Source organism: Myxocyprinus asiaticus, chromosome 36 (genome assembly GCF_019703515.2).
Source record: "Myxocyprinus asiaticus isolate MX2 ecotype Aquarium Trade chromosome 36, UBuf_Myxa_2, whole genome shotgun sequence".
Taxonomy (NCBI): Eukaryota; Metazoa; Chordata; class Actinopteri; order Cypriniformes; family Catostomidae; genus Myxocyprinus; species Myxocyprinus asiaticus.
In genome coordinates, this window is record NC_059379.1 from 10,177,833 (window position 1) to 10,288,172 (window position 110,340).

General features: G+C 37.8%; 3 protein-coding genes across 7 annotated transcripts; all 3 read left to right on the top strand.

The window, feature by feature from the left end:
* The first annotated feature begins 14,538 nt into the window (after positions 1-14,538).
* On the top strand, positions 14,539-56,516 carry LOC127426925 (E3 ubiquitin-protein ligase rnf213-beta-like). 4 transcript variants are annotated; one of them, XM_051674086.1, is made up of 63 exons: positions 14,539-14,712; positions 18,039-18,794; positions 18,890-19,045; positions 20,585-20,751; positions 20,839-21,113; positions 21,207-21,436; positions 21,641-21,844; positions 21,969-22,182; positions 22,265-22,320; positions 22,435-22,597; positions 22,680-22,829; positions 23,299-23,397; positions 23,483-23,611; positions 23,798-23,951; positions 24,054-24,221; positions 24,354-24,503; positions 24,659-25,281; positions 25,368-25,527; positions 25,616-25,833; positions 26,037-26,180; positions 26,379-26,531; positions 27,552-28,752; positions 28,858-29,042; positions 29,169-29,324; positions 29,428-33,333; positions 33,464-33,600; positions 33,746-33,844; positions 33,976-34,109; positions 34,208-34,324; positions 34,419-34,468; positions 34,574-34,730; positions 34,870-35,005; positions 35,187-35,375; positions 35,627-35,760; positions 36,227-36,402; positions 36,499-36,702; positions 37,028-37,215; positions 37,342-37,462; positions 37,696-37,796; positions 38,927-39,109; positions 39,251-39,396; positions 40,533-40,632; positions 40,838-40,949; positions 41,142-41,358; positions 44,364-44,554; positions 44,711-44,833; positions 45,147-45,257; positions 45,582-45,824; positions 46,703-46,784; positions 46,908-46,942; positions 47,032-47,280; positions 48,047-48,212; positions 48,552-48,637; positions 48,825-49,049; positions 49,623-49,755; positions 49,884-49,964; positions 51,126-51,306; positions 51,424-51,625; positions 51,714-51,875; positions 52,474-52,671; positions 52,869-52,958; positions 54,462-54,637; positions 55,970-56,516. In XM_051674086.1, exons 2-63 carry the CDS (start codon positions 18,067-18,069, stop codon positions 56,103-56,105), a joined length of 15,360 nt encoding a protein of 5,119 aa, XP_051530046.1. In that variant the 5' UTR covers positions 14,539-14,712; positions 18,039-18,066; the 3' UTR covers positions 56,106-56,516. The 4 variants fall into 4 exon arrangements, with proteins under 4 accessions (XP_051530046.1, XP_051530047.1, XP_051530048.1 ...); XM_051674087.1 differs by having other exon boundaries at positions 51,714-51,791; XM_051674088.1 differs by lacking the exons at positions 49,623-49,755; positions 51,424-51,625; positions 51,714-51,875; ... (2 more) ...; positions 54,462-54,637; positions 55,970-56,516 and having other exon boundaries at positions 51,126-51,274.
* Positions 56,517-57,153: 637 nt separating this feature from the next.
* Positions 57,154-91,362, top strand: cep131 (centrosomal protein 131). 2 transcript variants are annotated; one of them, XM_051674112.1, is made up of 27 exons: positions 57,154-57,284; positions 58,167-58,366; positions 59,216-59,310; positions 62,683-62,794; positions 64,186-64,313; positions 64,834-64,938; positions 65,100-65,273; positions 65,433-65,550; positions 65,697-65,813; positions 65,912-66,065; positions 66,149-66,228; positions 66,318-66,497; positions 67,798-67,989; positions 68,068-68,205; positions 68,630-68,755; positions 69,040-69,156; positions 69,649-69,678; positions 72,528-72,630; positions 73,105-73,306; positions 77,872-77,979; positions 78,569-78,686; positions 79,416-79,490; positions 82,869-83,011; positions 83,639-83,816; positions 86,051-86,247; positions 87,748-87,808; positions 87,935-91,362. In XM_051674112.1, the coding sequence occupies exons 2-27, from the start codon at positions 58,178-58,180 to the stop codon at positions 88,004-88,006; spliced, it is 3,312 nt and encodes a 1,103-aa protein (XP_051530072.1). In that variant the 5' UTR covers positions 57,154-57,284; positions 58,167-58,177; the 3' UTR covers positions 88,007-91,362. The 2 variants fall into 2 exon arrangements, with proteins under 2 accessions (XP_051530072.1, XP_051530073.1); XM_051674113.1 differs by lacking the exon at positions 69,649-69,678.
* A 1,902-nt stretch (positions 91,363-93,264) lies between these two features.
* On the top strand, positions 93,265-109,568 carry LOC127426943 (alpha-N-acetylgalactosaminide alpha-2,6-sialyltransferase 2-like). The gene is made up of 10 exons (XM_051674159.1): positions 93,265-93,406; positions 96,594-96,954; positions 99,673-99,949; positions 100,889-101,054; positions 102,523-102,697; positions 103,003-103,141; positions 103,299-103,402; positions 103,616-103,699; positions 106,090-106,189; positions 108,439-109,568. Exons 2-10 carry the CDS (start codon positions 96,803-96,805, stop codon positions 108,607-108,609), a joined length of 1,368 nt encoding a protein of 455 aa, XP_051530119.1. The 5' UTR covers positions 93,265-93,406; positions 96,594-96,802; the 3' UTR covers positions 108,610-109,568.
* The last annotated feature ends 772 nt before the right edge of the window (positions 109,569-110,340 follow it).

The window sequence follows — 110,340 nt, forward strand, 5'->3', positions numbered from 1 at the left end:
TCTAGGTGAGATTTCTGTCCAGAATAACATGTTGGTAACAAAACCTGGTGCTTGCTTTGTTTTACAAATGCAAAATAAAGCATTTTATTGCACTGCTCTCTGAAATTCTTGATTCTAATTGGTCAGTAGTGGCATTCTGCGTCCAAATATTTTTGCATAATGACCACTAAACCACATAATGGACCGTTGTCCCTGGCAATTGATTTTGTTCTTTGTACCTTGTGTCACTTTGTGGTCTCTTTCTTCTCTAATAATGAAATGATTTTAATTCAAATTATTACATGTGCATATTTGCATTTTTATTTGCTAACCATGTAATATGGGGGATAAAATCAACCTAGTCTCATTGAATGAACGTTACTTTAATGACATTTTTGCAAACTTAACTAACTTTTACGTGCCGTGTTCTCAGGGCCATTTCTGACAATTTCGGCGCCCTAGGCTAGATTCACAATTGGTGCACCGGTGGGGGGGGGGTGTCTGGTGTTGGCATAGCACCGGCCTCCTCACTGCCCCCCCAGCTAGTGGCACCTTAGGCGACTGCCTAGTTCACCTATGCCTAGAAATGGCCCTGTGCGTTCTACATTTCAGCACAGTTTGCTGAGATTTAGCTGCTGGCAGAGATCCAAAAAGGGGCGGGAGCAACAAACCACCAGCAAAGAGGCCCTTAACCTAACCCTAACCATGTGTGGAATTGACACCCCCTTTTGGAGTTGGTTTAACCACCTTTTGGAGTAACCCTGCCGCCTCCTGCTGCCAAGTGAGACGAAAGTGTCATAGAAGCGACACAAAATGACATGGTTGCTTCAGAAATTGTACTTTTAATGTTGCATTTGCTTTTAGGACAGTATTGGTTAGGTTTAAGTTAAAGTTTTAGGTTAAGGAGGTACGTTTTACTCATTTAAACCTCCAACTAACACTCACCTTAAAAACCTTGTCTGTTCGTGACATTTCACTCACTTCTGGCTTCCCCCACTGGACGTTTTACTAGGAAACTGCAGTAAAACGTGTATTGAAGCACGCAATTTTGTTTTGTGAAAATGTTTCCATGGTCACGTAATGTTCATAAGCCAGTACCTTTCACATATGAAACCCCTTCAGGGAGATGAAACAACAAATAAACACTATGTCAGGGTTTATTTTTCAATAATGACTAGCTAACTTTACGGTATTCTTATGTATTCTTTCAATTCATGTCTTTTGTAGTTGTGGTTTGAGTGTTTCTGTTCAACATTAGAAACAAGGGTTAAAGAAAAGACCTGATGTTTCACCACCAGCCCCCATATGTGTGGCAGATGAGTCACTGGAATGATAGAGTGAACTGTCAACATCAAACACATCTTACCTGGACCTCTTAGATCTTCTATCTGCAGGGTTTCCACAGTCATGGAAATATGAGGACATTTTTAAATTGTGATTTCCAGGCCTGGAAAAGTCACGGAAAATAATAAAATCTTCAAAGTCATGGAAAAATATTTTATTTTATATATAGTTAATATATTTTTTTTTATTAATTATGCTCTGTCCTAAAATATTTAATCAGGGCGTTACGTTGCAATGGATTAAAAACACGGTGAAGAGTTTAAAATATAGCATGTTATTTAGAATGCATGCCCAACTAGAGACAACGTGTCGCTAATCCCCCCATTTTAGGATTTACGCAATATGTTCGTATGGATTAAATTTAAAATTAAATGTTTTTGAACTTTTATCAAACAATGTTGTGGTTTTGTTTTGTTTTTTTACAAATTTGCTATTATGTGATTTCAGTGCCTTTTTCAGAATGAAAGGCTAAATATTTGGGCATGGAAGTTAGCTTTCAAGTCATGGAAATGTCATGGAAAATTCATGGAAATTCATTGGTTGAAAATAGTGGGAACCCTGTATCTGGAACCTAAGACATCTGTGTCCCATCTTTTTCTTTTCAATTTAACTCTTTCTCTGTGCTTCTCAGCAATTTTCCCCATCATAAAAGTATATGTTTTTTTTTTCCTGAATTGTTTTTTTTATTTTTATTTTTTTTATTAAGAGGTGATTGGCATGTTGCCGTCGCTGTCAGTGTGGCTTAAAATTATGTGAACGTGTGTGGACACATCCACATCACTGAAAATGTGTTTTTTAACAAATGCTCATCCACTTACTCTAGCAGGTCTAGTCTAGCGATTAATCTTTTTTTATCATGCCTACAACAATTTGGTGTTGTGGCCTCCCAATGGTGCCCTGGTTAAGAAGCATCATTTTGGGTCTTCCTGGGATGTTTGGAATGAGCGGGAAGTCACGCAGACCCTGCCATTACCCTGTTTTGATTTCAAGAGGTTACCTACCAGTTTGTGTGAGTAGCTGTAATTGCAGTGTTGGTTAGGTATATTGAATATACATTACCATGGAAAAGCAGATGGAACCCAGGTTTCTGTACTTGTGTTCAAAAAGAAGGTGGGTAAAGCATTGAAATATTACAGCTCTTTGAGACACAACCCTAACCACAGGGCGGGATTAGATGGTATATAAAACCAGTTAGGCACGTTTTGCTAATATTCAGGGTATTTCTGGATTTCATTGCATCTTATGACATATCTCCCCTGTCTCAGGTAAGTATTTATTTGCACCAATGAAATATTATGGTAATACAACTTGAAACAGTCATATGTGCACAATATGTTTCATTATTCAAGGCATTCGTGATCTTTGTTAGTTTTTTATGTGGGGTTTATAAGAATGAAACCACATTGTAAATCTGTGCTTTTAAAAAAATATTTAAACAAGGAAATAGGATTAGCAAGTTTTGATGTAAAATAAAGAAATCTAATGGATTTCTTAGTCACTCAAATGTAAAAAAACAGTGATCAGATTTCATTGGACATACCAAATACTAAAATTCATGTTACAATTGAATTTTTTCAACTTTTCACTCAATTGTTACGCTGATTATAATTTTTAATTATTATTTATTATTATTATTAAATTACTGCAATCTTTTGGACCCACTGCATTTTTACAATCCCGTTATGTGAAGAATGTCAAGAGATTTTTTGGATTTGTCCTTTGTCTGAAATGTTATAAAGTTTGTTATTATTTGTATTTAAAAAGGAATGAATTGTCTCCTGCCGTTACTCTTTGTTCTTTCACTGGGAGGTGCTCAGAGGAACAGCAGACAGAATGCAGAGTGGGATTACAAAGCTGAAGGTAAAACACTACATGAGATATGTGCAAAAAAATATGTACTTTCTCTACATTAGTGACTTAAATTGTTCTTTAGTTATTTCAGTTGAAAGTGGTCTCATAAATTCGTATTATGAAAAGCAATAAATTATAGATATATTTATATTAAAGAAATAGTTCACCCAAAAATGAAAATTCTCTCATCATTTACTTACCCTCATGCCATCACAGATGTCTTTTTTTTTTTTTTTTTTGCAGAACAGAAACAAAGTTTTTTAGAAGAATATTTAAGCTCTGTAGGCCCATACAATGCAAGTGAATGGTGGCCAAAACTTTGAAGCTTTAAAAAGCACATAAAATAAAAGTAATCTCTATGATTCCAGTGGTTAAATCCATGTCTTCAGAGGTGATATGAAAGGTGTGAGTTTGAAACACATCAATAATTAGGTCCTTTTTTACTATAAATCTTTTTTACTACAGCCCGATAAGTAGGTGGAGATATGGTGAAGAATGTGGAAGTAAAATGGGAGATTTATAGTAAAAAAAAGAGCATAATTATTGATTTGTTTCTCACCCACACCTATCATATCGCATCTCAAGATATGGATTTAACTGAGTCATATTGATCACTTTTATGATGCATTTACTGTATATGCTTTTTGGAGCTAAAGAAAGAAAGTCATACACATCTGGGACTGCATGAGGGTGGGTAAATGATTAGAGAATTTTAATTTTTGGGTGAACTATTCCTTCAGTGTAGTCAGTGTTAATTCTTGTTGATTCTTTAGCTGAGAAGGTGAACTTGAGAGGATGTGCCAACCTCACCTTAGTCTTGGATAACTGGAAATATGCCATCATGACCCAAGTCAAAGACCTCCTTTTGAATGATCACAGCACAGTGCTACCAGACTACGGAAGGTATGTTTGTGTCTGTGTGTTTTTATTAAATGTGTGCAACTGGATTTTTGGCTAAAGAGCAAAAAATCCAAAGGAAAGTTGTCAATTACCCTTTTGTGTTTTTTTTTATATATTTTTTTTTTATTTATTTTTTTTATCCACTTTTCTCCCAATTTAGAATGCCCAATTCCCACTACTCCCTCAATCCAGGTGGTGGAGGACAAGTCTCAGTTGCCTCCGCTTCTGAGACCGTCAATCCACACATATTATCACGTGGTTTGTTGTGCATGACACCGCGGAGACTCCGCATGTGGAGGCTCATGCTACTCTCCGCAATCCTCGCACAACTTACCATGTGCCTCATTGCGAGCGAGAACCACTAAACATGACCATGAGGAGGTTACCCCATGTGACTCAACCCTCCCTAGCAACCGGGCCAATTTTTTTGCTTAGGAGACCTGGCTGGAGTCACTCAGCACACCCTGGATTCGAACCCGCGACTCCAGGGGTGGTAGTCAGCGTCAGTACTCGCTGAGCATCCCAGGCCCCCTCAATTACCCTTTTGTGATGTGTGCTTTTTCCATTTGAACATTTTGTGTGTTCTGATATAGACTTTTTTTTGTTGTTGCAAAGGCTCCTATATAACTTTGCTTTTTGCTTCATTTTGTTGGTTGTAATCTTTCCAGGATCGAACCATTATCTGAAGCTCTGAATGACCTCTACAAGGAATTTAACTCCTTGAAGGAAAGACTAGCAGAGCTGACTACAAAGTTTGAAGGCATAGAGTCGTTTGTGGAGGACACGCGAGCAGGCAGGAGTCCCTCACCTCCCAGAGCAGAGCGTCCACCTCCAGAGGGAGAGGGAAACCTGGCTGCTGCCTCTGAGCCAGGCACAAGACAGGGACGCAGGAACAGGGTAGTTGTGCGAAGAGTTAAGAAACCTGATAATCCACAAGTTTAGGATTGAATAAGGTTTCTGCCTACTGGACATCCCTTATGTTGTATCTAGATATAAAAATTTGTATTTGTGCGTGTTTTACATCTCTTATGTTCGTCAGGTGAGAAAATATGAGATTTTTGGAGTATTTAGGCCTACAATATTTCTATATGCTTCCTGAATATAATGCATTTAATGAACTGTATTACTTAGCTGATAAATTGTTTTCTCTCTCTCTCTCTCTCTCTCTCTCTCTGATTATAATAATTAGTAAATGTGACTATTTATTGTACGTGGCAGTCTTTTATTAGTTATATAACTATTGCTGTTGTTTAAAATTAGAAAAAAAAGCCACTCAAGGCTGTGAGCTAAATATGATTGGTAAAATAATTCCACATGTGGCAATTGCAGTGTCGATACTTGAACTCACAGGGGCCAGCTCAAAATGTTAGATCTTTCTCTGGCCCCTTAGTAGGTATGATGGACCTTAGTGGACCCACAATGGGTACCACGTCTTTTATTAGGAGTGCTTCTTTTTTTCTTTTTTATGGCGCTCACTATTTAGTGCTCTGTAGTGGCTCTGTTGTTGAACTGCAGTCAAATGGAGTGAAAAACATGAACTAACTACTGAGCAAACAACTTTAATTTCATTGATCGTCTCTACTACACGATTTTACTTATTTTGGTTATGAAAAAGAAAGCCTTTAAAATACATACTATTTAGTACCATCTCACGATGCAAAAGCAAAACTGTAATTTATTACTATGAAATGTACTTGTTTACACGTGAATCAAATAAAAGGCCTTACGAACGACTTTCAGTTGGTTTATAGCTTACAGGTTTTTTTTAGTCTAAACACTCCAATCAGTCAAATTCATGATAGCTGTCTGTTTCAAAGACCTGAAGACATTGGTTTACAGCTGTTTGCTTGGACAATTTATTGCTGCTATTGTAAATATTGCAGGTTCAGTCTTGGACGTCTACCAGTCAAAAGTTTGTACAGTCCATAATTTTCTTTACATTTATTATTTTCCACATTTTAATTTAATTAGTTAAACTATGAAATAACTGAAATAGCTGAAATAAGCTGTAAATGGAAATGTGGGAGTTTTGTATTCACCAAAAATATTAATCAAACTGAAACTATCTTTATATATCTACATCTATATTAGCTTCTTCTAAGTGGCCAGCCTTTGCCTATGGATTACCTTGGATGCTTGTTAATATTGAAGGAATTCTCATAAATGCAGGGTAAAAAAAAAAAAAAAAACTAATTTCAGCATAACTTTTTAGGTCACAGGGTTTTTAAGCCCATGAGGAACCTAAATCTGTGTGTAATAAGTGTGTCCAAACTTCTGACTGGTTATGATCCTCAATTTTTTCTTATGCCTTCCTCTCCCACTATTTTCACCTTTAGCATTCAAATTAGATTATGTATGTACACAAAAACATGCTGTGAGTTTGGCCAACCGTGTAACTTTACAGAAAGTACTGTGGTTCACGTGGACATCCCCCTGACCCCTCCCTGGATGCCAACTTCATAGATGAGGATCTGTGTATTGTTGGCACACGGTGCAGACAGGAAATGTCTGAGTATGAGGTGAGACAAACAACAAATTATGTGAACAGTTTTGGCTTACCCCATGGGTAACACTTTGTAATTACTGTCATTAGCAATATATATATATATATGGATGTGACCATGCGGTACAAGAAGAAGGTGGAAAAGGATGAGCATTATCAGAACACGATCCAGCATCTTACAAGCGTGAGTGCTTAACACCATAAACACAAGCATTATATCAGTGTGCCAATCACTGTGAAATTAAATAGGCTTATAATTAATTGTGTGGGTGCCTCATGCCGCCCCCCGGTAAGGTGCTGCCCTGGGCAACTGCCCATGTCGCCCATGCCTAAATCCGCCACTGTACTGTACAATGAACAAATGCTTACTGTAGAACCTGTATACAGCATGTTGCTGTAGATCTGCAAAGCATCATGGTCAAATTTCTTTGCCGGGTGAATTCAACAGTAAATATATTTTTCCTGTAAATACAGTAATTTTGAGTGGGATTTTTTTTTTTTTTCTTTCAGCAGTAGAAACAATAATCTGTCTTTGCTGATGGTACACTTTGCATTATTTCCAACACAGACGTTTTCTAGTATACATGTTTATATCCTCCATAACGATAACAGCTACACAAATTATGGGAGTATTATGATATGCTGATAGACACCTGCTTTTCCCACACTATTTTGTTACAAGATTCCACACTTTCTTCAGACTTTGACTTCAGTGAGCTAACTTTGCGCATTATTTTGCAATGCTACATTAATTTAGCACAGTTTCCTCATGTAAAGTTACCTGTGTGTTTAAGTTTAGGCGTGCACTGGGAGAGAGAAGTAGAGAGAGGCACCCTCCTTAGCTAATAAGCTGGTGTGCATAATATTACCAAAAGTAACTATTTGCACATTACATTTTAATAGATTTTGTTATCTGGTGACATTTAGTTGATAACATCATCAGTTATGTTAACATTATTGGATAAAAGTTAAAGCATGGGTTACCAAGTACTGATGCGGGCCGAGGCGAAACAAAACGCAACAATGGGGAAGACTTTTAAACAGCACAACATTTTTGATAGGATCATGTTTTTTCTGAGCTTCATCGCAGGGCTGACTGCATCAGCTAAATTGGATAGATTGTTGCTAGCGTAGCTTGAGCATACAGGGGTCTCATTCCCGAACTCTCACAGGTTCTTTTTTGTACCATTTGGCTCTTTTCTTTCAGGCTGAGTAGCTGCAGCAAAGACAATTACAACAGTCATTTCAGCTACATACAGGAACTAACTAGTATGCATACAATGTGTTTTTCAAGTGCAAACAATGTTGTTTACAAAATGAAAATTTTGTACAAAATGAAAAATACAAAGTAAAATCTATTTAGTGCCTAAGTTATACAATAAATGTCATTTTTGTGACAATCACAGTGTCTTCATTTTACAGTATGTAATTATTTTACAGTTATTAATTTACAGTATTAAAATTAATGCAGTAATGCCAGTTACAGTAGTATAATATTTGCTGTGATAAATACAGCATCCCATTACTCTGATGACAATTACAGTACTGTGATTATTACTGTAATAACAGTATTTTTTAGGTACTGTGATTAAATTTACAGTAAGCATACTGTGTAATGTACTACAGAAACTTACTAGCTAATTGCTGCCAGCCAGTTACTGTACATTTCACAGTGTTCTTTTTACAGTGCTTCATTCGTGCTCCACCAAGAAGAAAAAGTAATTGGTTTGACATGAGGGTGAGTAAATATCATCAGAAATGTAAGCGCAGCGTAGTTCTAGCAGGAAGACTAGCAGCTGTACATCATCGCACCATTATCTAGGTAACTCCTAGCCAATCACGTGTAAGCCAATGCTTTATAAGTCTGCTCACAATCGATCACATTGCGCTTCAGTGTGCTAACACGGCAACCTCCACCACCCCACCACCACGAGTTGAGTCCCGTCCTGCACAGGGGTAGGCTCCTCGCCCCTGCCTCCTATCTCCAGCAGGATATGACTGTTCCGTGTACAACTTCTTCGGAGTGCCAGACCGGGCTTACGCCAAAGAAAGACATTACATTTCTGTTTTATATACATCAAATAAATGTCATCTTAAATTTCACTCGAGTCTGCGAGTCTTCCTGATAGAATTGTATTTTATGGGTGAATTATTCCTTTAATCCCTTTCAGTCTTAATCGCCATCTCTCTTAAAACAACTGCTCACTGAACCGCAGCAGAATTCATAAACAGCTGATTCTGAGTCTCTGTCTTGTCTTCCTGCCCACTGCAGCTAATGGATCACTGTATCAAGCAGAACAATGCCAATGACATCTACCAGGAGTATTTTGAAGATGAAGAGGTTGTGGAGGAAACAGAACAGCATCAATGTCTTCAGGTGAGCAAACTCGTTAGAGCACTTTAAGACGACACTGCCTTTGCATTCAAAGTTTTGAGAATAAACTCATTACTCTAATCATTAGTGTCAATTGATTTATATGAGTGTGAATATGACTTGGATATTTCTAAACACATTAATCAGCAATTTTGTAATTTTTAGTTACAAAGTTACAATGAGATAGTGAATTGTTGACTGCAATTTTGCCAGGTAGGATGTGTTCCTGTTCTCTTGTTGGTCCTTGAGCCATTTTCCTGTCTGGTGCAAATTAATCCAGCAGAAGAAAATAATTCCAATCAACCAGATGGTTTGTAGAAGGAATAACAATTTTAATTTGTTATTCCAGTATCAAATAAGCCTCTAATAGTTTACAGCACGCTTTGAACTAGATTAAAGCTTTGCATTAAACCTTTATAAAGTAGTCATGTTAAATATTGTAATCTTAAAGAAGTACTCGTGCATTTGACACCAGGTATTGTGGTGGGACATTCGTAACATGAGTGAGCCCATCGAGAGACTCGTGCTGGATCCTAGTAAGAAGGGGAACCTTGAAAATGCCCTTGGTGCAATCTCAATGGATTTGAGACAGCAATGGTATGATTGATTTAAAGTTCTTTTAAGCCATATCAGTTCACTAGGTAGCCATCTTATATAAATTTGATTTAGTTGCTTGGCCTGACTGCTTGCAAAGGTGCCAGGATGTCTAATCTCTTATTACAGGTATCACATGGCCTCTCTCTTAGATGGCTGTTGGAGCCCAGTCAGACCCTCAGTCTTCTTCATGGTAAAGATGGATGGCACCTTGGATGTGTGGGATCTCCTGCTTAACCAGAAATACCCCACTCTCAGCCTCAAAGTTTGTCCAAAATGTCATTCTGAAACATCTCATCCTCAAGCATCTCATTGTTATCTGTTTTAAGAAATATTCACATCTTCTATTTTTGTTTGTGTGTTTGTTCTTCTAACAGGTTTGTCATGACGCTCTGTACAGCATTCGGTTGCAAGATAAAGGCCGTTTCCTGGGCTGTGGCTCTCAGCTGGGAACCATCACAATGCTGGAGATGTTACCGGGTCTATGCACAATGTAGAGGAATGAGAAGGACCTTGTCACAGAGTTGACACACAAACACACCTTCACATGAGCAAAAACTTTTACTCTAGTGTTCTCACATACAAGTGAACTGTTAAAAAGTCTAAACCAACTAACCAACTGGCTGGAAAATTAAATAGTTCAACCAAAGTGTGTGTGTGTGTGTGTATATATATATATAATATTATTATTATTTATTTATTTATATATTTTCACCTTGATTGCAGATGTTTGAACGTAAGAACAGGCGAGGGAAGATTCTGGAAACTAAGCACAGGGAGATGTGTCTGAAGGAACGCAGCCTCTCTGAACAGAGCAAAGAGGATGGGTGGAAAGTGGGAGAAGGGGAGGAGAATGTAGAGGAACTGCTGGCCTGTACAGAGAGGGAGTTCTTTGTGGAAGCCTGTACAGAAGAGGATAGGGGATGTTAACTGTACACAAAACTCAACAAATGCTTTGCTCGGGGGGCCTGGGTAGCTCAGCGAGTATTGACACTGACTACCACCCCTGGAGTTGCGAGTTCGTATCCAGGGCGTACTGAGTAACTCCAGCCAGGTCTCCTAATCAACCAAATTGTCCCGGTTGCTAGGGAGAGTAGAGTCACGTGGGGTAACCTCCTCGTGGTCGTGATTAATGCTTCTCGCTCTCAATGGGGTGCGTGGTAAGTTGTGCATGGATCGCGGAGAGTAGCATGAGCCTCCACGTACTGTGAGTCTCCGCGGTGTCATGCACAGCAAGCCATATGATAAGATGCGCAGATTGATGGTCTCAGAAGCGGAGGCAACTGAGACTTGTCCTCCACCATCCGGATTGAGGTGATTACCTGTGCCACCACGAGGACCTACTAAGTAGTGGGAATTGGGCATTCCAAATTGGGGAGAAAAGGGGATAAAATGAAAGAAAACTATTTTTTTTTCTTTTTTTTTTTGCTGTCAGTGTAAAAGGGATAGTACACCCAAAAATGAAAATGCTGTCATCATTTGCTCACCCTAATGTTGTTCCCAACCTGAACAGCCTCAGTCACCATTTACTTTCAATGCATGTTTCAAAGAAAGTAAATGGTGACAGAGGCTGTTAGTCCGTAACATTCCTTTTGTGTTCTATGTATGAAAGAAAATCATATGGGTTTGGAACAACATGAGGGTGAGTAAATGATGCTGAATTTTCATTTTGCCCTTTATATGTTCAAATTTTACTCAATACTGTTTAAGATCTTTAAATCATGCCATGAGTTTGATCCGGATCAATATCAGAAGTTGTAAGTAGTATGGCTGGTCTCATAGTTATGTTTCTGTGTTTTCTAAAGTTGTTGGTTTCTTGTCCCCCTGTAGGACAATGACGTGTGTGAAGGCCACATCCAAGTTGAATGCTAATGGTGTCACTGAAGAAAACATGCCAGAAAATGCAGGCTTTTGTCTGTGCATTTAAATATCTAAAATTCTCTCTGAACTAAACTGAAGTAACTCTAACTCTAAACTACTGTATACAAACATCATACTCTGTTGGTAACAGTGTTGGTAACAATTTTTTAGGGTACATTATTAGCCATTATATTTTTGTAACCATGTAATAATGTAAAATGTATACATCGTTTATGTTCTGTTAATAAATAAAACCTTGTTCTAAAGTGTTACCGTCAACTTTATATTTCAGTGCTAATTAATATTTTCCTGAAATTGCATTTTTTTTTTTATAAAAAAAACTAAAACGAGGAAGTCTAAGAAAATTACGTCAGCATGATCTAATTAAAGAAATGATCCGGATTCGGTACAAGTTAAGCTCAATCGACAGCATTTGTGGCATTTGTGTCTTAGATCCTGTGCTAACCAGCTGGCCCCCATCTTCACACAGATCTTCAATAGATCACTGGAGCAGTGTGAAGTCCCATGCTGCCTCAAACGCTCAATCATTATTCCTGTCCCAAAGAAACCAAAAATCACAGGACATAATGACTACAGACCTGTCACCCTAACATCTGTGGTCATGAAATCATTTGAGAGACTGGTGTTGGCCCACCTGAAGAACATCACTGGACCCTTTCTAGATCCCCTTCAATTTGCTTATCGAGCAAACAGGTCTGTGGATGATGCAGTCAACATAGGATTGCATCATATCCTGCAACATCTGGACAGACCAGGGACATATGCAAGGATCCTTTTTCTGAACTTCAGTTCGGCTTTCAACACCATCATCCCAGCTATACTCCAGAATAAATTACACCAACTCTCTGTTCCCTTGTCTATCTGTCAGTGGATTACCAGCTTTCTGATGGACAGGCAGCAGCTTGTGAGACAGGGGAAACTCACTTCTAGCACCTGTACAATCAGCACTGGTGCCCCCCAGGGATGTGTGCTCTCCCCACTACTCTTCTCCCTCTACACCAATGACTGCATCGCCAAGGACCCCTCTGTCAAGCTCCTGAAGTTTGCAGATGACACCACTGTCATCGGCCTCATCAGAGATGACGATGAGTCTACATACAGAAGGGAGGTTGAACAGCTGGCTGTCTGGTGCAGTCAAAACAATCTTGAGCTGAACATGCTCAAAATGGTGGAGATGATTGTGGAACACCCCAACACTGTCACCCCTCACCATTCTAAACAGCACTGTGGCAGCAGTGGAGTCATTCAGGGCACTACCATCTCACAGCACCTGAAGTGGGAGACACACATTGACTCCATTGTGAAAAAGGCCCAGCAGAGGTTGTACTTCCTTTGCCAGCTGAGGAAGTTCAACCTGCCACAGGCGCTGCTGTTACAGTTCAACTCAGCAGTCATTGAGTCTGTCCTCTGCACTTCAATAACTGTCTGGTTTGGTTCAGCTATGAAATCAGACATCAGAAGACTACAAAGGACAATTCGGACTGCTGAGAGGATTATTGGTTGCCCCCAGATAATTCCAGAGTGAGGAAAAAGGCTGGAAAAATCACTCTGGACCCCACTCACCCTGCCCACTACCTTTTTGAACTGTTGCCTTCTGGCCGACACTTCAGAGCTCTGAGCACCAGAACCGTCAGGCACAGGAACAGTTTTTTTCCCTCAGGCTATCCATCTCATGAACAGTTAAATTGCCCCATTGAGCAATAACTATGTGCAATACACAGTTTAGTCATTTTTATATTTATCCAACACATCCAACCTCTTCTGCCATTTCATTCCTCTGAAAAAAAAAAAAAACAAAACAAAAAAAAAAAAACATTTGCACTGTACATAACAGATTTGTATTTTGCACTGTACATAACAGATAACAGATTTGTATTAGATTGCATTATTTATGTATGTGTGTGTCTGTGTGTGTTTGTATGTATGTGTATAATTATTATTTTTTTAATTATTATTATCTATGTCTTGCTGCTGTTTTTGTATTGTTTTTGTATTGTTGTACACTGGAAGCTCCTGTCACCAAGACAAATTCCTTGTATGTGTAAACATACTTGGCAATAAAGCTCAATCTGATTCTGATTCTGATAATGTGGATTACCACAAAAAATCATTTCAACTCGTTCCTTCTTTTCTTAAAAAAAAAAGCAAAAATCGAGGTTACAGTGAGGCACTTACTACATTTATCAACAATACGCCACAAATAATAATCATTTCTGTTTCCTGTACAGCGCCTATGCGGTTTTCACGGTTGCGCAATGCACATGCGCGGCCAACACAAAATGAATGAATCACTCTCTGAGAATACTTGTTCTTCTGAGTCACATAAAAGATTCGTTCAAAATGAACGAATCGTTCATGAACGACCCATCACTAACACATTGTACATATATGGCTGTATATAGTTTTCATTGATTCGTCGGTTGCTTAAGTTCATTTACAAGAAAGCAGGTTGTAAACAAGCTAAATTGGTACTAGAGAGGAAAAATAATAGCTAGATCACCTAATGTTTGCTATATTTATTGCATCGTGTCTTAATTAAGAGTTTTGCTAAACACGCAACTGTCCTAGCTCTTGACTTTAAAGTTAGCAAATTCCTCAAATACATCTGTATATACTACACCTTGTTTTCAGGGCTATACCTCTAAATATTTGGTACTTACTGCATTTAGATGGACCAGCTCAACACAGTTTCCAAGACACACAGCCGCAATCGCGTGCAGCGAGCTCTCGTCTGGCATGCACACACAAAGGCTACATGAGAACTGGAGAGCAGCTGCCCACAAGACAGGTCATGGGTACTGAATTCAGTTTGTATTTGGTGTTGTCAATACCATAGAAAGACAGGAATCATTCATTTATATACAGTAGCCTATATTACCCTAACTTTAAAATGTAATGTTAGAATAATCTAATTTGAAATATGTTTTCATATCAACTTGATACCCAAGCGCTGGTACTTATGACGTCACTACAAAAAGATGATCAAAACATTTGAGGCTTTACGGAAAACATTCGTGGTTTAAGCTCCGGTAGCCCAGCCCTGGAGCCGCCCATGTTTCAAAGTCTTCACAGTAGATGCATTTGTAAATTCCCGCTATAAACACGTGAGGGAACAGGGCAGCACCAGTCTGTGGAAACCAGCTGGTGAAACGAAACTTAAAGTAAACTTGCAAATCCTATAAAAAGCCGTAAGAGAAGATGAACATCAGACGTTCCGTTTACTGAGAGGTGAAGTTGACTGTCCAATCGCTCAGAGAGTGAATCTCTCAAACATCCTTTTATGCAGGTATGGCACGATAGATTTTGTTTGCAACATCTTAATATATACCTGGCTTGTTGGACACGATTATGACTTAAGTTCATGATTCATAGAATGTCCTTAAACATATCACGATGCTGTAGCTTTTAATTTAGTTTAAGGATAATTTGTCAAACAACTATATTTGAGACCCTTTTTCTCCTGAGGGAGTATAATTTCTGGAAAAGATTAAACTTGGGAGGATCTACGCGGAAGTGAAGTTGTTTACTGGTGTAGAAGAGATGGTTAAGTAAGATTTGTTGAGGAGGTAATACATTTTAAGACTGTCATTCATTGTTACATCACATAATGTTCTCTGATTTACCATAGTTATTGCATAGTAGCCATATTTTAACTGGTATTTGCAGTAAATCCATCGTACCACTGGTAAAATCATTGATTGCTCCTCTTTACCATAGTTTTAACAATATGACCAGGGATGGGCAGATCGATCCTAAAGTATCGATACTTCCGATACTGATGTTGTATCAAAAATATCGATCCTCACACAAAATATCGATTCTAAATATTTTATTATTATGATTATTTTATTTAACTTGGGATATTATGATTTGGTTACCATGAACAATAATCATAAGCTTCAAAGTGAAATAAAAAGGATTAGGCATAAGCAATTACTTGTGCAGGATGGGAACTATTTCTTCTTCCGCTCATTTTAACATGCAGCTGAAAGACACAAGCAAGCGCTTGCGCCGTCGCAAGGCTCGTTCAAACAAGAGGGATCCGTGTCTTTTAGAGGTAATGATAGAAAATCAGAGCAACAGCTTCTGGACAGTAGTGTAGTCTATGGCATACCCCGTATGCCCACCTATCTTTCTTAGGATTTTGCAGTGCCCACCTGAAATAAGTGATGATACGTATGGCCGCCAGAACAACGATTAGGCTAAGCGATGCCGCAGCACCATTGAGTGAATTATATTGTGTACAGAGATTCTCTCTAAATGCGCACGGAGCTGCAGGAACACAACTGATGGCACTGGCAAGACAGACAGTCCGACTAAGCTGATCCACCAATCAGAACGTTCATTTCAGACGCCATTGGATATTTGCTAACCAATCATATTTTCCGTTTCAGTAAGGGGCGGGACATTTCCAGCGTCTGAGGCTCAAGCTTCCCTGGAGTAACCATAATTTGCACTGTAAATGTATTTCCCTGCTAAACACACACACACACACACACACACACATGTTGGTGCAGCTATCATTATGAGGACTCTCCATAGACATAATGATTTTTATACTGTACGAACTATAGATTCTATCCCCTAACCCTACCCCTAAACCTAACCCTCACAGAAACCTTTCTGCATTTTTACATTTTCAATAAAACTTTTTAAATTTAAATGAAAAAAACAAAAAACAAACAAACAAAAAAACAATTAAAATTATGTGGACACTAGAAATGTCCTCATAAACCACATTTATAGCATAATACCCTCGTAATTACCAGTTTATAACCTAAAAAAAAATCCTCATGAACCACTTAAACCTGCCCACACACACACACACACACACACACATGTATAAATATATATATATAACTTGTAATTTTGCATAATTGTTGTTAGTAAGGAGGGGGGCTGAAAACATGGTTTTACTACTTATTAATTTTAAAAAGGGTAAACAAAACAGAAGTCTACCAATTTTCTGTTTAGGCTCACAAATGTAAAAAAAAAAAAAAAAAAAGAATGACTTGAATTATGACTAAAATTATATTTTAAATTACCCATTTTATTCCAAGAAATCGCAAAAAAATCAATTTAAGTATTGGAATCGATGATATTGGACTTTAAATTATTGGTATCAGATCGAAAAGAAATTAAGTGGTATCACCCATCCCTAAATTGACTATGCCTTGTATAAAACACACTGTAGTAGCTATTTCATAAAACGTATTCACGCTAGCGCCATCTTTGATTTTTAATGGGAATGACAACGAGGCTGAGAGGGATAGACTTACTGTCTCTTCAATGGCACAAATGGTATAAAGCTGTATAAAGCTCCTAGATCACATCTGATTTCCCACAACTCATGTTGTCTGGAGTTCTTTGTATACTGAATGTTCTTGAACAGATATTTTCGTGTCATCTTGGATTTACAGGGACACCAAGTAGTGTGGATGCAGCATCATTCAAAATCAACAGTTTTCATTTACAGATGCCATTGTAGAAATTCACTATTCACAATCAGCCATGATTAATTTAATCCAAGAGTGAAAGTGTTCAATAACAAGATGGTTACTGAGATTAAGCGAGTTGTATTCCGCTGGAATACAATGTGAGTCTGAAATGGCCGCCTCCATGAGGGCACCCCTGCCCCATGTAGAACAGCTTTTATAAGGTTATGGATATGACTAGAATCCTCATCTCATGTGAGTGGTGATGATTTTATACATATGTTTCAAAAGCATAAGTAATTTCTTTAGGAGTAAAGCTTTTTTTAATGTGGAAAAAAGTACTGAGTGCACCTTTAACATACTGTGTTTACAAACTATACTGCCCCTCGCATTTGATTAGAGGTACTACCAGAGTAAATTTTCGTAAGGAATCGCTTACAGTTTTTCTGAATTGCTAAAACACTAAACCCCATTCTCTGAACCAAATGTTCAGTGGCCTAAACCCATTTCTCGAATCAATCACTCTTTTGGCAAAATCTTAAACAAGTTTAGGTAGTTAGACACCATTTGCAAATCTCATCCACTCTTTTTTGCAAAGCTCTAAACACATTCTCACTCACTAAAACACATTTCGCTCTGTGACGCTCTTGTGTTGCAAAATGGTAAATACGGGCGGCAGAAGTTATACACAACTACAACGCAGTTGTCATCGTTTACACACAATGACTCAAAATTGTTCACACTTGTTTCTAATGATGTGATCAAACCAATATCATGACATTCAGAGAAGGGAACAGGTAATTGTTTAGTTTTTTTTTGTTTTTTTTTACTGTATTTTACTGTACGCTGTGTTCTCCATTTTCTGATGTAGTGTCTAATGAATGCTCTGTAGTGTTTCTATGTTGACTGTGTGTATGATCTGAAAGCGTTGTTTGATTTTGAGCACAGATTAAATGGTTTTGAGGCGATTGTTTGATTTTGCCAGAAGAGTCACGGGTTTTGTGAATGTAGTTGGAAGATTTGGTTTTGTGTTTAAAGTTGTGAGAAAATGGGTGCAGGTTTCAAGAAATGTGTCTTAGCAATTATGAAAAACTGCAAATGTATTAGCATTTATTTTAAATAGGAACTGGCTGTTTTATCATTAATTTTATTGTTGCTTTTATTTGCGACTACCAAGAGGACCACAAGCTGTGAAAACATAGAAAATGACAAGAAAAAGAAAGAGTGCAAAGAAAGGAAAGGCACAGAAGGGGCCCCAAAAAAGAGATGGTGGAAGCACATCTTCAGCCAAAACGCCTTCACAGAACCAACCGAAAGCCAAACATGTTGGTGAAGAAGGCCCGGCCAGAGCCAGATGCCATGGACAGCACAGCACTGACACAACAGAGTCTGAAACTCTGAGCAAAGAGGTTCAGACTCAAACAAGCTCATGTGAAGTGGAAAACAAAGAGACTCAAACAGAACCTGCAAGTACAGCAACACAGGAGACACAAACAGTGTTCAATGGCAATACAGAGACAACACAAATGTCACAGCGGACAGAACACTGTCCTGAAGAGGATAACAGAAAGTTGGAAAATGTGTTGCCAACAAATAGAGAAAATGAAAGTGATGGAGAAAAGGAGGCAAGTATAGAGAGGAAGAAAAGGAAAGTGAGTGAATCCAGGGAATTTATGAAGGAGACAAAAGAAAGGAGGACCAAACTGTCAGATGGTGGTAGAGAACAAGATGGAGACAAGCAGAAAGACACAGAGACAAAGGAGAAACATAGAGGAGAGTCACAGACAGTCACTGACCTCAAGTCAGGAGCTGAAGGACCAAAATCGTATGCAGCAGCTGCAGCAGCCGGGAGTGAGACTAAAGACTCGAAGGAACAGAGGAATCAGACAGCAGTAAATCAAGAAAACCCAATGGAAGGCAAAGGAACTCAGAGGTTGGCAAAATTTTGCTTAGTTTAAGTGTTTGACTTAAATAGTATTTATAATTTCTTATAGATACTTTCTCATTCATATACAAATTTTCTTGCAGAAAACCTTCCCCAGTAAGAGGTCCAGCCAATCAGCCGGTGTTTACTTTCTACGTAATTGCAGTTCTGGATAAAAGATTCAAATTTAACAGAAAACATGACTCCATTTTGCTCCTTCATGGGAATTTAAACATTAAACTACAAATTACACATTTTGCGTAAGTTACTCGTTCATTTCTTTTTTGTTGAAGATATACTCTTTTTTTTTTTTTTTTGTAGGGTACAATGGGGCTAAAAGCTCCGAGGGGTAAAAGGCTCCTTTGATTTTATTTTCTCCCAAAACACTAAATAGCATCAAAAACTACATTTGATGTAATATTTCAGCCTGATCTCACATAAATTCGGCATGTGTGTGCTGATTTTTCTTTAGCCAAAATCGGTATACGTTGACCGAATATGAAATCACTGCCTCCAGAGGCTAAAGCAGTAAGTGTTTCAGAGCATATAAACAAGTGTGACATCCATTGATATCCAGGAGAGGTCGCCAGAAGCCAGTTGTAAAAAGAATTGTTTTCAGCTGAACAGGATGTAAAACAGTAAAGAGAAATGTTTATTTTATTTAATCTACCCCCCAATCAAATCCCAGAGACAAAATGCAATGTTAGGGATAAAATGCATCCTCTTTATCACGCTTGTGATTGTTTATAAAAATGTGATTACTTCCTTGTTCGAATGGGGATTGAATTGTGGTCTCTCATGCACCTGATGCAACGCTCTAACAGTAGTGCAACGAGGGGAAGTAATTGTTATTGAGCCGTTTCAGATATGTCCGATGGGAGATAGGGCATGTCAGTGAGTCGGCATACTGTTGCTGATCCTAGGGTACCGGAACTTTCGGAAACAGCATGCCGACTTCCCGTGTGATCATGTTGAATATTTAATAATTTTCAAAATGTTGCAGATTTATGTAGCTAATAAATGTCCTGGAAATTATCACATTTATTTTGAGCTAAAATACATATTTGACATTTTCAATTTTGTTCAAGGTGATTATTTAAAAAACATATCATTAACTTCCCAATACATAAAAGGAGAGCATTTGGGGTAAAAAGCCCCCCTGTTGCAGGGACTAAAGGCCCCTCTGAAGCACATTGTTTTACTTAAGTTGGGGGAATAGATTTATTATGAAAAATGTTCAAAGTGTGCTCACATTGACTGATCAAATCACAGTGGAGATTCATTTGTTTATAGAATACTTGAGATGTAATGAAATGTCAAATGTGACTGAAATGAACAAGAAATTATGCACCCTTTTCTAAAGTGGTTATTTTAAATAAGCATTATCTTCATTTGTTAATTGACAAACTGTGCCCTATAACTATTGCCCCGGTATCTACACTACCCTGGGGGCCTTTTACCCCAAGTGTGGGGTAAAAGGCCCCCTTGTCACTTTTTTATTTTGTTAATTAATTTTATTCAAAACAACCTTCTTTTGTTATCTCTTTTCAGAAAAATGATGTTGCTCCATCAATATTCAATAAAAAGAAATGTATTTCTTGAATCCTGATACATTTTGTGACTAGAAAAAAAGCACATTTTACTTAAGGTGTGCCTTTAGCCCCGTTGTACCCTACTGTTTGCTATAATGTAGATAATTGTCTACAGGAAGCAAAATCAATGTTCATTGCATGAGAGCATGTAACTCATGTGAAATTCCTGAAAATCTTGACTTGTTATTTTTTTTTTTTTTGGCAAAGGGGTCTACGTCAAGATGGCTATTTGATTGAAGCAGCAATTCCTGTTGAGGAAAGCATTAATAGAGGTGTTCCTATACAATATATGTATGCAGTGCAGAACCAGCGTGGGATCATTAAGGAAATAGCGACGAGATATGTTTCTGTCCCTCATGACAATACAATAAAAGGTACAGAATTGAAAAGTGTTACAGAAGATAGTTTTAAGTTATTGTATGTGATATTAACATCTGATCTTTGATGTATTTCCTGTCAAGAACTGCAGCTATATGAAGGTTATATAAGTTCAAGCTCAAGATCAGTTTCAGAAAGAGTGACGAACTGGTGGTTTCACACTGGACAAAAAGAACTCTGCAAAGGCTGGGAGACCTCTGCTCTTGTGCTGCTGGACAGAGTGTTTAAAAAATGGAAGTCATTTAACCATGAGGACAACAAGACATTTATTCAACACCTAAAGCATTACAAATCAGACTTTGAGTCAGTCATGAGACGTTTGAAATTCCCAGAGAATCACATCCCTTTTCAAACAAAAGTAGGTGTTACCTTTCTGTAGATTTATTCCTTTTTCAAAAAATGATTCTACAACAGAGTAGAATGAATGTAGGTGGACTCCTCTTTTTTCTAGGTCTCAGACCTAATTTCCACAAAACTGGTCAGGATTTTGAAAGGAGAATCAGAAGGGAAAACTTCACAGAGCTCAGCAGAGATAAAATCTCTGGAAGTGGCGCTCTCAGTGTTTCAGGTGTGCTGTGGCTGTGATGTGGATCTCAGCACAAAGGACTGGGGCAAACTCTGCCAAATTGTCTTTGAAAGTACTCCTGGAGACATACAAACTGCCCTGCCTTTAATCAGCTTGTGAGTGTCATGATATTTTGGATGAAAATGGTTCAACAAAATGTTTTGTTTCTTTAATTTAATCAAAACAATTATGATTCTTTAATTCTCAAGAGCAAAACCATTCCAACTGGAAAAATTGCACATAATGTAGTTGCAGTACGTTTACATGTAGAATGCATATCTCTCTGACAATAATCATGTATGATTTTGGTTTGTTTGCAGCACTGTGAAAGGGCTGATGAACAGATGTGCACAGAAGCTGATCTCAGAACTAGTGTTACTTGTTCCTGTCTGTCATTTATTAAGAAAGCCAGGGGCAAAGTCAGATCAAGGTTTAGCTATGGAAGAGCAAGAATGGGCAGGGCTTGAAAAACAATGTTACCAAATTTTTAGAGAGAGAATTAGAGGAAACCCTGACAAGAGGAGGTTTGTCTAAATACTTTTATTGCATCACTTTTAATTCTCAAAATGACGTTTTGAGAAAAAAACTACAGTGATCTAAAGAAAACAGAGGATATATTATATGTGTTCTTCTTCTAAAAATCTGTAGGATGGTCCTGGAGCTGATCCACGATCACTTATCATTGGCCAAAGATAATCCTTACTTGTTGACTAGCTGGCTTTCCATGGTGGCTTTTGAAGACATCCCTAAGTATGCCCAGTTGACAGGAATTTTTCCTGAATATGTGATCCAGAGCCTGATGTACAGAATGAAGGAGATTGAACAAAACAGTGATCACAATCGCACAGAGAAAAACCTGGAGGTATAAGGGCACATACCTTGTCATAGAGATTTTGTATTTGGATTATGTTTCATACAAACCAGGGCTTCATTTTAAATTGCAGGCAGCTGAAGAGGTCCTGAACGTTTTGTTGAAGAGGGTTGATGAGGAAAGAGGAAGGTATAAAACTTTTCTCATTGAAGTTCTTTACAAATGGGGTTCATTCCACTCAGCAGTCTTCTTGTTGTTGTATAGGACAGCCGTTTATTACTGTACTGTTTCTTTAATCATCAGAATCATGGAGTCCAAGTCACTGGACTTAATTGTTGAGTGTTGCAGAAATGTTCACAAGAGTGCTTGCAGGATTGTCCGACTTGTCTCACAATACAAAGTCACAGTGCTGTCATTCCAGCTTCTGCTTAAAATGGCTGAAATCCAGCAAGATCTGCTTTCAAAGGTACTGTGTCTTCAAGATATTCTTTTCATTAATTTAAAGGGTTGTTATTGTGTCCCATTAAACAAATCATTCCATCTTGCAGGGTGGAGAGGAAATGGAACAACAGACAGATCAGCTTTTGTCCAACCTCCATGACATGCTAAATGATTTTAGTAAATGGAGAAATGGTCTACTTCACCAACCTTTGATGCAGCTGTCATCAGCTAAGCTGTTTTACCCCAGAGAAATACAGGTTTATTATATCAGCGCATTTAACCCTTGAATGCAGTAACAGGTCAATTTGACCTGATTAAACTTTTAATACTGATTTACGTCAACTTAACTTTAACTTTTCGGCCTGAAACTTCATGAGATCCTCCACGGAGCAATGCAAATTGTTTTTATGAGGTGGGTCTTGACCTGCTAAGTGCTGCAGTGTTACTTGATTGCCAACTGCACGGAAGGGTTAAACTAACCAACCACAAGACAGTCTTAGATAGAAACTTCTATGGTGACTCCATTTATACAGTGAACAAGCTTATTTGTCTTACCCCATTTGCAAATATAAACCAGATTATACTGAAAACAAGACTTAATATCTTATGTAGTTCTGCTTTTCAAAGCATTTTTACAAAGCAAGAAATTACATGTACCTAAGGACACATACACAAGCTATCTATTAAATAAAATGAATTATTGGTTTTGTGCATTGTTCATTGTAGTTGTGGGACAGTTTGTATTGGATTGAGTGCTCAATACCAGGCTTTTCTGAGTCATGGATGGCCTTATTAGACCGAGACCTGAGACAGAGGGTGGACCAGGTAGGTTGTAAACAATTTTTAAAGCATGTACATTGGTGTATGAATTGTACTTAAAGCATGTGACCTGCCTTGTTTTGCTCCACAGATCTCTGATTCTGAAAAGATTCTGGTGTGCTGTATGGAGATGATAGCAAAAGCTATTGAAAGTAGTCATGCAAACATTAAGTCTTGTTTCCAAGAGATGTATCAGCTTGCTATTAAGAACAAATGTCAGGTAAGGAAGACTTTAATGCTGAAATAACTGTACTGTTATCATTGTTGCTGTTTACTTGTATTTATTTCTCCCTTAACAGAAAAAATTTAATAACAGAAAAATTTGTGGATTAGTCATTTATTTATTTTTCTTGTTTCAATTATTGTTCTGGGACATTTTTGTCATTTTTTTGCCTTTTGCTTTCAGGCAAAGAAGGAAGGAGATCTTTTACGCAGTCTCAAGCTCATTTCACCACCTGTATTGTCCTTTTTTATTGTGGAGTCAGCAGCTCGCTTTGGAGAGGATCATGAAGGTCGACTGCTGGACCCCCAATCAGCAATCAACTTCCTCTTGTCTCAAGGTGCAGTGACTGGCTCTCATAAGTTTCATGGTCCTAACTTTTGTCATACTTCACCCACAAGTACAGTTCATTAACACTGTAAGTTACATTTCATTTCCACAGACAAATGGAATCAGTGGAAGTTGGATAAAGATGCCAGTCATTTAATCGCAGATAGCCAGTCATCCTTGGGTTCTCTGATTCAGAACCTTTGCCAGGGAAGTTTACCCCTGGGCCACCTTAAGACCATATTTAAATATAAGAGCCAATTTGAGAAGCTGTCCAGTCAGTGTAAGTGTTATGGACTGTATTTTGTCTTTATTTACATTTTATTTATCATGTACTTCATTAGGCTATTTGTCATTACCTACAGTGGTGTGATTATGGACCAGCTATTAACTTTTTTGTTTCTGTTTGTATTAGATAAGAAGAACAACAAAGATGAAAATATGTCCATCAGTGTTTTAGAGTTACTCAGCCAAAGAGAAAATGACTTGAAAGCCTTTGAAGAACAGAAGGAGTACATGACCATTCTCATTAACATGCTGGGAAAGATTGCTGATGTTATATATGGTAAGGAATGTACCTTATGAAAAAATTGTCACATACTGTATGTCTTTTTATAGCTTTCTAAAGATTTTGATGAGAAAAGTTAAAGCAAGATCGTTTTCAGTAAGATGAAAACAAGGTATTTCCTACTTTGATTGTGGACACAAATGTCCCAACAGTACCTGAGGTTTCTTTACTTGAAGAAATGGTCAAAACCGACCTGCAGGCAGTAGCACTGGACAAATTGGTTGAAGTGCAGACATATTTCTCCAAAGAGGATCTTAACAAAACAAACACAAGGCGGGTGCTATACTACGGTGCTAATCAGCTGGTGCATGACATGGCACGGGAGATGCATGAAGTGAAGACAAGTAACATTCTTCTATATTCATGGCAAGAAAAAGCAAAAGATCTTGCAAATCTAATGTCTGGTCCTCAGCCATTTTCACTAGACTTTACAGAGGTCTATGACAGAATCTGGAGGCCTTGTCTCTCTGAATTCCTCAAGCTTGGTCAGCGGATTGCCAATGGAGCAGCTTGTTTTGAAGAGGTGGACCAGGCTTTGGATTGGTGTGGGGATCAGGGTGAAGGAGATCGGCTAAAGAAAGAGCTTATTTTAATGGCCACTATGCTGAAAAGAAATCAGGATCTGGAAGAGAACTGGCTAGAGCATCGTCTCACTCAGATTCAAGAGTATAGATGCCTTCATCATGCTGCTAAATCTGCTGAGGTCATTCTGAAAATAAAAGATAGGTTGGGATTAGAAGGAGACTTCAGCCATATACATAGCCTGACTCAAGTGGTAAGAGGTCGATCTTTATCATGAACATAATAAGCATGTAGGTGTTTTTGTGTAGTTTTGTGAAAGTTTCAATGTTCTATATATAGAGAGACGACACATTCAGACAAAACACTCTGGGATCGCTAAGTGAAGATCTCATCAAAGCCAGGCAAAAGTTGGCAGATGTCAAACCCCTGTACACAGCCTGTCTGGAAGCATTCATAGACAGTGATACCCTGATAAAATGGGCAAAAACCCAAATTCAAAGTAAGATCTGTCTGTGTTATAATGTTGATTTAGGACAAATCTGTAATCATTATATTTGATGGGTTCTTTAATCTTTGATTTCATCCAGGTTTGAGAGACCTGAAAGTCTTTATGGAACTGGCCACAATTTCTGTAGGGGAGAATGATGCAGACATTGATAGGCTGGCCAGTTTTGAGACCGCTGTGGTGGGCTACGGCCCTTTGATTTACTCACTTCCCAACAGTGCAGGGTTTGAAGAATTTATGTCCTATGCTAAGCAAGTATGGGACACCCTTGACAAAGATGACAAACTCCTGGCTAAACTGGTTAGTTTGTGATGCTAAACTTCGTTTGGTCGAATGCATTTTTTTTTAACAATCAGTAATTATTTTGTAGTAGTCTAATCTTCCAATGAGAAGTTGCTCAATATGCTCTTCTACGCAGAATTATGCTGAACACGTGTTGTTAATGCAAATCGAACCTCGTAAATCACGATCATGGAACATTTCAATTTATGCCTTGTACACAGAGAGACTCGTGTCGATGGCTGGACTGGCTAAAAGGTTTAAGGGAAACTCATGGCTCTGTTGAGCAATCCTCTCTTTCCCTGGCCTTAGCCATCAACACTGGAGGCGTGTATCATGTAGGATGGCCTGTGGATTTCACTGGAAAAGTGAGTAGAGACTAGTTTAAAAATGTATGTGTTTCAAAGACAAATGCTCAGTGGCTTAAAATGAATTTCTGACACCTTCAACATTATGTTTATTTAAATCAATAAAAATAGTATATTAAACAGACATTCTGTAGAATATGTGAGTTTGTAAGTATCCAATTAAAAATAGAACAATGTCTTGTTGTGATATGTTTGTAGACAGGTTTGGACAATGCCTTTTATGTGAAGGTGATGAAGGATGCGCAAACAAAGACATACAGTCTTAATGAACTTTTAGAGCTGCAGAATAAGCTCATGCTGATGTCATCTAAAGGAGAGCATGGAAGGGAGCAAGTCAACAGGTTCACTCAAGTGGGTACATTATCCACCATCCTTTGCAATAAATTTAAAACTATTTGATATCTGAAAATATGAATAATATATAATGAATATAAATTATGCCATATTGTAGATGTTCTCAATAACATTCCAGATTCCACCATTTCACATGCACATGATGCACCTCTAGATTTATGTAACTTAAAAAGAATATTCTGTAGTTAAAAAATAGCTCACCCCATCCTTCGGACGAGACGTTAAACGGAGTTTCTGACTCTCTGTGGTCATTAAAAATCCTAGAGCACTTCTCGTAAAGAGTAGGGGTGTAACCCCGGTGTCCTGGCTAAATTCCCCCCATTGGCCCTTCTCAATCATGGCCTCCTAATAATCCCCATCCACTAATTGGCTCTATAACTCTACTCTCTCCTCTCCACCAATAGCTGGTGTGTGGTGAGCATACTGGCGCATTATGGCTTCCGATGCATCATCCAGGTGGATGCTGCATACTGGTGGTGGTTGAGGAGAGTCCCCTGTTCACAGACCAAAAAATTTATTTTGAGGTATGGGGTCTATTTTCATGATGGTGCGCAGGGCAAAGCACAACAACCGTGCGCAACGTCACTAATTCTAAGCGCAATTTTCATGTCAGCACAAAGCTCAAGTGGGTGGGAGTGTTTCCACTATCTGTGGGTGTGTGCGTGCAAACTGGGTGTATTGTCTGTTAATGATGTGGCGCAGAGTGCAATTTTCTATTTTCCTGAAAAATAGACAGTTGCGCTAAAACATTTTTGATTCACATCTGTTTCCAGCACAAGGTCTAAATTATGTTCCTACATTAGCAGTTTGAAGATTCCAGCAGTAGATGGTAGTAAAGGACATCATATCTCCATCAAAATATCTTTGTTGGTGTTCTGTGAAAGAAAGAAAGGCCAAACCATTTGTGATGGCATAAGGGGGAGTAAATGATAAGGGAATTATCATTTTTGGGTGAACTATTCATTTATTTAAATGAAGTTAATTTTTGTAAAGAGTTACCTATTTTTCATCCTGTAGATTTTTGAAGGTGTCCAGAGGATGGGTCGCATCCTCCTGCGGTTGCGCACATCAGGTAATATGATCTTCAGAGACTGGGGAGCACAGATAAGATGCAACCACGAAGAGCAAACCTGCATTCAAGTTAGTTTTTCGCAGTTACGAAAGTATGTTGTATATCAGGGTGAAGTAGTTGAGGAGCTTCAAAAGCTGTGTCGCTCCCTTGAGGACTTGCATGAAGACTGGTGCACACATCTATCTAAGATACGCTCTCAGTACTATGTATTAAATCATTACACTTCTGAGCAAATTGTCTATCTTTGTGAATGGGTCAACAGTATCAGTATCAAAAGGAAACCTGTGCCACAACAAATGTGGCATCTTTTGGCCCCTGTTAAACCAGACTGCACCTTAAATGACATCAGAGAGGCATTTGAAACAGCATCAGAGACTATGGAATTTATGGATGAAGGTGATGTGGTAGAGGAATCAGAACAGAACAGTGATATTGACATGGACATGAGCTTAAGTTTACCAGATGTTGTGAAAGGCATGGAATGTTTGGAGGACCTATGGAAGCAATTTAAAGAGAACATGTCCAGATTCCTCAACCACCATGTGGATGTTGAAACACTTGCACGGTTCCTCTCCAGTCTGTCTGCCATGGATCAAACGCACGTCAAACGCAAGATTCCTCCTATTCTACAAGAGGGAAGGCCAAACCTTGTCCAGTGTCCTGAAGCAGAATTGATTATTACCACACTGTCATTTTACACAGAGAGCCCAGAGCATCCTCTTCCTACAACTGATGAGGTATTTGTGTGCCAGGAGGAGACAACTGAAGAGGAGATGGAGATCTTCCTTCGTCGATGTCTAGCATTCCAGGGTACTGCAAGCAATCATCAGAAGATTTACACTCTGGTCAATCCAGGAGCATTGACCTATGATGTGAGTGTGGCCATGGTGGAATGCTTTGAGACACTAGAAAAGAGTGCTGGGCCTCATTACCGTCTAGTGATGGTCTGTCCTATAAACCAAGATAGATATGTTCCTTCTTTCTTCAGCAACTTTAAGGTGCAGACAGGTCTGTGTATATCTGCAGAAAGATGCAAAGACTACCTTCGGCATCATTTTCATATCCCATCTAAGCTTGTCAGTTACTCACATGTCTATCCAGGCAAACTCTCAGTCTGGATGATTGCATCTGAACGTCCAGCTGTGGGTATGTATTAGGATTTGATGTCTTAAATAATAGGTTTAGTAACAGACAAGATATCTAATGCTGATACTCTTCTTTCTTTGCAATTTCTTCCTAATCTTGATGCAGGAAAGTCACTGTATGTCAAGCGTCTGTTTGAGCGGTTCAAAAGAGACTTTCCAACAGCAACCTGTCTAACAATCAGACTCATAGAGCCCTGTGTTGACATGGATGGATTTGTCCAAACTCTGTCCCAGAGACTGACTCCACTGAGAGAACAGGACCCTGTGCTGTTGCACATTGATACTGCGGCAGTATGTTTGATCATTTTCAATAATAATAATTTTGCTATATTATAGCATGCATTAATATAAACTATAACGTTTACAACATTTCTTTTGACATTTAGGATATTTTGAATCAATTAATTGTTTCTACAGGTGCGTTGTGGTTTGGAGGAGTTTCTCTTCAAATTGCTTGTTCTAGGATGTCTTTGTGACAGTAAGGGAAATATATGGCGGAGAAATGCAGCTCACTTGGTGGCAATTGAAGCACTTCAACGTGGTCCCAGTCTCAACAGTCAGACCCAAATTGAGGTGCAAATCTTGTTTGGGCTTTTTCATTTCTTTAACTTCTCCCATCATATTTAAAGCTGTTTAATGTTCACACTAACCTTTATGTGTATTTTTCCGTATACAGACACACTATGGATTTATGCATTCACTACCTACTATCTTCTGCAGACCCCCTAAAGCTTTGGAGAACTGGAAAAAGAGAGAGGGTTATACATCCTTAGATCCCCTGATGGATAGGGGAGAGTTTCAGAGTGAAGGCATTCAGAGACCTTACCAGTACTTGAAGAGATTTAATCGGAATTCGAACTTGGATCGTTTCATATATCAAACTCAGTCTGTGGAAGGTGATCCAGTTGACTGTCTCCATCATCTTTTGGCAAACTGTGGCTTGAAGGACCCATCATGGGCAGAACTAAAGCACTTTACTTGGTTTCTTAACCTTCAGCTTAAAGACTGTGAGGATTCCACATTTTGTGATCCAGACTTTCTTGCTGACAACTTAAGTGGCTTCAAGGACTTCATAGTAAAATTCATGATTCACATGGCTCGAGACTTTGCATCCCCGTCCATTGACATCTCTGACCAGAGCCCCTCCTTTTTCTCTGAGAATGAAGATAAGGCAGATATCTTCGCTAAACTAGCTATTCGGAAGCGATGGGAAAATGAATCTCACCCATACATCTTTTTCAATGCTGACCATTTGACAATGTCTTTCTTAGGATTTCATGTGAGGAAAAGTGGAACAATTCTCAATGCAGTCGATCCACAAAGTGGCAAAGTGTTAATGGAAAATGTGATGTCACAAGAGCTCCATTCAGGCCTTGAGCGACAAAGAATTAACCTTTCTGAGGACTTTGACAACCTGCGCAGAGAAGACAAAATACAAAGAATTTCCTTTGTTGTTGGAGCACAAAAAGGCTGGAAAAAAGGGCAGTTTGATCCAGACCCTACGTATGAACTTACTGCTGACAATGTCATGAAGATTTTGGCTATTCATATGCGATTCAGATGTGAGATCCCAGTGATCATCATGGGAGAAACTGGTTGTGGGAAGACACGGCTTGTGCGCTTTCTCTGTGATCTACAACGTGAAGGCAAAGATGTTCAAAACATGAAACTAGTCAAAGTTCATGGAGGTACTACATCTGAGACTATCTATTCAATGGTGAGGGAGGCAGAAGAACTTGCTCAAAACAATCGCAAAAAATACAATCTTGACACAGTTTTGTTTTTTGATGAAGCCAACACAACCGAAGCAATCTTTGCCATCAAGGAGGTTCTATGTGACAAAACTGTTCAGGGATACCCTTTGAAGAAAAATTCTGGTCTGAAAATTATTGCTGCCTGCAATCCCTACAGAAGACACAGCACTGCAATGGTTGATCGCTTGGAGCGAGCTGGCCTTGGATACAGAGTGAAAGCTGAGGAAACTGAGGATCGCCTTGGTAAAGTTCCCATGAGACAGCTTGTCTACCGTGTACACCCTTTACCCCCAAGCATGGTGCCTCTGGTATGGGATTTTGGGCAGTTAAGTGATTCAACTGAACTGTCTTATATTCGTCAGATTGTGCAAAAACAAATGAGAGATCATGGATTGCCTCTTACATGCCAGAAAGTGATCACAGAAGTTCTGGCTGCCTCTCAAAGATATATGCGCAAACAAGCAGATGAATGCAGCTTTGTAAGTCTTAGGGATGTGGAGAGATCTATGTGTGTCCTGGTTTGGTTCTATACGCACAGAGATGATATTTTTCCAAATAACTACTGTATCAAAATGGAAGAGATGACCTTAAAATGCTTGGTGCTTGCCGTGGGTGTTTGCTACTACCCGTCACTTGAAAACAAAGGTCCTTACCTCTCGGCTGTCAGTAAAAGATTTCCTTTTCCATTCAACTCTGAAGAATCACTGGAGCAGGTGATATCTTCATGCCAAGACTTTTTCCTTGAAAACATTAAAACAAGAGAAACAATTGCTAAAAATCTAGCTTTGAAAGAGAATGTTTTCCTCATGGTGGTCTGTATTGAGTTGAAAATTCCTCTCTTTCTGGTTGGCAAGCCAGGGAGTTCAAAATCTCTTGCCAAGACTGTTGTAGCAGATGCCATGCAGCGTCAGGCCTCTCACTGTGACTTATTCAAGAAACTCAAAGAGGTTCACATGGTGTCTTTCCAATGCAGCCCTCACTCAAGCCCTGAAGGGATCATTGGAACCTTTCGGAACTGTGCCCGTTTCCAAAAAGATAAGAACTTAGATGAGTATGTATCGGTAGTTGTGCTGGATGAAATAGGACTTGCAGAGGACTCTCCTCAGATGCCACTGAAGACATTGCATCCTCTTCTAGAGGATGGATGCATAGACAGTGAGAGACCACAGCCATACATGAAAGTTGGATTTGTTGGAATCTCAAACTGGGCTCTTGACCCAGCAAAAATGAACAGAGGCATTTTTGTGTCCCGTTGGGACCCAAGTGAGAAAGACTTAGCAGAGACAGCCGAAGGAATCTGCTCATCCTCCAAAACTGTTCTTCTCAAAATCAAGCACCTCCTGCCAAAGTTGGCAAAGGGCTTCCTAAAAATCTGTAAAAGTGACGACGAACTGTTTTTTGGACTCCGAGATTATTATAGCTTGGTAAAAATGATTTTTGCTACAGTCAAAATTTCAGATCAAGAACCATCTGACAGTGTGTTGGCAAAAGCCGTTTTGAGAAACTTCAGCGGACAAAGGGATTGTTTTGATCCACTTGATTACTTCCGGGACCTCTTCCAGAGTTTTCAAGTAATCCAAAGGCCAAGTACATTGAAAATGATTGAACAAAATCTTGACCACCACAATGACGAAGAGTGCCGGTACCTTCTTTTGCTCACAACTAACAATGCTGCCTTGTACATTATCCAACACCATATTTTCTCGAAGCAGAACTTCACGTGCCCTGAAATTGTGTTTGGTTCAGGATTTCCAAAGGACCAGGAGTATGCCCAGATATGTCGCAATGTTAGTCGAATAAAGGCATGCATGGAGACCGGCCGAACTGTCATCCTATTGAATCTCCTCAATCTGTACGAGAGCCTCTATGATGCTTTGAATCAATACTATGTCTACTTCAGTGGACAGCAGTATGTCGACTTGGGGCTTGGTTCACATAGAGTAAAGTGCCGAGTTCACAGGGACTTTAGACTGGTTGTGGTGGAGGACCAGGAAAAAGTCTACAAAAGGTTTCCTGTCCCTCTGAAAAACAGGCTTGAGAAACACAAAGTTAATAGGAGTACAGATTTGACTCCTTGGCAGCACAGAGTTTTGGAAAAACTCAAAAAATGGGCACAGAAGTTCACAAGACTTCAGCAATCTGAATCTACTGGAGCAAACTTCAGCCAGTCAGATGCCTTTGTTGGTTTTCATGATGATGCTTGTGCCAGTGCACTCCTCCAGGCTTTAGAGAAAGTACAAAAACAGGGCCATGATAAAGCTATTAAAATCAATGAACCTATGTCCAAGAATTACATCAATAGTGAACCAGGTAAAGAGGGCTCTAACATTTTAATGGATAAGGATATAGGCAGGAAGAGAGAGGAATGTGAGGCTTATCACACAATAATTGGTGAAGATAAAGATGTGACTGGCAAAGAGTCACATATAGAAATGAGGACATTTCCTGAAGAGGTGGAAGGAGACTGTGTCTTAATTGAGGTTGACAGCAAGGCAGACGATGCAGAAATTAAAAACACTGGCACTCTTGGAGATGCTTCTGAGCTTGTGAAAATGGATGAAGATCTTCATGACCTTGGGACAAAAGAGCACATGGTGTCCATCGAAACCATGGATGAGGAAGAGGAAGCCTTTGAAACTGCCAAAAGCTTTCTTTTGAACTGTGCCACACCAGACTCTTTACTGAGGCTGAAGTATTCAGAATTTGGAAATCAGGAAAAAGACAAACTTCAGAGAATATATTTCCATCAGCAAAGCCATAAATCTCTCAGAGACTTGATGGATAGCCATTTGAACAAGACCGATCAAGACAAGAACAGATTCTTAGAGGTAATGTTCACTTTTGTAGACGTTTGCTGATAATAAATGTATGTATCATTGTTTAGAAGTTTGTTATGATTTCCACTTGTAATAAACTTGATTTCATGTCTTATTTCATGTTTCATGTTATTTCTTTTAGGTAACAACATTCTCCAGTCTTCTTACTGGAGCTGATGTGAGAAGGCTTGCCCCAGCCTTGGGTTTGTCCACTGAACAGCTTCTTCTGCTCTCTTTACACCAATTTGACACAGAAGCCTCTTTTTGCAGCAAAATACGGTATAAATCAGTCATCATTTATAAACACCCTGCAAAGTTTATATGATTTATGCTATCTCTAGAATTTATTTAGTAATTTGTATCTTTCACTTTAGCCACAAATGGTTCACAAATCAAAAATATTTTACCTCTTTTTTCCCCACAGGTCCTTCCTGAAAGATGCTGGGCTCTCTCTACATATTCTGCTGGTTCAGATGGACATGGAGGAGTCCTTGTGGAAAAATGAACTTATTGCTTCAGCAAAGTAAGTCCTTTGATGCTGGTAGTTTGAAAAAACTCCAATAACTACTTTTAGAATGTGTGGATTTTAATTGTTGTCTTGCCATATTAAAATCTGCGTGTATGACCATTCATGTGTCACTCCTCTGTCCTCAGATACTGTACCATGAATGAAATTTTGTCCCTAAAGTCAAATGACTACAACTTCTATACAGTGTTCATCACAAAGCTTTCCAGAATTGGGCAGCAATGTACAATGAGTGGCAACAAGTACATAGGCTTTCAAGGAGGTAAGTGGAACTATATTGGCTGGAAAAACATTTGCAGGATATTAGATATTGTCAAATAAATATTTTTAATTTGTTTTTTTAAATCTTTTTTGCTGAAGGAGTTTGGCTATCTGCACATATTGATGACCTCAGAGATTCCGATGACATGAGTTTAGATCTAAAGGCTTTTTGTGGAATACCTATTAGTAAACTCATCTTGCAGACAATGGAATCAGGTATTATAATGCAATAATTAGAACAACAATTCCTTCAAAAAAATGGAAAAATCGTTTTATAATGAGATGCAAGAAAAACACTATTCTTTTACAGATGTCAAAGATTCAGAAGAAATGGATATGATTGGACCACGAGGTCAGAAGGTAAATGCCTTTGAAGCTTACAGATGCATGGAAAAGTTTTAAACATATGCATCAGAGATAATTTCAAACCTTTTGACTGAAACACTATGTGTATTTGGTTGGCAGGGAAATTCAGCATGTCTACACAGTTTGTCCCTCATGAGATCCTGCACCCAGAAAGCTGTGTCAGTACTAAGAGATACAGGCAAAAGAACATCAAGGAGTATGGAGCGCATGAACATATTGTTTTGTCTTCTGAGGGAGGACCCTGGTAGGAGAGGAGGTTAGTTGGTTTAATGGCCCTTCGCTGTTACAAATTTAGCCTATTAAATATGTATTATTGTAAAGTATTACTGAAACTAGAAAGTGTGAGAATATATCACATTTATGGCTACAAATGTGGTTTATATGTGTGTTTTCAGTACGGTTCCAGAAAGTGTTGTTATGGCGGCTGGTGACTGCGCTGATGCGGAAGGAGGAGCTGATTCCTAATCCAAATGACTGGGCCTATAAAGCGGCAAAGAACCGTGAAGCTTTACAGGAAGGCGGAACTCTTCGGTAATGTAGTACTCCATTGCCACACCAGACCCCATAATAAAAATAAAAAACAACCCTATGAAAAGAAAGAAAAGAAATAAGTGACAAACAATAAAATAAAATCTACCTGTTTGTCTGGCTATTTTTAATCTATCTAGCTTCATCAACAATGTTTTTTTTTTTTGTGTGTGTTTGTGTTCAGCCACACTTTGTGGCGTAGTGCACAGTGTGTTTTGACCCCAGTGCTAGCACGAGTGTTAGAAGTGTTGGACAGAGACCACAACTTGAACCTACTGTATGGGGAAAATCTCAGCGAGGGGCTGGTCAAGTTCTGGCTTGATATATTTGAAGATCAACAACTCCTTGACCTAACCCTTTCACAAAGTGCAAGGTATTTAAAATGCTTAAAAACCTTAGTAAACACTGCAGATTTTTTTGTGTGGAATGCCTAAAGAAAAAGATGTTCTAACACTTGTTACATTTAGATATAATGGAAAAGAGACACTTCGAGATTATGATGTGTGGATAGCTGTTACTGCCATTAAAATGATTTTTTGCACTGCTTATTGATTTTTGTTAGAGGCGTTAAAAAGCTTTCAAATGTCTAACTGGAACTGATGATGTGGGCTTTTTCTCCATTAGTGCTCCAGAGCAGGAGATTAACGTGCAGTGTCACCTGTTTATTGGAGAGGAGGAACGCTCTTGTGCTGCTCCTTTTAGCTGGCTGATAAAAAAATTCTGCCAAAGTTTGTGGGAGGAATTAGAGTTTATACGAGGTAAATTTTCTTTTCTGTCATTTGCGGTTGGCTTCAATTGGCCAGTTAGCTAACCAGATACCACATACATGCATTGAATGTAAAACACATGCAACTTTAGGATATTCTCAATACAACATTCTCCATGCTTTTCCTTTTAACTGCGTCTAAAATGTTTAAAGAGATACTTCACCAAAAAGTTACAATTCTATTATAATTCCCCCCCCCTCATTTTGTTCCAAGCCTATATGACTTTCTTTCTTCTGTTGAAGAATAAGGAAAAGCTAGGCAGAATAACAGCCTCTTTCACCATTCACTTTTTTTGCATCTTTTTTTTTACCAGACAATGAATTTTGCCTAACATCTCCTTTTGTGTTCCATGGAATAAAGCAATATAGAATTCAAACAACATAAGTAGGGGGAAATGGTAATAGAATTGTATCTTTTTGATGAAATGTCCCTTTAATTCTGGAACATTTTCTTTCAGGCACTGAGCAAGGCAACAAAGCAAAGATTCAGCAGTTTGTTAGTGCTGTTTCAAGCAGTAGACTGGGCAGCTATATTGATAAACTTTCAGAGGGAGAGAGACTTGAGTTGGGTCAGCGCTACTTGACTGACTATGTGCTTCTGTCATATAAAATCCAGTCTAAGGAAGAGCTAGGGGTGAGATTTACACATATGTTTTATTTTTTTATTTTTGTTCAATACATTTGTTTGTTCTGTTGTTCTAATATTGGTATGTGTGCCTTTTGCTTAAAGGTCTTCTACACTGCAGTGCTTGGTTGTGTGTATGATCTGCAGAAGGAGATGTCAGTAACCCCTGAGCTTTCTCCATCTTGGATCCTTGCAGCAGCCCAAATCTATGCACCACGTCTGGATACATTATCACATGCACTTCAGCTTAACCCTCAGCTGGTCCAAATCATCCAGCAGCAAAGACAAAAGAGAGAAGCTCCTGATATGGTGAGAACTCAGAGGTGGTAGTGTAAAAGCCTTGCTGGACCAGTATGGCCATGGTTTACCGGTTTAAATGTAACTGACCACGAAAGTCACGCTGATTTAGCTTGCTAAGAAGCTTGTTGGGGGAACCTAAGAATCCCAGCATACAAAACACAAAATATGCTGATGACTTAGATCCCAGTACCTATTTCAGCTACGGTACTTTTATATTCTAATATAACTACTAACAGACCAAATATAACTCTTGAGTGTAATAAAACCACTAAATCTAAATGAAGTCACGTTTCATGGGATTGAGAGAGATTTCTTTTGTGTTGTTTTATTACAGTGTGAGGACATTCTGGCTGTTGGTATCTGTGTCGATGAAACAAAGCTCCTACCTGTAACATCAATATCTGCATGCCGGACCTTCTTGCGTAGAGTTGAGCAGCTGCAGCCGTGTTTAGAGAGAGTGCTTAATCCAAGCTACTGTGCCCTTTGCAGCCCAGGCTGTCTGAACCAGCTTGACACTATAAAGTGAGAAGATTATGTTGCAGAATTTCAAAAACAGAAGAAGTCATGATCACCCATTCTATGCTAAATATAACATAATGGTGCATAAATATGTCATGATACATTTTTATATGCCCTTTACTCTCTTAGGTCTGTGTGGCATGGGTTACTGCTAGTGGCTGCCTTCATTGAGCAGGTGATAGTCAAGATGAAATTAGGAGATGAGAGGATAGAAGCACTGACTCTGAAACACTGCAGCCAGTTACATGGGGTGATTCTTAGACTTCCTGTCTACTCCGTTCATTCGATTTTGTCAGAGAATTCAATGTTCATTAATGATTTTACAAAATATGATTAACATGAATAAGCAAATCCTGTTCCAAAATAGATTCTTAATGCTGATTATCCTTTAAAGAAATGTCAAAGGAAGTTTTAGGCGTAACCATTTTCCAGAAACCCTAAAAGTCCTAAGTAGATATGCTTCTTCTTTTTCTTCTATCACAGTTGATGTATGGTTCTCCTGATTTGAGGAGCAAAGACAATCTTCAGCAAATCATCCGCATTCTCAATGGTTATCACGATGAGTCCATCAGTAGAGAACTGCGGTAAACTTGAATTTTACTGAGCTGTATTAGAAAATAAAAATATGCTTTATTTTATTGAAAACTATTGCTATTCCAATTATTTAATTTATTATAGAATTGTGAAATATTTGACTTTACAAACTGCTTTTTGCCTGTACCATTTTTAATACACCATGTTTTTCTGTCAGCTTATTTCTTTTACATGGTTATCTGAAATACTTGATTTGGATTGGTTAATCATGGCATTGAGCAGCCAAATAGTTTTGTATAATGATAGCTAAACTATATTTCACTGTTGTCCATAGCAACATATTGGTGCTCTCACGTATCACTCCTTGGTCTTGCAGTTCAAAAACTGTACTAAAATGGCCACTGATGATTTCAGTACCAATTTTATGTTGGCAGGGTTCCCACACGTCCTGGAAATCCTGGAATTTTGCAATGCAGTTTTTCAGTAATGGAAAAGTAACGGAAAATGAGAAAAATACCAAAATGTCCTGGAAAAGATTTATTTATCCTGCAAAATATTTTAGTATAATAAAATATTTTGATTGTGTGGCTGACAAGGTTTCTGTAACATGTACAAGTATTGATATAGTGCAATTTTTTTTAGTTCCAACACTGCTGTAGTGTTAACTTCAAAAACATTTCAGTTGTAAACTTAAGACAACAACAAAAAAAAAATTTGGAAAATGAATTCACACTGGAGGTAGTAGCATGGTGATGATGCGGACTTAACACCTTGGTATTTAAATAGTTTTTTTATAATTCAACGATCATAGTCCGCTTATACCACCATTACCACAGGTAGGACCCTATGAAATAACCCTCCAATAAACACAGTTGTAATGACCTCTCATGTGTTTTTGCTTAAATATTACAACCATGTGGCACGTTAAATGTCCTGGAAAATTGTGCTTGAAAAGAGTGGGAACCCTGGTTGAGCATAACCCTTTTTATAGATGGCCAGATGCTCAGGAATGCTCAATTAAAGGAAGAAAATGAAAACATTGCTCAGAAGAACAAATGCTGATAATAATAATGTCCTGCTGACTGTACATTATGCATTACATATCATCCCAGTCCACTCAGTTCCCTTTTAGCAGTAATAATTCCTTTTATTATTGATTCTGTGTGCTCCTCCTTTACAGGTTTGGTGTGAAGTGTCCAGTGTGTCGATTAGATCTGTCAGAGCCCACTGCACTTCCTTGTAAGCATGTGTTCTGTCTGTCCTGTCTGAAGAGATCCACAGAGAGAGAAGGATCTGTGTATTGTCCCTTGTGTAGAGAACATCTGCCCAACAACTACCAGCCCGCTGTCTCCAGAAAAGTAGAGTGAGTTTAACTCTAATCTCTGGAACCCATTAAATGAAACAAGACAATTGTTCTTTACAGTTTTTATTCATTATAAGGGACAGTTCACTTCATTACTGTAGTTTAATTTTAGTTGAATGTTTGATTCTGTGTCTTTTACAGTTTAGCCCTGAGGCAGCATAAAGAGATAAGGAAATGTTGCAACAGCTTTTTCCTGGAGCTGGTCTCTCGTTTTTTTCTGACTGATAAACAAGACCCCCCAGAGGACCTGGTGGAACTGCTTTTCTCTCTCCTCATCTCAGCACAAGGTGGGTGTATAACATTGTGGTCTATTAAGGGGATAGTGCACCCCAAAATTAGAATTCTGTCATCATTTACTCATGTGTTTCCCAACTGATATGACTTTCTTTCTTCCGTGGAACATAAAGGGGGATGTTTTGAAGAGTGTAATTGGACGCTCTATTCCATGCAATTACAGTGTATATATACTGCAGTTTTTCAGCTTCTGAAAGGATGCAAAAGCACCATAAAAGTGTCATAAAAGTTGTCCGTACAGCTTGTACACTGCTATCTAAGTCTACAGAATAGTTTTAGATGAGACAAAGACCAAAATGTATCATTATTCACTGATAATCTTTCCCTTCAGTGAGCTGTTTAAAGGATTGTTTCCGGGTTCAATGCAAGTTAAGCTCAATCAACAGCATTTGTGACATAATATTGATTACCACAAAAATGTATTAATTCCCTCCTTTTCTTAAAAAAAAAGCAAAAATCTTGGTTACATCGAGGCACTTAGAATGCAAGTGAATGGGGGGCAATTTTTAACGATAAAATACTCACTGTTTCAAAAGTATAGCCACAAGACATAAAGGATATTCTCATAAACATGATTTTAGTTTGACAAATTCGCTTACTAACCTTTTCTGTGTAAAGTTATAGCCAATTTAACAACTTGGTTACCATGACGATGTAATGTCAACAAACCCATAAACCCTAAAATGACTGTAAAAAAAAATTATGATTTAAACAACTTTACAACTCAAATAATGCATGAGTTTTAACAGAAGAATTAATACAAGTGCTTCTATAACATTATATGGTTCAGATTTCCAAAAATTGGCCCCATTCACTTCCGTTGTAAATGCCTCACTGTAACCTCAATTTTTGCTTTTTAAAAAAAAGGAGGGACGAGTCGAAATTCATTTTTGTGGTAATCAACATTACGCCACAAATACTGTCGATTGAGCTTAATTTGTACTGAACCCGGAATATTCCTTTAACCACTGAAACTGGATCATGGAGTCTTATGTATTTGACTTAAGAACTGGATCAGTCCAGTTTATGAACGAATCAAATACACCAGTGTTGTAAACTAGACCAACTGATTCATTGAAAAGGTCCAACACAAAAAATGATTTACTCTCTATATGTTCATATGTTACAGGAGATGTTTATAAGACCAGAGAGCTCACCCCTTTTTTGGAGTGTGTTGACCAGAGCCCTGTGGTGCGCTCTGTGCTGCCCAAACTCCTTCTGCAGTACAGGTGCCTACTTCTATACTGCAATAACAGTCATACCTACTGTACATACACACTCATGCATATGTTACTTGCTGTTTTTGTTACTTTAAAGATGCAGAAATGACTTTATGTACTGAGATATCATCTTCGCAATTGTTTTGAGAGTTTTGCTTAACACTCTTGAGTTTCCTCATCAAGATCACAGTTTAATATAAAGTAATCTCTCCAGCTTCAAACAGGCGAAAAAGCATATTCAAAGGTACTTAGAAGACCTGGAGAACAAGCTTCTTGACCAAGAGGACAGAACTGAACTCTATCGGCTCTTTGTTAACTGTTTCCAGGTGTGTGATAATCCCACCCTTTTGTAGCTCTACCAGTCCCAGAGGTCTTTGCAACACATGTTCACTCATTATTGAAGGCAATCATCACTATTACTTCCAGCTACAGTTACAGTTTTATCCTTCTTTGAGCCAGTTTAATTATTGTTTAAGCTCTGCATGTTCGTGTCTAAAAGCAGATGTGTGTTCATTCAGGATTCCCTGCTCTGTTCTGGATTAAATGGAGCTGAAGATGCGCAAGAGAACCCTAGATGTCTTCAGGATAATGTGAAGTTCCTCAGCCGAGTGGCTCGTAAACTGACGCCTTCTAGACAGCATGACCCAGCTGAGTTTCTGCTGTCTATGGCTCACCTTAGAATGTGTCTGGACTCTGCTGCCCAAATCCTGTCCAAAGCTATTAACCAAAGAATTGGTAAGGGGTCCTTAATTGTGACCATTTTGTGGCAGTTGCTGATAGCAAAATAAATGGTCTCATCCAAGCCACAGCTTTTTGGGCAGTGTGGGTTTTTGATTCCGGACCGCGGTTCAATTCCAGTCCAGGTCGTGTTCCCGTCCCATTCTCCTCTCTCTCATTGTAGTTTCCTGTTCTCTCTCAACTATGTTTGTCAATGGGGGGCTGGGTAGCTCAGCAAGTAAAGACGCTGACTACCACACCTATAGTTGCAAGTTCGAATCCAGGGCGTGCTGAGTGACTCCAGTCAGGCTTCTTAAGCAACCAATTGGCCCGGTTGCTAGGGTGGGTAGAGTCACGTTGGGTTAACCTCCTCGTGGTCGCTATAATGTGGTTCTCGCTCTTGGTGGGGCGCATGGTGAGTTGTGTGTGGATGCCGCAGAGAATAGCGTGAGCCTCCACATGTGCTAGGTCTCCGCGGTAACGCGCTCAACAAGCCACATGATAAGATGCGCAGATTGACTGTCTCAGACGCGGAGGCAACTGAGATTCGTCCTCCACCACCCGGATTGAGGCAAGTCACTATGCCACCACGATAACCTATAGCGCATTGGGTATTGGGCATGCTAAATTGGGGAGAAAAAATAAATAAAATAAAACATTTTGTTAAAATAAAATGTTTGTCATTAAAAAGTGGAAAACATTACACAATTACAAAACAAATTAAAGGACTAGTTCATCCAAAAATAAAAATTCTCTCATCATTTACTCACCTTTATGCTGTCTTAAACTCATATGACTTTCTTTCTTCTGCTGAACACAAACAGATATTTAATGCATGTGCAGAGCTCTTGGAAGTGCAATTGAACTTGAAATCATAATCACCATGGAGACTGCAGATGTCAAGATTTAGAGTGAAAAATGAGTTATATTTAGTCTGTTCTCACCCAGAACCAATCAGGGCCTCATATCCCAATACCAATTGAGTTTAGAGTTTAAGAGCGTTAAGAGCGATTTTATGAATGTTCGTTATTTTTTACAAGCATTTCCCAAAGCTGCACTTAACAAAAACATGCGAGGATGCTCTTAAAATGACTGTTCCGGGTTCAATACAAGTTAAGCTCAATCAGCACCATTTGTTGCATAATATTGATTACCACAAAAATTTATTTTGACTCGTCCCTCCTTTTCTTTAAAAAAAAAGCACAAATCTGGGTTACAGTGAGTGCCTCTTACAGCTATTGCAATGGGGGCCAATTTTTTTTTTTAAATACTCACTGTTTCAAACATTTAGCTACAAGACAGAAATAATATTTGTGTTAACATGATTTTAGAGTGAAAAAATCACTTACTAACCTTTTCTGTGTAAAGTTATAGCTAATTTTACAACTGTGTTGCCATGATGATGTAATGTAAACAAACCCTAAAGTGACTGTAAAAATGACAATTTAAACAACTTTACAGCTCAAATAATACATGAGTTTTAAGACAAGATTTTATGTAAGTGCTTTTATAAAATTATAAGCTTCACATTTCTGCTTTAAAACCCTCCAAAAATTGGCCCCCATTCGGCCCCCACTGAATCGCTGTCCGTATATGTGAAGTGCTGAAATGTGACAGTGTAGTGTCGCTCGTCATTGTATCTCCACTGTTTTTAAAAAAAAAATCTGTCACCAACTACGTGGTCGTCCACACAATTTATTTATTAGTCCATTTTTCTATTCGTTCATTTATCTATTTTGTCCATTTATTTATGATAATTTTTAATTGTTGATTAATATAAAAGTAGACAAAACCTAAAGGTAGCTGATATTGAATTCTCATTGTATTCTGCATTAAGTGTAATCTTCATCATTTTTATTGTATTAAATTGTATTAAGTGTAATTTCGTGTCCTGCAGGTGACTCTTTATGGTGCTCTTAGCGCTCCACGATTACTCTAGAGCAGGGGTGCTTATTACATCGATCACGTACGACTGGTCTTGCAGTGTAAATGCAGCCTGATAGACCTGCCACTGTATATGTCATTTAATATTAACAAAAATAACTAGAAAACAAGAAAACCATTCATTGCTCTTGGCTGGATAGCTTTAGTAGCTTTAAAATAAAATATGAATGCATTATGGTGGTTAAGTTAAAACAGTTAAGACCTATAATCCATGAGAATATAAGAATATTTACTTGAATAATTGATACTGTTATTAGAAATTTTAAGCAGTTTTCTTCATTTGTTTTGTGTTCTTATTTTATTACTGACTGTTTCCTTGTCTTGAATAATTACTTGAGATCTTGAAACAATGTTTACCCAATAAACAAATTAGAAAATATTAGTTTTTGCATCGAGAATAAAAAAAAGTCACAGGTATTGGTTCCGACTACTGAAATGTTGGTATCTTGACAACTATGCCTACAATGTATATTTATATTTTGCATGGTAGATCTAAAAAGTAGATCTCATGCTATAAAAGTGTGAGCACCCCTGCTCTCGTAAATCTACGACCATTTTCAAGAACTATCAAGTACTATTTACGATGGCTTTGGAAAGCATGCTGAATAACTAAGATGAATCGTAAGATGGATTCCATGATCTGCTTAGACGATATTTTTGGGAAACAAAGCCCAGATTGCTTCAGAAGATATGGATTAAACCACTGGAGCCTTTATGCTGCCTTTATGTCCTTTTTGGATCTTAAAAAATGTGGTCCACATTCACTTGTTTTGCATGTACATCATATCTTCATCAAAAGAGCTTCACTTTTGTTCCATGGAAGAATAAAAGTCATACGAGTTTGAGACTTCATGATTGAAAAAATTATGAGAGAATTATTATTTCCTTTTCATATAATCTTATTCAAATATATGACTTTATCACTATCAAATATGAGTTTATGTGATAAAGGTGTCCACTAAAACACCTGTTTTTGTTTGATTGTAATGCTTAAAGGAATCACATTTAAAAAACTGTGTTGTCTTTTTAGGTGGATAGATATATTGTGCTTTATCTTGCATATGTTTGGTGTCTTATAGGTAATTGTGATATTGTAGAGGTAAAGCTTTTGGAGCAGGTGAAGGCTGTGTATCTGTACTGTGACAGTGACTGGTACAAAGTTTACCTGCTCCGAACACTCAACAGACAAGCTGGCATGGACTGTGTACAAGCGCTGATCAACAGCGCTGATTATGAATGGGTCTTCCCTACGGAGATACTACGCCTTCATGTATGACCGTTTAAAATAATCTTTGTCAAGTTTAGAGTGGTTCATGCAATCTGTAGAAATAAGATCATTTTTGATTGATTTATTTAATTATTTTTTAAGGAATTTCAATTTTCAAAAAGAAGTTAGCAGCTCACTGTGGTTTTCTCCTTTCTGCAGAGGTTGATTCCTGCTGAGGTGGATCGGTTTTTGTGTTGTGGCCAGTCATACCGGATTCTAAGAGATGGAGTAGGACGAGCACTGCAGGAAGGCAGGACAGATGGACTCAAAGATGCCCTACAGGTCAGAGTTTATTGCTATACTTAACATACAACATATACAAAAACACATTGTGTGATCAAAACCTCCTACAGGTAAGACTAAAGACATAAGGCCCATTCACACCAGGAATGATAAATATAACGATAACTGTAACCATAACATTTTTAAAATCGTTCTAACAGAAATGCTATTCTGATCTTACCTTTTCTTTCTGTTCAAAAGTTTTACATTTAGGAAAAAATTACGGAGAGTTAAACTATGGAAAGATGTATGTTGATATGATGTATGATTTTATATTGTCCTTGAATATTGAGTATAATTTTTTTTTTTTCAGGCAGTGGGCAGTTCAGGCTTTTTGAAAAGCGTCTTGCTGGCTCTTGCTGTGTTCAGACAGGTCACCTGTCGTCTCATGTCATCTGAAAAAAAAATGCGTCCTCAAACACAGGTAAAAGTTGGTTTGACAAATAGAGAATTAAAAATGAAACCCATTTTTTCAAAAGGGGGGAGTAGGACTGTTTGGGAATCCTGTTTGGATACAAATCATATTTTGCAATTCTGTTTGGTGCTGCAAGAGGCAGAAATTACACACTTTACTTTTAAGGTTAAGATTGCAAAACACCCAGCATGGCAGAGCAAGGCTTTGGCTATACAACAATGTATTTGGGGTACCTGTTTAAGCAGTTTTGCAACTCTTTTCTATAGAGGTTTATGTAGAATTCTTCCACAATGTTTTATTATTAATGAAGGATTTTATTTCCTATCTCAACAGGAGATAAAGTTATTGGAAGACTTTTTTAGAAAGAACACATCAGGACATGTCAGAGAGCTCTGCACTGCTCTCTTATCCAATCAGATTGGAGGACCAGGATCTCGCCTAAGTCTCAATGCGGATGTACCTGCTCAGCGTCGCTCTTTACTGGAGCTCCTGGTGCATGCTAGTGCAGTGTTTCACAGTGGCAACAGACTGCTCAGCCCACTCCACTCCATTGCCTCTCAACCTCAGAACATGACAGTAAGGCTTAGTCACACTAATTAATTAGCCACAGTTTGTAGGATTTGTGTTTTTTAAATTAATTGTACAGTGAAGTAATAAGGAAGGACCACCAGAAACACCAGAATAAAATTATACTATTCTATTTTTAATGTAACTATCAATAGGAATAAGAAATGCAAGATATTTGCCAAATGTTGTGTTGTTTCTGCCTGTAGGGTAGTACCTGCGGCTCTGCCAAATGTGAGGAAAGAGTGGTTAAAGTATATTTTTAGTGGGGGCCTGGGTAGCTCAGCGAGTATTGACGCCGCTTACCACCCCTGGAGTTGCGAGTTTGAATCCAGGGTGTGCTGAGTGACTCCAGCCAGGTCTCCTAAGCAACCAAATTGGCCCGGTTGCTAGGGAGGGTAGAGTCACATGGGGTAACCTCCTCGTGGTTGTGATTAGTGGTTCTCACTCTCAATGGGGCATGTGGTAAGTTGTGCGTGGATTGCGGAGAATAGCATGAGCCTCCACATGCGGAGTCTCCGCGGTGTCATGCACAACGAGCCGCGTGATAAGATGCGCAGATTGGCATCTCAGAAGCGGAGGCAACTGAGACTTGTCCTCCGCCACCCGGATTGAGGTGAGTAACCGCGCCACCATGAGGACCTACTAAGTAGTGGGAATTGGGCATTCCAAATTGGGAGAATAGGGGATAAAAGTATATTTTAAGCAAGGTCCCTGTTAATTTCAGTCTGACATTAACAGTTTGAGCTGTTAATGCAGATAGCTTTGTGGACCTGTCGAAAATTAATGCATGCTTTGCAAAGAGGTTGCAGCAGGACAGGGAATTGGCAACAATATTGGACCTTATTCACAATGATTATTAAAATGGTTGTTTCTCTGCTTTTCCTCAGGAAGCCTTTCTACCAACTATGCCAGACGATCACACCACTGAAGCCAGAGCGTGGCTACAAGATGGCAATCTGTCAATGTACTGTAAGTATAATGTTTCCTGGAGAGATTAAAATGCTTACTCCATCACAATAGTACTTGCAAAAATACAGCTTTATGATGTTTACTGTTGGATAAAAGATTTCATTTGTTCTTTTTACCCTGTAGTGTGTAAAAACAATCATGCTTGCTTTGTGGGAGAGGTGAGAACTCAAATTTTTTCTGTCATTTTCATTGACATGTATGAACACTAGAGTCTGGAAATAAGTGATTATTATCTTTTATCCCTTAGTGTGGCAAACCAATGGCTTTGTCCAAATGTGCAGAGTGTGGAGTGCTTATAGGAGGCGAGAGACATAACCCGGTGGAAGGTTTTACTCAAGTCCATAGAGTCTCAGACATGACACGACCAGGGCATATATTAGGGGAGGGTGAGAACCGTTCAGAAGCCCCATACAGGAATATGTCTCTCGCAGAGTCCTGTATCCTCCGTCTATGTCTTCACCTGGCCATGTTGCAAGGCGCAATTCACCACCAGCAGGTAAAATAGTTTGAAGTAGCTATCTCAGGTATGTTTAAGGGCAGTATGTTTGAAAGTTTGCATTTTATCATCTTTTTTATCATAACAAAGGATAACTGTGTTAAAGTTCCTTGATTGCTGAGTAATACTTAAAGGAATATTCCGGGTTTAGTACAAGTTTAACTTAAACAACAGCATTTGTGGCATAGTATTTATTACCACAAACATTTTTTTGGATTTGTCCCTTCTTTAAAAAAAAGCAAAAATCTGGGTTACAATGGAATTAAATGGGGCCAGTCCATAAATGTTCAAATACTCACTGTTTGAAAAATATAGCCTCTAGATGTAAACAATATGCATGTTAACATGATTTGAGTGTGATAAAATCACTTACTAACCTTCTCTTTGCAAAATGATATCCAATTTTACCACTTTTTGCCATGACGACATAACGACGTCAACCCTAAAACCCTTAAATAACAGTAAAAAGTTGATTTAAACAACTTTACAGCTCAAATAATAGTTTTAACTGAAGAATTAATGTAAATGCTTTCACAACATTATAAGCTTCACATTTCTTCTTATAAACTCTCTAAAAATTTGCCCCATTCACTTCCGTTGTAAGTGCCTCACTGTAACATAAATTGTAGCTTTTTGTAAAGAAAAGAAGGGACGAGTCAAAATTATTTTTGTGGTCATCAACATTATGCCACAAATGCTGTTGATTGAGCTTAACTTGTATTGAACCCGGAACATGAAGTTATACTTCGGCCTTGGCTCTTCACAGGGCATCAGATCTGTGATTCATCCAACTGTACATGATGTATATGAGTTCCTCTGGCAACATCTTGAGAAGGACATGAAAGTTCTTGGGAAGACTTTGAATCTTAACATGGACGACACTGCCATCATAGTTCATCTTGTCCTCAACGGGTTTCTACAAACCACCAGAGGTCTGAATATTGAACTTGACTAATGTTAAGCATGTTTGAAATTGTGACACTGTAGCCTTACATTTTAATGCATACGAATGGTAGAAGTTATCCACAAGTGCAAACCAATTATGTAAGCAGAAAACCTAACTGGATGTTACAAATGTTGCTTATTGTTTACATGAGACAGATGTGTTGTCTTTAATTACTTCAACTGAAAGTCTGCAACAAGAACCAAAAAAATCTTTCATATAGGCCTATTTTATTTCTATGGTGGCTTTGTCTGCAAGACGAAAACATTTTTAGACTGAGAGCATAATTCTAACTTCAGAGTGACTGATAACCTTTTCTCTGCACTAGGTGATGTCCTGAATCTATCGTCACGCAGGTCCAGAGAGCAGTGGGAGAGAACAGTCTGTAAATCAGTCATCAGTCCTATTTTACAGGTCAGTCTTGATACTGTAGAATGCATGCAGTGAGTGAATGTCAGGGGTGTAGGAACCATTTGAAAAGTGTGTGTTTGTGGGGGGGGGGGGGGGGGGGGCATGGTTCAATGAATCATAGAGCATACCTAAATGCATACTCTATACTTTTCTCTGGTTAAACTGAGCCTTTGCCTTTGTATATTTTTAGGATTTATACAGGACATTGGGTAATGCTCAGGATCTGATTGCAGCTGATTGCAGCCCCCTGATGAAGGTGCTGAGAGGAGACCCTCAAACAATCCTTCATCTCCCCACTAACTGCCCCACCCAGAACTCTGCCTTCTGGAGCCCTTCACCTGTCCTAACGATGGAAAGCTTCTCCCAGAAAATAGACCAGAGTCAAGCACCCCTGCTTACCCTTTATCTCAATAAGGTAAGTTTACAAAGATGTATAATTTTTAGCCATTCTTTCATGGGTGATAGAGTTATTCTTAAAATTAAAATTATTTTGCTGTTCGCTGTATTGTCCATTCTTTTAAAATGGCAATGTTTAATTTGTGTGCCATTAGCAGTATCAAATACAATTGCAAAAATAATGACCAAACATGTCTTCCATTGTCGAACAAACAGGTAGTTCTGCCCCAAACTCAAAGTATTTGTTATTAAAAAAAAAAAAACCCAAACAAAAACATGTTTGCCTTTACAATTTTTTTCAAAATGCGATAACTTCTCCACCTTTAAAATGATTTTCCTATTTGGCTGACATCACCAAGCTCTCTTATCTTCCAACCCCTCCAACCACCTGTCATATAGACCATCTTTCACAATTAATGAAATTTTTTGTGGATTAACAAGTTCCACCCAACATTTTTTTTTTTTTTTTTTTTTTTTTAAATCCTGTCTTACTTGAAAATATGTCACGTAACAAGTAAAATATGTTGCGTTTCATAATGACTTTAAAGCATGTTTCTGAATATACATCCACTTTTGTGTTTGTATTTTTAAGCTGCACTGTGTGAGACAGCTGGTCCATTTGCCAGCTCTTGCTGCCCTGTTGTCTGATCTAATGAAAGTGCTGCCTCCAGGCACTGAAACCCAGACTCGCACCATCGCTACATTGCTACACAGTATTCCTGCTGGTTAGCCATGCTTATTCAACATGACTGTCATTGCCTCTACTCACTGGTGGAGATTAACAAATTGATTAATTTATGCACTTTATGTAGATTTATGACATTGGTGTATTTTAATTTGTTATTGAAAATAGACCATCAGAAGAAATTGTCGGAAAGAGTGGAGATTTTCATGAAGGTGTGGAACCATCTCAGAATGGAAATAGCCAATAACGGTAAGCTGCGAGAGATTTGCATTTTTAATGTGGTAGATGCCTTTATCCAAAGCAACTTGTGACAGTGCATTAAAGGTATACATTTATCAGTATATTTTTCAGGGATTTTATGTATTGACTGACATAAAAAAACAAATGCGGCTTTATGCAACTGCTCTTTGGTTTTTGTTGAACCCTGTGAACCACTGTTCAGTGTTAAAAGATGCCAAACAGAATTATAGTGAAACCAAAGGATAGCTCACCCAATAATTACAATTCTCTCATCATTTACTCAGCCTCATGCCATCCCAGCCCATATGAAGAAAAATAGAAAAATATCTTAGCTCAATAGTAGGTCTTTAAAATGCAAGTGGATAGTGATCAGACCTTTGAAGCTCCAAAAATCCCAGACAGTCAGCATAAGCATAAACTCCACTGGTTAAATTAATGTCTTGTAAAGTGAAATGATTGCTTTTGGTGCAAAAAAACATAATATTTAAGTACTTTTTAACTATAAATTTGTCAGCAGCAGTATGCGCAAGAGGGCTGAGTTCACGCGGTCTCTCATGTGACGTATTCACGTTGGCATGTTACGGATGTAATCTCACGTTCTCCTCTCAGTTGAGACGACCAGGATAAGCACACAAATGCACCGTTGTGAGTAAACAAACAGATACAAATACAGATTTAAACCAAAACCAACAAAGCTTCTGTACAGTGTTCCTCCTTCTCACTTGTAAACAGCGCTGCTCTTCCAGGTGTGTTGCATATGCATCAGTTCTCGCGTCAATATACCAACACGATATATTCACACGCACATACTGCTGCTGACCGGAAGCGATGCTTTATAGTTAAAAGTACTTAGATATTGATCTTTTTCGCACAAAAATCCATTGTGTCGCTTTAGAAGACATTAATTTATTCACTGGAGTCGTATGGATGATGTTTATGCTGACTGTCTGTTCTTTGTGGATCTTCTAAGGTCTGATCACCATCCACCTGCATTTTAAGCATTTTAAGGACCTACTGAGCTAAGATATTTTCATATTTTTCTTCAAATGTGTTCTCCTGAAGAAAGACAGTCATACACACTGGGATGGCATGAGGTTGAGTAAATGATGAGATAATTTTCTTTTTTGGGTGAATTATCACTTTAATCTGTTGAATGCTTCAATATTCCAGCTTCAGTGGGTTTGGACCGTGCACTATGTGAAAAAGACATGACTAAAGATAGTCCTGGGCAGTTTCTCTCCCTCAGTCGTCATGGACCAGGCTCATGTCTCCACGCGATCATAGATCTCCTGTCTGAAACTCAGAACAGTCTAGTGAGAGAGGCCAGGAAACTCTGTCACCAGGAAGACAGGTGTGTGTGTATTTGTGAATGTTTGTATTGCAACAGTTTTATGGAATAGTATGATTATTTTATGCTAAAGTATAAATGTATTTAACTGAAGCATTACAATTGCATTTCATCTTTCAGTGACTATGGAGTGCCATTGATGGCACTGTCTGAGAGTCAGCTAGCCCTGTGTCACCCAGAGAGGGAGCTGATCCCACTGGTGTTAGCTAACTGCCATTACACACTGGAGAAGGGCCAGCAAACAGTGAGTTCCTATGATCATCAGGCTATTGAGAGAGAGCTCAGCAGACGATTTTTTGCAGGCAAACCACGCATTCAAACAGTGAGTAATTTTAAGCCTTTCAATCATGCTAGTGTTCAGTGGTTTCCAAATACTCGTAAAAACTCCTAATTATAAATCTCCCTTGCAGGACACTGATAAGTATCTGAGAAGACACCATCAGAATTTTTCAGAAGTCCTTGATGAAGTCAGAGCCAAAATACCTCAGGCAATATTTTTCAGCCTCTTTTATTTCAATTCACTTAACTTTTCCCAAAAAATGGCAGGCCTCAGTAGACCTTCTTGGCTAACTGTAAGTGTTAAATATCAAGCAAAAAAATAAAAAATAATAATAAACAAAAATTATTATTTTTGAAGACATCCTCACTATGCAACATTTTCACAAGTGCAAAAGTTTTAGGCACTTGTGAAAAATGTTGCATAGTGAGGATGTCTTCAAAAATAATAACTGGACACAGTTTTTCTTGGTTGTTGGCAGATAGGATGTTCCAAGCTTCTTGGAGAATTCACCACAGTTCTTCTATCTATTTCGGCTGTCTCAATTGCTTCTGTCTCTATATGTAATCTCAGACTGACTCAGTGTTCAGTGGGGGGCTCTGTGGGGGCCATGACATCTGTTGCAGGGCTCCCTGTTCTTCTATTCTAATCTTTTGTATTTGCAAAAGTAATGTTTGGGAGTCTAACATTTATATTTCCTATTGACACTAAAGCTGAAGATATAAATAACCATCTTAAGACAAATGCTTTTATGAAACATCTTATATGCCTAAGACTTTTGCACAGTACTGTATATATACACATACTTTAATATTCCTGAGTGTAATTTGAATGTTCTAGAAAAAAATAAATCACTGTGTAAGGAAGCCTCACTTTGTCCATCTGTTTGACAGGAATCACTAAAGGGCTCTGTGCTCAGCTCCATGAGATCCATGCTGCGCTCATTCACTGATGTGTGTGACGCAGTTTATGCTGTGGAGATTGGGCTTCGTTTTCTGGGTAAAACTGGAGGAGACCCACAGGTTCTGCTGCTATCCTATCTTATAGACTCACTGAAAATGGACCAACACATCTCAAGCAACATAGCTGAGGTGAGACACTCAAACATTAAAGTTAACTGAGTGGACTTTTACCAGGCTTGTCCCTTTATACTCAGTTCTTAGTGAATCTTATGCTTCGATTTGGTCACAAGCCTTCATATCAACTTTTTATTTACTGCTTGTTGGAGCAACTTTAACCAAGCGGGTACAGATCTACTTCTGTAATTTGATTCCACCCTGTGTTTCAGGCTTTGAAGGAAAACCGGCTGAGTCAGTGCACGGCCACCTGGCAGTTCCTTACCTGCTGGAAGAGTGAACAGATGATGAGGAGAGGACAGGTAAACTGGCAGTATATTTTCAGTTTAACTACATAGTAGTTACATTCCAGTTTCAATTTCTAACATATATTAACTTTGTGCTCCCTATACATTTTTGACCCTGTTTCCACCTGGTTTTAAGATGCGTTTTTGGTGATCGGATTACATGTGGTCAGCGCTAAATACAAGTCTAAACGGGGTCTAAAACGTTTTGTGATCAGATCACAAAAACACATACGTAAGTGGTCAAAAATGCATCTGAGCGCATCACATTTGATGTGTAAACGCTAATCCATCCTGTATGTGTCCCGGCAGCAGCGAAGCACCTCGCCTGTCAATCAACCGCTGCGCTAAAACAAGAGTTTAAACTTTGCTGGTTACGAGTGGTTTAAAAGGAAATACCCGTCCAGTTGGAAAAATTGAAAAAGCGGATACACACACAAGCATGAGAACTTCACAGATCTTCTTCAGTGTGTCTAATATCAACATGTAGGGACACTGATGAGAAGCACGAACATCTGCAACTCAGGTTAATGCAAGTAATCCACTAAAATAACAGACAATTCTGTTCGAAATGTTGATTTTGTGGTTAGATTAATTTTCAGCTGCATCAAGGAGAAATAGCGTGCTGTTTTTTCACACTTTCTCTATCTTCTATGACTTCGTTGCGGTTTATTATCATGCAGGAACACACTGACATAGTGATTGATGTATGTCTTCATGAAACTGAGTGCCCCCCCCCCCCAAAATCCAATCGCAAGTGGTCATAGAAGATGCATTTAAATGACCAGTTATAAACAGCACCTCACCTAACCACACCTAACCACATGTGATCGGATCACCCAAGACGCATCTTAAAACCAGGTGGAAACAGTGTCTTTAATTCTAAACTCAAGCCACTTGTTTAGGATTATATAGATGCATTAGGAGCCAATAGAAAGTAGTCTATGCTTTGAAACTAATTACAAAATGTAATCATTGCTCAAAATAATCCCATTAAATAAAGCAAGATAATTTGTTTAGTTTAAAATGCAATATGTACAAATAACTTTAATGAATCCCTTGCATAGGCAGCTAATCTCTTCTTGCACACAATAGGATCCAATAAAAAAAGCCCCTTTCTGCTCAGCTATTTAGAATGTCACTAATCTGACCCCATTACCACTAACCTCTGGTGACCTCTCTGTTTGACCCTTAACAGGGTAGAGAGAGTGGATATATGAGAGTTGTAAATCCAAGGGAAAGTGTTGGTCAAAGTGTGCCAAGTTTTAATTACTGAGCGTGTGCCACAGTCAACAGTTCAAAGACTGTTTAACACAGTATCTTTGAATAGCTAGGCAAGATATCTGATTGTTCAGTTAAATGTTGCATAATGACAGAAATCAACTTTGTGTTGTCAGGTATTTTTCAGGTTTTTCCATCATCATTCCAGAACATAATAATAAAGTTTTCATCTTTATTGGTCTTAGGAGGTATGTCACTGTCTCTTTAATTACTTTCAATATACCAATGCACAATTCACAGGATCCATTCCAGCAGCTGTCTAAAGAGTTTAGAGACAAACTAACTACAGAAGAGAGAAAGGAGGTGAAGGTTTTCCTTGGAGTCACAGACATTGATATTCTCTCTCTGGAACTGCATGAGATCCTTCAACTCAAGACCAACAGCACTGTGGAAGATGGCTTCGCTCCACACTGGGAGTAAGAACTGATTTGTATTTTTTAACCCTGCAGCCCAACCTTCTGGATTACAGCCTTTTGGACTAATTTGGGAGTGTGTGTTTTGTTGAGACAAACTAACCACAAAAGGGAAAGTAGGCCTAACAACCTTTCTCACATATGTCAGATGGCAGATTTTAGCAGAGCTGTAATGTGCAGTCAGCAGTTCATTACTGTGAAGAAAAAAATCAGGGCCCCGATACAGAGAAGAAAGTTTGTATAACCCTGAAGGGATTTGTTTTGCAATCATGAACATTTGACTGTACATTATCCTGCTTATAACATGGCTACTTACCTAATAAATAAATAGATAAATGCACATAAAATATTTATTTGATTTGAAATCGAAATATATAAATCTGGCACAGCCATGTAGGATAGTCAGTCAGTTCTACAGTTTAGCAGTCATTATACAAAAATATTTGACAGCAGAATACTGCTATTGATCAATTACAATCATATATTCAAGAAAGCCATGCGGTGATCAATTTCAGAACATGATACTGAAGCATATGACTTTTTATATCTAGCTTGTGGAACTGCTAAGTGCAGGGGCATAGCAATCATTTCAAACGTGAGGGGGACAGAATGTTTAGTGCAAGACAAACATAAATATATAAGACATATATTTTTAAGGCTGTCAATTGATTCAAATTTTTAATTGAATTAATTATATGATTGACCAGGGAATATTAACTTCTGCATTTACACATTTAGTCATTTGCTATATGAAAGACACAGCGTAAACACTTTTCCCACCATGAAAAAATGCAGGGGTGGAACTTTGGTTTTATTGAAAGTGATGGGGACACGTCCCCCACATCCCCTGCGTATTCTACGCCCACGGCTAAGTGAACATCAAGCCAGTCCAGAATATCATACTCTTCAAATGACTTTATTCAGGGGAATTTTTCTTAAACTTAAAGTCAGGAAATGTTTTTCACCTCTGTAAGCAAACACACCAAAAAGGATCCTTTAACGTGTAATATCAAGCCCTACACAAACACAAAGAGACATCTTTTCTTTAAGCTTGTACCCAGAATGGGCACTCTTAATCACAACAATGCAGACCTCCCAAACCCAGTGGTCCCCCAGGGACCTTTGGGCTTTAGACCTAAGAGAGGCACACTTTGACCCCTCCAGGCTCCCATCTGTCAGTGTGTCCCACTATGGGTACCTACTGAGCAGGCAGCTGGTCAGAGAGAGAAAAGGAATGTGTGTGCTGAGAACAATAGATTCCAATGCTAACTGTTGATCCTAAAGCTCACCAAACACTGAAAACCCTCCCCTCTCTTTATCTGCCCCACTACATAGCATCAGGTCCACCATGGAATCCCATTTGGAGGAGAAGAACATCACATCTTGTCCTGGTCTAGACATTCTTCCAGAGGAAATTACCCTAGCTAAAGCAGCAGAAATTTGGAAACATGCAGTGGAATTTAAACGATGAAATGTACCTCTGTCTGTGCCAAACCTAACAGGAATAAATCAATTATGGGAACAAGTGATTAATGCAAATGTAAATAGTTCAGGTTTGAGATCATTCAGATGTTGCTGCCTTTGTTATTTCTGCTAAAAATTAATTCTTGGTAGAGATTGTCATTCCAACAGCCTAAGTCTTTCTTTTGATTTATTGTTTTTGTTAATACAATAGATTGAATACAATATGTTTAGACTGTGAATATGTCTTCATAAAGTCGAGCACTTTAATGTTTTAATGATTTGTATGCTTCTTTGATTATTTATGGACCAAGAATTAATTGAACAAATATTGTTGTAGCAGCTTGTCTTTTTTTAATTTTTTATTAAGCACCGTTTGTTTTAATTGGGGCAAAATAAAGTTGTATTACTGATCAGTAGAGCTTTTACAGAGTGAGAAATTTATTTTAAGCATAAAAGATTTAGTTATTTTTAGCTACAATGTACAAGAAACTACTAAAATTAGCTGCAATTATTTAATGAACTCTTTCATTGAAATACTATGCGTATTATGTTATAATACATACAGAATTTTAATATTTTTATTTTAAGCATTTTAATTATTGGCGTAACTAGTGATAAAACATGACATCTATTTAAGGGACTTTTTAAATTCCCACAAAATTAGCTACAATTATTTAATGAGCTATTTTTTCATTGAAGTTATATGCATATTACATTACAATAAATATCGAATATTTATATATATATATTTATTATATATTAATAATTCTTATTATTAGCATAATTAGTGTGTTAGCACATGGCATTTATTTAAAGGATTTAAACTCCCTCACAATAAGTCATCATCATAAACTGAATTATTTATCTCGCTGACTGAAATTGACGCCACATCTGCCACCAGTACTACACGCCTACCAACCTTGCACTTTCGCCACGCCTCTTCACCCAGCATGCATCAGAGACACAACAGAGCTGCCAATCAGACCACTGACTCGTTCCTACCTCCACCAATCGGAACTCTCAATGGGAGGGGCGCCGGTGTGTTTTCTGGTTGCCAATGAGAAGATGTTGCGATGAGGAGTTGGAAGCAGATGAGAAATCACTGTCAGACGCTCCAAACGGGAATAAACACGCTCTTATTTGAATAAAGACAGTTCCTTTATCCGATGTGGACAGTTTAGAGGAGGTAAGCATTGGATTGACAGTTTACACCAGTAGTTTTCATCGTGATTATAAAGCGAAGCTAGCCAAAAGTTGTGTAAGAAAAGACAGTTTCGCCATAACAGAACCAATGTCAAAGCAATCTTATTTTAATGTACAGAAACTATAAACAAAATATCCTATTGCTATATATTTGCAAGTATCTATATAGCAATGTATTGTGTATTGACATTCATCTCATCTTAAACTGAAGGAGGCCTTTGGTTTAAACGTCTTTCTTTAAACAAATGTTTGTTGTTATTCTGAACTGTAGGTAATCATGATATAAAGACTAGGTGAATTGGGTTTTATTTAGATTTAGTTTATTTTAACATAAATTAAAAGCTTTTTTTAAAATTAAATCTGATCTTTTTTGACAGCTTTCTTCAACTGATCTGTCGCTGATAGATTTAGTATCTGATTCAGTCTTAAGATGGCTATAGAGAATACTGTTTTATGTGAACTGCATACTAAGAATATTGCTTTTACACATACAACATCTATAGTATTGCATTTAGTAACTTGCTGATATGTTTTGTTAATCATTGTGCTGTTTCTATACATAAACCATGCAGTATTGAGATATATGTTGCTGTGTCATGGACAGTGTACTGTATATCCATTGGATCTGTTACCATGGAAACAAACCACCTGTGGATGATTTTGCTTTTGCTATCTAATGGCATCTTTTCCAGTATAATAGTACAGGCATAAAATACTGAATTGCCATTATTTAGTGTATTCCCCCTGCTTTTGGTCTATAGGATACATAGTATTCAGCACCACCTGTTGTGTATTGTAATGGCATACATTTTACACCCTTTGTGTGTAAGTGTTGTATGACCAAATCATATTCTATGTCCATTAGTCTACATAAGGATGCATACAACTCGTAGTCCATCCGCCTCCATCCAGGCCGGACCGGCAGGAGATGTACTGGACCTCAGCTTGACCGGCTCTCAGCTCATGATGGGCCGCAGACCCAGCAGTGCTTCCCCAGGGAAACACTTCTCTCGGTCCATATCTGTGTCCGCGACCAGTGACGGACAGGGAAAACGTAACACGTTGGTGAGTCTGGATGATTATGTAATGATTGACGAGATAATTACATCTCACACTGTTTTGTATTATCGTGTGTTTTATGAGCCTCTTGAATAAGAGGGTTGTATGACCACTGATGGTTATAAATGTGTATTTGCATAACACCTCAGAGTGATTAGAACAAACAGGTTACGGTGTGTTCGTCCAGAATAGATGCATGCTCTTTTGCCATTACCATGCAAATCTATTAAACATAAAAACATACAACTGGACTGTCTACCCCACGATTTTCACTCTGAGACTGAATGTGTGATAAAGAGCGATCTTACATAGTGAACTCTATATAAACTGTCATGCATTTTGTTGGCAGCACCAATCGAGAGCATTATAATTACAGTGTGTTTTTTGTTGTTGATGTTGTTGTTGTTTTGCTCATTGTTTTAGGCATTTAGACAAATGCAAATGTCTATATTTCATACACTGTAAAAGTTGTAACATGCAATTGTTACCTTCAGAATCCATTTTTACTTGATCTAACCCATAAAAATTACTTTTGTTAGTGTAACCTAATGTAGTCAGGTTAATTTAGTCATGTTGACTCGAATAAAACCAGTTAATGTAGATGATACCACATGAGGCACATTTTAAGTGACCTGACAAAACATTTTATTCAAGTCAAAAGTATTATTTAATATGATTGAATCAACCTGACTACAGTAGGTTGTGCCAACAAAAGTCATTATATGGTTCATGTCAGGTAGAAATATCTCATGAATGAATTAACTGCACATTTAGTAGTGTTTTAACACCTGCTTAATAGTCTGTAGTAGGTCTAGAATGCCATTATTACTGTTTATCACTCTCTTTTGCTGACAGACGGATTCTGGATTGGGAAGCTCACGAGCAATTAAAAACCTGCGACGGTCTAACAGCACCACACAGGTGAACCAGCAGGCCAACACAAGCCCCAGGTACAGAACCATCTGTCATTCCTGGTCATGCCATTTAAGTTCTCCTGCTGGAGCTGCAAATGTTGCAGAGGATAAGTGAGTCAATCTTGTCTGGGTCATATTTCACCCTCAAAATTGAATGGATTAATTATATTTGCAAATAGAAAATTAAACCTAATTTTAGGACTAGTAAAGGACAATTTATGACTATTATGACTATTAAGCACATCTCCCCACTATTTCTCAGTACTGTAATGCAAAAAATTCCTATTGTCATTATTATAATGCAAAACAATTATATATTATTTAATTTGTCGAGTATTTATAAATCATGGCAGTACAATTTAAATATGATTTAAATATAATAACTCATTGTATAATAGTCATTATTTACTGTAATAAAGTCAATTAATTTACAGTAGTAGGATCACCATTGACTATGTTTACATGGACAACAGAAAGTGTTTTATTGCGAGAAAGTGGCATTCCCGTTAACATTTACTGTATAAGCGATGAACTCTTAAACATGTATACTCCCGTATACATGCGGCTCGGTCAGTAAGCAGCTTTATCCACAGCAACCTAATTTCTCTGCTCCGTTGCTTCGCTTTCTTTCCAGATATTTCAGAGTTGTTGCTGTGTTTGTTTACTTAACTTTCTATCGTGACCTGCAGCGGAATTGCGCTGCAATAGTGGGGCTTCCCTCTTATGTAAAACTCTTGGACTCCCTCATTGTACAGTATTTTACATGGTGTGTACAAATGGGTATAGTTTATAGTGGATGTCCTTTTCCCACTGTACTCCCAGAAATGTTGAATTCTTTCCGCTGTGTTGACTTGTTGTTGGGCTCCATCCTATGATGTTTGTTATCTGGTCTGTTCCACGCACATGCAAAAACCTTTACGAACGCTGCTTATGTGTTTATATGACCACATTAGCTGCATTCTCTGGGAGAAACGTGGGTCTTAATCCCTTTAACGGCATAAGGAAAACAGCATTCTCATTTACATGACCTTTCAGAATGCCACTTTCTGCAAAAATCCTGGAATAAACCGCTTTCTTAAGTGGATGAAAACCTGGTCATTGAAAATAAACACATTACAGTAATTCGAATTTGGAATTTTGATTTGATTTTGGGGTGAAATTTGATCCAGACTTGTATTCATGAGATGAACGCAAGCTACATCAACATATGCCAGCTGTTCTTTGCAGTCCAAAATAGACCTTTGAAATGGCCTATCCTCAAGGGTATGTGTGAGAAAACATTCATTTATGTGCATTCATACTGTATGCCTGTTAACTGACAGCATATTCAATATGTATGATGTTTTTGCAACGATGGCATGTTCGTGCAAGCTCAGGTCTAGTACACATGCCTGCATGTCTATTGTATGCCTGGATGATCACCCCCTAGACTTAAAGGTTTGGGGGTTTATACCCTTAAAGCAGCAGCAGCTGGGGGTTGAGTGATTGTGGTTCTCCCCAGCTATTGTGGCCCGATGGCTGCAGCACAAGACAAGAAACAAGGGGGTGGGCTCAGCTTTGTCAAGAGTGGATCCGGGGTCTCCGGTTTCACTCAAATAAGGACGCAGTGAAAGGAGAAGTGTGTGCACACTGAAATTCTTTTGTCCAGCAGCTGCCAGCCCTGCCCTCCCCTTCCATTGCATCCTGGGATGCCACAGGAGTTTTAAATGAAGAACAACCTAATACCCCTCCCCCCTTTCCTACTGGTTTTTAATAACTGTCATTTCATGACCTCTCTTCACTCTGAATTGTTTGAAATGTGGAGGAACGTGGCTCTTGAATTGATTTTCTTTGGACCAGCTGATGGAAGGTGCCCCATCTACCCCAAACCACTCACATATGCACACTGACGTCGCTAGCACAGACGCTGATGTGGCAGGTCAGACTGCACGTTGAACGTTTGGTGGAATTTGAATGCAAAGGGAGACGTGATTGCCATGTGCTTGTGGACATCTGCCCCTTTTAAAGCAGCCTCTGCTGTAGCAGGCCTCTAGTGTGGGCACAAATCAGCTGTTGTCACCTCCAAAACAGGGCCTTTTTTTGTTCATCTGACATGTTTAGCCAAGATAGTCTGGTTGTTTTTACTGGGGCAGAGTTAGAGATAGATGTCTGGTCTCTGGACTGGATTTGACCCTGTTTTTGTACTGAATAAGTAAAAATTACTATATTTTTCTAATATTTAATTGAGGCACTGGTTTGAACCTTAGACTACAGTTCCTAATGCTGTTTTTTTTTTGTGTGTGTTATTTGTGGTGCTTATTCTGAGGCAAGCACTGCTTATAGCTGCTTACAGGGATATGGATTTGAACAATCCTGTTACCGTAATACTGAGTATTAAAATGTAAGGGGTAATGTCCAAACAGCATGTCGTTGTTGTAAAATAAACCCCAACAGAGTGGTCTTTTATCAACCTGAAGAGGTTTGTTTTGCAATAAAGACTGGCTGACTGTATATTATCCTGCTTATTATATGGCTACCAACCAAATAAATAAATGGTCATGAAATATTGATTTGCTTTGAAATTATATTTATTATCTGAGAAGAAAGAGATGATGGAGTCTCCAGAAACAGAGGAATTCAACCTCTGCTTTGTGCCTGTGTACTGTTACTGTTCATATATCGAAAATGGCCGTTTTCCTGCTCATTATGCCATTAATTACACAACTACTTGGCAAATAAGTAAATGGACAAGAAATATTGAATTGAAACCATTAAATTAACTTGCTATTAAATTAACTTACTTGTAGAGATGGTACACAAAGTGAAATGAGCAGTTAGATGACTCGCAATACCTGCATAACAGTTGAAATATCACTTAAATATTTCCAGATGTTCAGTCAGTCAGAGCACTGGATGGCGTGATTGACCAATCAGAATTGAGGATTTGAGAGCTTTGCAATAATGGCACATAACTTGTTTGGGATTTGTGTTAGTACGGACATGAATTATATTATTTATAATTTTCAATGAGCAGACAGAAATTGGGTGAAAAATCCCATACAGGAGCCATATTTAGGGACCAGAGTATCATGGAGTCTTGGGGTTGGGCTATTTTGACTTGGGCTAGCAAGCAACCACATTACCAACAACCTAGCAATGAGGACACATTAGCAACTGAAAAGTAACATTTTGGCAACCACACACAAAAGCCTAGCACCATGGTGGAGAGTTTTGCAATCACATTTTTGTAGTCAGCGTCTTACTTTTTTAACTTTAGTTGAACCTTCAATATTTGCCCTTGTTGGCAATATTGTTCCTGTCAGCCCCAAGCTTGAGTATCATGCGGTATACAATGCTTATCGTGTTTATTGTATAACACTTCTCTCTCTTCTTCCTTCCTTGTCTTTCGCTCTCTGTATATTATTGCAGTGAAGGCCAGACAGAAGACTTCTTGGCTCTGTTCAACAGCAGCACTGATGGACGCAGGAAACTGGCCAGCCTCACCAAGACGTCCAAAGACCAAACTACCTGGAACATCCTGGTACTAGCCACACCATAAGCCACTGCTCTGTCACATCTCCCACACAGCACCCCTAAAATTAGTCATTTTGGTTATCATTATTGTGTGTCCATAATTTGCTACTTGCTAAACCGATATAGGTGATATTAAGGGGAGAGACATTCTCATCATAGAGAATATTTTATCGGAAATAAATATGGTTAGTGCAAGACAAGTCATTAATATTTTTGGTCAGCCGTAACCATAAATGTAGTAACAATGGTATTTTGGTGGAAACCATGCTTATAAAGGTAGATTTTATTGGTAATATTGGTAATATAAGGTAATATTGACCCATCTTATAGTTTGTATAACGAATGTCAATTGTATAACATATTAACAATTGCTGCACAACAGGTTTGCACTCAGGAGGCCTTAAAGGGATAGTTCACCCACAAATAAAAATTCCAAATCATTTACACCCTCATGCCATCCCAGGTGTTTATGACTTTCTTTCTTCAGCAGAACACATTTGAAGAAAAATAGAAAAATATCTTAGCTCAGTTGGTCCTTCAAATGCAAGTGGATGGTGATCTGACATTTGAAGCTCCAAAATTCACAGACAGTCAGCATAAACATCATCCATACAACTCCAGCAGTTAAATTAATGTCTTCTAAAGCGACACGATCGCTTTTTGTGCAAAAAAGACCATTATTTAAGTACTTTTTAACTATAAATCTTCGCTTCCGGTCAGCAGCAGTATGCGCATTCACAAGAGCGCAGAGTTCACGCAGTCTCTCGTGTGATGAATTCGTGTTGGCATGTTACGTTTTTTTCTCGGTTGGGACATCCAGGATAAGCACACAAATGCACCATTGTGAGCAAACATACAGATGCAAATACAGATTCAAACCAAAACCAATGAAGCTTCTGTACAGCATTCCTCCTCCTCAGTTGTAAACAGCGCTGCTCTTCCGGGGTTGTCGCATGTGGGTCAGTTTTCACATGAATATACACAAACGATTACGTCGCACGCGCATACTGCTGCTGATCAGAAGCAATGATTTATAGTTAAAAAGTACTTAAATATAGATATTTTTTTCACTAGTAGCGATCGTGTCACTTTAGAAGACAGGAATTTAACCACTGGAGTCGTATGGATGATGTTTATGCTGACTGTCTGTTCTTTTTGGAGCTTCAAAAGTCTGATCACCATCCGCTTGCATTTTAAGGACCTACTGAGCTAAGATATTTTTATATTTTTCTTCAAATGTGTTCTGCTGAAGAAAGAAAGTCATACACATCTGGGATGGCATGAGGGTGAATAAATGATGAGAGGATTTTAATTTTTGGGTGAACTATCCCATTAAACAGTGGTAAAATTATGTAATGGAGTTTTGCCTGTCCTTGCATGACATCTTGTTGCTTTCAGGATGACCAGCCGAGAGTCTTCCCTGTGCCCAGCAGCTCTCATAGTACCTGCAGTATGGATTCTCCTACGGGACTAAAGAAGAGGGAAGCCGGGGTCTCTCTGGCTGCCAACTTCACTGCCAACAACAGGTGGAAGGCCATTTTCTTGCAGCACTTAGACAATGTGTCCTAATGGGTAGCGTTTATAACCTATGGTCGCCATAACGGCTGAAACACGGACATCAGATTCACTTTACACCTTTTTTCATGCTTTTCAAACCAAACATAAGCTTGCATCCTGGAAAAGAGTGCTGAAATTGTTTTGACTTTATGGGATTGAAATATAAGTGAATAAAATAAAAACACATGGCTAATCTGGTATGGGTGGGTTGGCTGTTAAATAACAAACTCATATTTTAAAATGTCTTTGTTCGGTTGTTTATAGCTATTGTAAAACACCAGCTACCTCCTGTTTGGGTCTGTTTGTCTTTTTTGTGTTTTGCTTTCTTAAAAGCCTTTTCATCTGCATATATTATATTATGTTATGTTATATTATATTATATTAATATATATGAGATATAGTAATTATGTATGGTGTTGCAACATTTTTGTAACATGGGTGTAACGTGTATTTCAGTGTGGTGATGTCTGTATGTTTAATTCCTTTCAGGAGCAATAAAGCAGCTGTGGGTAACTCAGTGACCCCCATCCTTCATAACAACCACTCAGAGAAGCCCCTTACTCCCAAGAGCTCCAATCAGAAGCCCTCCTTCAAGTAGGTCCATTATTAGTTTAAAATGATTGCTCAACTGTGTGAACTATTCTTAAACATGAGTCCTTGTGCTCCAGTTGTGCTTAAGGATTCTGTGTCCATATTGGTTCACACATTTACACTCTTTGCTTTCTCTCTGAATTTCTCTCCCTCTGTTTGAACAGTAACATCATCAAAGCCACAGTAAATGATGATGTGACATTAGACGTGAGTGGTTCTCTCACTAAGTCTCAGAAGAACTTCTCGGCATCATCAGGCTCCAACAACAACGCCCCCTCGAGCCCCCGAAGCCCAGGTCAGCCGTGCAGACGAGAGGTGACCGAAGAGGAGGCTGAGAGGTCAGCAATACCCCATAATGATCATGATCATGTCTTTCTTGTTTTTCTGTGACATGATAAGCTATTTAAATTATTATTATTATTATTATTATTATATGTTTGCAACTCTCTACAAATGACTTCTGCACATTTATAAACAAATAAACTCTCTTTTTACAGGTTTATTCAACAGGTGAACCATGCTGCTATTATCATCCAACGTTGGTATCGTTGCCATGCCAACAGAAAGCGAGCCAATGAGAATACGATCAAACACCTCCTCGCATCCAAAAAGAAGGTAAAGTATTTGATCGTGTCAATTATGATTAATTCTCACTCTACTGCGGTTAAAATGAAGACTTGCAGTGGGCGCCATTCAATCCTAGGGTTAAACTAGATAGCCTATTTTACATTCTTGTGAGTGATTTGGTGTATTTTCCATAGGAAAGGGAGCAGAGAGCAGAGGAGGAAAAACCCGCAGAGTCACTGAAGAAGAAGGATGATGAGCGTAAACGCATCAGAGAGGAGAAAGCTCGTCTGGCTCGACTTACTGCAATACAGGTGCAACAATAATTGTAGTCCTTCTTAGCACAGTTACAGTTTTCTCACTGATAAGTGTGCTATTTATGTGAATTTGTGTGTATTTTTGTTCAAAACAGGAGCTTCAGCAGAAAAGAGCGCAACGTGCTGCAGAGGTGCAGCAGATTGCAGAGGAGGAGATAGAGGCACTGAGGCATGCTGGGAAAGTGGGGCGTAAAAAACTCACCAAGTGTTCACCCGCTTCTCCCACTGACGTCAAGGCTAAGAACACAGGTGCGATTTTTACTGGGTCACATGTCTGTACCTAATTCTAGTAGTATATAGCAGTGTGAGTCTCAAGGTGTGTCTTTCTTCAGATTCCAGTGTGGATGATGTGACGAATCTGAGGGCTGTGTCACCCGCTGGCTCACTAAGCAGAGGATCTCAGTGCTCTCAGGTAATCCCTCACCCCAAAGCGCTTTTAATCCCACCAGCTGTGAACCAAAAGTTAAAGCTTTTGCTGAACAAATGGCCTCATTCCCCCAGGAGATCCTTCAGAGGTCTGTGAGTATGGAAGACCAGCGACAGAGGGCACCATCAAGCAGGGCTCAGTCAAAAACCACCCTCAATGACCTGCTGGACACACTGAAGCTCTTGGAAGAGGAGCCAGAGAGACTCTCAGAGCCCAAGAGCTACAGGAAGGATAAGTACGCATGGATTGATGAGGTGAGTCTGGGCTTAAAGAGATGGTTCACCAAAACATTACAGTTCTCTCATCATTTACTCACTCTCATACCATCCCAGATGTGTATGACTTTCTTTCTTCTGCAGAACACAAACAAAGATTTTTAGAAAAATATCTCAGCTCTGTAGGTCCATACAATGCAAGTGAATGGTGACCAGAACTTTGAAGTGCCAAAAAGAACATTAAAGGGAGTGTTTTATTCCATGTCTTTTGAAGCGATCTAATCGGTTTTGGATGAGAACAGACCAAACTGTAACTCCTTTTTCACTGTACATGTTGCCATTGCAATCTCTTGACACAAACATGATTTCAAGATCGATTACATTTCCTATGGCTCGACGCATGCGCAGAGCACTAGATGGTGCTAGACAGTGTAATCAAGCTTAAAATCATGATTGCAAAGGAGACTGCTTATGTCACAATTTTTAGTGAAGACTGAGATATATTTGGGTCTGTTCTCATCCAAAACCGATTGGATCTTTTAAGAAGACATGGATTAAAACAATGGGGTCACATTGATTACTTTTATGCTGCCTTTATGTGCTTTTTGGAGCTTCAAAGTTTTCGTCACCATTCACTTGCATTGTATGGACGTACAGAGCTGGGATATTCTTCTAAAAATCTTTGTTTGTGTTCTACAGAAGAAAGAAAGTCCTACACGTCTGGGATGGCATAAGGGTGAGTAAATGATGAGAGATTTTTTCATTTTTGTTAAAGTAATTCCTTTAACTGGGTCCAGGTATTCGCAACTGACTTTTCTTCCAGAATGTGACATATTTATGAGTGAAACAGGCTTTTAGCTTAAAAAATGTAGGGCGGAACTTTATTTTAACCATTGGGGATTGATTGGAAGTGAAAAGTGCTCTCTATAACAGGTGGTTGGAATGGTAGGGGTTGAAAAATAAGAGCGATTTAATGTCAGCCAAAAAGGAAAGTCATTTCTGAAGTGGAGCATTTTAATGAAAGGTGACAAAGATAATTATTATTATAATTTTTTTGGAATAATGTGCACCCATGAAAATTTTGCAGTTAGACCATGGGTGTGTATTAAGAAAGTCAGTGGGGTCAGTTTTGATTTAATATTGGTAAAAAAAAAAAAAAAAGCTCTAAGCTAAACTTTATCTTAAGTTTTAGCAATCACAGTGATTCACTTAATTTCAGCTTTAAGAATTAGTACAGGACAAGATTTAAATACACTCTATACTAAGTATAGAAATTTGAGTAAATGTTTTTGTCATGGATTTTTGTGTACAGTCTCAATCTCCTCATCTTTATTCTCAGGATGGAGACTCTAACTCCCTGACGACTGATAACGTGGAACGGCACAGGCAGTTGAGTCAGACTCCTGCCCTACCGGATGGGGGTGCCTTGCTGTCAGAGGCCAAACTGCAGAGCATCATGAGCTTCCTGGATGAAATGGAGCAATCAGAGCAGGATAGACCACGTTCGGTCACCTCTGGATCACACAGAGAGGTAAACCCAACTCACTCCAACATTTGAAGTTAAGGGGTTTTTGTTGGGTCAGTGTATATTACATTTGTGCGTGTGTAGGTGGTGTTATCAGAGGAGGATCTCGCAGTTGTAGAACAAGCCTCAGCCACGGCAGCTGAGGTCACTGGTTCCATGATGAGACTCAAACTGGAGCTGGAAGAGAAGAAACGCACTGCCAATATGCTACAGACAGCACTGGTAAAACAATTGCACACGTGCATATTTCACCAGCTAGATGTAAGGGATAATGTACAGTCATCCAGTCATTATCGCAAAATAAACCCAGACAAGAGTGGTCATGCTACTGGTTTTAAGATGTGTTTTGGGTGATTCAGTAAAATAGGACTATGCTAAAGACAGGTTTAGACAGGGTCCAAATCACGTGAGATTTTTACTTTGCTGGTTACAAGTGATTTAGAAACATTTCAGAATGCTTGATATGTATGCCGTCACAAAATTAGACACCCTAACCTCGAAATCTGAACACTAGTGGTCAGAAGAGATGCATATTACGACCAGGTGTAAACGGACTGCCCAAAACGCATCTTAATACCAGGTGTTAACAAGGCCTTAGATAGCCCAGGCTCAGTCTATAAATGTAATGGTACATGTGTGTCTTCAGGCCCAGCAGAGGGAGCTAACAATCCGGCATGTGAAGGAGACAGAGAAGGAGCTCAATCATAACTTCCAGCTACAGAAACAGCAATATGAAGCTACGATACAGCGGCACCTGACATTTATAGACCAGGTAAAAACCTCAACACACCCTGTATACATCTAAACGTTTATTATGCTTAATTTTCATACAAATTATGGTCTTAAAATGTCTTAATTATTTTATTAAGAAATTAAACAAGTAGCCTCTTTTTTTCGTTCTTTTGATTTTGAGATGGAAATATAACCTGAACATGTTTTTGTGAGATTTTCCTACATACCAAACATTTAATTTTCTTGGTTTTGTCTGACCGCTAAATCTAGACTTTTAGATCAGGTTGTGCTATAGAAATGTGCTTTTCTCAATTTCGCTCTCAGCTGATTGACGATAAAAAGGCCTTGAGTGAACGCTGTGAGGAGGTGGTTGGAGAACTCAAGCAGGTGGATCAGAAGTACACTAAGAAGATCGCACAGATGCAAGAGCAACATGAACTGGTGAGTTCAGTTTAAAGTTCAGTTTCGAGATCATCGGTGCAGAAAGTGTACCCTGAACATGTTGCAGAGGAGATGCTTCTTACATTGATCTCGAGCAGTTTGTTTCCCCATACTTTTCTCCACATGGATAGATACCTTCGTAAAATTACAGATACCATTAACCATTAAAAATAAATCTACGTTTAAACAAAAAAATGCGTTTTAAAAGTTTTTAAAAGACTTGAAACCATGACTGAGTCTATGCATCAGCACACACTGGCCACTAGAGGGCGATCAAGTTTTAAATATCAGCTCTAGTTAACGTCGTTTTTCTAAAGCTCTGGTTTTTGTTGTGGTTTGTAGTTCTCTCTGCTGCTGTGCTTTAACATGTGTACGTTGTTGCATGCCCTTGCTGCATTGCTTTTGCAACTGCTAACTGTTTCTCTCTCTCTTTTCTTCTTTCTGCCTGTGCTGTGCATTTCTCTCTGTTTCTGTCCTTGCGTCTGCCTGTAGGTGTGGCAAATTTTGGGTCCCATGTGCGAGGTAATGCTTATTTTCCTGTCTAACTCTTCATCACTTCATTGTTTTTGTCATATTTCCATCCTTTTATTCCTCTCTGTTTATCTGCTGATGCAACACAGTCTGTCTGTTTTTACTAATGCAAAGCAGGCCTGCAGTTTTTGTTTGGAGGGAGCCAGTAACCTTGTATGCCTTTTAGGGTGCTTACACACTGGCAGTTTAGTTCGAAACACAGCACGGTTCGCATAAAAAATTGGTAATGTGAAAGCTGTCATGCAGACCGGGGAACGCACCACGGTACCGAACCTGAGACTACCTGTAGGAGGTGGTCTGAGTTCGGTTGCAATGGAACTGTAGCGCGATTCACGTGAACGTGAAAGCAACTCGGACTCGGTGCGCACTCGTTCAGGAAGTAAAGTAACCTGCGCATGCATTTTAGCCGATGACCACATCTATCTATCTATCTATACACCTTATAAATACTATATATAAATACTATTATAGGTTATAAATATAGGGTATAATAGGAGATCACAGTGGCGATAACTTCACCTTGGACACGAGCGTGAGTAAGCGTGCAGTGTAAACAAAGATGCAAATGAATTCCTTGCAATCAGCTGTCTCCTCAAAAAACGCCATTTGCGAGCAGCAGCAAGCCGCCTTCCCCTGGACATCTGATGAGTTACACCATGAAGCGCACATATACGCAGTTGTCGTTCACTTAGCTGTGCATAATGGCACCAAAATAACAAAAAAACAAAAAGTATGATGAATCGCGTTGTGTTCTCCATACGTGTTTGTGATGACGTAAGATGAATGCAAGTGGACCGGGGTGAGTGTGAAACCAGACCAAAGCTGCGGGGGGGCACCGGGAACAATCGCACTCGGAATCGGACCGCAGCAAACGTGCCTAGGGTGAAAGCCCCCTTATACACTTTATGAAGCATAAGCTTCAGTGAAGCACTTTGCATGCTCACACTGACACTGCATACAGTAAGCAGGTAAAAATTACTGTATACAAAGATTCAGTATAAAAAGTAAAGCCAGTACAAGAAAAACACACTGACACGCAGACACACACAGACAGCTTCGTGCATCTCTCTCTCTCTCTCATCTGCTGCTGTCTCCTCTCCATAAATACTCCCGCCGCCCCCCACTCGCTCTGCCCAGATGCCGCTCGGCCCCGCCCTGCTCGCCACAACAGGTTTTTTAAGATATTTTTTTCAGATATTCTGATATTTAATTCAGTTGGCTAATTTTGGAGTGCTTATTCATACAGCTTCTCCTTTCTTGTTTTGCATGGTTGCACGTTTATGTTGCCTAAAACATTTATTTAAATAGTCCTCAATCATTTTGCTCAAGCGTGAAGTTTGGAACTCAGCGATGATTTATCTAAGTGAATGCTCAACAGCATACCAAGATTCACAGAACAAATAATGATATGTTGACCTTGATCTAAATTGGCACACGGACCTGTTCAGTAACGTTTTGAGGTTTTGTTTGATGGAACACTCCTGTCCTCTGTCAATCAACACACCCTCATAGTTGGGACTTTGCATCAAGTGCGGTTACCTTTGTCAACATAGAACATAACCTTAAATTGTTACATCCAGAAAGTAACATCAGTTTGACCATTTCTGCAGCATCTCATTGGATTTTCTCAGTTTTGACACAAATTGTAGTAGTGACAGCATTCATCATGATTAAACAATTCATTCATTCATTTCATTTCAATCAACCCTGTTACCAATGGTATTGTAAAAAATAATAAAAACATATATATATATATATATATATATACTGTGTGTGTGTATGTGTGTGTGTGTGTGTATAAATATATATGTAAATATACACAGTGGCCCCAAAAAGTATTTAGACACTTAAGCTGAACTTAAAAATGCATGAATTCCTTTGCATTTGAGAACATAACATCAAACCAATTTGCATTTATTGTAAAGAAAGATAACATAAGTACACAGTAGAACATTTAACAAAAAGAAGCTTGTTACATTTTAAATTATAAAACAACAGATATATTGTTTAAAATGAAGACAAAAAATGATTTGGATACTTGATAATGGCTTCATTAAAGATTACAGGTTCAAGTGCTTTAGTTTTTAGTTTGCAATCCTTTCATTCGCAGATCTTCTTGACAATGAATAGAATCAACAAGTTTCTGTAAAAGCTGTGGTAAATGTTTCTTCCAGGTTTCAGACACCAAAGCTTTCAGTTCATCCACACTAGAACATCGACCTGACATTTTCTTCTGCATTGCATCCCATAGGTTCTGTCTTAAAGGCATAGGGTGGCAAAGGGTTTTTTTTAATGTATACTTCACTTTGTATAAAGTTAGTTAATGAATAAAAATTATTCATGGCATTATTTTTGAAAACATCCTCACTATACAACATTTTTCACAACTGCCTAAAACTTTTGCGCTGTACTGTGTATAGATTATGAAAATAAACAGGAAGTCTATAACTACATACCTGCATTTGTTCCCAAACTAGCTACTTAGTGATATTTTAATTCAGGCTAAATTTGTATTCCTGTAAACTCTTACGGATTATTATTATTATTTTATTTTATTATGTTTTCAATTACATTTTATTCTTAGATTAATTGCTGCATTCAGAAAGGTCCTGAATTCGGTACCAGGATTGCAAAAATTTCGAACCTTACATAAAATAAATGTCAAACTTCTGTTTTCAATGGTTGAAACTTGTTTGAAAACTAAGCTAATTTGGCTTCATTTAAAATCAAGTCCTATTGTGTACCCTATTTTATCCCTGACTTAAAGTAATGCTAGGGTGGCCTGGCTCTCTCTAAACTGATATTCTGATGTTTTCTCTTCTGTCTCTCCCTCCAAACAGGAGATAAAGAAATTAAAAGAGTTAATGAGTGCCACTGAGAAGATCCGCAGGGAGAAATGGATCGATGACAAGACCAAAAAGATCAAGGAGATAACAGTGAAAGGTCAGTTGAGGCCAACAAAAAGCATCTGTCCGGACCAGTGCTCCAATCTCTCTGATCTGAACCAGATCACCCTTCAACAGTCCATTTCAACATGGCATGTGGGCTTCATCTACTGAAATGTTGCCAATTTGTGATTTCTTTCTGTGCCCTAAAAATATAAAGAAAACTGATGAATGCCATGAAAAATTTTAAGAAACATTTCTGAACTGTCTCTGACTGTCTTTGTTTAAACTATGTGCAACAGGGATTACAGACAGAGCAAACTAGTTTTTGTTAACTTACCATAACTCAAAACAAACTGTCAAAACCTGATATTTCCAATACTGGTCAAACCACATATCACTGGCCTTATCTCTTTATTTGCATCATCTTTTCATTGCTCATATTTGTTAGGACACTTCACCCAATTCAAACATCACTGACATCAGTTTTGTTTGTGTAATGTAAATAGTGTCTCTTCTTGTATGTGTTCAGGTCTGGAGCCAGAGATTCAGAAGCTAATCTCCAAACACAAGCAAGAGCTGAAGAAACTGAGAGTTCTTCATGAGGCAGAGCTGCTTCAGGCAGATGAGAGGGCCGCCCAACGCTACGTCAGGCAGAGTGAGGAACTACGACAGCAATTGGAGAAAGAAAGAGATGAACAGTGCCAGAAAGAGAGAGAACTGGCCAAGCAGAGGTATACACAACCTTATACACTCAAATGTCCCAAATACACATCTGTTAATTGGAGAAAAAGCCAGTAAGATTTTTAATTTTTATTTATTTATTTATTTATACCTTTTATATGTCTTTGATTTCAGTTGCTTACCTCTTTTGCATCAGTGAGGGTGAGATTATGGGCTCTAATTTTGTGACTGCGCTAGGCGCAGCACTAACTTCAACGGCCATGTGAAATATGCAATAGGACATAGACGGTGCAATAACCGGAGAAGAACCTCAAAATTAAATTACACTTGACTGAGCCCATTACCACTTTGTGTGCTCGTTTTCGCCAACCCACTTGTCACTAGACTTCGTGCATGCTTGCACAAAAATGTCAGAGCTTCATGGCCATGCCCATTGATTTTGTGCATGTGACGTGTATAGCATTGCGCTGCGCTTAAATCATAGCTCTCTTAAAATTCTCTCATCATTTACTCACCCTCATGCCATCCCAGATGTGTATGACTTTCTTTCTTCTGCAGAACACATATTATGATTTTTAGAAGAATATTTTAACTCTGTAGGTACGTACAATGCAAGTGAATGGGTGCCAGAATTTTGACGCTCCAAAAAGCACATATAGCCATCATAAATGTAATCCATATGAATCTAGTATTTTAATCCATATCTTCAGAAGTGATATGATAGGTGTGGGTGAGAAATAGATCAATATTTAAGTCCTTTTTTGTTAGAAATTCTTCTCTCTGCCCAGTAGGGGGTGATATGAATGAAGAATGTGAATCACCATAAACACAAGAAGAATGTGAAAGTTAAAGTGGAGATTGACTGAGCAGGGAGGAGAATTTATAGGGAAAAAGGACTTATATATTGATCTGTTTCTCACCCACACCTATTATATAGTTTCTGAAGACATTGATTTAACCACTGGAGTCTTATGGATTACTTTAATGCTGACTTGTGTGATTTTTGGAGCTTCAAAATTTTGGCACCCATTCACTTGCATTGTATGGACCAAAAGAGCTAAGAAATTCTTCGAAAAATCTTCATTTGAGTTCAGCAGATAAAAGAAAGTCATACGCACCTGGGATAGCATAAGAGTGAGTAAATAATGAGAGAATTTTCATTGTTGGGTGAACTATTCCTTTATAATTGGCCTAGTCATTCTTAGAAACATTTGTTCGGATTACTATGAAGTTACCGGCCAACTAGTGAGTCGTGTTGTTTATTTACTCACAAAAGGCAATTTGTACTTTCATTTAGTTCATTTTGGACACTGCGTTTACATATCCTTGGATACTGATGTTGGAAAACACACACACGCACACATCTAAATGCCCAAAGAGAAAGAAAGGGAGAGTGGAACAGCATGACAGAAAGGAATCAGGCTAGACATGAGCTCAGAACTAAATCCAGCTGTTAAACACACTTAACACAGCCTTTTTTCACAATTATACCCACACACAACTATGAGGGCTGCTGAGTGAATGTACTCAAACCCACAGCCACACAGTGGTTAGTTAAGTGAAGTTATTTAGTGGGCAAGTGTTATGTAATACTTAATGTATTAATTGTTGTGTTTACATTGGGAAACTTGCTGTTCTATAGCTGTCTATCTAATTAAACAGGATTTAATGAGAGTTTTATGGGTTTGGATTTATTGAGGACAGGGTTTATGAAAAGGTGTATTTTTCCCCTGGCATCCCAAGAATTCCACCGTTCTGCCCTGAGCAGATGTTTCACTCAGTTGCTGGTTTCTGTCAGGCTGGCTGATTATTCATAGCAGATAATAAAATCAGCTTGAGTGTGTGTGTGTGTTTTATTAGTGTGTGTGCATGTGTGAGAGAAAGAGAAGCAGACAGGACAGTGTTTGTTTTTGTGTGCAAAAAAATGAAGGAAAAACATTTAACACTCAATTTACTAAAATAAATTGTATAGTGCTTTATTAAACAGATAGTTCACTCTAGAATTGATTAAGATTGTCATTTATTACTCACCCTCATGTTGTTCTAAACCTGCAACTTCTGTGGAACTCAAAAGATGTTAAGCAGAATATTAGGTTCAGTCTTCATTCACTTTCATTGCAACTTTTTCCATACAATGAAAGTGAATGGTGACTGAGGTGAACTTTCTGAATAACATCTCCTTTTGTGTTCCACAGTAAAAAGAAAGTCGTTAATATAATATTCTGGGTTCAATTCAAGTTAAGCTCAATCGACAGCATTTGTGTCATAATATCAGTTACCACAAAAAAGTATTTGTGCTTGCCCCTCCTTGAAAAAAAAAAAAGAAGCAAAATCTGGGTTACAGTGAGACGAATTTTCGAGGTCGACAGTTTTTGAACATTAAAATAATTTTACAAAAGTATAGCCACAAGGCAACGCATCATACTCTGGAGGCGTGGTTTAGCGTGGGGGAAATCGATTTCCCGTTACCATAGTTACTCATTCATTACTATGAGATAAACGGGGAGAAATATCCAATAAATTTAGCTATTTTAACGATGAAAAACATGATGAAAAGCTGTTGTATAGTTTTTTACATTTGAGACAAAGCCAAAAAAGCCGGAACTGATTTTTTTGTCACCTTCCATCTGACAAATATAGAAGCCTAAAAAGACTACTGCAGCTGCAGTCGACCATATGCTGGATACATGGTTCAGTGTGTTTGAGAAATATCCGAGCGGATTCAAGACTATATCGATTATCATATCATCACAACAGCAGTTCCAGCAGAGACATAATAATGAGTTAACACCAGAGAACAAGACAAGATACATGAGAAAACTTGACATCATTGGAGTGAAGTGGTGCTTATATTGGTTTTCATGCTTTAATGAATCAAACTTTGGGGGGATTTACATTTACATTTATGCATTTGGCAGACGCTTTTATCCAAAGTGACTTACAGTGCACTTATTACAGGGACAATCCCCCTGGAGCAACCTGGAGTTAAGTGCCTTGCTCAAGGACACAATGGTGATGGCTGTGGGGATTGAACCAGCAACCTATTCTGATTACCAGATATGTGCTTTAGCCCACTATGCCGCCACCACTCCTATGTTGTGCTTACCGTTCGGTTTGGCGAAGTGTTTAATTAATAAGGTAAAGTTGCTGTAAAATGTTTAGGTACACAGTACTGGGTTGAATGTATACTCCATTAGTCTTTACTGTCAAACAAAATACTTTAATGAAAACTGCTTTTGATTGTAGGCTTAATTGTTGTTATATCGCATATTACTGCACATCATTATTAAATCCCACTTCTTTGTGTTTTTTTGTTTATAGTTTTATTGTGTCTGATATTTTAAGCTTACCAAAATTTTAGCCTACTTGCATTGGCTGCTGAGGCTGTAAATTGTATTATAAAAGTAATTAAAGGTTCCTTGAAATCGCATCAGCCATATCACAGGTTTCACCTCTTAAATTTGGGCCATTTTATGTGTGCAATCTTTTCAAAACATCATTAACAAAAACAAAGCAAGTAACAAAACAGTTAAAATGTTTTAGATACCAATCAAATGACAAAACATTAAAGTGTAAATTGTAAATGTAAAGTTCTGTCTTGAGATCGCTGAACTGTATGGCTCTGCAGCTCAACACATTGGTCACAGTGGTCTTCTTTAGGCTTCTATATTTGTCGGATGGTAGGTGATAAAAAATTATTTTTGGCTTTGTCTGAAGTGCAAAAAACAATACAACAGCTTTTCGTCATGTTTTTCGTTGTGAAAATAGCCAAATCTATCAGATATTTCTCCCCCTTTTTCTCATAGGAATGAATGAGTAACTATGGTAACAGGGCTTTGCTTTCCCCCACAAGTGGACGGGGCCTCCTTGCCAACTCTAATCAATCACTTACTAAATTTTTCTGGGTAAAGTTATAAGGCTGTGTCTCGTTTGGAAGGCTGCTGGTTTCATTTTTATTTATTTTATTTTTTATTTTTTATTGGGAATACAAAAAAGGTTAACAATTGTATAAATGTAAGTGCATATAAATAAAAGGCATTTACAATAGATAAAAAATAAGAAAAAGAAAGAAACGAGATAGCCTCCATGACATATGCGGACGACAAATGCGACCTGCGGAGGATGCAGCCTTCCAAATGAGACACAGCCATAGCCAATTTTACAACTTGGTTGCCATGACAATGTTATGTCAACAAACCCTAAAACGACTGTAAAAATTACGATTTAAACAACTTAAATAATACATGAGTTTTAACAGAAGGATTAAAGTAAGTGCTTTTATAAAATTATAAGCTTCTGCCTTTAAACTCTCTAAAAATTAGCCCCATTCACTTCCATTGTAAGTGCCTCACTGTAACCCCAGATTTTTGCTTTTTTTAAAGAAAAGGAGTGGCAAGTCAAAATACAATTTTGTGGTAATTAACATTATTCCACAAGTGCTGTTGACTGAGCTTAACTAGAATTGAGCCCGGAACATTCCTTTTAATACGGGTTTGGTACAAAATGCGGCTGAGTAAATGATGACAGAATTTTCTTTTTGGGGTGAACTATCCCTTTAAATTTGACTTTGGGGTTCTATATGAATAAAACATACATTGATTTGTGTGTGCCTCAGGTTCGAGAAACAGCTGCAGGAAGAGGAGAATGCACTGCAGCAGCAGAGAAGACGACTCTATAAGGACGTTTCAGAGGAGAAAGAACGACTCACACAGCTAGCAGCAAGGTCAGATACGAGGTCAAGTAAAGGCTCATGAGCAGATCACTGTTTATCTGCCTGCACCATAATAATTATAATAATAATGCTAATTGTTTCTTATGTGACGCCCCGTGTTCCCAGTTGTTAACGAAACACCATCGACAGTGGCACCGTGTATTGTTTTTGCTCATTAAACTGTTTTTCTTAACACCGCTCCTTCTGGGACATTATATATTGGTTGGTTGCCCTGGGACTGCATGGCTGGTGGGATCAACTAGAGTGGAGAGGGACATGAGTCAAGTCACATACCTCACTTATCTCTGTGATTTGCTAGCACCACACATGGAGAAATGAGACTCTCCTCAAACAAGCTTTCAGTGTCCAAAAGAGAGTGATGTCACTGCATTAAAGAGAGAGTTCCCCAAAAATGAAAATTCTGTTCTGTCTTTGTTTACTTACCCTCATGTTGTTCCAAATCCCTTTGACTTACTTTCTTCTGTGGAACACAAAAGGAGATGTTAGGCAAAATGTTCACCTCCGTCAACCTTTACTTTCATTGAAGGGAAATGAGATGCAATGAAAGTCAAAGAACATAATGTGTGCTTGTGCTTTACAGGCAGCGTGCTGAGCTAGAGGACTTAAGGAAGCAGCTTGAAGAGAACAGCTCTCTGGCTGGAAGAGCACTTCGAGAAGAGTTGGAGAAGAGCAGAGAAGAGCAGGAGAGGCGACACCAGGTAACACATGCACACCATTAGTCATATTGTTACACATTAACAGTTTTTTCAGTGATCATTAAAGGATTAGTTCACCCACAAATGAAACTTGTATAATTTTTTACTGATCCTCGTCATTCCAAACCCACATGACTTACTTTACTGTGTGAAAAACAAAAGGTGCATTTGTTTCAGCTTCATCAGAAAGACCATGCTGGTTGACCAGCCTTTTGTGGGTTATGCTAGTCTTTTCATCAGGGTCAACTTACAGAAGCTATCTTTAATGTGTCCTATCAGAAATAATGTTCTGTCAGGAAATGTCTTTTTGATTAATAATGTCAAACTGTCTGGCAGCACTTGTTTCCTCTTTCCTGATATACTTCCTCCTTTACCACCAGTTTCTCTTTGTACATATGTGACCTACTTTATCATTTTGAGTCAGTTGTGCCAAAGACACATTTTGAGTTTTATGCACTAAACTAAAGCAAAAAGCATTTAAATAATTGTATCAACCAACATTTAAATTAGTATATCTCGACAACGGTTCAGAGTAGACACATAATAATTCTAGCGTTGGGAAACTTAGACTTTCTTCTTCCTATATGGCATAAAACTCTAAATGTGTTTGGGGTAATGTTTGCAGAGGTTTTTGTGTAAATAAAAAATGTTGGCTCATCTCATTAATTTTGGTTTGTCTAATTGCGTGTGTGTGTGTGTGTGTGTGTGTGTTTGCAATGCATGTTTCATTAGGTTGAAATAAAGGCCCTGAAGGAAAGACTTGAGATTGAGAAACAGACGTGGGAAGAAAATTATATGAAAAAAGAGGTAATCTGCATGTTTTTTTGTGTATGTTTGCCCTATAATGTGTTTCGTGCTAAATTTATATACTGTTTTCCTGTGTACATATCTGCAGTAGGGTGATTATTAATGGTTATTAGAACGATTATTCAACTATTCGGGCGATTATTGCGATGATTAATCATTAGCTCTTAACCGATTATTCAGCTTGTGCCCTGACTTAAAAGGTTGTATTAAAAGTGCTTACTAACAATGAGGACAAAATCATCTTTTAAAAATATCTCTAAATGACATTCACTGAATTAAAGGGGAAAAATACTTTTAAGTTTAATTCAGTAAAGAAATTCACTGCAAAAAATCCTAATGTTATCAAGTGTTTTTGTCTTGTTTTTCATTTTAAAATTGTCTAAAAATCCTTAAAACAAGATTCATTTACTTGAGAAGCATCATGTAACATATTTAGACTTGCTTTAAGAGAATGTATCTTAAATTTAAGTGTATTTTGTATATAAGTGTATTTTTTCACTTGGTTATACTTCTGCAAGTGCAGTAAAGACAAAATATACTTATATTCAAGATCTATTTTCTAAAAGCAAGTCTAAATATCTTCTCGGGTGAATGCATCTTTTTAAAGGATTTTTAGATATTTTAAAATATTAGTATTTTTAATATTATATTCAACATTCTCAGATAACAATGTTTTCTTCTGCAGTATAGCTGCTTAAGTAAATGTGCATTGTTTTTAAAGAGTTTTAGATATTTATATTGGAAAACAAGCCAAAACAAAAACAAATCAAAAACGTATTTTGTTGCGGTGTATAATGGGGCAAACCTTTTTGTTCACTTTAATCCACCTTTAACTCAAGAAGCTTTCACTTAACAAACTCTCTCTTATTAATAAAGCTGCATATTGCCAATTTTCTTCATGATAAAAAATGCAAAGTGACACATACTGTATTATGATTCAATAAGTCGCGAGCCATCACGTTATAATCTAGCTGCATTAAGCGTGCATGCGTGATTGGGACGAACGTCCCCACGACAGAGTGTGCCTCAGCCGGGTGCAGTTTCAATCTCTTCCCCCTTAGATCAGGACACTTCACACAACTCATAGAAGAGGCGCTGACCGCACAGAGAAATTACAGTTTCGGAGTTTGTAGTTATTTACATGACCTGCTTCCTTATTATTTGAACTTGAATAAAGCTATAACACATTAAATATAACTGCATTAAAGATGTAACGCCGGGGTGTTTCCTTTAAAGATGCTCGACACGCAAGTTTTGCTTCAGTGGAGCGGCAGCTCCAGCTCCACTTGTTCCACAACGAGAGTACTTCAGTATTTACTTATTTTGTATTTTTGCATTATAATTCCCTCATACTTTGCGATCTACATCACCTGAAGCTGTGAAAGTTTAGAGTGCATCTGGACTGTGAGCTGTGCAATTCTTCCTCTCCTCAAACAGTCGCGAGCTGCAGTGCTGCTCTCGCACGTCATCATTAGTTTCATATGATCTCATGCTATGTTAAATGACATCAAACGACTATTCAACAATGAAAATTGTTGTCGACAATTTTTTATTTTCGTCGTTGTCTAACGTCAACTAATCATTTCAGCCCTAATCTACAGTACTGTATTTACCCATGATTGCAAAGAGAGAATGCATATGCCAGAAGCAGTCACCTGTGAGTGTCTTAGATTTAAGAGCCAAATGTATGTTTAGCCTTTAGTTTGTGTTTTCATGAATAATGTTAGGTGATAGGCAGGTTTAAGTACATAAAGCTGAGGTGATTTAGAGATAAGATGTTGTAAAACAGTTTGATTCTTTGTTAACTGGGAGTTACAGATGACTTTGTCGCAGTGTCTACACTTTCATTCTCTTTCGGATAATCTCAGACATAAATCTGGAGCTTATAATTTTATAAAAGCACTTACATTAATTCCTCTGTTAAAACTCATGAATTATTTCAGCTGTAAAGTTGTTTAAATTGTCATTTTTGCAGTCATTTTAGAGTTGTAGGGTTTGTTGACAAAATTGGCAGTAACTTTACATAGAAAAGGTTAACAAGTGATTTTAGCACACTAAAATCATGTTTACACGCATATTGTTTTCGTCTTGTAATTTTACTTTTGAAACAGTGAGTATTTTAATGTTCAAAAATGAGCCCCATTCACTTTTATTGTCAGTGCCTCACTGGAACCCAGATTTTTGCTTTTTTTTTTAAAGAAAAGGAGGGGCAAGTCAAAATACATTTTTGTGATAATCAATATTAGGCCACAAATGCTGTTGATTGAGCTCAACTTGTATTGAATCCGGAACATTCCTTTAACGTATGCAACTTTTTATGTTAAAAAAAAGTATCATTATGTGTTGAAGTTAACATTAACCAAGATGACAGTAAGTCCTGTAAAAGTATTGTTCATTGTTAGTTCATGTTAACTAATGTAGGAAACTAATATCCCTTGTTGTTGATATCAATATAAATATAACAAGCTCTATTAGTTGTATTTATTTTTATGTAATAACAAGTAACTTAAAATTCAAACAGTAAATTATTAAAGGGGCCATATTTGACACTTTTGTGGGTTTTTTTTTTTTTTTTTTTTTTTTATCCCTCCAAAATTGTCAATGTTTCTTGAACCAAAATGTTTGTTTATTTATTTATTTTTAACAAGCTATTTTTTGCTACTGTACCTTTAACACTTTTAAATGACGTCTGTTATGATTGGCTCACCTGCACAAACCTGTGTAGTTCACACTGTTGATCATGAGGTCAGGCCAGGTTGCTCAATACTGAAGAAGCATTGATATGGAAATGTGAGCGTTCATATGTGACCATAATTTTTGCAGCTTAGATTCTATAAACCATGTCACACTAAAATCATGTTAACAGTTAATATATTATGTTTACATCTTGTGGCTGTACTTCTAAAACTGTGTTTATTTGAATATTTATGGACTGATAGACTGGCCCCATTCACTTCCATTGTAAGCGCCATTCGGTAACCTTTTTTTTTCTTCTTCTTTTAAATAAAACGGGATGAACTGAAATTGTTCCTGTGGCAGTCAGCATTATGCCACAAATGCTGGACTGCTCCTTTAATTAATCATAATGTACAATTTGATATTGTTCACTAATGTGTGGACTGATTGGCAGTGGTCATTTCCATCTAATGCCAGCAAGAGGAAAAGATGATATCAGAGTACTTTGCTGTGATCTTAGTTCACATGGATCTCAGGTTCAGTGTGTTCACCCACCACAAGGTCAAACCAATGTTTTACGGACAAATATCTCTATGTAAACAAAGTGACAGAAGGTGTATGACTAGCGTTCATTCATGTGTTTGTGTGTGTGTTAGGTTAACTGGTCCCTGTGATAATCTCTGAATGTGCTTCCTCTCACAGGAAGCATGGCTGCTGAGCAGAGAGAGGGAGCTGAAAGAGGAAGTACGTCGAGGGAGAGACAAAGAGATCGAGTTGGCCATTCAGAGACTAGAGGAGGAGACCAGAGGGGCAAGGGAGGAGTGTGAGAGAGCAGCAGACAACCGGTTTGTTATCTCTTCCTGTTTACCTGAACATACGTGTCTGTAGAGAGTTGGATGGCACAGGATGTTGCAGTACGGCTCAGTTACTCACATGCAATATCTAGTAAATGTAATGTTGTAATACTGATCAGTATGTGCCACCGATTTCCCTGCTGAAAAACCACTTTAAACTGGCATGGATTTCAATGCCGGTCTGGGCTGGTCTGCTTCTGGTTTAGCTTTCGGAGGTCATTCCCTCTATTCCTTTTTGAGCTCTGTTAAAAAAAAAAAAAAAAAGATTATTATGCATATGTTGTCATTTAAGGAAGTATTTATATAAAAGGTTATACTATCCAAACTTAAAACCAGATACCATATTAATTCTAATTTGATTATACAACCACATCCAAAACACAACAAATGCTGGTTAACAGCCATCCTGGTCTTTCCAGCAGGGTTTGGACAAAGATGAAAGCCTGTGGGCCCAAAATATTGAGCTCTTCACACATATTTTGCAGCCAGGATATGTGCAAGATGGGCCATTTACATTTAAATCATTGAAACCATTCCAGACATTTGGTGGATGGTCTGTGATTTTTGAGAGCCAAATGCAAATTTACGGTGGGTGTGTATGTGTGTGTTTGTGTACAGGATAAAGCGTATAAGGGAGAAATATGAGGCCGAGCTCCAAGATCTGGAGTGTTCGGAAAGGGCGGCACTGCAGAAACAGCAGGAAATGAGAGAGAAACAGAGTGAGATGGAGGGGGAACTACTTCGCCTGCAGTCACTCCTACGACAAAGAGAGCAGGAAATAAGCGACCTCGCCAAGGTAACCATCATCATGGGGGCCCTGCCTTATTTGTCCATGCTCATTAAAAGTGGATAACGGCCTCATGAATTTACAGGCTCCATTGTAGGTCACAAGCTTTTCTATAAGTAAACATCTTATCATTAGCTACATTCATCAAGGCCCTCGGTTTGGCTGTTTAGATGTGGGGTATCGAATATTTACAATATATTCACAATGATCTTGCTGGTGGAATAAAATGTCAAAACAGTGTGAATATTGCAATGATTTTAACATGCTTTTAATTTGGCCCTTAAGTTTCATAAAGTATGTGTCATCAGACTAGTTTTGCAATCCCTTTTTGTGAGTATGTGAGTGTTAAGTCAGAGATGTTTTAAACTTCAGTAGCAAAAATCCTGAGTTGGGAAGTTCAAATAATTTCAATAAAACAGTCTATTCTGGAAATTGATTCAGATCTCTGATTTAATTACTTGTTTGCACCATCACTCAAAAATGTTCACTGAATTTCCATGTTGCATTTTTCATGTATTAAAATAATTAACACTCCTAATCCTGAGGTGATGACTCAGACAACACACACATTGTGTCACAAGTTTCTTCAGAAACACGTTAAGCTCTCTCTTAGGCTGCAATGTGAAATTTCATAAGTCAGACAATAAAGCTGTATTATATGCAAGCTTGTTCCTGTTGAGGTGTGATAAACTGGTTGACCTTCGACTGTCTCCGTTTAACGGAACACCTGAATGTAAATTTCAGTGTGCAGAACAAGTAAGAATAGATAACATAACATGCACTTAGTGATAAATCTAAGCAAATAGACTTAGTACATTCCAACACACAAGGCCAGTTGCTTTGCAGATTACCTACACAGTGTTTAAAGTCAATAGGAAACTGCGTTCGCAACCCATTGTTCGTACGGATTGTGGCAGATTTTCGAGTGAAATGGGATTATTAAAATGTAGAAGGACTTGATTTTATCTACCAGGAATTGATTGGATTGTGAAAAGTGGGCATTGCAAATCAGAATGCAGCCAGGTAGTTGAAGGGGTATGGTTGAAAAAAAAAAGGGATTGGTAATGTCAGCAGAAAAGGACATTTATTCCAAGAACCAATTAAAGGAATATTCTGGGTTCAATACAAGTTAAGCTCAATCGACAGTATTTGTGGCATAATTTTGATTACCACAAAAATAATTTTGACTTGCCTCTCCTTTTCTTTAAAAAAACCCACAAATTTGGGTTAGAGTGAGGCACTTACAACGTAAGTGAGAGGGGGCCAATTTTTTTACATTAAAATACTCACTGTTTCAAAAGTATAGACATAAGACACAAACAATATGCGTGTAAACATGATTTTAGTGTGATAAAATCACTTGTTAACCTTTTCTGTGTAAAGTTGTAGCCAATTTTACCATTTCGTTGCCATGACGATATGTCAACAAACCCTAAAACCTGCAAAAATGACAATTTAAAAACGTTACTGCTGAAATAATACATAATACAGAGTTTTAACAGAGGAAATAATGTAAGTGCTTTTATAAAATTATAAGCTTCACATTTCTGCCTTTTAAACCCTCCAGAAATTGGCCACATTCACTTTCATTTTAAGTGCCTCACTGTAACCTCGATTTTTGCTTTTTAAAATGGATTTTATCCCCTTTTCTCCCAATTTGGAATGCCCAATTCCCACTACCTAGTAGGTCCTCATGGTGGCCCTGTTACTCACCTCAATCCGGGTGGCGGAGGACAAGTCTCTGTTGTCTCCATTTTTTTAATCACGTGGCTTGTTGTGCATGACAGTGCGGAGACTCCGCATGTGGAGGCTCACGCTACTCTCCGCGAGACATGCACAACTTACTACGTGCCCCATTGAGAGCGAGAACCACTAATCACGACCACAAGGAGGTTACCCCATGTGACTTTACCCTCCCTAGCAACCGGGCCAATTTGGTTGCTTAGGAGACCTGGCTGGAGTCACTCAGCACACCCTGGATTCGAACTCACGACTCCAGGGGTGGTAGTCAGCGTCAGTACTCGCTGAGCTACCCAGGCCCCCCGATTTTTACTTTTTTAAAGAAAAAGAGGGACAAGTTGAAATAAATGTTTGTGGTAATCAATATTATTCTACAAATGCTGTCGATTGAGCTTATCTTGTATTGAACCCTGAGTATTCCTTTAAGGCCTGTTTTTCCTCTCATGTTCTTAGTCAACTTTCAAATGCTTTGTCTCTGTCTTTTTTCGTGGTGTGGGTCACAGTCACGTGATAAATTATCAGAGGAGCGCCGCAGCTTGGCGGAGGTGATCAGGCAGGAGTTTGCGGAGCGACTGGTAGAGACGGAGGAAGAAAACAGGAGGATGAAGATGGAAGTATCGGATGCCAAGGCACGACTCCGCTTAGAGGTGGAGCGAGTGACCAGAGAGAAAGAAGAGGAGCTCGTGGAGGTACACCAAAGGTGAGAGAGGTCAAGAGGAAGAAGATGAGGCTAGATATGAAATTGTGAAAAAACTGTCAGGAATAGTGCACCGTGGCTCTAGCGTGTTTATTACACGAAAACACTTGCAGTCTAAAGAAACAAGTTATAAACATATATACTTGGCTTGTTTTGAGTTTGCGTTTTGGTTTAATAGAATTGCGGCAGTTTTGTAAATGGTTTTTCGGGGCTAGACACGACCCACGAGTTCAGGAATTGCACCTAGCAAATTGCTTTCATTGTAGAGTTATAGGTAGTTTTGCATTATTTGTCTAATTTGCATGATTCCTGTTGTGAATCGGATACTAAGCAGTGAAGGCACATGCAAAAAAAAATTACTTTCTCTGGGCGCAGTTCATTCTTAGAAACCCCTGAGTGTTCAGTGGCCTAATGCCGCAGAAAACGTTTTTGATGGACTTGCTCACTAACACTTAAAAATAAGGTTCTGTTCCTTAACGTAAGTTATTCCATGGCTCTCCGGAATACTCGATTCTGATTAATCAGTGGCGCCATCTAGTGGTCTGATATTGCTCAGTAACAACCGCGCACAAACGTATCAGACCACTCATCTGGGTATTGTGAGCCATCTCTTCTCCTCTTCTTCGCAAATCACTGTGCTCGACAAGTAAGCTAATAAAATAATTTCAACTCAAATCAATTGTTTCATGTTCATTTATTTATTTATTTGGTAAGCAGTCTTGTGAAAAGATGCATAATGAGCAGTCAGACGTTCATTAATTACAGAATAAACACCAGCAGAACTCCGACGCAAACCGGAGGAGGAATTTAGCTGTTCAGTGATTTATTTCTTCTCACTTATTTACATAATTTCAACGCCAATCAATGTCCATTTAACAAAATAAGACCCTTCAGGGTGATACAAAACCCTGATCACAAGTCCTGATCACCCTGTCAGGGTTTGTTTTGCGATAACAACCGGCTGACTAAATGCACTAGGTGTCATGAACTAATAATGCACAATATTTTTGTTCAGCATTTATTAATCTTGGTTAATGTTAAGTTATGAAAATACAATTGTTCATTGTTAGTTCATAATACATTTACCTATGCTGACATATGTAACTTTCAGTGTTAAAAATGTATTAGTATATCTTGAAATTAACCAACATTAATAAGTGCTCTAAATGATCAGTTCATGTGAACTAATGTAGTTAACTAATATTAACATATACAACCTTGTTGTAAAGTGTGACCGACTTGCTCTGAGTGGTGGAGAATCTCTTTTCCCCCCAGAAATATTAATGTGAAAAATGTAACTAAGCAATCTGTTTTGGCAATAAAATATTGATACAGTACCATGAGGTACCTCTACTAAAAATAAAAAAAATAAAAAAACGCTATTTGGGGAAAATACGCTGTTTTTCTTTTAGTTCCTTTTAAATGTTGCAACAGTGTTCAATTACATGGTTGAATTGAATTCCTGTGCTCAATCACAATGACAGTTCTCTCTGCCTTTTCTAGAGTGAAATCTGCCATTTTCAAGAAGGAAGAAACTGTTAATAATCTGCGGAAGCAACATGAGGTGTGGCATATTATGAGAGATCTGATTAAATTACTATTTGTTATATCTTGCAATAAATGCAATAACCGTCTTGTGAGTATTTTGATTTCTTGCATCTAACTTCTCTCTTTCTCATCTGTCTTTCAGGCTGCATTGAAGAGAGCAGATCATCTCGAGTCTTTGTTGGAACAGCAGAGGAAACAGCTGCTAGGGAAATGATTGACATGTTGGTGCATCGGCCCCTGAGAGCTCCTCCCCCCACCACCCCTTCCCTTCTATCATACAGTCCCCATGCACAAAGAAGAAAAAATCTCTTTATCCATATTCTTGTCTGGTTACATTTTTCTTCTTTTGGTCATTTGGATGAACTGATGGATTCTGGTTGGACACTTGAAAGAAGGGTGGATGGTTCCTGCCAGTCTTCTGATCCAGAACGGCAACCTTTGGCATTCCCATGAGAACAGGGCAAGAAATAAGAGAGGAATTGAATCTTCTGTTAGGATTCCTGGAGACATTTGTGTGTCTATCTTGCATAGATATGACCATTTGTTTTGCATAAAGAAGACTATGTTTAGGACCATTAAGATTTTTTGCATTGTAGCATTATTTTTATGACAATTCAGCACTTTTAAATCATTACTGTAATGGGAAGAAAATTATATATTATTTGAATTGTAAAGTATTTATACATTTTGGTAGTATTTGTTGTGAATTTACCTTTAATTTATGTTGATTTAAAAAACACATTGTATTACTGTAATTTTGTACTGAAATGCTGAAATATTGTATTGCAGTAAAAAGATTGGCATTGAAAATAATGAGAATTTCAAAAAAATCTCCGGATTCATAATGTACGGTAATGACAATTTGAAGGGGATATGTGCTTAATTGTCATTAAATTATGTCATAATGCAAAAAGTCTTAATGATCCTAAATACAGGCTTCAGTTTTTTAGGCAAAATTGGAATTATTTATTTTTTCTTGTGATTTTTTTTTTTTTGCTTTGTTTGGTTTTTTGGGTGATCTGGATATGTTTTGTGAAAAAGAAGTGGGAAAACCCCTTTCCTGGGCACAAAGGCATCTACAGAAAGTTCATCCAGATGTTTCTGTTACTACATACCCACTTCCCTTTCTCTCCAGTGTAGGAGGAGAAGTGGGAAGGGCAAAGGTTCTGAAATCTCATTCCCAAAAAGTTAACCCTTCACATTAAAGAGGAGAGAACTTACCCCCCCTCCAATACAGACTCCCCCGGCCTTTTGTGTGCTGCATATAGATACCTTTTGTCCTGATGCCCCTCAGGGCTATCTCTAAATTACAGGAGATGTCCTAGAAGTCCCCAGGACAACCAAACGTACTCACACACAGCACTCAGTGAAGCCCAGCTCTTTCAGATGTCAGGGAATGATGGCAGCATAGGTATAGGATAGATGTTTTAGAAGGTTTGTTGACAGAATGGAGATGGATAAGATAAGTTAAGGGCATCTGGGCACAAGGTGATACTGAAACAAGCAAGCTTTCGCTTCCTTGAGTTTTTATTCTAACCAGCTGTGACAGTGACGAGTGGTATCGACACTTGGTTTTTGTTTCTGAGACTTTGTGTTGGGTAACCCCTTCTACCAAAATCACGCTCAACGTCAGATATTAATTTATATATATATATATATATATATATATATATATATATATATATAAAATGACTGCTTGTGATTGTGTCATGCTGTGAAGCAGTTTTGCGTTAAGTGTGGACAAATTGCTTGTCGCTGGAAACTTGTCGCTCGCCCCTGGTTAGGACATTGTTGGGGATGACTTAACATTGTTATCAACCCATACTTCCCTCTGAGTTTAGGGCTAGCTTATGGTTAAATTAGGGATTCTTTGACAGGAATGTTGTTCTCGGACGAACACAAAATTTTGATCCAGGAACTGAAATCCTGTTGAGCTGGGGGAGAAACATATGGCTGGTATTCATGCTGTGGTTTCAAGCACAGCCAAAAGCCCATCAATTTCTCGCACTCTCTTTTCAATGTATACCAAGCGGCCTACCCAAGAGAGGAGCCGAGACAAATGTGTGGGTGGGGGAGGAGCTGCAAAACTCTCACTGGTCTCCATTGTTTCTTCTTATGAAGTCCTTTCTGTTTCTACTTCCCTGTTTCGCTTTTTTATGTAAAATAATTGTTGGTTCAACAAGGATGTATCACACTAACAGCATACAAAAGAACTCTTTGAGTGAATGCTAAAAGCACAACCCAGAAAAGCAGGAAATGTTCGTCCTGTTATTTTGGGAAATTTGACCCAGATGTTTATTCTGATTGGGCAACTTCAGGTCTTGTGTCCATGGATACCTTCTTCTTAAACACTTCTCTTTATCCAAAACAATACTCTTGCCAGATAAGTTAGTTGATTCTAGAGCCAAACCTATTGACTTCTCAAAAGTTGAACAAAGTAAACAAGGTAAAGCCAACTTCCCACCCCTCGGATTGAAAAGCATTGCGTCCAACCTGATACCTCTTTGTTGTACCATTGTTTGACGGATTTTAAATGTCAGATTTTCCCCGATTCGCCTTTTATTTAGTGAATGGAGCCATGCCACAAATGTCAGAGTGTGGTGCCTCATTCCTGTTCTCTAATGAGTAATGCCCAAGACAAAAACATCAGGTGTCTTGTTTCAGGGCAGACAGAGTAAGACAGTGAACTCTTTAAAGCTAAGAGCTTGCTGCCTACAAAGCCCTCTCATTCACAGGAGACCAATTTCAGTTTACAGCAGGCTCTTTCATGTGGCTCAAACATAAAAAATGAGATTTATTATCATCATGAAGTTGCCATAGAAGCATAAAAACATAATTTCATGACTCGCCTCTTGATATCACACTTATGTGCATCCAAGGTCCGTTGGATATCTTTTATTAGAACCCCAGTATAAGGTTCATGATGTTAAAAACATTCTGAGAATGTTTCAAATGCATTGTTAGAAGGTTGGAAGTCAGTGTTGGCAGCAGATGCTGGTCCTTGGCTGTCTTTCGCTGTGGATGGCAGCATGTTTGGCATGGCCTGTGTTAATCCCACTCGTGCCAATTAACCCTTCTTTTGTGTGTGTGGTGTTTAATAGCCAAGTGCTGGTCACCGTTTTACTCTGGCCTTTCATAAATGATCTGAAAAACACTACTTAATTAATGTTGTAATGTTTGGGTAACATTTTGCCTTCAAACCACTCTCTCTTCCTCATATTTTTTCTTTTTTTTTTTCTTTTTTTTTTTGCATGTCTTATTTTTTGTAAATTGAATGTGCCCTTTAACATGTAGCTCTTAATTTGACTCTTTTACCCATGTCCTGTGTTTTGTTTATTAAAATTAATAGTTGTTGTTTTTTTTAAGTGAAGAAAAGAACTGTTGAATATCCCTAAGTAAATAAATCTTGAAAATGAATTAGCTGACTCTTGACTTGTTTTTTCCACCTCATGATAACAACCAATTACATGATCACTTCATCTCCTCTGTGCTCCACCCCTCAACACTGACTAAGTTTAACACCACTCAGTTAATTTGCCACTCCACACATCTTTGCATCTGCCATCGTCTGGTGCATTTTTTTATGTTTGGCTTTTTTGTTCCCTGCAGAAAATGTGCAGCAAATCTCTCTTTCATTCAGCTCTTTTCATTATGTTTAAAGCTTGTTTAATGTAAACTTTTTTTAAGTTCTGTCCCTTGATGATGGTGAACTTTCAACCTTTACCCAAACAGTGGAATGCATTGAAATGGTCATAAAAACTGTCTGAAGACACACCTTTTAGTGTGTTTTAGTTAAAAAGCCTTAAAGCACTTTTCACTGGTAGTTGACATGAAATTCCAAGCAGTTTCAGCAGTATCCTGTGGTGTGACATGCTTCTTTCATTACTAATATGCGGTTTTTGAGAGACTACATGGAATATTTGTGGTTTAAAAAATTAAACTGTTGCACCACAAGACCATATAAAATGAATAAGTGAAGGCAAAAGGGTGATTAAAAATGGTGAAAACATTAAAGGAATATCCCTGCTTCAATGCAAGTTTAACAGCTTGAAGGCATTTGTAGCATAATGTTGATTACCACAAAAAATTATTTTGACTCGTCCCTTATTTATTTAAAAATCACAGTTACAGTAAGGCACTTATAATGGAAGTGAATGGAGACAGACCATTAAAGGAATGTTCCGGGTTCAATACAATTTAAGCTCTGTTGACAGCATTTGCGGCACAATATTGATTACCACAAAAATTAACTTTGATCTATCCCTCCTTTTATATATATATATATATATATATATATATATATATATATATATATATATATATATATATATATATATATAAAAAAAAATGATAATCTGGGTTACAGTGAGGCGCTTAAATATGGGACCTAACAAAAATTGGCCCCATTCACTTCCATTGTTAATGCCTCACTGTAACCTCAATTTTTTGCTTTTTTTAAAGAAAATGTTTTGTGTTATTCAACATTATGTCGCAAATGCTGTCGATTGAGCTTAACTTGTATTGAACCAGGAACCTTCCTTTAAAAGAAATGGTACCAGTTATAGGACCTAAGATATGCACTTTCCCTTATATGTAAACGTAAATTTGAACTTAAAGAGTTCATTGAAATGTAATATGTCAACTTCTCACAGTTCTGATCTTGCATTATTCTGCAGTACTCTGTTGAAATAGTTGCACTGATTACAAACTTTTTTCCCTGGATTCGTTGCTTTTGCTTTCTCATTTGAAAGTCATTTGAATAAAAGCATCTGCCTCATGAATACATGTAAATGCACGTCTGTGAGTCGCATACATTTGCAGGACATTCCTTCCTGCTGACCCCCATTCTTGAGGAGCATTTTTGACCTCTTTCTCGCCTCTGTCTCTTAATCACTCATGTGCACACAAACACACACTCGTATTTTGCACTTCTGTAGGTTTCTACAGCTTTTTACTGACTTTGCAACCAAACCACAAGTACTATGCAACCTATTTACTTCTCAATTTTTCAGAGCCCCCATGTGACCGTTATGTCCCCACTGTCTGTGGCCAGGAAGAAGAGGGGCTGGCGCGTGTGTGGGGGTGTCAGAAAGTGCAAAGATAAATGTCTTGTTTTGTAAAGAGGGAGCTGTAACTTGTGTGATAACAAGGCAGACTTGCAGGTCTTTGAACCTGGGGTGCATTCTGCATGTTGCTGCATGTCATCTTGGGTACTCATTGTACGTGTGCATCTGTTTGTTTGTCTTTTGATGCCTGAATAGTAACATTTGTGTGTTCTATTGTCTTGGAGAGTCAGCTGACTTGTCATCACTTTTTTTGTCTTTATTGTTGCTCTTGTCTGGTCTGTTGTCAGCTTTTAAAAGTCCTTCTTTACTGTTCTGTGATAATCATCTCTGTCTCTCTCTCTCTCTCTCTCTTACAGTATTTTCTGTCTTCCTTGGGGGGAGGGGGAAAGGAAGTCGACCAATTGCTAGCAGCTGTTACTCATTCCACAATAGGGCCGCCTCTCCAGCCCTGTGAGTGTGTGTGTGAGACTGTTTGAGTTGCGTTTATTAAACTGGACACACTACTGCACAAGGCTTATTCTTATCGCGTGACAGAAGTTTCCCTTCAGGTACGAGGCATTATTTTTTTGTGTGTATCTGTGCTTGGATTGTGGTTGTTTTCCTTGAGTTAAAGGAACATGGGCGAATCAGCTGTTTCTGAACATTACTGTTGGTGACAGTTAGTTGTCTGACAGCAGTATGTTGTTTCTTCTGGGTTTTAATATGTTTCTTTGTGTGTACATTCTTTTCTTGGTTTGATTGACCTTTTAAGGAACTTTGAGAGAGATTTTTTTTTTTTTAAGTTTTAAAATTTGACTTTGAAGAGATTGCAAGAGGACAGACTTTGGTTTGTAGTTTAATCTTCTTCAGATATTACAAGTTTCCAGAAAGCAGAGCAATAGATACTGAAACAGCCTGAGTTTACAGAAAAAGATTCGGGGAAAAAAACTCATTCTTGCCATTCCACATTTGTCAGAAAATATAGCAGGAATTCTTGAGACGAAAAAAAAAAAAAACGTATAATGAAAAGCTTTGTTTCTCTCAGTTCAGCTTTATTTTCCAGTGTCTGAGACACAAAAGTGATTAATTAAACTGGTAATAACACTTTACAATTAGGCTGTATTTGTTAACATTAGTTAACATGAAATAACAATGAACAATACTTTTACAGCATTTATTAATGTTGGTTAATGTTCATTTCAACATGAATAAACACTGAACAACAGTATTTTAATAAACTAACATTAACCCTTTAAACTCGGATGGGCAGACTAAACTCGGATGGGCCCACCGGCGGGTCTGCAAGAAATCATCAAAATATTAATAAATACAGTCTTGACCAACACAAAATAGGTCAAGTCATTTTTATTTGTATAATGCCTTTCACAACACAAATTGTTTCAAAGCAGCTTTACAGAAAATCATGCATTAACAGAAAATGAAGCTGTAATATCAATAAAGTCTTAAATACGATTGTGAATTGTGTTTAAAAATAAGTAATTAAATAATAATTGTATTTAGAAAAAATAGGTATCGTTTGAAAGCTAAGAAGCTCTACTTTACAATGCATGAAAGCATTATGACCAAAACTGAACAAGAGCTTTGAAATTTGCAAACAAATCAGAAGTGTTCCATTTTGATAATCTCTTAAAAAAAATAAATTAAAAAAAAATTACATATTATTGCAATCAGTAAAAACATCTAACCGATCAAATAGCCATGAGTCATATGTTGTTGTAAAGCTCTCAGAGAGTAGAATATAAGTAAAAGCTAAGTATTTGTCATTGACAATTATGGTGATGTTGCTTATATGCCATCTTTTTACTTATAACTTCACAAAAAATAAACGGAACATAAAATGTCACGTATCATTACTTAGAAGAGGTGATTATCTTTAATCAGGTAATCAGATGCATAGATCATTAGATAATCCACACGAAGCACAATGTTACATATGGCCACCAGGAGATGATGCAAAGTACATGACACAGACTCAATGATGACTCAAATGGCACAGAATGAAACTCATTCTGTGAAATCATTACTAAAATCATGTCTCCATACAATGCAGACCTTTAGTCATTGTTGTGTTTGCATGTGTAATTAGTTCTTATTTACAGTTATTGTGATTTATTTGTTTGGAGACGTTTTTGGACACTTGGATAAATTATATTTGTAATGCCATAACTTTTGATTGCTTTGAAGTATCAACACAAATGTTCTCTCAGATAGAGTTGACATAATTGGGAACAAAACAAAAGCAGTTTTTTTGGTACAACCTTATTGTCACGTTCTGTCTCCCTCCATGGACTCTTATTTTGAAGTTTTCCCCTGGACTCCATAGAGCACTGCCCTCATCACTATCCTCACCTCTCTTTCATTCCCTCATTAGTTCCTTTGTGTATTTATACCCTCCTGTTATGTTAATTCATTGTCAGTTCTTGTCTGTGTAAATCTTGTGTTGGTTAGTTGATTCTGTTTATGGCACGCCACGTTGTCTTACGTCTTCATCTTCTTCATTAAAGCCTGCAAATAGATACATCACCTCTCTCGCCTCTCCTTCATCATCCTCTCCACCACAACTTGTGACACTTATTTACACCCATAGATAAATAATGTCAAATAAGAAAAATAAGGAAAAAGTAAAATGTTAGCAATTTTGTGTGTGTGTGTGTGTGTGTGTGTGTGTGGTTTTTCATCAGTTTGTTGGGCTCCTTGTATTTATTTATTATTATTTATTTATTTATTTATTGTTGAATTATAAGCCTTACATTTTGTGTATGCTACTGAAACAGGAAATATATATATATATAAAAAATAAAAAAATAAAAACATTCAGAGCCTAAAGGGTTAATTAAGGTTAATAAATGCTTTAAAGTGTCATTGTTCGTTGTAAGTTCATGATACCTAGTGGATTTACTAATGTTAACAAATAGATCATTACTGTGAAGTGTTACCATTAAAACAAGCAAAACTTTTCAGGGCATTTCCTTTCCATTTGACAGTTTTGTACTATTGGTTGTAGCTGATAAAACATCTTAGTATGTTAATGACCAGTTCATGAATGCTTTATAGCATACCAAAAGGATTAAAATTTATTTTGCTTAAATGGTTGACTATCTTAAAGCTGTTAGCGTTGTTCTGATCATATTATTGACTCTACTTCCAATTTGGGGGCAGCCAGTGTGTGTGGACCTCCACAAAACAGGCCATTTTAAAGACATTTTAAAATGTTTGAGTTGTATTTACATAGTAATAAATACTTGGTTACAAAATGATTTGATTTCTCACTCATCTGTCAGTTTGAGATCCACAAGCTTGTAGTGATTTTGACAGCTGTGCACTTATAAATTGTGGTGTTTAAAGAAGCTTTTTGTTTCGTGACACATAATCACAAGATGTGGTTAGAGGGAAATACTTCCTGAGGGTGTAATGCTGGTTCCCTTGAAGAAGTACTACTCATGAGAAATGTATTAACAGTAGGGGAGAGTTTTGTATTTACCCAGCCCTGTCATTTCAACTCAGAAAACATTTTCATTTTCTGTCTTCTTTTAAATTCATTCTTTCTTTCTTTCTTTCTTTCTTTCTTTCTATCTTTCTTACATTCTTTTTTTTTTTTTTTTAACTAGTAGTTAAACCTTCTTGGGAAAACCTTCTTCATCTTGCTGGTTTTTCAGGCCCTTTAATTAAAATAAGATTACAGTGTAGAAACCGCCATGTGGAGTTTCACTCTTATGTTGTTTTTTTCTCCTTCAGAGAAGTCTTCGGTGGCGCAGGAGACTCCCCACTGTCCCCAGAGACTAATTAACTGTCACAAACACTGCCAACCCATTGAGAAGCACTTTCAAACTCCAATTTCATCAAAACAGTGTTCATCCCCTCCTCAGGAGAACGCTCATGTCCTTACAAGGTGACCAAACGTTTTGGGGCACTCTTGGTGACTCGGGCCCGAGGAAAGTACCACGATGACAGGCCGACAAACCCAGAAGCTATTGCTTTGGTTCATTGGGTTGTTGGGCATTGGATTGTTGGCGTTAACTGTGGTATGCGTGGCTCTGCAGATGCAGGTGCCATGGCAAAGGATGACCATCCAAAGCTTCACTGTAAAAAAACACAGGTAGAGAGACGACTAGACAGACTAAATTACAATGCTTTTACTCAAGGCAGCACTGTTTTGATGTAAAGATTCTGGTTAGGTTTTATTTTAAGTCCTGAATCCTAAGTGTGAAACTTCTGTAGTTAATTCAGCCCAAACAGTTTGACGCACAGACTCCATTTCAAACTTTGTTTGTAGATCATTTCAGCCTTGGGTGTGCTATCTGTTTTTGTGTACTTCCCACTTTTATAAAAATGTAAGATTCAAGGGCCTTTCTTTAAAGAAAATTGTCTTTTTAACTGAAGTTAAGGATTCTTAGTTGTCTTCCGTTGACTGTTGCTTGGCAGCAGGCAGTGTTTGTTAATCATTAAGGAAGTGCTGATAATGTCAGTGTGGGCATGTAGTCTTTAGAGAGCAGAGATCACATACATGCTCTTTGTCACTATGGAGGCAAGCATCAGAAGCAGAGCCAACTTTATTATTTATGTTTGTTTATTTATTGTTCTTTTTCTTGTTTATTAATGATGAAGTGTGTGCAGGTTTTAGATATTTTTATTTGGATTTTTTATTATGTATTTTCACAATACATATTGGTCAATGCAGCTTAACAATTAATAGTACCTTACATATCCCCCCAGTGAGCAAGCCAATGGTGACAGTGGCAAGGAAATACTCCCTTAGATGGGTTAGGTAGTATTGGGGGATGAGAGAGGAACTTTAGGAGGAACCAAATTCAAGCCTGTGAAGCTTACTTCCTCATGCTGGCACGTTTTCCATTGTTTATACCTAGTTATTTACTGCTAATTTACTTTACATTGTTCTCCAATAAAGGGGTAGTTCACCCCCCCCCCAAAAAAAAATTCTGTCATCATTTACTTACCCTCATCTTGTTCCAAACCTGTATGACATTCTCTATTCCATAAAACACAATGCCACTGAAGCCAAACGGCATTGGTTCTTAGTTTCCTTATTACCAAACGTCACTGATGTCAAACCTGACACAGTGCTTGTAATGGCACCGTATAAATATTTAAATAACTACTTCAATTACTTAAATTTCAGTCTGTTCGGTCTATCGTATGACTCAGTTCATTATATGGAAAAGAGTGGCCAGGACATTCTTCAAAAAATGACCTTTTGTGTTCCATGAAAGAAAAAAAGATCATACATGTTTGGAACCACAAAATGGTGATTAGCTAAATGATGACAAGATTTGCACTTTTTGGGGTGGACTATCACTTTAAGAGGTGCTTTGGTAGTGCTCCTTTAGTATACGTGCTCCGGCAGATATTCAGTCAATCTGGTTTGGCTTTCGTCCTGTGAAGTGCATTAGTAATGCCAGTGAGCTCAAGAGAAGTACACAATCATTGCACTCAAAGTAGGGTCTGTTATGTGAAATGTAGCCCAGATGCTTTTTAAAGGGCAAAGTTCTAATTTGAACACAGGCATACTTGAAAAACATGTTCTGCCAGCTGGCATCAAAACTTGTGGTTCAGTACAGATTGAGAAATTTAGGGCATTTCAAAATTACTCAGTGAAACACCTGTTAAGCTGGTGGCATGTTCAGTAAAGTGATCATAAAGTAATTGTAAAGATCAGTATTTTATTTCCTCATTATACATGCATCACAGTGTTTTGATGACATTTCTAAGTAGCCTGTCTGAATGAACATGAACTAATTATCTGTTGTTAAATGTGAATATGCAGAGACAACAAGAAGTAAGCCATTCGTAGGTTGATTTCCCAGAGAGCTGTAAACACAGAGCCTGACTGAAGTCACTCAGCACGCCCAGGATTCCAACTTGCGACTCCAGGTGTGGTAGTCAGCGTCAATACTCGCTGAGCTACCCAGGCCCCCTAGTGTAACCATTGTTAAGAATTAACCCAAATAGCCATACAGTGTTTTTAGGATGTCACATGTTGTTGTTTACAGTGTTGGGTGTATCTGATTACAAAGTACATAAAAAATAAATAAATAAAAAAAATAGATTTACGGATTTCAATTATACAATAAAATTCCATTAATTTCAATTGAATTGAATGATTTTATTTTATTTATTATAAATAAATGTAAAAAAATAAATAAATAAAAATCAATATTTTATGTTTTAATCATTTTATTTAGTTAAATATTACTTAATTCAATCTGATGAAATGTTGTTATGAAATTGAAATGCGTAAATCTTAAAAATAGGGTAAATATTTTTTTAGTTTAATTAGTTTCTGTAATCGAACAACTTTTTTTTTTCAAAACATAACATTGTAACACATTACATATTAAATTCTTGTAATCAGATAACAGTTACTGACTTTCAATTAATTTAATTACTTTTAAGTACACTACTTGAGTTACACATAATTCTGCTATAGTAGTTTTAATGTAGAATACATTTAATACATGAATTATGTTCATGTATGTCTGTTTGCACTTTTGTGACAGCCGAAGTGTATAACTTGTGTGACAATGAACAAAGAGAAAATGTAGACAGTATATTGAAAAAACATTCTGTGAAAAGTGTGATCGGGATGCTCAACCAAACTAAGAAATGATTTGAAAGCACCACAGAGCCTCAGTGTTTACAATTTTTAGTTAATTAACCCATAAATGGCTTACTTATAGTTGTCTCTGCAAATTAAGCTGTGAAAGGTATATTGTTCAGTATTTTACATCAACTTTAATGTTAGGCTAAAGAAAGTGACATAATGCATTGCCTACTTTTCTGCCTTCCTTGCCCACAGGTATTTCAGAAATGAGAGCAAAAGCTTTTTGGACTACCACACATCTGCTGAGAATGAACTGCCCAATGCTGAAGAGCAAGAGCAGAGTTCATCCCAGCTATCAGATATTCAGGATTTGTCAATATCAGACAACTCAAAGCCTGATCATGCAAATTCAAACACAAGCTCCTTAAAACAAGTGCCAAAAAATGAGACAAAATCCATCAAACCAGCAAAACCAACTGAACCAGACTTTTTTGGTGACCAGTATGCCATGGATGATGTACCTTCACAAACAGTAAGTGCCTGTCTGTGGAATTTGGCCTAGTTTTATTATTGGCTTCGAGTGGTTTTTGGCCCTGCCCTACTGTATCTGTGTTAGAATAGTGAGTGGGTGCTATTTCCAGAAGCCATCTGCTTAACTTAAGTTCAATGTTATGTTCGTACAAATTGTGTTCATACAAATGGCCATTCAAATGTATTGGTCTTTCAAATTCAGCAACTAGCCCACAGAAATCCAGAAAGAAAGGAAAGTAGTTACATTGAGTGAGTTATTGCAGCCCCACACGAAACTCTGAAAGCTCCACTGATTTACACAGAATTGGCATGTTGCTTCCAAAAGTTAATGCACCCTCAGCCCCATTCTGCCGAATCATTGACATGCACCAACCCCTATCAGTCATTTTTGCATCAATTCAACCATGATCACCTTTCCTTTTAGTACTGATTGTGGGAGGGAACCAAAAAGTAATTGTGTTCACATAAATAACCGTGAACGCGATTCTGAGATTGTATTTTTGCGCAAAAATTATATTTTTACCCGTCTGACGCTTAGGTTTAGGGTTGGAGTTTGGTTTAGGGCATATGGTTAATAAATTTGCATTCCTGTTCACTTTATTACATCATTTACAACTAAAAATTTAACTCACTTTTGGCGCCACCCTGTGGACATTTCACCCGGAAACTGGAGCTCACACGTGCCCAGCTTCAGCCACTGGGTGGCAGTGAGAATTCCAATAAGAACAGACAGATTTTAGCTGATTAACTTTTTACCTATTGTCACCAAATTCACAGTGTGATCTGGTTACAGGAGTCAAGTGTACTTTAAGTCACTTTGGATAAAAGCATCTGTTTCTGCTTATTTTTTTGGTTCATATGTCAAAATGTGTTTTTGACTGCCCGAATACATTCTAACCTCTCTAAATTGTCAAAACCATAATGTTTTTCATTCTTGCAGAACTGTCCAAGCAGCATTAGAAAGCATGTGCCTCAGACTGCATTTGCTGAGGTGTTTCTTCAAAGCATTCCAGTCCTTCAGTGGGCAAAGCATTTCACTCCAGAACAGTACCAGCGGTTGAGGCACTACGGTGGAGCGCATGGCTGGGGAGGCGTTGATTTCGATGGTATGTGTGTTTTCGGCATTTGCTAGATTAGTTGAAAAGAACTGATTTAATAATAGAATTCAGGGTTAGGATTTGGATTGGATTTACAATCCAATAGTGTTTTTCATTGTTCTGGTTTTGAATGATGCTTCAAATACTGTTTCTATAGATATAATACTTAGACTTCAGTGGGTGATTGGATTGTATGAGGATTTGTTTGTAGGATGTGGTTGTCATACCCATAAATTCTGGGTGGGTCACTGACAAATAAGGTTGTTCAAGGTGATAAAAATGAAAATGTTTTTTTTTTTTTAAATCTAGTTTTAAAAAGGTTTTATTTTTATGACAGCCAGTTTTGCTGCGTCAGGCTGGTTGGAAAGCTCAAAAAAGTATTGTTTTAGTGAAAAAAAAGAAAAGAAAAGAAAAACCTAGTTTAAACCTTATAGCTTATAGCCTATACCAGTGGTTCCCATCCATGTTCCTGGAGGTCCCCCAACACTGCACATTTTGTATCTCCCTTATCTGACACACCCAATTCAGGTCATAGACTAGAGTCCAGGCCTGGCTCCAGCTCTAAGATGTAAGGTGGGCCATAGGACCCGCCGGGTGGGCCGAACAGTTGGAGGCGTGGATGTAGAGCCGGGCCTGCTAGGGTCTCTAGTAATGAGCTAATGAGTTGAATCAGGTGTGTTTGATTAAGGAGATATCCAAAATGTGTAGTGTTGGGGGGCCTCCAGGAACAGGGTTGGGAACCACTGGCAAAAAAAAAAAAAAAAAATATATATATATATATATATATATATATATATATATTTAACTATTTTATGAAAAGGCACATGTAGTTCATGTGAAATGGAGTAACCCTATAATAAGAAAAAATTACCTCAAAAAACTTTTTTGATAAAAGTGATTAAGTTCAAGTTCAAGGTACAAGGAAAGTATTTTAATATCTTTTATTTGATGGTTACACCACTTAACAATTTAACTACATTTTTTGGTAGAAAATTATATATATATAATACTGTATATATATATATATATTCAGTTATGAAACCAACATGGGCAAAGCCACCTGAATTTGATTTGGTTTTTCAAATATAAATAATATTTTAAAACAAAAGAAATTATAATAAAAGAGTATTGCAAACTACTTATGCCAACATTTCATTGGCATACAGTTGGCATAGAGTAAGCACACTCTCTCCAAATGGTTACACCACTTAGTAGATATTTTCTAAGCCCCAGAAAAAATATCAAAATTATTTATTAGATTTTTTTCTGTAAATTGCCATTTTTTTACACCATGAACAGAATGGGAGTAAGCTCTCAGAACAGGAGTGACAACCATATTTAGTTGCAGTGTGTATGTGGTATTAGTTATTACTACCTATTTATAGTAGCATGCAATATGTGAAACATACAGTAGACACTGTAATGTAAAGTGTCGTGTCCAGAAAAAGAATGTGATTTTGTGTCTGTGTCTTCACAGTGTTAAAGAGCTCACTGGGAATTTTAAATACAACTGCAAATCGGTTAATGTTTGACGACTGGGAACAGAGGAAGAACAGATCACAGTGCATCCGCTGTGCCGTGGTGGGAAATGGAGGAATTCTGAATGGTTCAATGAAAGGCCAAGAGATCGATGAACATGACTATGTCTTCAGGTGATGGACAAATTATGAATTATTCTAAACCATAAAAAAACCTATGCTTACAGAAACGATGTTGGGAACATTTTTTACAATTTAATTTTTTTTTTAGGAAAGGAGTCACAAAAATATGATTTTTTGGGTTTTAGTTTGCACACTTCTAAATTTATATTAATATATTTTAAGTATTTTATTTTTTAAATGTTGTGTGCTCTCGATTACCACCGAAAATCATTTTAGCCTCATCTCAGTTGTTTATCATGTTTATTGTGTGCATATTTATTTCACAATGCTTCTCTCCTCCTCTCTCGCACCTGTAGGGTGAATGGTGCAGTTCTTAAGGGGTTTGAGCAGGATGTGGGATCTAGGACTTCATTTTATACATTCTCCACCAACACCATGAGAAACTCCATGCGTAGCTATGCTGGTGTAGGCTACAGGGGACCACCAGTAACCAAGGTAACCACTGGTATCTTGACAGCTTTTGTGTTTAGTTCACTATGAGGAATATTTGTGGAATTTTTTAATAGGTCATTAGCTCAGCTATGACGTTGTTTTTTCTTTTTTTTTTTTTTTTGCTAATTCTTTCTCTATCTTTTTATCTCCCTCTGTATAGGAAACTAGATATATTTTCCTGCCAGATCATGACAGAGATTACATACTTATGAGGGCAGCTGCCACACACACAATAATTGAGAAAGGCCCTGAGCGCAGCAAAAAGTAAATATAATTCAGTTTTCATATATGAATAAACACATTCAATGTTTTCTACATGGATCCATGAGTCCAATTTTCATTGTGATCAGTTTTTTCTAATTAAATTGTTGTGCTCTTTAATGTGACGATGAACAGAATTGGTTGTGATGTACTGTATGGTAAATACACTTAATTTACTGACATTTAATTACACTTTATAATGTATATCTCTTCTAGACCACTTACATACTTTGGTGAAGATGTGACTGTAGAAAATTTCAAAATGTACCACCCAGACTTTATCCGCTACCTTAGAAACAGGTAAGATTACTTGTGCATATTATATCTCAGTATCTAATAAGTTATAAATTATTATGAGCAGCTTACTACACTGTAAATACTAATAGTAATCTCAAATTATAAAAAATAGTTTACTCAACTTAATCTTACATTTTTACTATTCTCACTAGTTTAAATTAAGTTACAGTTACTCTCTAAATCCTAAAGTTGTCATTAATAAAAACATTTAAGCGGTCCTAATTAAACATTACTTGAAATGTCACATTTTGGAATCATAACTCAAATACGTAAGTTCTTTAAAATTTGGCTTCGAGTACTACTAACTTAAAATTACCAAGTACAAAATTGCGGCTGTGTGAAATACCCATAAACCCTTGCGCTTGAATAAATTATGTTTGTTTGGTCAAAACAAGGGAACTTATGTAGTAAAATAATACGTATGTAGTTATGTAGTTTTTTATTTAAAAATGTATTTAGTTTTAATTCTTATGACTATTGTTGTTGTATCTTGATTTTTGTTAAGTCACCATGAGGGTGATAAGTGTTACCTCCGGTGAAATTGGAGCCTGTTTAGTTTAAGCCATTCTAATTTACACAATTGTACTTTGGCAGATTTGTGTGCACTATGAAGTACTGAGTAGAGTCCGGTGAGCCATATGGCTAACTTAGAGTCTAGTCATAATTTCCCTTAACCCTCATATCTTTCCGTATAAGACATGTTATAACCCAATTTAAATAATTAAATCAAAGCAATGATACTTTAATCATAGATGAGTTAAGCTTACTTGTAACTAGTTAATGTTACTTAAAAAATTAAGTTCAGTTTACTTCAGCCAAATAAGTATGTTTACATAGAAAAAGCATGCAAACCGATTGCCTTGAAAAATCTAAGGTCAACTAATTAGATTTTACAGTGTATACAGTACATTATTTTGTTTATCCACCTTTTCCCTGAATGCGGAAGTGTTCCACGATTTATATTGGAAGCCAGTTTTTGTTTTCCGGTCTCCAGTGTTTTCACTTGCATTGGTGTTCTTAGTGGATAATGTGATGTTTAGCATTTTAAATTTGTAATAATTGTCAAAAAAATAAATAAATGAATGTGGCTCCATTCCAGCTACTGTATGTAAGAAAACGGTTGTTAGGGATGACAGTCATTTATATAGTATTGTGGTCATTATACACAAATATTTGACCGCAGCCTGCTGTTTTGACGAATCAGAATCAAGCATTCCAGAAAGCCAGTAGCGGTTTTAACCACCACGCAAACCACGCAATTGCGTGGGGCCCCTGATGTCAGGGGGCCCCCCGCCCCACGCCCCGGTAGGAAAGCTCCGCAAAAAAATGCTTGAGGGATGACATGATGTTCTGGGTACATGCGCGAATATGCTGTTGTCAGCGCTCTTAGAGCAGTTCACGTTAGAAGGTCGGGACAGGTGAATTTTTTAAGTAGGGTTCGGGTTTGTAATTTATGAAAAAAAATTAAAATAAATAAATAAATAAATAAATAAATAAATAAATATATATATATATATATATATATATATATATATATATATATATATATATATATATATATATATGTTTTTGCCTGCGTCTGCTCTGTTTTCCAATTGTTTTCCTGTGTAAACACATGCTGGATGAACGTGCATACCTGCTGCACCATGTCTCGCTGTTTCTTCAGTGTCTCACGGAGGACTGGCACATTTTTAGACACTGTGTCAAGTTAATAAGAGCTTCAGGTTTCAAAAATGCACGCCGAGACACTTGTGTTCTGTATCAGTCGTTGCACTGTGTCTAGATAGTTTTTTTTGTTTTGTTTTGTTTTGTTTTTTTAGCGCATGTGTCACAAAGATTTAACGTTCTGAACAAGTTCAGGTTACAAAGAGGTGACTGTTACAGTGTTTAACATTATTCCAAATTGTTCTGCACCAAGTAAAGTTTCAGCGCTTTCAGCAATGTTTTTTCCCCCCTTCTGCTCTAGTGTGCTGAGGGGCTGCCGTCCCTTGTATGTCTACTGTTACAATACTGTAACAAATGTTGTCAAAGATGCTAACATAAAATACAGCCTCAGCATCAGAATATAAACTCCAGGTGAAAGTAAAGTAAATAAGACAGGAATATTGGCTACAATGGTTGATAGGATGAATTTAAAATTATGATTTAAAAGACATTTTATGTAATTTTTTAAGCCAAAATTTTCGAAATGGGGACCCGGCTTGGTCGGTTGCTTGGGGCCTCAGAAATCGTAAACCCGCCTCTGCAGAAAGCCGTGCAATAAACAGCTGTTAAATGTTGGATGCTTCTTATTTATTTGAGTCTTTATTTGTACAGTATGTAGAGCAACAAGGTTTCTCAGTTTCTGCTGGAATACAGGGTTATATTACATCACTTTTCTTTTCCTCATCTAGATTTCTGCATTCGCATCTTCTGAAAACTGGTGCGAGAAGAATTTACAGGCCTTCCACAGGAGCAGTAATGCTTCTGGCAGCTATTCATACTTGTGACCAGGTTTGTTTCTTTCTTTTATGATATCAATTTGACCACAGTTTAGAGTGTTGCGTAAGAGTATGCGCCGTGGTAAAATAATCCATTGTGGTAAAGTCGTATTCTCCTCTCTAAACCTGTCGTGATTATTACATAATTGCGTAATGGTGGTTATCTGACATTTTAAAACCATTATCAAAATGCACACAAAAGCTCAAAGGTAAGATCGCCTTAATATGACATGTGAAAATGACCAATTTTAGAACAGAAATAGTACTAGCCTGTTGCATAATAATTACATTTTCTATAGAATAATAATAAGAATAATGATTATTGTATTACCGACATGAGGTCAGCTGGGATCCACAAGACAACAATGTGAGTGTAAAGCTCACCTAATGTGTTCTTGCGTTAAAAAATCTAGATGCGGGGGCCTGGGTAGCTCAGCGAATATTGAATTTGACAACCACCCCTGGAGTCACGAGTTCGAATCCAGGGTGTGCTGAGTGACTCCAGTCAGGTCTCCTCAGCAAACAAATTGGCCCAGTTGCTAGGGAGGGTAGAGTCACATGGGGTAACGTCCTCGTGGTCACGATTAGTGGTTCTCGCTCTCAATGGGGCACGTGGTAAGTTGTGCGTGGATTGCGGAGAGTAGCATGAGCCTCCACATGCGGAGTCTGTCTCAGAACTGACTGTCTCAGAAGCGGAGGCAACTGAGACTTGTCCTCCACCACCCGGATTGAGGTGAGTAACCACACCACGACGAGGACCTACTAAGTAGTGGGAAATGGGCATTCCAAATTGGGAGAAAAGGGTATAATTAAAAAAAAAAAGCTAGATGCAAAAAAATGAACTGAACAAAATGCAAGTGTCTCAAGACATGCTTTTAAAACATCTGCAGTTCTTTTTTTTATTTGGCCAAAGTCTTTCTAGCAAGTCAGTCCACTGTTGGCCATCTTTGGAACGCTCTCAGGAGGCTATTTCCAGTCATGCCAGTGCAGCTCCTATCTACTTAAATGGGAAAAGACCAAAATCTCCTAAACAGTTGATCAAGATTATGATCAAAGGACATATTTCAAATCAGCAGTAAAATATGACAACACCGGTATCATAAACTGTGCTTCTTTACCTCAGATTACGCTAAAAAAACAACATTTTCTCAGCTTGAATAGCTAATGTGCATGCTGGTTGTCGAGTTGACTGACAGGCGATGTCTGAATCTAAAAGGTGATTGGCTCTTTTACCTGTAAGGCGGGACTTCCTTTCTACATCCGTTGAACGCTGGCTGTCTTTTGGCATTCCAATTTCTCCCATTCATTTTAATAGAAGTGGCCCTTCTCTGCTAAATTTGTCTCAGCGTCTTAAAAATGCGCCACTCCTGCGGGAGATGCTGCACACTGGTTAAGACGTCCGTCTAGCGCAAGACAAATTGCATAGAAAAACAACCGAAAAACAGCGCAGACAGACACATAAATGGGTTTGGCATAAATACTTTAATATTAAAAGCAAAAAAAAAAATGTGGCTATAGATCTGATTCACAGTAGCACCATATTTGATTTTTGATGTAAATGAAAACGAGGCTTTGAGAGATTGACTTACAGGAATCGACTGTAGACATCAAAGGTTTTCTGAAGGATTTTTTTGTTTTTGTCAACTGAAATTTCTTCTCTTCAGTGGAACAATCCAAAACACTTTAAACAACAGTACAACCCATTGAAGCAGCCTCACTGTCATGATGGCACTACTGTGAATAAGGTTAATCACATTATTAAAGATTTAAAGGAAACCATACATTTTATCTTATCATTCCAAGTTCAGTGTGAATAAATGACTTTATAAGGAGTGTATTAAGCTTATTCTGTAAGTGTAAAGAGACAATTAAAGTGCAATAATTTGCATGGCAATTCATTGTCAGACAAAATTTCACAATCATGACAGTCCTACTCTTCCCTTCTTTGGTTTTTTTTTTGTGTTTTTTTTTAGAGAATGAGGCCACAGTTCTCAAAATCTCTGATGTTAACATTATAAATGTGTTTAGAAGAATTTTAAACATGATTAAACCAACTGAAAAGCCTTATGCAAACACTAAGCAAAGTTTGTTTGCAAAAGGGTGGAACACTGTTTTAGTGGCACCTGTATTTCACAGAAATATGTAAGTGCAGTGAAAACATACTAAAGACCAACATTATCTGAACAGAAACTGAACAGTACTTTTATTATATGCCTATTCCAAGGAACATTTGTAAAATCGTGATTTTTGTGTTTTTAACAGGTAGACGCTTATGGGTTCATGACTCCTGACTACAGTTTGTACTCAGACCACTACTATGACAAACATCGACATCCGGTGCATTTTTTTGCCAATCATGACATGCGAATGGAAATGAAGTTGTGGCAACAGCTGCGTCAAGCAGGACTGATGAATCTTTACATGCGCCAGTGAGCGCAAAATGATGGATACTTGCCTTTGTACAAGTTGTTTCATTACCGTCACTGAAAAACCAGCATGGGAGGCCACAGGACAAACCTGTTATTCCCCATTCTGTATCTGCTGTTTATGCTATTGACAATGAATATCAGTTGTTACTGAGGTTTTTCTAGTTCAATGAGGTACTATGTACAGAAGCTACTAAGGAATGTCACGTGCTACATTTGCTGAATTTGTTCTCTTTCTACTAAATGACAAAGACTTTATTTATAGGTGGAAGGGAGCCTTGTTAATGCCCTTAGAATTTAGAATAACTGAACTGAAGTCTGTGTTCTTGGCCTCTATTTGTTCTCACATTGTTTGTGAGTCATTCCAGATCAAGGCAGGGCAGCATGGACTGTGGTGCCACTCTGGACAACTTACTATGTAAAAAGGATTCTATAATATGTTGACGTGCCTTTGGACTTCTTAGATGATGCACTGGCATGGTGTTTGAGTGAGAAAAAGTGTGGGAGAAACAGAGAGAGCTTTTGAAAAAATACCTGCATGCAAAAATGAAAACTGAAACTTCAGAGCATCTCACCGAGTCCAAAATAATCAGTCAACAAAAGAGATGAATTTAAACGACTTTTTAATGATATTCTAAATCATATCGCTTTAACGTGGTATGTGTATTAAACGTTTGTAGATGGTCCATCCAAAGTGCACTTCATGATGCACTACATAAAAAATCTACTTTATGAAAGGGGTTTTAAAGGGTTTTCTGTTTTTATGATGACTTTTAAAAACATATTTTAACTTTTATATTATGTCCGGATGTCTTGACTGGTTTAGGGATTTGTCACACTCTTGATTCAAGTTTAAAAATCACTCCACTTTTTTAAAGCAGAAATATTGTTAACAGATACAAATTAATACTGAAAATTGAAAGTTTTTTTATGCTCAAAATAAATCTTTGGAAATTGTGCTGTTGATTATAAGGTGTGGAAAATCTGCATTCTCTTTTCATTTGATCTAGCAATATTGGATTTTTATATTTACAGAATCATCTGACTTTGGCCTTACAACCTTACAGCTCAAAAACTTTGGTTATTTAAAAATTTGTGTTCACTCTAGCCTCGAAAAAGTAAAAAAACAAAAAACAAAAAAAAAACGTATTTAGTTTTCAAGTTTATTTAAGCCTCAGTGCATAATTAATTACCTGTCCATATAAGACAGCTACACCAATAAAATGTTATTCATTAATGCATCATCCACAGGAAACAATGACTTTATTTGCAATGATTTGAAAGGTTCTTAACTAACAAAACAAAAGACGTTAACTGACGTAGTTACATCTGTGAACAACACCCTTATAAATTGTTTCCTTGTTCTGCATTCTGTATCTGCGGGTTAAGAGTATTGCTCATGAAGGTGGCAGGAAGTATCATAATACCACTCATTAAATCATACCTCATTTGTACAATGTGTATCTGACTGACAAGAGATTTCAATGTGAGATTGCAAGAAAAATATGTGGGCTGGTTGTGCAGAATATTAATGATGATAACAACCCTTGTTCACCCTTCCCTATATTTAGTAGAAGGTACACTGGAAAACTGATCTGTGACCAATGTTTTTCCATCTTTCTTAAGATATTTCAGCTCAGGAATTCAGTAAGGATTGGCTGGTTCCAGATCAGTTAATAATGGAACTTAGCTCCTGTTTGAAGTTCCATTATTAAAGGAAATAAAAAATAAATACCCA

Coding starts and splice junctions, on each gene's coding strand:
- LOC127426925 (XM_051674086.1), top strand. CDS start 18,067: ATGACAAGAAAAAGAAAGAGTGCAAAGAAAGGAAAGGCACAGAAGGGG. Junction 33,601..33,745: donor TCTTTTTGCAGCAAAATACG/GTATAAATCAGT, acceptor TTTTCCCCACAG/GTCCTTCCTGAAAGATGCTG. Junction 37,463..37,695: donor ACTGCAGCCAGTTACATGGG/GTGATTCTTAGA, acceptor CTTCTATCACAG/TTGATGTATGGTTCTCCTGA.
- LOC127426943 (XM_051674159.1), top strand. CDS start 96,803: ATGACAGGCCGACAAACCCAGAAGCTATTGCTTTGGTTCATTGGGTTG. Junction 96,955..99,672: donor TTCACTGTAAAAAAACACAG/GTAGAGAGACGA, acceptor CCTTGCCCACAG/GTATTTCAGAAATGAGAGCA. Junction 103,142..103,298: donor GGGGACCACCAGTAACCAAG/GTAACCACTGGT, acceptor CCCTCTGTATAG/GAAACTAGATATATTTTCCT.
- cep131 (XM_051674112.1), top strand. CDS start 58,178: ATGCATACAACTCGTAGTCCATCCGCCTCCATCCAGGCCGGACCGGCA. Junction 64,314..64,833: donor AACTTCACTGCCAACAACAG/GTGGAAGGCCAT, acceptor AATTCCTTTCAG/GAGCAATAAAGCAGCTGTGG. Junction 79,491..82,868: donor AAAATTATATGAAAAAAGAG/GTAATCTGCATG, acceptor TTCCTCTCACAG/GAAGCATGGCTGCTGAGCAG.